General features: G+C 44.6%; 1 protein-coding gene across 1 annotated transcript; it reads left to right on the top strand.

The window, feature by feature from the left end:
* Positions 1–49,547: 49,547 nt before the first annotated feature.
* On the top strand, positions 49,548–103,634 carry LOC309553042 (uncharacterized protein; the record flags this gene model as incomplete). Its single annotated transcript, XM_082253941.1, is given in 5 exon segments — positions 49,548–50,844; positions 90,901–91,008; positions 91,011–92,478; positions 101,955–102,033; positions 102,036–103,634. Coding segments are annotated over 5 exon segments (4,551 nt in total).
* Positions 103,635–144,179: the final 40,545 nt, after the last annotated feature.

Below are 144,179 nucleotides of genomic sequence, written 5' to 3'. Positions count from 1 at the left end.
TGTGATCCAACTTGTCCCATAGACTTCAATGGGAGTCGCCTCCTTATCTTAATTGAAGCGACTTGTTATCAGACTTTCCAGGAAGAAGAAAGAGATTAGCCAGGCATTCCCCACATTGTAGCCATGCCTATATGGTATATACATATATATATATATATAATGGTATATATATTCCATTATCTCTGCTTGGTCTGTGTGAGTGGCACTGGTGGACACAGATAAGTGGCACTGGTGGACACTGATACGTGGCACTGATACGTGGCACTGATACGTGGCACTGGTGGACACTGATTCCTGGCACTGATACGTGGCACTGGTGGACACTGATTCGTGGCACTGATACATGGCACTGGTGGACACTGATTTGTGGTACTGGTACGTGGCACTGATACGTGGCACTGGTGGACACTGATTCATGGCACTGATACGTGGCACTGGTGGACACTGATACGTGGCACTGATATGTGGCACTGGTGGACACTGATTCGTGGCACTGATACGTGGCACTGATACGTGGCACTGGTGGACACTGATTCGTGGCACTGATATGTGGCACTGGTTGACACTGATTCGTGGCACTGGTGGACACTGATACGTGGCACTGATATGTGGCACTGGTGGACACTGATTCGTGGCACTGATATGTGGCACTGGTGGACACTGATACCTGGCACTGATACGTGGCACTGGTGGACACTGATACGTGGCACTGGTGGGCAGTGGCACTGGTGGACACATACATGGCACTGGTGGGCACTGATACGTGGCACTGATATGTGGCACTGGTGGACACTGATTCGTGGCACTGATATGTGGCACTGGTGGACACTGATACCTGGCACTGATACGTGGCACTGGTGGACACTGATACGTGGCACTGGTGGGCAGTGGCACTGGTGGACACATACATGGCACTGGTGGGCAGTGGCACTGGTGGACACTGATACGTGGCACTGGTGGGCAATGAGGAAATGAGTAAAAAAAAACAGAAAAGGGGAATTAGGTCACAACACATCATATTCTGATTGGCCAAACACAAAGTCGTCTGTCATATAAGTCGCGCAAAATAATTCACAAGTCGCGCTGAAGTCGCAGTAAAGTCGTGGTAAAATCGCGGTAAAATCGCGGTAAAAAGTCGCTCCGATATGGGGCGACTTTATGGTCGCGGCAGTGTGAATCGGCTCTAAATGCTGCCCTATATGAATGCTAAATTACAATACAATCAGAATCTAACAATATCAAAATAATATTAAAAAGTGCATATAGTGAAAAATTGTCCAACATATAGTGAAATATTGTCCAACGTAAACGTGCAATCACCATATAACAACAAAAGAGTCCATGCAAATGATTGCTTGCAATGAAAATATAAAGATAAAATCAAAAAATCAAGAAAAACGCACAGTGCTTGATCCGCCTAGCAATTCCTTCTCAGTGCAAAAAAACAATAGTGTGCCACCTCGATCTGCTCCCCCCCCCCCCCCACAAGGAATATTCTCACTAGCTTTGAGTTCAAGTGAAGAATACGTTTGACTGGAACATCGCTCGTTCAATCATTCGACGAACAAATGTGCTTCTTCGTGGGAAATTCGAGTTTCCCATAATGCACTGCAGGTGCGCCGCACGTGCAGCACATAATGTGATTGTCCAAAGCATGCACCCTGACCTCATGCTTTGGCCAGTCAAATGATCTCTGCCATAATAGGACTAAAGGCAGGCTGCCTTTAGCCAATCATGGCTTAGGGGCCAAGCACACACCCCACACTATATAAAGGCTGCTCGCGCAGCCGCAGCGTGTAGTGTCATTGTGCGGGCAATCAGACAGGGAGAGGAATGCAATTCAGGCAGGGCAAGAGTATTTTTTTTTGGAGTTTGTAAGACAGTGGAGAGAGACATTGCTAGCAGTGTAGGGAGGGCTAGGTTCCTGTGTGAGGTAGGGACAGATTGATTTCATTACATCAGATACCAGTCAGAGTATTGTTCATTGATCAGTTGTGGAACATTCTATAATTTTTTTTTTGTTTAATTTCTGTTTATTGAAATTTTTTTCAAGAAAACAAAGAAAAACAGAACATAGACCATACAATCCGACATTAAATGCGGCAAATAGCCATGTAACAATATCAATGAGTGCATGAATATCTCAGTGCGCTTCAAGTACGCCCAGTCATGAAAAGTCTGAGAAAACATACTGATAGCACAACATCTTGTATCATAAAACCAATGTCAGAGAGAGCCTGTAGGAAAGTGAAAGGATAGAAAAAAGCAGAAAAGAAAGAGAAAGGAGAGGAGAGAGCAGCAGGGAGAGATAAGGGGGAAAGAGGGGGGAGAGGAGGGTGGGAAAGTAGGCCACGGGTGACTTATGTATCAAATAATAAAAACTTTAATCAGATAGGATTACATTAGAAGGTAATAAACCAAGGGGGGTGTCCTTAGTGAGTAGGGCCACATATGAAGAAGTGTTTTTAAAAGAAGACCAAGGTTGCCAGGCAGAGTGAAAACGGTTTAGTTTGTCACGGGCTATGAAAGTAAGTTCCTCCAATTGGTATGTCGTATCGATTTTCCGTAGCCAGTGACGTATCGTGGGAATGGTCGGTGAGCCCCAGAGGGCGGGGATCAGGGCTTTGGCCGCATTAAGCATATGAGGGATCATTGATCTTTTGTACTTAGAGAGCGGCATGTTCGTTCCATGCAGCAGGACAACCCAAGGATCTCATGGGATCTTAACTCCCGTGATCACAAGCCGAAGGACTTCCGTCCAGAACGGTTGTATTATTGAACAGTGCCACCAGATGTGTGCGTGCGATGCAGTATCTCCGCATCCCCTCCAACATAACGGGGAGATGTCCGGAGAAATAATGTGCATTTTCCGCGGGGTATAGTACCAATGGGACAGTAACTTGTAGTTGGATTCCGCCACCTTGGTGGAGAGAGAGGAAATGTGAGCCAATGCAAGAATTTTGTCCTTCCGATTATCGGAAATTTGGGATCCAATATCCAGTTCCCATTTGTGTAAGAAATCCAGGTAGGGTTGGCCTTGCAATGAGATAAGTGCCTTGTAAAACTGCGAGGTGGAGTGAAGGGGGGGTCTCGAGGGGCCAGTATTGCCTCAATAGGATTCAAATCCTTGGAGTCACGCAGCGGACGTGGAAGAGCAGCTATGAACTTGGATAACTGTCTGTGTCTCCAATGGTCCATGACCGTCGCGGGGCTGGATCCTAAAATGTGGCTAAGTGGCTTCACAGTATTGGAGTGGGTTACGTGGGATAACAAGAGAGGAGTCTTAGGAGACCAATTTTTAAATCCAGCATCCAGTTTGCCAGGCATGAAGTGGTTGTGATTCAACAGAGGCATTAAAGGAGAGTTGTAGTTCCAGGAGAGCTTTGTGTGCATGGAGTCCCAGACAGACAAGGTTGATAGGGTCAGGGGAGAGGTGTTTGGGGAGAGGGCCCTGGCGGACCTTGGAATCCATGGAACTGCAGACAAGTCTCTGTCACATAGATCGTATTCCAGCTGTACCCATAATTTAGAACTAATAGAGTACTTCCAATCAGCCACACGGGTTAGTGAGACCGCTCGGAAATAGTCCCTGATACTAGGGAGAGCAAGCCCCCCACAATGCTTTGGATGGAAAAGCGTCGTCCTGGCAATCCTGGGGCGCCTGCCCTGCCAAATATACCTGGAAAGCAATGACTGCAAAATAGTAAAAAGCCCAATAGGAACACCCAGCGGTAACATTTAAAAAAAAAATAGGATACGAGGCAAAATGTTCATCTTAACTATGTTGGTCTTGCCCACCCAGGAATGGTGTAAAGAGGACCACTGCCGAAGATCTGATTTGATCGTATTAAGTAGGGGAATGTAGTTATGACGGAACAAATTATCCAAGCGGGGGTTAGATAAATACCTAGGTATTTCAAGTTATCCGGACACCATTGAAATGGGAAATGTGGGGACAGAGCGGAGACTTCAGTATGGGGGAGATTAATGTTTAATATTTCGGATTTAGACATGTTGATCTTGAAGTTTGAGAGGTGGCGGAAGTCTGCGAAAGCTCGTAAGAGAACAGGTAAAGAGATACGAGGTTGTTGGATAAAAAAAAGGATGTCATCCGCATAAGCTGCGTATTTATGCATCTGACGGTTCACAGTGACACCATGTATATCGTTGGAATGCCTAATAGTGGCTAAAAAGGGCTCTAGGGAAATGGCAAACAAAAGGGGCGATAAAGGGCACCCCTGTCGCGTGCCATTATGAAGGGGGAAGGGGGTACTAAGGAGGCCGTTAACCCGCACCTGCGCCGTTGGTTGGGAATATAAAGCTGCAATACGTTGTATAGCTTTGGGGCCAAGGCCAAAAAAACGGAGGGTAGTCAACAAATAGTCCCAGTCCACCCTGTCAAACGCTTTTTCAGCGTCAGTAGAAAGGAACAGGGTAGGCTGGGACCTAGTGCGGACAAAGTGGATTAGAGAGAGAGCACAAAGAGAGTTGTCCCTCGCCTCTCTACCGGGGATAAAACCAGTCTGATCAGCTGAGACCCAGGAGGGGATCAAGGGCAGTAGTCTGTTAGCTAACACCTTAGAGTACAATTTAAGGTCCACATTCAGGAGGGATATAGGGCGGTAACTGCCACATTCTGTGGGATCTTTGCCCGGCTTGGGTAGGACTGAAATGTGAGCAGCTAATGATTCTGGACGAAAACCCGAGGATTTAGAAATGGAGTTGGCATAAGAGGTCAAGTGAGGGAGTAGGACATCAGCAAACTTTTTGAAATATGTAACCGTGAAGCCATCAGGGCCAGGTGCCTTACCGACTTGGGTGGATTTTAGTGCCAATTGGAACTCTTCAACAGAAAAATCATTTTCCAATTTCCGCAGGGAGCGCTTGGAGAGGGTTGGTAGGTTAGCCTTTTTGAGGTAGGCCCAAATACGTTTGCGTTTTTCAGTTAAAGGGAGATGACAGAGATCACCTTCTACATGGTAAAGCTTGCCATAAAAATCTCTAAAGGCTTTGGCAATCTCAGGGGAGGAATGGACCATAAGGCCAGAGGGAAGCTTCACCTTCTGAATAAAGGCAGCTGACTTTTGGGCTCTAAGAGACCTGGCAAGCATTCTACCGGGTTTATCACCCCACTCGTAACGTTTATGGGCTAAAAAGTGAAATTTGCGCTTGGTAGCTTTGTCGAGTAAGGATCGTAGGGATTCCCTAGCCTCTGTTAAGGCCTGAAGTTGGGATACATGCAATGATAGTTTGTGTGACTTTTCCAGATCCGCCACCAGGGCAAGTTGCTCAGCGATCAATTGGCCCTGCTCTCGCTTCCTCCTCGCCCCCAGCTCCATCAATTTGCCCCTTATAGTAGCCTTGTGGGCTTCCCACACTAAGGAGGGAGATGCGTGCTCAGTAGTATTTTCAATAAAATATTGGTTAAGTGCAGAAGATAAGAGAGCTGCATCTGTGGGGTTTGAGAGAAGCAAGTCATTTAGCTTCCAATTAGTAGAGCGGGGTGGGAGAGAGGGAAGGAGCAGGGTGGTCATCACAGGAGCATGATCCGAAATGGAGGCACAGCCAATGGAGGCGGATCGCAAAAGGGGTAAGTGAAAGTGGCTCAGAGAAATGTTGTCAATCCTAGAGTAACAACCATGGGTTTTGGAAAAGTGGGAAAAATCAGCATCTTTAGGATGCAGGATTCGCTAGACGTCAACTAGTTGAAGAGAATTTAATAATTTTTTAAGCCGTGCGATCTGTTTAAACGGGACATTCGAACGGCCCTTCGAGGTGTCAAGAACAGGGGCCAGGTTACACAGAATATTCCCTTCTTGTTCTGATCTCTGCTGGAGATGTGGGGAGGAGGTGGGCTCTCTTCTCCACATTTTCTGGTCCTGCAACCGTTTACAGCCCTTTTGGGCGGAGGTCTTGCGCATTGCCCAAAAGTTCACAGACCGTGCTCTTACTTTAGACCCTGCTCTCATCCTCCTTCACCACAAGAGTTTCCCACGAGCGTCCTACAGGAACTCCATCTTGCCGTTCCTCTTTACGGCGGCTAAAAGTTGTATCCCTCTTCTCTGGAAGCAGTCGCAGCCTCCCACGGTGGCTATGTGGCTGCGGAAAGTGGCCAGTATCAATGAGATGGAAGATCTTGTGGCTACCGAACGGGGCACGAGGGAGAAGTTCCTCAAAAGATGGTACTACTGGCATGAATTCAGCTTTTCCGCAGAATACAAGGACTTGGTGGTCTAGCTTGATATCTGCGGACTGAGTGGTCATCTCTCTCCTTATCCTTCCCTAACCCCAGTCCCCCCCCCCCCTTCCTTTCCCCCCCTTTTTATTTCTACTACTCCCCTCTACTGTCACTGCCTTCTTCCCTCTCACCCTGTGGGTTTGTCCCACCTTCTCAGTAAAAAGAAATGGGAGAGGCGGGAGCATAGGATTTGCTACACTTTTATTTATCGGTCTCTTCTTGCGGGCACTCATACCTGGGTCCTCCCTGATAGACTGCGGGGGGTTGGGCCTGCTGGGGTGTTTCCTCCTCGCCTCCGTATCCCGGCCATATAGGGGATGCCGGTGGGGGGGGGGGCTCTCTGGGGGCCTGGCCTTCCGTGGCACCTTGATGTGATGTCTTCTTCCACTGCTCTCCTGTTCTGACGTTGTATACTATGTGTTTGCTAGCACTCATTCTGGATCTGAGTTGTGTCTAGAACTATGTATATGATCCTGTATTGTTGATCTTGACTCCAATGTATGCCTTTTCCTCTCCCAATAAACATTGAATTTAAAAAAAAAAAAAAAAAAAAAAAAGGACAGGGTCCGGGACCATGTTGATGTCACCAGCAACAACCAGGAGACCTTCAGCAAACTTCGCCAGCTCAGAAAGTGTTGTGTGTAGGAAAGTGGACTGAGCCTGATTCGGTGCATAAATGTTAGCCAGAGTACAGCGGGTGTTTCCTATTGAACCCTTTAAGAAAAGATAACGACCATTATGATCAGCAAGCATAGTATCAAGTTGGAAAGGGGTGTCCTTGCGAAACCCAATAGCGACACCTTTAGCCTTGTTAGAGGGTGAAAGTGCATAGTACCAGGTCGGGTACTGTGGGGAGAATAATTTGACGTGAGTAGAATGGGTGAGATAAGTTTCTTGAAGGAACGCAACAGAACAAGATTCACGTTGCAGCTCCCGGAACACTTGATGACGCTTATACGCCGTGTTCAAGCCTCTAACATTATAGGACAAGACTTTTATGGTCGCCATTAGGTATCCACAATCACCCCCTCCACAAACACTGAGAACCCGGGCCTAAAAAAAGGGGGATAGAAAGGGGGAGGGAGGAGGGGAGAGGAGAGGGCAGAAGAAAAGAAGAGAAGAAGAAACAGCAAGAAAAGAGGAGAAGACAAAGGATCAATACTGAGACAATGTCCAATGGGACACCATGTATCGTCACGCAGTAAACTGCAGTGGTCCCCGGGGGGATGGACGATCCCAGGGATAGGGCGCCGAGCAGGAGAACAAGTCTCGTGCAACAGAGCCCCAGATCCGGGAACCCCCACCCCCAAAAGGAGAGAGGGGAGCGTATCGACCGGACGTAACATCATCCCGTAGAGACGCTCAGAAGGGAGCCGGCGGCGGCACCCCAACAAGCCAAAATGCAAATGACAATGTGTAGAACAGAACATCAAATAAACACAAAATAAAATAACCTCCCCCTGGCAGAGGAGACAATAATAATAAACCCAACATGAGTGTATGAAACCGTTAACAGTCATAATAAGAACAGCAAACTAATGCACCTGAAAGGAGAGAACTTGAATAATCCTGAGAAAGAGTATCATATCAGCAGGCAGGGAGAAGGGGATACCTCACACAGGGGTCATCACCGGTTTACGAGTAGAAGATGGCGCAGAGGTGCGCATTTTCTTGGAAGGTGTTTTACTCCAGGAGGCACCTGGTTTGAAAGTGAAAATGGGAATGCAATCATGCCACCCTGGAAGATCCAAGGGTGGGAGGCCAACATCCTGGAGGAAGGCCGGTAGATCTTCCGGGAAGCGAAGGGTAGCAGAATGTCCATTCTTGGTAGCAATTAGACAAGCTGGGAAACCCCAGCAATAAGTGAAGCCATTGGCCCTAAGTTGTTCCAAGAGCGGTTTTAGTGCACGGCGTCGTTCCAAAGTCTCCTTGGAAAGGTCAGGAAAGATGTTAAGGGACGCCCCGTGGAAGTCAACAACTTGAGTGCCGCGTAGCTTGGTCATGATAGCATTTTTGTCTTCGAAATAGTGCAGACGACAGATAACGTCCCGAGGCAGGTCAGAGGACAGGTTACGAGGTCTAAGCGCTCTATGCGTGCGATCAAAACGTAAAGGATCAGTGGGAGCCCTCCCCAGGATGGAATTAAATATGCCCCTTACCGATGCTTCAAGGTCGTCATCCCTGGTAGCTTCGGGGAGTCCACGAATACGCACATTATTCCGCCGATTGCGGTTTTCTAGATCCTCCATTTTGTATAAAGCGGCACGGTGGGCCACCGCCAGTTGCGTGACCTTGTCCTGTATCTCTCTAATGGAGTCCTCTTGTGAGTCCTGCCTCCGCTCTGTGTCCTCCACCCTGCCCAGTATGTGGGACATATCAGCGCGGACAGTGGTAATCTCCTTCTTAAGTGACCGTTCCAAATTGCGAAACATGCCCCCAATTTCCTGTTTCAAACCATGTAAAAGGGAGGACATGTCAGAAGCTGCCGGGGAGTGCATTTCTTCAAGCGAGTCAGAGAAGTATGAGGAAGAGGGAGAGTGCTCCCGCGGGGATGCGGAGCGGATGGATGACACCGCACCCGATACCGAGGCCTCAGCCCTGCTCCCACGCGTGCGAGTGCTTGAGCCGCCTGTAGATAGAAAGCGTTTGATAGTACCGGAACTGGGCAGTTTGATGAGGATCCCTTCCCGGATTTTTTGCCTGACATTGAGCGTAAGCTGGGTGTTTTAGAAGGCATCGCCAGGGGGTTAGTTTATCAAGGTGCCGCCAAAGCTCACTTTAATTACGGTCGGTCATCACCACCGCTGCCACTCAATCTACCCCCCCATCACCACCGCTGCCACTCAATCCACCCCCCCATCACCACCGCTGCCACTCAATCCACCCCCCATCACCACAGCTGCCACTCAATCCACCCCCCATCACCACAGCTGCCACTCAATCCACCCCCCATCACCACCGCTGCCACTCAATCCACCCCCCATCACCACCGCTGCCACTCAATCCACCCCCCATCACCACCGCTGCCACTCAATCCACCCCCCATCACCACCGCTGCCACTCAATCCACCCCCCATCACCACCGCTGCCACTCAATCCACCCCCCATCACCACAGCTGTCACTCAATCCACCCCCCATCACCACCGCTGCCACTCAATCCACCCCCCATCACCACCGCTGCCACTCTCAGCGCGAGGCCTTCGGCGGCCGCCTAAACTGCCTAATTAGAGAACCGCCTCTGGCATTCACAGTATAAAGAAGTAGGTGTTGCCCTGTATAGGCTCCAAAAATTTGCTTACATGGTTTGAACTGACAGCAAAGAACTTTTTTTTGATGGCTAGAGGTACAGTGGGCGTTCACAGTATACAGAAGTAGGTGTCGGCCTGTATAGGCTCCAAAAATTAGCTCACATGGTTTGAACTGACAGCAAAGAACTTTGTTTTTGATGGCTAGAGGTACATTAGGCATTCACAGTATACAGAAGTAGGTGTCGGCCTGTATAGGCTCCAAAAATTAGCTCACATGGTTTGAACTGACAGCAAAGAACTTTTTTTTGATGGCTAGAGGTACAGTAGGCGTTCACAGTATACAGAAGTAGGTGTCGGCCTGAATAGGCTCCAAAAATTAGCTCACATGGTTTGAACTGACAGCAAAGAACTTCGTTTTTGATGTTTAGAGGTACAGTAGGCATTCACAGTATACAGAAGTAAATGTTGGCCAGTATAGGCCACAAAAATTAGCTCACATGGGTTTAACTGACAGCAAAGAACTTAGTTATTGATGGCTAGAGGTACAGTAGAAGTTCACAATATACAGAAGTAAGTGTCGGCCTGTATAGGCTCCAAAAATTAGCTTACATGGGTTGAACTGACAGCAAAGAACTTTGTTTTAGATGGCTAGAGGTACAGTAGGCATTCACAGTATACAGAAGTAAGTGTCGGCCTATATAGGCTCCAAAAATTAGCTCACATGGGTTGAACTAACAGCAAAGAACGTAGTATTTGATGGCTAGAGGTACAGTAGGCGTTCACAGTATACTGAAGTAGGTGTCGGCCTGTATAGGCCGCAAAAATTAGCTCACATGGGTTTAACTGACAGCAAAGAAAGTAGTATTTGATGGTTAGAGGTACAGTAGGTGTTCACAGTATACAGAAGTAGGTGTCGGCCTGTATAGGCTCCAAAAATTAGCTCACATGGTTTGAAAATGACAGCAAAGAACTTTGTTTTTGATGGCTAGAGGTACAGTAGGCATTCACAGTATACAGAAGTAGGTGTCGGCCTGTATAGGCTCCAAAAATTTGCTTACATGGTTTGAACTGACAGCAAATAACTTTTTTTTGATGGCTAGAGGTACAGTGGGCGTTCACAGTATACAGAAGTAGGTGTCGGCCTGTATAGGCTCCAAAAATTAGCTCACATGATTTGAACTGACAGCAAAGAACTTTGTTTTTGATGGCTAGAGGTACAGTAGGCATTCACAGTATACAGAAGTAAATGTCGGCCTGTATAGGCCACAAAAATTAGCTCACATGGGTTTAACTGACAGCAAAGAACTTAGTTATTTATGGCTAGAGGTACAGTAGGTATTCACAGTATACAGAAGTAAGTGTCAGTATGTATAGGCTCCAAAAATTAGCTCACATGGGTTTAACTGACAGCAAAGAACGTAGTATTTGATGGCTAGAGGTACAGTAGGCGTTCACAGTATACAGAAGTAGGTGTCGGCCTGTATAGGCTCCAAAAACTAGCTCACATGGTTTGAACTGACAGCAAAGAACTTCATTTTTGATTGCTAGAGGTACAGTAGGCATTCACAGTATACAGAAGTAGGTGTCGGCCTGTATAGGCTCCAAAAATTAGCTCACATGGTTTGAAATGACAGCAAAGAACTTTGTTTCTGATGGCTAGATGTGCAGTAGGCATTCACAGTATACAGAAGTAGGTGTCGGCCTGTATAGGCTCCAAAAATTAGCTCACATGGTTTGAACTGACAGCAAAGAAATTAGTTTTTGATGTTTAGAGGTACAGTAGGCATTCACAGTATACAGAAGTAAATGTTGGCCAGTATAGGCCACAAAAATTAGCTCACATGGGTTTAACTGACAGCAAAGAACTTAGTTATTGATGGCTAGAGGTACAGTAGAAGTTCACAATATACAGAAGTAAGTGTCAGTATGTATAGGCTCCAAAAATTAGCTCACATGGGTTGAACTGACAGCAAAGAACGTAGTATTTGATGGCTAGAGGTACAGTAGGCGTTCACAGTATACAGAAGTAGGTGTCGGCCTGTATAGGCTCCAAAAATTAGCTCACATGGTTTGAACTGACAGCAAAGAACTTTTTTTTGATGGCTAGAGGTACAGTAGGCGTTCACAGTATACAGAAGTAGGTGTCGGCCTGAATAGGCTCCAAAAATTAGCTCACATGGTTTGAACTGACAGCAAAGAAATTCGTTTTTGATGTTTAGAGGTACAGTAGGCATTCACAGTATACAGAAGTAAATGTTGGCCAGTATAGGCCACAAAAATTAGCTCACATGGGTTTAACTGACAGCAAAGAACTTAGTTATTGATGGCTAGAGGTACAGTAGAAGTTCACAATATACAGAAGTAAGTGTCGGCCTGTATAGGCTCCAAAAATTAGCTGACATGGGTTGAACTGACAGCAAAGAACTTCGTTTTAGATGGCTAGAGGTACAGTAGGCATTCACAGTATACAGAAGTAAGTGTCGCCCTATATAGGCTCCAAAAATTAGCTCACATGGGTTGAACTAACAGCAAAGAACGTAGTATTTGATGGCTAGAGGTACAGTAGGCGTTCACAGTATACTGAAGTAGGTGTCGGCCTGTATAGGCCGCAAAAATTAGCTCACATGGGTTTAACTGACAGCAAAGATCTTCGTTTTTGATGGCTAGAGGTACAGTAGAAGTTCACAATATACAGAAGTAAGTGTCGGCCTGTATAGGCTCCAAAAATTAGCTTACATGGGTTGAACTGACAGCAAAGAACTTCGTTTTAGATGGCTAGAGGTACAGTAGGCATTCACAGTATACAGAAGTAAGTGTCGGCCTATATAGGCTCCAAAAATTAGCTCACATGGGTTGAACTAACAGCAAAGAACGTAGTATTTGATGGCTAGAGGTACAGTAGGCGTTCACAGTATACTGAAGTAGGTATCGGCCTGTATAGGCCGCAAAAATTAGCTCACATGGGTTTAACTGATAGCAAAGATCTTCGTTTTTGATGGCTAGAGGTACAGTAGGCGTTCACAGTATACAGAAGTAAGTGTCGGCCTGTATAGGCTCCAAAAATTAGCTCACCTGGGTTGAACTGACAGCAAAGAATGTAGTATTTGATGGCTAGAGGTACATTAGGCATTCACAGGATACAGAAGTAAGTGTCGGCCTGTATAGGCCCCAAAAATTAGCTCACGTGGGTTTAACTGACAGCAAAGAACGTAGTGTATTTGATGGCTGCAGGTACAGTACATTAGGCATTCACAGGATACAGAAGTAAGTGTCGGCCTGTATAGGCCCCAAAAATTAGCCCACATGGGTTTACCTGACAGGTAAGAACATAGTATTTGGTGGCTGGAGGTACATTAGCCATTCACAGAAAAAATAATTGTTGGCCCTGAAAGGCCCCAAAAATTTGCCATTCAATGGACATGAAATGCCTTTTATGCCGCTGTATGTAGCGAAGCCAAGAACCAGGAATTGCTGTAGGTGGATGGCGGTCCGGCGGATATTTGTGTTCTGGCATGAGCAATTTCAATGAAACATGGTCTACTGGTCCCATGTGTTAAGTTCCTCAGAGATCCATGCCTCATTCATTTTTATAAATGTGAGGTAGTCTACACTGTCATGAGCTAGACGATTGCGCTTATCGGTCAGGATCCCGCCTGCTGCGCTGAACGTCCTTTCGGACAGGACACTGGACGAGGGCAAGCCAACATTTCCATTGCAAATTGTGCAAGCTCTGGCCAGAGGTCAAGCCTGCCCACCCAGTAGTCCAGGGATTTATCACTCCTCAGAGAGTCCACATCGGCCGTTAACCCGATGTAGTCGGACACCTGTCGGTCTAGGCGTTCCCTGATGCTGGATCCGAGTACAGCTGTCGATGGTTTGGCTGACAGAAGGATCTCATATCTGAAGTGACCAAGACATCTTTCAACCGCCCTCTTCTTGCAGGCGCTGTTGGATTGCTACCCGCAACTGTCTCTCTGTGACTGGAAATTCCTCTGCCAGGGCACGGAAAAGCAGAATGCAGTATTTCCAGCAACAAGGCCTGGAAGCCCTGCATTCTGACCGCCCTCTGTGATTGTGGTAACATTTCCGCTATTTTGTGTTTGTACCGGGGGTCTAAGTACGTTGCCACCCAGTACTGCTCCTTGGCCCTTATGTGTTTTATATGGGGGTCCCCCTTAAAACACTGGAGCATGAAGGCCCCCATTCACACTAAACTGGAAGCGGTGTAGTGGCCTGCTTCCAGTTCATCATCCAGGATAATGTCGTCCTCGTTCTCCTCCCCCCATCCACGGATAACACCAGGGATCCCAGAAAGGTTTAAAGCATGCTCTTCTTGCTCCTCCTCATCCCCCCCAGCACCATCCTCCTCTGACTCCTCTTCAGACTCCTGCTGTTGATTTGTCTCAGATGCAGTAGCACCCCCTGGGAATTCATCCAACATTGCGACTTCCTCATCTTCCTGCTTCCAGTATTAATTACAGTAATAGGAAGCTGAGGGGTAATATAAGGACACTGAATTTCAAAAGAGCCAATTTCGCAAAGCTGCGCTCGCTGCTAGAAAATATCAATTGGGATAGAACCCTGGAAACAAAGAACACGGAGGAAAAATGGGAGTGCTTCAAGAGCATACTAAACAGGGGGATTGGCCAATGCATTCCAAAGGGAAATAAATTTAAAAGAGCAAAAATAAACCCTGGATGGCTAAACTCCAACATAAAAATGTATATTAGTGCTAAAGAAAAGGCCTTCAAAAAATACAAGACTGAGGGGTCATTGGCAGCATTTAAGCATTACAAAGAGTGTAATAAGAAATGTAAAGACGAAATCAGGGCGGCTAAAATAGAACACGAGAGACATATAGCGGAGGAGAGTAAAAAGAACCCTAAGAAGTTCTTTAAGTATATAAACAGTAAGAAAGCGAGGCCAGAACACATTGGCCCCGTAAAAGATGATAAGGGAAATATGGCCACTGAGGACAGAGAAAAGGCGGAAGTGTTAAATAATTTCTTCTCTTCAGTCTTCACAAAAGAATCGGGGGGCTACACAAACCCAGCTTGTAAGGCCAATAATACACCTCAGGAAGTGCCGCCATGGTTAACAGAAGATAGACTTAGAGCTAAACTAGAGAAACTGAACATAAATAAATCCCCGGGACCGGATGGCTTGCACCCGAGGGTTCTTAATGAGCTCAGCCAGGTGATTGCCAGACCATTATTCTTGATCTTTAAGGATAGTTTACAGACGGGTATGGTGCCAGCTGATTGGAAAAAAGCCAACGTGGTACCAATATTTAAAAAGGGGCCGAGATATATCCCGGGTAACTATAGGCCGGTCAGCCTAACATCAGTAGTCTGCAAAATTTTGGAGGGGATGTTAAGGGACCACATACAAGACTTTAGTAATGAAACTGGTATTATAAGTAGTAATCAGCATGGATTCATGAAAAATCGTTCTTGCCAAACCAATCTATTAACCTTCTACGATGAAGTGAGCAGCCACCTAGATAAAGGTAAGCCTGTGGATGTGGTGTATCTGGACTTTGCAAAGGCCTTTGACACCGTTCCCAACAAACGATTACTGTACAAACTAAGGAAGGTAGGTATGGACCATAAGGTGAGTACCTGGATAGAGAACTGGCTCCAGGGGAGAGTACAGAGGGTGGTGATTAATGGGGAGTACTCGGATTGGGCGGGTGTGGAAAGTGGGGTCCCCCAGGGTTCTGTCCTGGGACCAATCCTGTTTCATTTATTCATAAATGATCTAGAGGAGGGGATATCTAGTACAATCTCAGTATTTGCAGATGATACTAAATTAGGCATGCCAATATCTTCTATGCAGGATGTGGAAACCTTGCAAGCAGACCTGAACAAAATAACGGGGTGGGCAACTACATGGCAGATGAGGTTTAATGTTGAAAAATGTAAAGTAATGCACCTGGGTGCCAGAAACCAGAAAGCAAGCTACTCACTAGGGGGGGAACCTCTGGGTGAGTCTAGGATGGAAAAGGACTTGGGGGTACTGGTAGACAACAAGCTTGGCAGTGGCATGCCATGCCAAGCCGCCGCAAGCAAAGCCAACAGAATACTGGGATGTATAAAAAAGGGGATTCACTCCAGAAATAAAGAGATTATTCTCCCACTCTACAAGACTCTGGTCCGGCCACATCTGGAGTATGCTGTCCAGTTCTGGGCACCGGTCCTCAGGAAGGATGTGCTGGAACTGGAGAAAGTCCAGAGAAGGGCAACAAAAATAATTAGGGGAATGGAGGACATCAGCTATGAGGAAAGACTACAAGCACTGAACCTTTTCTCTCTGGAGAAAAGACGATTGAGGGGGGATATGATATCAATGTACAAATACTGTACTGGTGACCCGAGCATAAGGAACAAACTATTCAGAGAAAGGAGGTACAATAAGACACGTGGCCACTCGCTAAAACTTGAGGAAAGGCGGTTTAACCTTAAAGTGCATAAGGGGTTCTTCACTGTAAGAGCAGTAAGGATGTGGAATTCTCTTCCACAAGCAGTCGTATCAGCAGGGAGCATCGATAGTTTCAAAAAACTAGTAGATGGACACCTTAAAGACCACAACATACAGGGGTATACAATGTACGATTAAAAGCAAACACACACACGCATTCATAGGTTGAACTGGATGCATAGGTTGAACTGGATGGACTGATGTCTTTTTTCAACCTTACTAACTATGTAACTATGTAACTATGCTCCTGCTCCTCGACGGCTTGATCAATGACACGACGCAATGCACGCTCCAGAAAGAAGGCGTAAGGTATGATGTCACTTATGGTGCCCTGGCCGTGACTGACCAGTTTGGTGATCTCATCGAATGGCCGCAGAAGTCTGCATGCGTCCCGCATGAGCAGCCACTGGCGAGGTGAAAAAAAAAACAGCTCCCCAGAACCTGTCCTGCCACCGCGTTCGAACAGGTAGTCGTTAACTTCACGTTTCTGCTGGAGCAGCCTATCAAGCATATGCAATGTTGAGTTCCATCGCGTCGGGCAGTCACAAATAAGACGCCTGATGGGCAGGTTGTGTCGCCGCTGAATGTCAGCAAGACGAGCCATGGCTGTGTAAGATCTTCGGAAATTGCCCGAGATTTTCCTGGCCTGCCGCAAGACGTCCTGAGCCCCAGGGTATTTGCCAACAAATTGCTGCACTACCAAGTTCAGGACGTGTGCCATGAATGGCACGTGTGTTATTTTGCCCTGTTTCAGCATGCTCAGCAGATTGGCACCGTTGTTGCACACCACGTTACCAACTGTCAAATTCAGCGGTGTCAGCCACTGATCTGCCTGTGAACGCAAAGCTGAAAGGAGTGCAGGACCAGTGTGGCTCTTGGCTTCCAGGCACAACAGACGCAGCACAGCATGGCAACGTCTCACCTGGCATGTGGAATAGGTTCTGGGGATCTTGGGCGGCGCAGTGGAAGAGACGGTAGCAGCGGAAGAGGAGGAGTCAGCCGAGGAGGAGAGGGAGGATGGAGGAGGAGGAGGAGAAGAAGAGGCAGGCCTGCTTGCAATCCCCGGCGGTACAACTAAAGCTACACGGGTACCATGGTTTACATGCTTGGCAGCCGTCAGAAGGTTCAGTGGGCAGTAAAAGTGATATACCTTCCCTGCCCGTGTTTGCTAGACCATGTGTCTGTGGTCAGATGTATCTTGGCACCAACACTGTGTGCCAGAGATATATTAACTTGCCGCTGAACATAGCCATACAGCTCTGGAATGCCCTTCTGTGAGAAATATTTTCTGCCTGGGACCTTCCATTGTGGTGTTCCAATGGCCACAAATTTACGAAAGGCCTCCAAGTCCACCAGTTGATATGGCAATAGTTGGCCATGCTATCAGTTCTGACAAGCCAGCAGTCAAACGTTGGGCAAGAGGGTTATCTGGCGTCATCATTATTTTTTGCTCCAACATTTGGACCACAGAAGCCTGCCTTTTTCCAGAACAACATGATGAGGGCATCATGGAAGGTGGAGTGGAGGGTAAATGTGAGGAGAGAGGAGAAGGAGAAGGAGAAAGGGCTGGATGGTGAGAGCCTGAAGTGTGGCTTTGTGGGCTCTGACGGTGTTGCTCCCACTGGGCTCGGTGATGGGAGTTCAGGTGCCTTCTTAAGGCAGTTGTCCCTAGGTGAGTGTTGGGCTTACAGCGACTTATGCGTTGACTGCAAAGGCTGCAGATGGCAACACTGTTGTCAGCAACAGACACATTAAAAAAAGCCCACACTGCTGAGCCATGTGTCGGCATCCTGGGAGCACCAGATGTGACTGTACATGGTTGATGGCTCGCTCCTGATACATTTGCAGTCTGCTTTGTACCTCTTGTGCAATGCAAGTTCTGCCTGCCTCTCCTCCTTATCTGCCGGTCCGTCTCTCCCTCTGAACTCCCTTCCTCTCTTGTGGCCACCCACGTGACGTCCATTGACTCGTCATCATCCACGTCACCTTCCCCACCACTAACATTCGAGATCTCGGAGTAGGCAGCAACAGCGGGAACCAACCTCCTTGGGCTGATCTGGGTACTGTCATCAGACTGCTGAGTGGCGGCTGTTGCTACCTCCTCTTCCTGATCCGATTCCAACAATGGCTGCACATCGCAAACATCTTGTGATGGATCGGAAAATAATTCCAGTGACTCAAGTGGAGGGTATGTGGTGGTGGTGGGGGTGTCTTTGTGGGTGCACACATCAGAGCGTGAAGAGGGTGCAGATAGAGAGGATGAGGAGGGTGCAGAAGAGGAAGGCTGAGTGAGCCACTCAACCAAGTCTGGTGCATCCTTTGACGTAATTGCACGCGGCTTTTGAAACTTCACTGTTTGGCTCCAGCCTACTGCTCCTGCCCTACCCCTACCACCCCTGTGTACGTGTCTGCCTCTTCCTCTGCCTGTCATGTTTTTTAATTATCCTGTGACAGAAGTCTCTAGAGAATCGCAGTATATCTGGAAAAAGGTAGATAACACCCCGCTTTAATCTGTGGTATTGGGGGGCCACAGGTTTATCACACCAGTTCTACAAATAATTGGCCAGTAACTGTTGTCACTGTGTGTAGAACAGTCAACACAGCAAGAGAGGCTGATTTTTTGCAGGACTAAAATACACTCTTAGAAAAGAATACTGTTAAATAACACCCCACTTCAATATGTGGTATTGGGGGGCCACTGGTCTATCACACCAGTTGTTCAAAAAATTGGCCAGCAACTGTTGTCACTGTGTGTAGCACAGTCAACACAGCAAGAGAGGCCAAATTTTTGCAGGACTAAAATGCACTCTTAGAAAAGTATACTGTTAAATAACACCCACTTCAATATGCAGTATTGGGGGGCCCCTGGTTTATCACACCAGTTGTTGAAAAAATTGGCCAGGGAGTTTGGCACTGTGTGTATCAGACTTAACTCAAAAGTTAAAGAGGCAATATTGTTGCAGGACACAAATACACTTGTAAAAGTATACTCAGATAACACCCCGCTTCAATATTGGGGGGCCACATTGGGGGGCCACAGGTTTACTACAACAGTTCTACAAATAATTGGCCAGTAACTGTTGTCACTGTGTGTAGCACAGTCATTACAGCAAGAGGGGCCAAATTTTTGCAGGACTAAAATACACTCTTAGAAAAGAATACTGTTAAATAACACCCCACTTCAATATGTGGTATTGGGGGCCACTGGTCTATCACACCAGTTGTTCAAAAAATTGGCCAGTTACTGTTGTCACTGTGTGTAAAAGTATACTCAGATAACACCTCACTTCAATATGTGGTATTGGGGGGCCAATGGTCTATCACACCAGTTGTTCAAAAAATTGGCTAGGGAGTTTGGCACTGTTTGTAGTATTGCTGCAGCAACGCTCAGTCACCACACCTGTCACAATGCTGCACAGTGCACAATAATACTATTAATCCACTATAATATGCTTTCTACAAAGTATATTATACTGTGGATTACCCCCCCCCCCTCCCCCCCCCTTTTTAGTGCACTGCACAGCAATACCAAAACATTTGCAGCCCTTTAAATGACTTTTGTGGACATTAACAGAGCAATTTGTGTGACTGCTGCCAATCTCTAACTGCCCCTAAAGCACAGACTGGATACCTGACCCTAACCTGAAAAGAGACTGGACCTATACCAAAAATTGCAGCCCTTTAAATTACTTTTGTAGACATTAACAGAGCGATTTGTGTCACTGCAGATGCCGATCTTTAACTGCCCCTAAAGCACAGACTGGATACCTGACCCTATACTGAAGAGACTGTAATAGACATATACCGACATTGCAGCCCTTTAAATTACTTTTGTGGACATTAGAGTGATTTGTGTCAATGCAGATGCCGATTTCTAACTGCCCCTAAAGCACAGACTGGATACCTGTCCCTATGCTGAAAAGAGACTAGACCTATACTAAAATACCAGCCCTGAAAAGGACTTTTGTGGACATTAACAGAGCGATTTGTGTGACTGCTGCCGATCTCTAACTGCCCCTAAAGCACCGACTGGATACCTGCCCCTAACCTGAAAAGATACTAGTAGACCTATACTGAAATACCAGCCCTGAAAAGGACTTTTGTGGATCTTCACAGAGCTATTTGTGTCTGGCAATCTCTCCCTCATGAGCACAGGCAAGTTCTCCCTACGCTGGCAAAAAGCGGAATGTGAAGTGGCCGACAGCTCAGGTCTATTTATAGGGTAGGGGGCATGTCCATGTGCTGAAATGTTTTAATTTGCTGTCCCATTCCACCTGACGGCTGTGTCATGGGTCAAAGTTCTCCCCAATGTAAACTAATATGGCCGCCGCGAATAACGCCATGTGTTCGCAAAATTGGCGGGTAGCGAACAAGCAAAATTTGCCGCGAACCGACCGCCGGGCGAACCGCAAGGCCATCTTTAGTAAACAAGGCTGCAAACCGCTGATTGAAGTGGTCTACGAGGGGCCGAATTATGTGGAGCCGATCATTTTCAGCATCTCCCCGAGGACGACAGAGTTCATTGTCTGTGAAATGCATGAACTGAAATATTTGTTTGTATCAAACCCTGGACATAGCAGCAGAGAACACGCGCATTTGATGAATTGGGTCAGTGGACCAATATAACCGCAATTCATTCTTTTTTGTAATGCCCATGTTGAAGGATAGGCCCAGAAAGATTTTTAAATCGGGAATCGTTATAGGTTTCCAGGAGAAGTCTGGCAAGGGGTGAATTTGGGTTTGCGGTGACGAATTGACGTGCGTATAAATTTGATTGATCCACAATAGATCCAAAAAGATCTTCAGTGAAAAACAGCTCAAAAAAGTTAAGGGGATTAAAACCAGCTGTTTCCACTCTAATTCTGGGTTGGGCAGTGAATGGGGGAAGTACTGTCACTGTAGAATCTGTGATTCCAATCTGTAATAGAGGGAAGAGCACGCAGACCTCGGGCAATATCGCTTTATTATAGGACAAATTGTACAGTACAGTTAAAATGCACTCACATGTAATCTTCTTAGCAAACGCATATCGGCATTTCAACAGGAGCTACTCGCTCCTCCCGTCTAGTAGAACGTCTTCTACCTAGAACTAGGTAGAAGTTCTAGGCTGGACCGAGGTATCAGTAGTCGGTGAGGTGTTAGCAGCTGAAGGTGAGGAGACCGGAGTGTCAACATCTGGAGGGACGCGAGGAGCGAGTAGCTCCTGTTGAAATGCCGATATGCGTTTGCTAAGAAGATTACATGTGAGTGCATTTTAACTGTACTGTACAATTTGTCCTATAATAAAAACGATATTGCCCGAGGTCTGCGTGCGTTTCCGTCTATTACAGATTGGAATTGCTTTATGTCCTGCAGTGACCAGGACATAACGGCTAAAAGGCATACATCCAATAGGAGGTGGACACATGGACAGCGCCATAGGCTGGTGAAGTATTCCCCCATGTATATGTTGTGTATCAGCATGTGCAGGGGTTGTTCTTATTGACTGTAGAATCTGTGGGCTGCCAATTAGGATATGCCAGCTCTTCAGGGAAGACACTATGGGCTCTACGGGCCTATCTTCGAATACGCGGTGGCTGCGGGCCACTACTCGTGCTAGCCACCGCACCAGCTTCAACTGCACTTATGGGACTCGCCACATCACCAAGTCTTACTGCAGTGCTGGTTGTACTAGGTCCAGGGTGTACTAGGCTGCTCATGCTTGCCAGATCACGAGAAGTGTGAGCGGCACTAGTACTGGCACTCTGCTGCATACGAGAAATGGTTCTTGCATCTCAGCAACTCCAGAATGGGGTCAGGTACGCCTGACCTTAGCAGGGACCCATCCGTCGTCTGAGCTATCTGTCAGGGAGCCGCTGTTCTCTAAAGGTTCGTATACTGACCCTGATTCTGCCAGTGAGGCTTCCCCATTGCTCTCATCTGACATGGTCAGTATACTGAAGGCCTCTGCACTACTGTACCGTTTGGACATTTTATCAACCAAATTTACCGGTACAGTAGTGTGACTAACAGGTAAAAAAGCACCTGGTTGTCAAGGACTATTTGGTCGCTACAAAAAAAACCTGCTAGTGCTAACAGAGATCAGGCCTGACTCTGCTAACACAGCGGTTTTGTGTGATTTGTGTTTTTCGGAAGTGACAGTAATCTATTGATTACTGCACTTGCCTGGATAGGGTGGGCTGGGCGGAACTGGGGCTAAACGCAGGTGCTGGCAGAAATCAGTGCTGATTGTGCAAACACCGCGTTTTGGGAACACTAAACTATGGGGACGCTAGTATAGTTCTGATCAGATCAGATATTGATCTGTTCAAACACTATACTAGTAATGGAGGTGTGTGTGTGTGTATGTGTGTTAGTGTACTTGACTCTAACTGACGCTAAATAACGGTGGTGTGGTGGGACCCTGACGCTAACTAGCCTAAGTAGCGTCACCAATGACACTAATACAGTGATTAGAGTTGAGCGAACACCTGGATGTCCGGGTTCGGCGGGTTCGACCCAACTTGAAAAAAAAGTCCGGGTTCGTGAACGGGACTTAACCCGAACTTTGCCCCGATCTCGAACCCCATTGAAGTCAATGGAGACCCGAACTTTTGAGCACTAAAATGCCTCTAAAACAAAAATGAAAAAGGCTAGAGGGCTGCAAATGGCAGCAAACTCATCTTAACCACTTTAAGACTGGAAGATTTTGCTGCTTAATGACCAGGGGTTTTTTTGCGATTTTTTACTGCGTGACTTTAATGGACAATTGCGCGGTCGTGCCACGCTGTACCTAAACGAATTTCACGTCCTTTTTTTCCCATAAACAGAACTTTCTTTTGGTGGTATTTGATCACCTATGCGATTTTTTGATCATGCGCTATAAACAAAAAAAGAGCGTAATTTTTGCAAAAATAGCAATATTTTTCACTTTTTTTATATGAAATTCCCCCCAAAAAAATGAAAAAATCAAAATTTTTTAAAATTTTTGGCCAAATTGTTTTACGCTACATATGTTTGGTAAAAAAAATCGCAAAAAGCGTATTTTGATTGGTTTGTGCAAATGTTATCGCGTTTACTAACAAAGGGAAAGATTTTTGTCATTTTTGGTGTTTTTTTTTTTAACGAGTAATGGCGGCGATCTGCGATTTTTTTTGCAGTACTGCGACATTGCGGCGGACAGATGGGACCCTTGACTGACATTTTTGACACTTTTGGGGGTACCAGTGACATTACTGCAGTAATCAGTGCTATATATATGCACTGTTACTGCAAAAATGACATTGGCAGGGAAGGGGTTAACTGTATTGGACAGGGAGGGGTTAAGTGTGTCCTAGGGGCGTGTTTCTAACTGTAGGGGGACAGGTCTCCCATTGTAAAAACAAAAATCAACGGTTCTACATAGTAGAACCGTCTGATCTTCATTTTTACACAGGGGAGAATGACAGGCGGCTTGTTTACATCAGCCGCTCTGTCTTTCTCCCGCTGTACCGGCGATCGTAGTGTGACCGGCGGACATCGGGTCTGCCAGTCGCACTCCCGCACTCCTCTGTGAATGAGCCTCGGCGGGCGCGCGCCCGCTATTGGCTTTAAAAGGAGTGACAGGCGAGCGACGTAGACCTACGTCACTCTGCCTGGCCGGGGCCGACTGCCGCAGTAAATATACTGTGAGCAGTCGGCAAGTGGTTAAGAGCATGGAAAGTGCTCTGCAAACAAATGTGGATAGGGAAATAACTTAAAATAACATAAAAAACATAAAAATAAAAAAATAATAATCTTGAATGATGTAGGAGGAGGACGAGGCCCATATGGAGTAGGAGGTTGAGGTGGCGGTGGATATGGCGGTGGATATGGCGGTGAAGGTGGAAGCGGCGGCGGCAGTGGAGGAGGAAGACGAGGTAGCCAACACTGGTTTTGGTTTTTAATAAAAATAAAATAAAATGTTAAATTCGGGTACACCCCAAAAGAGTTAGAAAGTTCAAATCCAGCAATGGCTAAGTAAGGCCGGTATACATGTCTGTTATGCACAAGGTACGGACTAGTCATGTGGGATCCATGCCTGGTTCATTTTAATGAACGTGAGATTGTCCACATTGGCTCTGGACAGGCGGCTGCGCTTGTCTGTGATAACGCCCCCAGCCGTGCTAAATACCCATTCAGATAATACACTGGCTGCAGGGCAGGCCAGCACCTTCAAGGCGTAAAGGGCAAGCTCAGGCCATGTGCCCAACTTGGAGACCCAAAAGTTGAAGGGGGCAGACCCGTCATTATGTCTAGGCGTGTGCACACATATTGCTCCACCATGTTAGTGAAATTCTGCCTCCTGCTGGTGCTGCTGCTTGTTGTGGCGTGCTGACAAAGCTTTTCCACATTTCGGCCATGCTAACCCTGCCTTCTGAGGTGATGGCGGTGCCCTGGCAGCGTTGACGACCTCTTCCTCCTCCTCCCCTGCCTTGGTGTTAGGAACCTGTCAGGAAGGCTCTGGCAGAGGATGAGTTAAATCTCACAGGCTATTCCGGCTCCACCCTTCTCATCAAGGAAGAGCACTATTTAAGCTGGATCAGCACACAGGTTCAGTGCTGTCTTGTCTTCAGCTCCTGCCATTGTTCCTGAATCTGTGACCTGTTTGCTGCTGATTTCCTGTTGACCTTTTGGCTTGTTCCTGACTCCGCTCGTCTGCTGCCCGTCCTGACCCCGGCTTGTTTGACCATTCTCTCGGATCTCCCTTGTCTGTTTACCCACCTTCGGACCTTGATCGGTTCTCCCTTGGTGGGGCGACCCTGAGGACCGCGACCTGGTATCCACACGCAGCGAAGTCCATCCTCACCACCAGAGGCTCTGGCGAAAACCGGTGGATACTTAGACTCCGCACCTCAGGCTAGCCTGTGTCACTTACCTTGGGGGTTCCGTCCAAGCTCCACCCTCTAGCGGAAATCGGGGCCTATCTCTGTCATCAGGTTACCACCAGCACCCTAACACTTGGCCTTGTGCTTCCACTGTGCCTCCGCTGTCAGGTGGGAATGCCACCAGCAGCGTGTCTACCAGCGTGCACTTGTACTCGCGCATCTTCCGATCACGCTCCAGTGAGGGAATTAAGGATGGTACGTTGTCCCTGTAACGGGGATCCAGCAGGGTGGCCACCCAGTAATCAGCACAAGTTACTATGTGGGAAACTCGGTGGTCGTTGCGGAGACACTGCAGCATGTAATCGCTCATGTGTACCAGGCTGCCCAGAGGCAACAAAAAGCTGTCCTCTGTGGGAGGTGTATCCTCTGTGTCCTCCGTATCCCCCCAGCCACGCACCAGTGATGGCCATGAGCTTGCTTGGATGCCACCCTGCTGTGAACATGGTTCCATATCCTCCTCCATCTCCTCCTCCTCATCCTCGTCATCCTCCAGAACTGTGCCCATGCAAGACAATTGTGTCCCTGGCATTTGTGTGTGCAGGAACCCACCCTAGGAGCCACTTGCGAATGAATGCCCTGAAAGCCTTGGAAATGTTACCTCTTCATCCTCCTTCTCCTCCTCCTCACCCTGTGCCACATCCTCTGCCATCATCGCCCGAAGTGTTTTTTCAAGAAGGCATAGAAGTGGGATAGTTAAGCTGAGAACGGCGTCATCGGCACTGGCCATGTTGGTTTAGTACTCGAAACAGCGCAACAAGGCACACAGGTCTCGCATGGTGGCCTAGTTATTGGTGGTGAAGTGGTGCTTTTCCGCAGAGCGACTCATGCGTGCGTGCTGCAGCTGAAATTCCACTATGGCCTGCTGCTGCTCGCACAGTCTGGCCAGCATGTGCAAGGTGGAGTTCCACATTGTGGGCACGTCACATATGAGGCAGTGAGCGGGAAGGCCGAAGTTACGCTGCAGCGCTGACAGGCAAGCAGCAGCAGGGTGAGAACGCCGAAAGTGCGCACAGACGGCCTGCACTTTCTGCAGCAGCTCTGACATATCGGGGTAATTTCTAAGGAACCTCTGCACCACTAAATTCAGCACATGCACCAGGCAAGGGATGTGTGTCAAACCAGCTAGGCCCAGAGCTGCTACGAGATTTCACCCGTTATCGCACACCACCAGGCCAGGCTTGAGGCTCACTGGCAGCAACCACTCATCGGTCTGCTGTTCAATGCCCCTCTACAACTCCTGCGCGGTGTGGTTTTTAACCCAAACAGGCAAGTTTTAAAACTGCCTGCTGTCGTTTATCCCTGGCTGTGCTGAAGTTGGTGGTGAAGGTGTTACGCTGACCGGAGGAGGAGGTGGTAGAGGATGAGGAAGTGGAGTAGATGAGTTAGGAACAGGAGGCAAACTGAAGCGCCCTGCAATCCACGGTGGTGGAAGTACATGCGCCAAACTGCTACCCGCCTCAGGCCCAGCCGCCACTGCATTTACCCAGTGTGCTGTTAGGGAGATATAGCGTCCATGACCGTGCTTACTGGTCCATGTATCAGTAGTTAGGTGGACCTTGCCACATTTGGCGTTGCGCAGTGCACACCTGATTTTGTCACCCACTTGGTTGTGCAGGGAATGGATGGCTTGTCTGGAAAAGTAGTGGCGGCTGGGCACAACGTACTGTGGGACAGCCACCGCCATAAGGCTTTTAAAACTCTGCGTCTCCACCAGCCGGAATGACAGCATTTCAAAGGCCAGGAATTTTGAAATGCTGGCATTCAGGGCCAGGGATCACGGGTGGGTAGGGGGGTACTTCCTCTTCTGCTCCATTGGTTGGGAGATAGAAAGCTGAAAGCTTCCATGGGACATTGTGGAGATGGTCGTTGGTGACCCAGGTGGTGGTGTTGCTGGTGGATCCTCTGTTTGCGGGGTGGCAGGTGCCACTGTCACTACAGAGGTGGATGAAGAGGCCGAGACTGCAGCAGCAGAAGAGGAAGCAGGAGGAGCCAGAGACCTTTCTTGGTTTTTGAGGTGTGCACTCCACTGCAGCTCATGCTTTGCACTTAGATGCCTGGTCATGCAGGTTGTGCTCAGGTTGAGAAGGTTTATGCCTCGCTTCAGGCTCTGAATGCACAGCATGCAAACCATCATCCTGTCATCATCACATTGCCTGAAGAACTGCCACGCTAGGGAACTCCTGTGAGCTGGCTTTGGTGTGCTCGGCCCCTTGCTGCGTTGGGCAGTAGCAGGCGTAGTGTCTAGGGCACGGCCGCTCCGCTTTTGCACCCTGCTCCCTCTTCTGCTGTGCTGGTGGCTCTGTGCGAACACCGCCTCTTCCTCCAAACCACTCAGGTCACCTGCATGACTTTCAATCCATGTGGGGTCGAGGACCTCATCGTCCTCCACATCATCTTCCACCCAGTCTTCACCCCTGCCCTTCTTGTCAGTCTCCATAATTCTGAATTCCGCAGCAGTTGGCACCTGTGTTTCATCATCATCCGAGACGTGCTGCGATGGTCCTCCCATGTACTCATCTGGAGACATAAGTGGTTGGGCATCGGTGCACACAATCTCCTCCACTTCTGAGGCAGGGCTAGGTGGATGGCTCTGGGAAACCATGCTAACAGAGTCATCAAAAAGAAGAAGAGACTGCTGCATGACTTGGGGCTCAGACAGCTTGGCTGATTTGCAAGGGGGTGAGGTGAAAGATTGATGGACATCGGCTGCAGGTGCCAACTCTGACCTTTCAGCAGAAGACTGGGTGGGAGACAATGTGAAGGAAGTGGAGGCACTGTCAGCAACTCAATCTACTATCGCCTGTACTTGTTCTGGCCTCAGCATTTGTAGAGGCACATTAGGCCCTGCCAAATACTGCTGCAGGTTCTGTCGCTGAGAAAGGTGTTTCACCTGTGCGTGTAGCTGGCACAGATCGACCACGTCCTCTCCTTGCAACAGGAGCTCCACCAGCAACACCACGAACCAGGCCACGTCCTTTATTTGACCTTCTCCTCATATTTATCGAATTTTGGATCTTCCCCGAAATGGGTTTTTATTGATAAGCGGAATGCAACAGTATGAAATTGGTGTATCTCACTGTAATATATGCAGACTAGGCCGCAATTAACTTTTTTTTCCCCTTAATGTTTTTTGTTTATTGCAATGCGCAATACAACAGTATGCAATGGGTGTATCTCACTGTAACATATGCAGACAGGGCCGCAATTTACTTTTTTTTCCCCTAAATGGGTTTTTTTTATTGCAATGCGCAATACAACAGTATGCAATGGGTGTATGTGTGCATATAAATAAATAAATAAATAAAATAAATAAATGTGCATGAAAAGTACCAAATAAATAACAATAATAAAATTAGTGACAATCAAGTGCTTCGATGAGTCCGTGAAGGTACTATTTTTAAAGAAAGTGCAAATAGTGTTGTAAAGTCCTCTGAGTGCAAATGATGCTGGTGTGGTGACAATGCGACCCTCCACTTCACCTCAAAGTGCTGGATTGCACTTACCAGATGGCGTGGATTCCTGTGGCGTATGCCAGCAAGAATCTAACTGCGCTTGTACACTGCTCCGGCTTTAGCTGGTAGATAGACAGGATCCTTGGGATGCTGGTGTAACTCAAGGTAAAAGCTCCTCATCGTGTAGAAGGTTAACAACCTTTATTAAACTCTTCACACGAACATCGATGTATAAAAACTTCAATAATAAAACTTCAGTGATAAAAAACTTGTCACTCCTCCAAAACACTGCAAATGGAAATCACAAAAGTTCAAAAATTGCAAGAGTAGCAATAGCCGAGTCTCCGCTCCAGCCCCTTCTGAGCTCCTTTCACTTTTTCACTTTTTTTTCCCCTAACTGTTTTTTTTCTTGCAATGTGCAATACAACAGTATGCAATGGGTGTATGTCACTGTAACATATGCAGACAGGGCCGCAATTAACTTTTTTCCCCTAAATGGGTTTTTATTGCAGTGCGCAATACAACAGTATGCAATGGGTGTATGTGACTTTAACATATGCAGACTAAGCCGCAATTAACTTTTTTTTCCCCTAAATGGGTTTTTATTGCAAAGCGGAATACGACAACAGTATGCAATGTATCACACTGTAATGTATGAATGAAAATCTGATAAATAATTGTCCCCTTAATTGGTGCTTGTTGAATAGCAGATTTGAAATGCAGTGTCTGTCTAAACGCTGTAAGTCACAGTAAAATATGAAGAAAAAAAGTTTTTTCTTTTTTAAATGCAGATTAAGCAGACACATATGCACTGAGCTTGCATTAAATGCACGCCCACCTAACAGACTGATAACGTTTTTTTTTCTCCTTTCTCCTCTTCACTGGGCTCAGGTCATGGCATAAAGATCGTGCATTGCACCCCCACACAATCAAATCAATGTAGATCGCTGTCTGATTAAAGAAGATTGTTCCTATGCTTTCCCTCAAAGCAATCTCCGGCCTGACCCTACAGTAATCTCCTATCTCTCCCTCAGCAGAAGCAGCAGGAACCTCTCCCTAGTATAGTTATAGCAGAGTGACGCGCGGCGCTATGTGACTCCAGCTTATATAGACTCTGGGTTACATGCTGCACTGGTCAATCACAGCCATGCCTTTAGTAGACATGGCTGTGATGGCTTCTAGGGCACACTAGTTAAACACTTGCTGATTGGCTGCCTTGCACCTGTTGAAACCGTGCCATTAAAACCGGGCCAAAACATCAAATAAATTGTTACCAAACAATGGACAGTACCCGAACATACAGTGAAATGTTCGGGTTCGGGTCCGGGTACCGAATACCCAAAAGTCCGGTACGAACTCGAACAATACAGTCCGGGTTCGCTCAACCCTAACAGTGATCGGTAATCACTGTATATAGTGAACACTGTTACAGGGCAGTGAAGGGGTTAACTGGGGGAGATCAAGGGGTTAAACCTTTATAGGGGATAGATCAGCCATCAAAATTCCCACTCGCCTGCTCGCATTTGGCGAGCAGTATTTCAGTGAAGGCGAGTGTGAAACTGCATCACAGAAGGGTCAGGGCCGTGAATAAGAAGGTATCACTTTTCCTCCTGTATGCGGTTCAGAAAGCAGGGAGATCAGTGTAGCAGGTGGGCGGTAGCAATTGCAGAGCTCTGCCCTGTGCGGCTCTCTGTAGCTAGAAGTTTGTTTCTCGCTCTCTCCCTTCCACCGGCTTACTGCTGCACAGACCAGTGGAACAGCCAATAGCGCTGCTCATCTGAAAGGGAGGGAGTGATTGCTGATGTTGCCCCACCTCCTGCCACATCCTGACCTTAACCAATCAGCATACTCCAGCGCAGGATGGGATCGGACATACCTGGCTAAGTAGGAAGAAGGTATGATCACACTCTGCTCACACAGGACTTTACACAAATAGTTCTACAGAAACAGCTGAGGATCCTCACTGCAGAAGTCTTATCAGTGTGTTCTCCCATCCTGTGTGCAGATTAGGCAGTGATCACACTGATCAGGTCCCCTTGTTCTTCTCACACTGCTTCTTATCTTTGTTTTTATGTAAACTGCACAAAGGGTAAACATGCTGATAATGATGAGAATTTGATTCCTGAGAGACTCTGCAGCCAGCATTAGATAGGAGTATGTGACATGTAATTGTCTTCAGCTGTTTCTATTGAGCTATGTGTGCCAGAGTTCTGTCATTTGTTTGACCTTTTTATGTTATCTTTGCAGGATTTAGGCTGGTCAGGCTAGGAGCTCCAGACTTGTTAACCATTTACTGTCTTGTATTCTGTCCACAGTCTCTGACCATCTCTTGTAGTATGTCTGCTATATCTGACCACCCCCTGTATTCTGTCTGCTATATCTGACCACCCCCTGTATTCTGTCTGCTATATCGGACCACCCCCTGTATTCTGTCTGCTATATCGGACCACCCCCTGTATTCTGTCTGCTATATCTGACCACTCCCTGTATTCTGTCTGCTATATCGGACCACCCCCTGTATTCTGTCTGCTATATCGGACCACCCCCTGTATTCTGTCTGCTGTATCGGACCACCCCTTGTATTCTGTCTGCTATATCGGACCACCCCCTGTATTCTGTCTGCTATATCTGACCACCCCCTGTATTCTGTCTGCTATATCTGACCACCCCCTGTATTCTGTCTGCTATATCTGACCACTACCTGTATTCTGTCTGCAGTCTCTGACCATATCCTGTATTCTGTCTGCAGTCTCTGACCATCTCCTGTATTCTGTATATTGACTTTTAAGTGTAAACTTGGTATGGGTATTGTCGTTGTTTACATATCATGTTTTTATTGTTTAAACATGTTAAAGTTGTTGTTTAATATTTATTTTTGTAACTTATTCTGAATAAAACCTTTTTAACAGTGAGATAATTTACAAGGGCATGTTTAGGGGCAGAATTTGGGGCTAGGGGTTGGGTGGGGGAAACTGGTGGCAAGTAACTCTTACAGCCTGGCTAGTAGCTAAGGACTTCAAATTTTGAGTCCTGGGATAGATAGCGGGTGGCCTAAACCTATCTGGGCCTAGCGCAATCGCAAATTAGGGTCACAAGTGACACAGTGACACTAATACAGTGATCAGTAGTTATCTTATATACTGTATATATTAGTGCACTGTGTGATAGGGAGTGAAGGGGTTAACTGGGGCTGATCAAGGGGTTAAAAATTTATTAGGGGATAGATGTCAGGTGCCCTAACCCTATTTGGGCCAAGCGCAAGCACAAATTAGGGTCACAAGTGACACTAATACAGTGATCAGTAAAAGATCTGTATACCACTGTATATAGTATTCACTGTGAGGGGTTTGGGGGTGATCAGAGGTGATCAAGGGGTTAAATGTGCCTATGTGAGTTAGTGTCAGTGTAGTGTTAGGTGGAACTCACGTTTTAGATGTCTCTCTGTCTTCTCCTGGAACCGAAAGGGCTCCAGGAGGGAAAATTACATCACTTCCCCTGCCTGTGTTTACATTACACAGGCAGGGGACATGATGCCATTGGCTTGAACCGATCACCAGATCCAGACCAAAAATCATTGGTCTGTATCTGGTGACTGATCGGTTCTCTGCCGAATCAGACCAGGATCAGACCTACAAGAGCCACTTTGCCGCAGTACTGTCCATGTAAGCAGTCGGCAAGTGGTTAAAGTTTTCCTCAATGGTCTCACTCGTTTATCAGCAGGTACTCAGATTTCCAGCATGGGTATATAAAACGTAGGGAGGCTCATAGTGTATCATTTCCAAACATCTTTATTAAATAATAACTAATGTACATTTAAAACTGTAAAAGCCGGCTGGAGTTTCTGAACGCCGTTCCACGTTCCAGCTGTGTCTCACGGACCGGAAATGAAGTAGTGGCGTATCACGGGACCCAATTTTACTAGCTTTCAACTTCATTGTTGTTTGGACGAGTGGCTCACAAAGACACCTTGGACTAATTGTTATATATTTAAATTTTTTTACACCATTATTGTCATTTATAGATTGGTTTACACACATATGACTCACACAGATATATACCCACATATATTTTCTTTTTATTTTCGCGTGGGCACCAATCATTTTATTATAGTTTCTACTCGATCAATTTTTATCCTGCTCGCATCCACTCAAGTGTACCTTACACATATTTTCCAGATTTACTGATAAGACAGTAATGGCACTTTTCCACTGCAAGTACCGGCTAGTACCGGCTCGGCTCTACTCGGCCCTGCTTGGCCCGGTTTGCTTTTCCACTGCGGTACCGCATGGTATAGTGTCGGAACGGTTCGGTACGGTACGGTATAGGTTTGCTTTTCCACTAAGGTAGTACTAAAGTTAAGTGGGTGGGATAACAACGGGGTGGGTGTGATTCTCTGACCAATCAGTGGCTAGTAGTGACTGCATGCAAAGGATTGTGGGATATGGTACCAGTTTGGTACCTGTTGGAACCACAATCGAGTAGGTACTGTTTTTTCAGAGCCGTACCGTACTGTACCGTTCGGTTCCATGCAGTGGAAAAGCAAACCTATACCGTACCGTACCGAACCGTTCCGACCCTATACCATGCGGTACCGCAGTGGAAAAGCACAAAAGCGTGCCGAACCGTTACGGTTCCATGCAGTGGAAAAGCGCCATAAGTAGTTTCAATTTTTAAGCCCCTCTCACTGTGGGCACATATTTGCTAATCTGCAGGTAGGTTCATGTGCAGCAGGTTCTCTTTACAAAGTGGCACTATTACTGCACCAAATTCAAAAAATGTAAGCGTGCTGTTACACATGTTGTGAGAATTTATTTAGTTCATTTTCATAAGCCATTGTTATTTGACTTCTAAATATTTGGTCATTCTCCTGCCATCTTGTGGTTATTTTGGTTGTTACACTTTCCTTTCCCTTCTGTGTTCCTTCCTGTTTTATGATGTATTTCCTGTTCCTGCTTCTTCATGCTTGGGAAAAGAGATGGCCACATCTGTCTAGGCCTTCATACAATCTGCTCGCATACGGGAACACATTACCATGTTTTGATTTGCAATATACAGCCTTTCAATTATCTACCGAATCTTGTTGTCTGCTGTTAGGCTACATTCACACCTGAGCGTAGCGTTTTTCACCGCGATTTTACAGCGATTTTTGCGGCGTTTTTTACCGCGATTTTACCGCGATTTTTACCGCGATTTTTGTGCAGGCGTTTTTAGATTCAATAGAGATCAATGGAAAACGCCTGTAATCTGCCCAAAAAGAAGCTCATGTACTTTTTTGAGCATTGGGCGTTTTGTATACAGCTTCAAAACGCTCAGATGTGAACAGGGGCCATTGAAATGAATAGGATTTGTCTTGTTGGGCGTTTTGAGAGCTGATCCTAGAGCAGAAAAACGCCCCAAAAACGCCCCAAAACGCCTACATATGAACGGAGCCTTACTGCTGCTTGCAATAAATAAATAATAAATAAATAATAAATATTTTTGTGAGCTATCTGATAACGATTGTCCACGGTGATTGCATCTGCTTGTACAGGCCAGGAATAGGTCTCAGCAAGGGATCAGTCACTATTACAACAATTGGTGTCAGAATAGTGAAAATGTGGTAGAATTCCTACAGCCTGCTGTGTAGATGTGTATGTTTAATCTGCAATCAAGCTCATTGCCATCTGCCGTCTTGTGAAAGCACATGGTGTTATTATCAGTGAATGTGGAATATTGTTTCTCTGCAAAGTGTAAGACCCAAACGCACAAAGTGTAAGACCCAAACGCACAATAATACCATCACAGAAACTTAAAGAAAACTATGAAACCAGTAGAGATGAGTTCTCCAACTATGTAGTTCTGTCCCACAGATCTGTCAGATCTGTGGGACAGAACTACATACTGCATGTCAGTTTTACCACGCTCTAATGATTAAGCGGTTAAATTAAGAGACTCTATAGATCACCTATCTACAGCATACCAACGCTACCAGCAGCTGTCTGCTAAATACACAGCTTTCTTAAAGGACTCCTTTATAGAGGGCTCTTTAGCAGAACTGACTAAGACAGATGAACTAAACCAACAAAGAGATCTCTTAGTGCAAGATGCAAAGGATAAGGCAGAACTCTGCATGACTCAGCTGCTAGAAACCAGATCTCATAAATCCACATCTATTAAACTTACAGCAAGTTCTTCTAGATCTTTTCACTCTAGAAGCTCAACATTTAGCGATAAACTAATAGAGGCCCATGCAAGTCTGGAAGCAAGTAAATCGTGAAACACTTTTGCAACAAAGGAAGCTGAAATTGAATCCCAAATAAAGATTCTGCAAATGGAAAATAAGGAAGCAGCCACCCTAGCAAGGCTAAAGGTCCTTGAACAAGCAATGGGAGTACTAATTTGGACTGTTCTATTCCAGCAGAAATGGAAGATCCAGTTGAACGCACCAGTGAATATGTGCTGAAGCATAGCGTTTGGAATGATACAGAATCATCTCCTGTACCGCCTACTAACATTACTGTTCGAACTCTCAACACAGAGACCTCCGACCTACAAAAACATGATCCTCTTCAAGTCCACAACGCACCTACCCAGCAAACCACATCACCTCTTGTCAACATCAAGGTGACTCCAAGCGACAAGCCACAGTTCAAGCAACAGCCAGCAGAAGCCTTAGAGACTAAGCTAAATGCTCTTGCAACCTCATTTTATCTTGGTAAACCTCACCCTTATTCACCAGAGTACTTTCACACCCGAGGGGTCCCACAAGTTACTTTGGCACCAAAGAGTGAGAGATCCGACCAATCTGACTTTGCCAGATATATGATTCGCTGTGAGCTCATTAACATTAGCACACCCTCTTAAGAAATATTGTGGACTTAGGGTAAAGACTGTCCAAGAATGAAGGGGGAGATTCTCCAGAAACTTGGAATATGCTATAGGTGCTGTGCTTCCTATGACCATTTTGCTAAAGATTGTAAAATTGTCATCAAGTGCACAGACTGCAGTAGTGACAAACACATTACAGCTATGCATCCTGCGCAACTTCCAGACAGTCCACAGCAGCCATCTACATTCAACCCTGATTCAAATCATAGCAGGGAGCAACAAAGTCATGCTCCAGCCACAACAAATGTTTCATCTTCATGGACTGAAGTCTGGGGAGAAGGATCAAGCCACAAATGATGTGCCAAGGTATGTCTAGTCAAAATATATCAAAAGGATCAACCTGAGAAAGCTACCAGGATGTATGCCATAATAGATGAGCAGAGCACCAGATCTCTGGTTAAACCTAAATTCTTTGAGATCTCTGGTATAAAGGAACATGCTACACCATATACTCTCAACACCTGTTCTGGTCATGTAGAAACCTCTGGCAGAAGGGCCGATGGGTTCATGGTTTCCCATATCAAGGTGAATAAAGGAATACCCTTGCCAACATTAGTTGAGCGTGACCATATACCAGACAACAGGGAAGAGATTCCTACTCCAGAATCTGCGTATCACCATCCCCACTTATAGCACCTGGTTACAGAGATTCCTCCAATGGACATGGATGCCAAAATCTTAGTATTGCTGGGTAGAGACATTCTCAGAGTACATAAAGTACGTCAGCAGTGAAATGGATCTGACAATGCCCCATATGCACAAAGACTTGATCTAGGCTGGGTAATAGTGGGTGATGTATGCTTGAACAGAATGCAAATGCCATCTGAGATTAACTCCTTTAAGACTCATGTGCTAAGAAATAGGCTCACTTCAGACAATGCCCTCATCATTATGAAGTAAAGGAGAAGCTGCTTGACATCATCCAGGTATCTGATGTTATTCCCATTCCTTGTGATGACAACTTAGGTAGCACAGTGTTTTGTACTACACGTGATGACATCAGAATAGCCTTGTAAATTGAAGATAGAGAGTTCATCACAATAATGGACAAGGATGAATTTAACTGCTGTGTTGAACCATTACCTCTTTGTGCTGCAAGAGTTAGTGTTAGGGATGCAAATGGTAGCCTGATGGCAGAGGAAGGCCCCACGCATGTCAGAGGCGGAGCTTAGATGGGAACCCCCAAGGTAAGTGACACAGGCTAACCTGAGGTGCGGAGTCTAAGTATCCACTGGTTTTCGCCAGAGCCTCTAGTGGTGAGGATAGACTTTGCTGCGTGTGAATACCAGGTCGCGGTCCTCAGGGTCGCCCCACCAAGGGAGAAACCGGTCAAGATCCGAAGGCAGATAAGCAGACAAGGGAGATCCGAGAGAATGGTGAAACAAGCCGGGGGTCAGGATGGGCAGCAGGTCAACGAGGTCAGGAACAAGCCAAAGGTCAAAACGGGTATTAAACAGGTAACAGGATGCAGGTTTCAGGAACACCGGAGGAGCTGCAGACAAGACAGCAAAGACACAGTGCTGCTGAGGTGTTTAAGTAAGGCAGCCTGTTTGCCAATTACTGAAATTAGTCTGCACTCGGTTAACCCTTTAGATTGCAGACTCATGACAGCACATCAGTATGCTGAACAAGCTTTATCCAGATACAACTCACTTCAGCGAACACTAAAGAACAGGCCTGAAATGAAGGACCACTTCATTGCCTTTATGAAAAAGGTCTTTGACAATGATCACGCTGAGCCAGCTCCACCTCTTCATGAACATGAGTGCTGGTATCTGCCTTTCTTTGGAGTGTATCATCCACGTAAACCAAAGCAAATCCGGGTAGTGTTTGACACCAGTGCCAAACATCAAGGTGTTTCTCTGAATGATGTTCTCCTCACTGGTCCGAACCTAACCAACAAACTTGTAGGGTACTTATGAGGTTCAGAAGAGAATCAGTTGCCATAACTGCTGACATTGAACAAATGTTCCATTGCTTCACAGTAAGAGAAGACCATAGGAACTTCCTAAGGTTTCTGTGGCACCGTGAAAACAACATAAACAATGAAGTGATTAAATATTGCATGAAAGTACATGTCTTTCGAAACAGTCCCTCACCTGTTGTTGCAACATATGGTTTACGAAGGACTGCTCTTGACTGTGAACAGAAATATGGCGCAGATGCTCAACACTTTGTTGAGAGAGACTTCTACGTGGACGATGGACTCAAATCCTTACCCACAGATGAAGAAGCTATAGACCTGCTCCAAAGGACTCAAGGTATGCTTTCTGAGGCCAGCCTCAGACTTCATAAGATTGCCTCAAACAGTGCTGCTGTGATGAAAACCTTTCAGTCTGGCGATCATGCCACAGGATTTAGGGATTTAAATCTGGGAATGGACATGCCTCCTGAAGAGACCACTGTGGTACTCAGCAGAAGTGGCCCACATCATTAAAAATAAAAAGCTAGCATTTTGTAATTATAAAAAAACCCAGAGCAATGAAGATAAGGAAATCTACAAGATTAGGCAGAAAAAGGCCAAGCAAGTTATAAGAACTTCTAAAGCGCAGGCAGAAGAAAAACTAGCTCAGTCTATGAAAAAGGGGGATAAGACATTCTTCAGATATATAAATGAAAAAAGGAAATTAAAACAAGGAATAACTAAATTAAAAACAAAGGACGGAAGGTATGTAGAAGAGAATAAAGGGCTAGCCGACTGCCTTAATGAATACTTCTGTTCAGTTTTTACAGAAGAAAAAGAAAGGATGACTAATGAATCGTTTGATGCATGTGTCTTTACAGAGGAAGACGTTCTAAGATTGTTGTCTAAAGTGAAGACAAATAAGTCACAGGGTCCTGATGATATACACCCAAAATTATTAAAAGAGCTTAGTGGTGAGCTGGCAAAACCATTAACAGATTTATTTAACCAATCATTAGTAACAGGAGTCATCCCGGAAGAATGGAAATTGGCAAATGTCGTGCCCATTCACAAAAAATGTAGTAGGGAGGAATCGAGCAACTATAGACCAGTGAATCTGACATCAATAGTAGGCAAATTAATGGAAACCCTATTAAAGGATAGAATTGTGGAACATCTTAAATTCCATGGATTGCAAGATGAAAAACAACATGGGTTTACTTCAGGGAGATCATGTCAAACAAATCTTATAGATTTTTTTGACTGGGTGACTAAAATAATAGACGGTGGAGGTGCAGTAGACATTGCGTAACTAGATTTTAGTAAGGCTTTTGACACTGTCCCACATAGAAGACTTATCAATAAACTGCAGTCATTGAGCATGGACTCCCATATTGTTGAGTGGATTAGGCAGTGGCTGAGTGACAGACAACAGAGGGTTGTAGTCAATGGAGAACATTCAGAACAAGGTCATGTTACCAGTGGGGTACCTCAGGGATCTGTACTGGGACCAATTTTGTTTAATATCTTCATAAGTGATATTGCAAAAGGCCTCGATGGTAAGGTTTGTCTTTTTGCTGATGACACAAAGATATGTAACAGGGTTGATGTTCCTGGAGGGAAATGCCAAATGGAAAAGGATTTAGGAAAACTAGAAGAATGGTCAGAACTCTGGCAACTGAAATTTAATGTGGATAAGTGCAAGATAATGCACCTGGGGCATAAAAACCCAAGGGCAGAATATAGAATATTTGACACAGTCCTGACCTCAGTATCTGAGGAAAGGGATTTAGGAGTAATTATTTCAGAAGACTTAAAGGTGGGAGGACAATGTAATAGAGCAGCACGAAATGCCAGCAGAATGCTTGGATGTATAGGGAGAGGTATAAGCAGTAGAAAGAGAGAAGTGCTTATGCCGCTGTACAGAACACTGGTGAGACCTCACTTGGAGTATTGTGCGCAGTACTGGAGGCCATATCTCCAGAAGGATATAGATACTCTAGAGAGAGTTCAGAGAAGAGCTACTAAACTAGTACATGGATTGCAGGAAAAAACTTACCAGGAAAGGTTAAAGGACCTTAACGTGTATAGCTTGGAAGAAAGAAGAGACAGAGGGGATATGATAGAAACTTTTAAATACATAAAGGGAATCAACTCGGTAAAGGAGGAGAGCATATTTAAAAGAAGAAAAACTACCACAAGAGGACACTGTTTTAAACTAGAGGGGCAAAGGTTTAAAAGTAATATGAGGAAGTATTACTTTACTGAGAGAGTAGTGGATGCATGGAATAACCTTCCTGCAGAAGTGGTAGCTGCAAATACAGTGAAGGAGTTTAAGCATGCATGGGATAGGCATAAGGCTATCCTTCATATAAGATAGGGCCAGGGACTATTCATAGGATTCAGATATATTGGGCAGACTAGATGGGCCAAATGGTTCTTATCTGCCGACACATTCTATGTTTCTATGTTTCTATGTTTCTGTTCAGAGAAGTCTGGGCTTACGGTAGAACTTCATAAAAGACACTTTCGGCTTTCAAGTCAGCGCTGCAAACAAGCCATTCACAAAACGTGGTGTTCTGTCAGTGGTGAACAGCCTATACTATCCACTGGGATTTGTGGCTCCCATCACCATACAAGGTAAATCTCTATTAAGACAGCTATAAGAGACCATTCAAGATTGGGATGCTCCACTACCAAAGGACAAATATTCAAAGTTTGAGTCCTGGAAACAATCTCTACATGCCCTAGATGGAATTGACATACCACGCTGCTACACTTCAACTTCCCTTGCTGCAAGTCAGAGAAAAGAGATTCACATCTTCTCAGATGCATCCACTGAGGCCATAGCAGCTGTAGCCTACCTCAAGGTAAGAGACTCTCACAAACAAACCCATGTAGGGCTTCTGTTTGGCAAAGCCAAGTTAGCACCTAAGCCTGAACACACAATTCCCAGGCTTGAACTTTGCGGGACTGTGCTAGTTGTAGAAGTTGCAGATTTTATACTGCGTGAGCTAGACATTCAGATAGATGACATCAAATTCTACACAGACAGGAAAGGTTGTTTTAGGCTATATATACAATCGGACAAAAAGCTTCTATGTCAGTAACTGTGTAGAAAGAATCAGAAAATCCTCAAGGCCTGAACAATGGTTTCATGTTTGTTAGCTCAATCTTGTCAGGAGGCAATTACAAGATGATATACAGCCCTTCAGTCCTCACTCCCCCTAGATAGTGAATTCTCTCTCCTCTGGCCAGGAGACCTAACGACACATAGCACTCAAGCTTAGCGTAGAAACATCTGATTTTATTGCAAGTTTCGCTCATATTTAAGGGAAGTTTTGAGCGGCAAAAACTGCTTTAAACTGGTTACAATTCATGAGTCAATTTAACAATAGAACATATCTCACAGAAACAATACATGAAAGGCTTTTGTTTTCCCTATACATCTCTGTAAGTGTGGGGTGTCGTGTGTCTGAGATTGTGTTTGTGGACAAGGGCCGTTCCGTCTCTACTCAGCTTGTCTGATGTGTTAATGTAAGCAATTGTCAATTGTTTATGGGTGGTGTCAGTAATCTCTATGTGAAGCCTCAACTTGTCAAGTGTCCAAATGGATGAATGGAAAGGTGTTTAACATGTCAACGTCTTGCCGTCTATATGCAAAATATCCAACTGTCAAGTGTCCAAATGAATGAATGGAAAGGTGTTTAACATGTCAACGTCTTGTCATCTATATGCAAAATACAGCTGTCTGATGTCCAGGGTGTATGAATGAGTGTTAGTCTGGCTCGATAATATGTAATTGCAAGGGACCACATTCCATTGGAAAGTGGGCATGAGCTGAAATATATTATGAAATATAATAAGGCACGTTAATACAATCTTTCAACCCAACCTTTGATCCCAACCTTATTCATAAGGGTGGGATCACCTAGAGTCTGTGAATAGCACTATGTGCCCTCCTGGGATATATGTCCAATTATGAATGAGCTGGACATTCTTGACATACCTGGGTTGTGTTATTGTATGAGTGCATGTCATATTATTGGTAACTGACTTGCACAAAACAGGTGACATTATATTCTAAAGTGTATGTAGGCTGGTGACTTGGTTGTGTGCACATAGGGATATAACTTCTTAGAATTCTATCAAATCAAAAACAGACATGTTCAAAGGGGAGGGTCATAGCTTGCAAGAATCTATGGCCTGAAAAATCCAAACTCCATATTATGGCAATAAAGTCACTACTAATAGACCATGGCAGCACATAACACCGGTTGACTATAGCATGTGAATTTTCAACATCTCCTAAAGCCTAATGTCCTTTGTGTCCAATAGGCTTGACTTCAACTGTAAAGTGGAGACATTAATGTCTCGTGTCTCTCTCCTTTCCTGGGGTGAGGAAGGGCAAAATGAGGAGAGGTTCTCCGGGTGGTGAGCACATGTTGCAAGTAACCAGACAGTGGCTACTAGTGCTAAGCTTGCGTCTGTCTCGATCCAACTGGAATTCATCTGGTGCTCGTCACAATCTCCGGTCCGCAGTCGTGGGGTCCAGGGGTGGGGCTTCCGTCTGTCTGGATCCAACTGGAATTCGTCTGGTGCTCGTCACAATCTCTGGTCCGCAGTCGTGGGGTCCAGGGGTGGGGCTTCCGTCTGTCTCCAGGCTTGAATGGGTGGGTTGGTGCACCTATTGGCAAACGAAACGAGAGCGAAATATCACCATAATCACTGTTTAATTTTTTCAATTAATTCTGCCACATATTCCTCTTGCAAAATCTCTAGATATGAGAATTTATGGATTCATGAGGTTGGGAAGGGTTTCCCCATCAAAATTTCAAAGGGAGATAGCTTGGTACTTGGGTCTGGAGTCATTCTGACTTCAGCAAGAATAGCAGGTAAGTACAGAGACCAGAATACAAGTTTTACAAGAATGGCCGGAGTATATTGCGGCACTGGGGTTTAGGGCCTACAGGAAGGCAGGTAATTTTTTAAGACAGGAAGGATACCTAATGGCACTATTTTGGGAGAACACAGCATGTCCACACATGCAACAATGGTGAAGGCCCTTGGAGGGGTTGAACTGCCTTGTATTCTCCAAAGGTGGAGATGGGTTAGCTTGCAGTCCTCTGACTCACCCAAGCAGGCAGCTACCTAGAACTGAGAATCCCCTGCATGGCTAAGATGCTGTGATCACTGAACAGCAGGGAGTAAAATTGAAGCTGTCTTGTGTACATGGACACATAGAGACACACAAAACAGCTAGAAGTAAGTACTCATGCAAACATAAATTTATAAGGGTTTGCACAATTGCTCAGTGACACCAAACAGGAAATTGAAACCAAATAGCCTTGGAGACACAGGATCTGACTTCAAGGACCATTTATATGCAAAGAATGGGGCAATGAGTCACCTTAGTATGAAAAGAGTTGGATTAGCTGGCCATGCAACTAATTGAATTTACCACAGGAGGTTACCTTGTAGTAACGCTGGCATAAATTCATTATAATTCTTAGCACACTATCAACAAGTTATCCAATTCCATCCTATTTTGTTTTTTTCACAATCTCATAAAAGAAAACTTTATAAGACCAGAGATGCTTAATTATCTAAGGCATAGCACCTCATTCATGCCAGAGCTCATATATGTCGAATTAGAACACATCAAATATCTGACACCCAATAAATAAGAACTTTCTAACACCCATAAAAACAGTCTAATCAATCAGGAAAAAACAATTTGTAAACAATACTCCCATAAGGTTGAGTTGTCGTTGAAGGCTGTGATCCTTCGTTCTGAAAGCCTAAAATTAAATTTATCTGAGAAATAAGCATCAAGAAGGGTTTAGTAACAAAACATTTTACTTTTCCTCCTAAAAATAAACCAACGGTTAGAGGAATTTAGCATACAGTAAGCATGTCAAACATTTTCCTTCCTAACAGTGCACTTCTCTAATACCAAAAATTGTTGACGTCAAATTAATTATTACCACGTGGATTTCTATATTTTTTTGTGATGGTATACCATAAATTTAAAGAAAAAATTATGATTGTTCACCATGGTTAAAAAATGAGCAGCTCAAAAATAAACATTAGTAATTTCCCATTTGGATACAAGAACTTATACGTCACCATTTTTCACCCATTTGGAACATTCAAAAACTGTTTTTCTCTACAAAAGCAAAACTGATAGTTAATATACATTTGCATATACGATTAACAGATTCTTTAGTACTTCCCTCTTCAAGTTCACCCAGCTCAGTCAATTTATATGACAATACAACTGTTTACACTCCCTTTTGCAATTACCTGTGTCACAGACAGGAGAAGGGGGGGGGGGGGGTTGTGTGCAAAAAAAGGCACCAACATTTTTTTTTTTTTAAGTCAGTGATAAAGAAATAAAAGTCGGTGACACAAAACCTCAATGACAAGGTTAAAAATTGCTCATGATTGTAAGGATAGAAATACACTTTTAGTCCTTAAGGTCACACTTTACACACCAAATATATTTTCTTGCTTCTAAAAGCTGCCATGACCAGCATAGCACGGATTTGTTACTTTTTTTGTTGTACTCGTGGCAAAATCACATCACTTTAAAACATAATAAACACATAACAAATCATTATGCAACCAATATTCATTCAGTGTTATGAAATGCTTTGCTGATACAGCACTTTTAGGAACAGTGTTAAAACGAACACAACATAACGATTCATGGATCTAAGGTTGCCCATACACAATACAATTTTCATACAATTTTCCTAAACGTAAATTTCATTATTTTCTCTGGATTCTCCTTACCTTGAGACAGTGGCGTAGCGTGGGGGGTGCAGGGGGGGCCACTGGCACCGGGCGCAACATTTAGGGGGGCGCATCCCACGCCCGCAATCGGCGGGATCAAAGTGTCCCTTTATTCTGAAGTTGTTTGCCCGCATTCCACCTCTTGGCTCAGTGACCGCCGCTTTGTGCAAGACGAGCGGTGATTGGCAGTACAGCGGCGGACCGCTGAAGGTGTCATGCGGCCAGGGGGCGGGGCTGGTTCGTGGATGAAGATGCCAGTCTGTGGCTCGGTGCATGTGCAGCGCCTCTTCCGGAGTCTCTCCCTGCTGTCCGGCCGGCCACCGACATGCTGTCTCTCCCCTCCTCGAGTCGCCAGTGTATTGGCAATTTGGCACAGAACAAGGTAAGTGATGTCTTGCCTGCCCCCAGGGCCCAGGGAAGTGGGGGGGTCAGTGTAGGGGGGTCAGCATAGGTGTCAGTGTAGGGGAAGTGGACATGGGAGGGAGGGAGGGGGGGGTCAGTGAAGGGGGTGTCAGTGTAGGTGTCAGTGTATGGGGGGTCAGTGTAGAGGAGGGTGTGTCAGTGTAGGGGGGTCAGCATAGGGGTCAGTGTAGGTGTCAGTGTAGGGGGGGTCAGTGTATGTGGAAATGTAGGGGGGTCAGTATAGGTGTCAGTGTATGTGGGGGTCAGTGTAGGGGGGTCAGTATAGGTGGGTCAGTATAGGTGTCAGTGTATGGGGGGGTCAGTATAGCTATTAGTGTAGGGGTCAGTGTAGTGGGGGTCAGTGTATGTGGAAATGTAGGGGGGAGTCAGTGTAGGGGTCAGTGTATGGGGGGGTCAGTGTATGTGGGAATGTAAGGGGGTCGGTATATGTGTCAGTGTAGCTGTCAGTGTACGGGGGGGTCAGTGTAGGTGTCAGTGTATGGGGGGGTCAGTGTAGGTGTCAGTGTATGGGGGGGTCAGTGTAGAGGAGGGTGTGTCAGTGTAGGGGGGTCAGCATAGGTGTCAGTGTAGGTGTCAGTATATGGGGGGGATCAGTGTAGGGGGGATCAGTGTATGTGGAAATGTAGGGGGGTCAGTGTATGTGGAAATGTAGGGGGGTCAGTATAGGTGTCAGTGTATGTGGCGGTCAGTGTAGGGGGGTCAGTATAGGTGTCAGTGTATGGGGGAGGTCAGTATAGGTGTCAGTGTATGGGGCGGGTCAGTATAGCTATTAGTGTAGGGGTCAGTGTAGTGGGGGTCAGTGTATGTGGAAATGTAGGGGGGAGTCAGTGTAGGGGTCAGTGTATGGGGGGGTCAGTGTATGTGGGAATGTAAGGGGGTCAGTATAGGTGTCAGTGTAGCTGTCAGTGTACGGGGGGGGGTCAGTGTAGGTGTCAGTGTATGGGGGGGGGTCAGTGTAGAGGAGGGTGTGTCAGTGTAGGGGGGTCAGCATAGGTGTCAGTGTAGGTGTCAGTGTATGGGGGGGATCAGTGTAGGGGGGGTCAGTGTATGTGGAAATGTAGGGGGGTCAGTATAGGTGTCAGTGTATGTGGCGGTCAGTGTAGGGGGGTCAGTATAGGTGTCAGTGTATGGGGGAGGTCAGGGTAGGGGGGTCAGTATAGTTATTAGTGTAGGGGTCAGTGTAGGGGGGTCAGTATAGCTATTAGTGTAGGGGTCAGTATAGCTATTAGTGTAGGGGGTCAGTGTATGTGGAAATGTAGGGGGAAGTCAGTGTATGGGGGGTCAGTGTATGTGGGAATGTAAGGGGGTCAGTATAGGTGTCAGTGTAGCTGTCAGTGTATGGGGGGGGGTCAGTGTAGGGGGTGTCAGTATAGGTGTTAGTGTAGGGGTCAGTGTATGGGGGGGTCAGTGTAGGGGGGTCTGTATAGGTGTCAGTGTAGGGGGTGTTAGTGTATGGGGGCGTCAGTGTGTAGAAATGTAAGGGGGAGTCAGTGTAGGGGTCAGTGTATGGGGGGTCAGTGTATGTGTCAGTGTAGTGGGGGTAAGTGAAGGGGGGTCAGTCTAGGTGTCAGTGTATGGGGGGGTAGGTCTGTGTAGTGGTCTAGTAGGTTTGTGTAGGGGGCGCAAATTACTTGCCTTGCCCCGGGTGCTGACAACCCACGCTACGCCACTGCCTTGAGAATTTCCCATTATCTTAAGCTCAGAACACAAAGTGAGATCAGCTGAGTTTGAAGGTTTATATATATATATATATATATATATATATATATATACATATGGATGGTGAGGTCAGTATTTAGACTTTATTGGAAAACCTAGTTTTCCAACTTATGTGGTTTCCTGCGTCTTTATAATCAGATTTATATACACCCAATTTATGGTTTTCTGTTAACTATCCTGGGTGGGCAAGTTTATACCTTCAAGCTCAGCTTAATATCACATACAATCTCCACATACATCAATACAATGGCATGCAATCTTATATAACGACTAAAAATACACTTAAATGTCTATACAAATATACAAAGTTTAGAGGGAGAATTCGCTATCACACACAGTACTGCTTTGTAATCGGGTTTCAGACCCTGGGGTATCAGACCCCATCTTATCTTTGGGGCTTCAGACCCTGGAGTATCAGACCCCATCTTATCTTTGGGAATATCAGATTCCTGGGAGGTGCTAAAAATAGCGGTTAACTGGGTACCGTTATTCTGCTCTGACAGTATAGGGTGGCAATAAATAAAAAATAAAATTACTCACCCAATACTGTGTTATGGCAGATCCCACTTTTCTGACACCAAACTGTTAGCTCAATCTCGTCAGGAGGCAATTACAAGATTATATACAGCCCTTCAGTCCTCACTCCCCCTAGATAGTGAATTCTCTCTCCTCTGGCCAGGAGACATAACGACACATAGCACTCAAGCTTAGCATAGAAACATCTGATTTTATTGCAAGTTTCGCTCATATTTAAGGGAAGTTTTGAGCGGCAAAAACGGCTTTAAACTGGTTACAATTCATGAGTCAATTTAACAATAGAACATATCTCACAGAAACAATACATGAAAGGCTTTTGTTTTCCCTATACATCTCTGTAAGTGTGGTGTGTCGTGTGTCTGAGATTGTGTTTGTGGACAAGGGCCGTTCCGTCTCTACTCAGCTTGCCTGATGTGTTAATGTAAGCAATTGTCAATTGTTTATGGGTGGTGTCAGTAATCTCTATGTGAAGCCTCAACTTGTCAAGTGTCCAAATGGATGAATGGAAAGGTGTTTAACATGTCAATGTCTTGCCGTCTATATGCAAAATATCCAACTGTCGAGTGTCCAAATGAATGAATGGAAAGGTGTTTAACATGTCAACGTCTTGTCATCTATATGCAAAATACAGCTGTCTGATGTCCAGGGTGTATGAATGAGTGTTAGTCTGGCTTGTTAATATGTAATTGCAAGGGACCACATTCCATTGGAAAGTGGGCATGAGCTGAAATATATTATGAAATATAATAAGGCACGTTAATACAATCTTTCAATGTTCCATCAGAGTTTAATCCTGCGGATCATGCCACCAGATCAATGTCTGCAAGTGTCTTTGCAAATTCCTCTTGGTTAACAGTTCCTGCTGGCTCATACCGAAGAAACTACAGCTGAGGTCTTCAGTCTTCTAGATCCTGACAAAGATCCAGAGTTCCCAACCATCCTTATTCCAGCTACTCTCTTAACCAGAAGCTTGGATCTGTTTCTGTTCCACCTGGAGACTTTTATGCGAGGAACTTATACCGTGAGCAATGGAAGAGAGTATAACACCTTGCAAACCGTTTATGGAATCGTTAGAAGATGGAGTATCTTTCTCTTCTTCAAGGACACAGAAAATGGCAACGTCTGAACCCTAAACTGCAAGTTGGAGATCTTGTTCTGCTTACAGACCAGCAAGCGGAAAGAATGGAATGGCCCATGGGGCTGATTGTAAAGACCATGCCTAGCAATGATGGTATGGTACGCAAGGTAGAGGTAAAGATTGCCAGACAAGGAAATGTAAAGACTTTCCTCAGACCCATTACAGTACTTGTTCTAGTCTTGCCTTTTGGAGACTGAACTTCCCTCCTGGATTTGTTGGATCCAGTTTCTGTCAGAAGAAGAATGTGCCTTGGACTTTGACACTTCTTCATGTCTTATGCAGTTATTGTTGTTGTCTGTTTTCTTTTGCCTTTCAGGTCTTCAAGACAACTGCAAATTGCACAATTGTTTATTTGCATTGCATAACTCCACACTAACTGCACTATTGATGTGACAGCCACAATGACACGGAGGGAGCTCAGCTGCAAGGAATAAGGAGTACACAAATCTGTCCCTACACCAGTATCTGTGGCATGCAGACATGTCAGAATTCTAAAGAGTATAGAAGACACTCTTTATGAATTACCCTGAATATACTGTGAATAGAAAAAGAAAAACCTTTATGTGACTTCTACAAACCTCACTTTTGGATACCAGCCCTTTAAATTGTATCTAAAAAAAATACCATCATAATTCTCTGCATGTCCAGGTTTTGGGACAATAATAATAATAATATATATTTTTTTGGGGGTACAAAGGCTGCAGCATATGTGTGCTGTGATCAGCATGATGCAACCACGTCCACCTTTCAGCGCAGCTCACTTAAAGCGGAGTTCCCCCTTGGAAAAGCTTTTTTAAATAAAAATACCCCTGGGACAGTCAGGGCTAGTGCATTCCACAATGGATAGCCTCTGATCTGTCCCGGGTTGCACTTAGCTTTTAGAAGAAATACTTACCTTGAAAAAGTATTATCCAGCGCTGCCATCTCAGGTGTGGGCAGCTTGAAGCCAGCGCGATCCTCTTATGTGTCCTCTTCCGTCTTCTTCGGTCCCACGATGCACTGCACCGGCCCCGCCGTCACTTCCGGTGCTGCAGCGTCATCCCTGCACAGCTTCTGGGCATGCCCAGAAGCTGTTTAGCAAGGTATGACGGTGCCTGCACCGGAACTGACGTCGGGGCCGGTGCAGGTGCATTTATTCCTGGGAGCGATGACGTTCAGCTCCCAGGAGTCATTGCAAGCCAGGAAGTGACGAATCGCCACGGCCGCTGAGGGGAGGAAGTAAGGTGAGTATATTTTCTTCTAAACCAGGTAAGTAAAAAAAATAAAATAATTGCAATTATCCATTTGTTTTTCAGGTGACCCCGGGCATGAAGATGGAGGTAAGTTTAATTTTAGGGTGGAACTCCGCTTTAAGGAGCCATGTTTCTCCTCCACACTTATCTTTCTCTCTTTATCTTTCTTCTAAGGCCAGGTTCACACTGCACCCTACTTCAAAAAGTCGCACGACTTTGAAGTCGGACCCCAGTGAGACGTTGGCACAACTTGCATGCGACTTCTGCAACAGAAATCAATGCAAGTTGTAACAAAGTTTGACCAAAAGTAGTGCAGGAACCTTTTTCTAAGTCAGAGCGACTCAAGTCGCACTGATTAGAATGGTTCCCTTGCACAGAATGGGGTCTGACTTCTGATGTGACATGTGCTTCAAAGTCAGAGTGATTGTTGCATCCGTGTGAACCAAGCCTAAAGCTGAGAGATGTGATTATCTCTACTACCTCCCTCTTATGAACTCTGATCTCTGTGTCTAATAATACTGAATCAGCCCAGCCTCTTCCTGTGTAGGAGGAGGTGACCTCTTCAAACTGTATTCTTTTCCGGAGTCAGGGACCTTTAGTTTCATTTCACTTTTCTACTGTCAGCGATGGCGTCTGCTGATCTGAGAGCTGAGCTGGAATGTTCCGTCTGTCTGAACATTTATACAGATCCTGTAATGCTGAGATGCGGACACAACTTCTGCCGGGTCTGTATTGATCGTGTGCTGGATACACAGGAGGGGTCTGGAGGATATTTCTGTCCTGAATGCAGAGAGAAGTTTCCGGATCGGCCTGCACTGCACAGGAACATAACACTGCGTAACATAGTGGGGAATTTCCTGTCTGCTCAGCCTGATCAGGAGTCCGGGGGCTTCTGTACTTACTGTGTGGACTATCCTGTACCTGCTGTTAGATCCTGTCTGCTCTGTGAGGTTTCTCTGTGTGATAAACACCTAAGAGTCCACAAAAAGTCCCCAGAACACATCTTAACTGACCCCACCTTGTCCATGGAGAGCAGGAAATGCTCCGTCCATAAGGAAGTTTTGAAGTATTACTGCACTGAGGATGATACCTGTATCTGTGAGTCCTGCAGTTTGGCTGGAGAACATCGAGGACACCAGGTGGAGTCACTGGATGAGGCTTCTGGGAAGAAGAAAAAACTGAGGAACGTTCTGCAGAAACTTATGACAAAGAAAGAGGAGACGGAGGAAAGAGTCCAGAGTCTGCAGGAACACAGGAGGAAAGTAGAAGAAAAAGCAGCTGGTGACATCGAGAGAGTCACTGCCCTGTTTAGAGATCTCAGGAGACGTCTGGAAGACCTGGAGAAGAGAGTCCTGAGGGAGATCTCCGGGCGGGCAGAGCGGATCTCCATCTCCATCCGGGATCTGGAAATAAAGAAGGAGGAGCTGTCCAGGAAGATGCGTCACATTGAGGAGCTGTGTAACATGACGGATCCACTGACTGTCTTACAGGAATCAGACACAGGTGACTTGTGTGATACTGAGGATGGAGATAATGAGGACAGAGAGAGACATGAGAAGCTCCTCCATGATGGAGGGGGTCTGGATGTGGCTGGGATATCACACACATTACACACAGTATCTGATATAACAGAGGTAAATGTATACTCCTATATACAGGAAGCTGCAGACATATTACTGGATGTAAACACAGCTAATAATATTCTACATATATCAGATGACAGGAAAACTGTATCCTGGTCAGATAGAAACCAGAATCGTCCAGAAACACCAGAGAGATTTAAGTATGCTCAAGTGTTGAGCAGTCGGGGTTTCTCCTCAGGGAGACATTACTGGGAAGTGGATGTCGGGGGATCAAATGGGTGGGGAGTCGGGATGTGTTACCCCAGTATAGACAGGGGAGGAGTGCAGTCATGGATTGGAAATAATAACAAGTCTTGGGGATTGTACAGGTATAGTTATCAGTATTCGGTGAGACATAACAGTAAACTGATCCTCTTAACCACCAATATCTCCAGTTACAGAGTCGGGATATATCTGGATTATGAGGCCGGGCGGATCACTTTTTATGATCTGTGTGACCCGATCCGACCCCTCCACACCTTCACCACCACCTTCACTGAGCCCCTCCATGCTGGGATATATTTAGAGAGAGGTTCTATGAAGATCTGTGGGGGGAATCGGGAGATATAAAACTGGTGACATCACAGGGAGGAGGGATAGAATTGGTGGAATATTCAGCCAATAGGATAATGCAGTGGGAGGGGCTTAAGTCAGTGTCCTGCAGGTTATTCTACTATAAATAAATGTAAGATTTCTCCCACTGATCTATCTATCTATCTATCTATCTATCTATCTATCTATCTATCTATCTATCTATCTATCTATCTATCTATCTATCTATCTATCTATCTATCTAATTAAAGTGGTTGTAAAGTCTATTTTATTATATTAATAATCATGTTACACTCACCTGCTCTGTGTAATGGTATTGCATAGAGCCCCCCGATCCTCCTCTTCTGGGGTCCCCCTCTGGTGCTCTCCTGGTCTTTGTGTGCCACCACAGCAAGCCGCTACCTAGGGGGGTCCCACCTGCAGGATTGCTGCCAAGTCAGGCTGTGTGCATCTATTGACACACACAGCAACACTGGGACATTTTCTCTTAATGCAGGGAATGTCTTTACAACCACTTTAATAAAATGTGATGTATTAGTAAAATGTTTTCTCTTAGTGATGAATGTGGTTGGGAAGGGTTAGAACCCCGGTCAGGTGTTTTCCAGTTCTCTGTGACTACATTTGATAGATTTACGCTCACTTCCTGTCCTGCTGACAACGTTTTACCAGACAGGAAGTGAGGGGAAATCTTCTACAGCAACACCGGGCTCAATTCACTAAGTGTAAAATACTGCAGGGAAAATGGCGGGAAATGAACACATTCTGTATATATAAAAAGTTACTAATTCGTAAAAAAGCTACAAAAATACTGCATGTGTTATATCTATAAATGGGGAAAGTTTCCTATTCTTTGTATCTGTCAGCCGGGGATTCCCAACTGACAGGAGAATTACTGATTTACAATCAATAATAGATGAATATTGAACTAGAACTATGTTTATTTTTTCCATTTTGGATGGAGTAAAGGAGGGATATGACCCCTGTCTGTTTTTTGTTTTTGTGGGAGATTCCCCTTCACTTCCTGTCCCATATCCAAAAAACAGGAAGTGAGAGGAAATCCCTGCAAGGTAAAGCAGCATTAAACCCCAAAGCAAACATTCATTATATTGCAGTTTACCAATCCTTAGATGTGATGGCTGCATTTGTTTTCTTTTTTTAGGCTTTCTTTCTTCTTTTTTCACCTGGTGATCCAGCCAGTAAGTCTGATGTTTTTCAAAATAACAAACTCTCCTGCAGAATGTATCAGTTACAGAAATGAGACAAACCTTTTAGCACTGACAGTGGTGCTTACAATGATCAGTTTTTATTTCTTTATGTAAAACCTTTATCCCAAAAGGAACAAAACTGCTGTAACTTATTATAAAGTGTGAGCTGGAGTTTGGCTTCAGTTGGTTAGTGTATCTAAATCTGCTAGTCCATCTAACACTCCTCTCCCCCTCCACAATGCAACTGTTTTGTGCCTCCTCGTCTCATTCCTCTGGAGATCACCAGGTGAAAACAGAGGAGAAAAAATCTAAAAAAAAAAAGAAAACGAATTCAGCCATTACATCTAATGATTGGTAAGCTGCAATATAATACATTTTTGGTTTTGGGTTTAATATGGCTTCAAGGGAATCCCTGGTTGTCACCGGAACTTGTGTCCCCATTGGAAGATTTCCCCAGCAGAGGATAAATAAGTAGTATATATAGCAGAGGATAAATAAGGAGTATATATAGCAGAGGATAAATAAGCAGTATATATAGCAGGGGATAAATAAGGAGTATATATAGCAGAGGATAAATAAGGAGTATATATAGCAGGGGATAAATAAGGAGTATATAAAGCAGGGAATAAATAAGGAGTATATATAGCAGGGGATAAATAAGGAGTATATATATCAGGGGATAAATAAGGAGTATATATAGCAGAGGATAAATAAGGAGTGTGACAGTGTTCGCCGTCACTGGGAGTGAGGGACAGATACTTAAGGGACGCTGAGAGAATGGTTTGGATGGCTTTAGATGGGACAGTAATATTTGTCAGCAAATATATAAAGATAAACAATTTGACTGTTCAGATTGCTAGAATATTGCAGGAGTGTCTCATAGACCCTTGCTAGTGGGGTGGGGCTTGTTATTGGTAAGTGCCTGTATTCCATTGTTTTATTGTTCCTGTCTGCCTTAAGATAAACTTATTATGGGATGTATATGTGTATGTGGATTGGCTGCTAAGGGGGAAGGGGATTGTCCCACAGTGTATATCCTTTTGTGCATGTGTTTGAATAAACAGTTTGAGTTCTATTTCACCCTCAAAGAGTCCTGTCTCTTATTGGGGGAATCTGCTACAAGGGATTGCTATGCTCTTCATACTCCCTTGGATAATCACTAAGCTCTTGTAAGTAGAGAGGGGGGAGGTGTGGGACTTTGAATGAGGCGCACGGCGGGATGTGAATATGTGTATCCAAACTGCGCTAACCAAAATTAAGTGCAAACAAAATGATGCTAAGCAGCTGACACTACAACCGACATAGATTGCATGGAAAAATAAAAACAAAAACAGTGCAGTGCTAAGAGCCTGTTCACACTAAGGCGACATGACTTCGGGGGGCGACCTGTGACTTTGGCGCGACTTGCAGGGACTTCACATAATGGAAGTCTATGCAAGTCGCTCCGAGGTCGCCCCAAAGTAGTTCAGGAGCCTTTTTCTAAGTCGGAGCGACTTGTGTCGCTCCTATTAGAACGGGTCCTGTACTACTCAATGGACAGCGACCGACCGCGACTTGTCAGGCTGACAAGTCGCATGACAAGTCGCGGCAGTGTAAATGGGCTCTAAACTTCACACCACAACAATGCCACACATATAAATAAATAAAGAGATATAATGTTGAACACAATTATATCAAATAAGAAAAGAAAAAAACGTGAGTCCAGTGAATAACTTTCATTAATTAATACAAAAGTCCCAGGTGTGAGTGGAAAATCCAAAAAAAAATCAGGAAGAAATTTTGAAGTGATAGTAATTCCAGAGGCTCCCCACACCAACAGAAAATGAATGCGCTCAGCAGAAGGTATGGACCCAAATTACTGTATAGTAAATGGGTCATACACGCTGAATATCATGAATATCCCCCAACGTGACTGGATCACCGGATGAGCCAAGGCTGGAATCCACAGAATTCTCCAATAGTGTTGCCAGGAAATCCCACTCAGAGATGTATATAGAGGGCTCCGTCCCGGGTCTGCTTCGTTCTCTCCGCTGGCTGGAAAGTGCTGGTAAGGCTGGTAAGTGCTCCCCAGTCCAGGTTCATAAGAGCCATCATGGCAAAATATCAAAAGTAGAAAGTAGTTGACTGTAATCATAACATCAGCAGACTCAACGCGTTTCGTGGACTAGAATTGCTACTTCATCATGAGTAGATGTATGAAATGTGTCTATAAAAAAAAATATATATGAGAATGAAAAAATAGCAACAATGATGATTAGAAGAAACTGGGAGGGGGAGGGGGACATGGCCCCCTAAATTCCCTGAGTTTACATAGCGAATCAGGCAATAACCGGCACTGAAGGTAACTGCATGACCCTGGATGTCTTCCCCGGGAGCTGAGGGCGCACAAGGCAGGCAGACGGGGCAGACCGCGCCGACACAGGGAGGAGCGTGGATTGGGATAGATAGAGTGAAGTCAGTAACAACATAGAGGGATATCTATGATAAATGAGTAAAAAATGTATAATGAGTATGTTTGTTACTTAATGGAAGTGCACAGTACTGATAGCATAGTGTGGGTGAAAAAGTGGGAGAATCAAATAAAAATGAAAGGTGTGGAAAAAATTTGTGGAGTCAAAACCACTGAAAATGTAGAAACACGCATATGAAAAGATCATGAGTCACTGAGTGAATGAAGACCCTGAAAAGGAGGAAAAGAGAAATGGTGAAACAACTGCTAGAACCTAAATAGAAGACGTCACCAAGACAATGTGTGAGCCATGATGAAAGGAGTGCTAAAGAAAGCAGAGCCAGAGTAAGAGAGTGAAAGGAAAATTACCACAATAGATGATCCCAATCTCCAAAACAAGTGTGCATAGGGATCGCCATGGGCCGCCAGAAACTGTGAACCCAGTGTCACGTCAGTGAACATGAATGGGGCTGCTGCGGGAACGGTAAACGTCATAGCAGAACCATCCCACGGGCCACCTAATATGCACTGAAGGTGGAGGAACAGTCGTTGGCGCCAAAAGTGACGTCACACACCAGCGCAGGGCGTGATGCCGATGAGCGGCGGACCGCCCACCCAATCCCCCATGCCCGGAAGGGTAGAGGGAGAAAGGGAGGGTACCCGCCGCGCATCACAGCTCCCGAAAGCGACAACAGGCAATCAGACGGACCAAACAAGCCATTGCGTGCCAGGTTAAAATGTAATATAAAATACAGAGAACGTATGAAGGAATCCAGGGTCATGCATTTACCTTCAGTGCCGGTGTCACGTACCTGGCAGGTAGAGCCTGAATGTGCGGAGGAAGGCCTCTCTTACACCTCTGACTCAGAGCCCCTGATAGAGTAAACAGGAGGCGCAGAGTGCAGAGTCGCACGAGTGCCGGTGGAAGTGCAGGCTTCAGGACTGCTGGTAGCGTAGAGTTCCAGAAGGAGGCAAGTGTCCTGGGAGTAGTTGGACCAATGCAGCAACTAGGAAGCCTCTGGGAATACTGAAAGGTAAGCGGAGAGACTGGAGAATGGTCAAAGAACAGGCTGGGGTTGGTGCAGGCAGAGAACTGGAGTAGTCAGAGGCAAGCCGGGTCAAGATTTCAGGAACAACACAGGTAACAGGAAGCAGGACTGGCACGTAACGCTGTAGACGAGACAGCACTGATCCTGGGAGCAAATCCAGCTTAAATAGCCCTTTTGATGCCTAAACTGTCATCAGGTGCGCAGCGACTTAAAATTCACATGCTGGCGCTTTGAGGGAAATTTGAGGGACAGGACCTTGCCTGTGGTTGCCAACTTGTCTTCTGGCAGGACCTTCCTGACAGCCGGTTATTGCCTGATTCGCAATGTAAGTTCAGGGAATGTGGGGGCCCTTTCCCCCTCCCCCCTCCCAGTTTCTTCTAACCCTCATTGTTGCTATTTTTTCATACTCATATATATATTTTTTTATAAACACATTTCATACATCTACTCATGATGAAGTGGCAATTCTAATCCACGAAAAGCGCTGATGTTATGATTATAGTCAACTACCTTCTACTTTTGATATTTTGCCATGATGGTTATTATGAACCTGGACTGGGGACCACTTACCAGCCTTTCTACTATCTTGGTTTTTATATATTTACTTGTCATGTTTGCATATACAGTATGTATGTACCAATAAATGTGTTATTTTCATCCTACCAGCCTTGTCGTGTCTCTCATACAAAGTCCCAACCCTCCTTTATTTCTAACGGCGACAAAGCACATGTTAGCAAAAATGGCTGCTGCCCTTACTTTGAGTCAGCCAGGCATGCCCTCACCCAAGATGGCGGCCGAAAAAACGGCGCCTACAGTCAGGAACACAGGACCCTGGCCACGCGGGAATCCACAGGGATGCCCCCCCAGGACAAGGTAATAGCCCCACAGCCCCCCCCCCCCACGCAGCTGGTGCCGCTAGAGCACCCCCAGAAGGAGCAGGGAGGCAGGGACCGTCCAGACCGGCCAGGGGGGACACCACAGAGACGCAGCTCTGACATCCCCATGGAGTGGGCCCACATCACCCCCCCAGATGACTGTCCCAGGGACCCAGGGGGTAGCATCACTCACCATACCATGGACCTTGGGCTCCGCTCCCATACGGGTCACCTCCCACCCTGAGTGGGGGTGCCGTTAGCCAAGAGGGAACGCTGCAACACAGGGCGTTCCAGAGATGATGCGTCCAGATGAAGAAAACATCTCCGCAGGCTCGTCCCCATCCATCGGGGCACCGTCGTGGCGAGGCCTGGGCGGACCACAACCTGCGCAGGCTGGGCCAGGCTGGGGTACCATAAGGATCTATTTTATCCAGTGTGAAGCCCAGCCAGGCTGTCACTTGTAGTTTTCCAGGAGGTAAATAAAATAAGCATTTTTCAAAGAAAAAATAAAAAAATAAAAACTGAGACAGGAGTCCCAGCAGGGAAACCTACTCCTAAACTAGGCAGCAAGAAACTGAATAGCAGCTCTGTGTGTCTGAGGGTAAAGTCGAGAGGGACAGCCCCTAAAGGTGTGTCTTGTTTAAGCTTTTTTCTTTATCAGTTTTCACTGCCTAGCCTACTCCTGCAGAGGGCGCCATTACCCAATAGTGAAGAACATATGGAAGGGCTGCGTCTGTCAGAGGAAAAAGTGTTTTTATCATTTTACTCCACTATGAGCTTTGTCTTCTCTATACTACGTGTTGGAGTGATTGAAGGAGGGGGGTGCCTGGAGGCCATGATAGGCTGCATTTGCCTTGTATGAACCTAATGAGAGTCAATGATTGCAGCTATTTGGGTGAGACTCCATTTTGTAGATTGATTCCTGCACGGTGGTGAATTGGAGTGACGGGGAGCCATCCACACTTATACTCTTCTCACCCGTGATTTCAGATTTTGCACTATAATATTTATGTAAGCAAAATTTGAATTAGTGGGGTGGATTTACTAAAGGCAAATAGACTGTGCACTTTGCCAGTGCAGTTGCGCCAGAGCTTAGTAAATGAGATGACGCTTCACTTTTCAAACAATACTCACATCACATGGAAGGAAAGGAAAAAAAACAGCATGTTTGCTTTGCTCATGTTTGGATGATGGAAGTCAGCAGAGTTTTCCCTCATTTACTAAGCTCTGGATCAATGCCCTTCTGAAGTGCACGGTCTATTTCCCTTTAGTAAATCCACTCCATTACCTATCTGATTACATGAAGTACATTCTACCACACTATGGGTTTAGTTTGTTAGTTTTTCCTATAATGCTCAATGGAGGTATTCATGGCACGGATGGACATCTAGCAAAGTGATTTGGAAGAAGGAGAGTGACATCTGGTGGCCATAGCTGTACTTACAGCATGCTTGTTGTGACCCATTGATTCATAGCGGCCTTATTATCTGGTGAGAGTTTAACCACTTGCCGCCCCAACACACTACATTTACTGCAGAAGAGCAGTAGCTGCAGGCTCAGCGATGTACTGGTACGCCGTCCAGCACAAACGCACTGGTGGACACAGAAGATTATGGTGATTTGGTACCCAGCTGCTGTGAGCTGTCAGGGTATCATGTGGTTGCTGTGATTGGTCATATCAATCACATGATTAGAATGTCAACAAAACAGTCAATAATGACTGTTGTGCTTACTATTCTGAGGATGTGATTGCCCACAGCTATCACAAGGTACCTGGGCCAATCACAGCCCCCTGTACCATGTGATTAGCTGTAGCCAATCACAGAACACAAGCTGTCATTAATAAAAGCCAGTGATGACAGCTAAAACAATTGCATATAACAGTGATCATTACTGTTATAAGTAATAATAGAGTAAAAAAAAATCTCTGAATGACCCCGGGAGTGGTACAGTGTCCCTATGGTGACACCAAACTACTCTGATGACAGGAGTCATACAACCTTACAACCTCAAAAGTTAAGAAAAATTAACTAAAAGAAACAAATATATATATGTATATGTGTGTGTATATATATATATATATTTTTTTTTTTTTTTTTTTTTTTTTTGTTTTTTACATACAGCACTGTCATCACCAAACCACTCATATGATGACACCGTACTGCACTGGTGACAGTATGTAAAAAAGAAAATTGTTAAAAAATGTTGACAATTTTTTTAGTTTCTAGTTTAGTAGTTAAAAACCTCGCCATGCCGCTTACTAAATACTTCAGACTGCTTACTTTCCAAAAAAGGGGTAATTTTGGGGGGTATGTGTACTGTCCTGGCATTTTAGGTCCTCAAGAAATGAGATCCGTCAGTACATCAGGATTGATCAATTTTCAAATATATATCCCATAATTTGTAGACTCCATAACTTTCACACAAACCAATTATTATACACTTATTGGGATTTTTTTTTTGCACATATGGGTAGCAGAATACACTTTGGCCTAAATGTATGATGCCATTTGATTTTATTGGATATGTTTTATAACAGAAGGTAAAAAATATTGTTTGTTTTTAAAATTTATAGTCTTTTTTTATTGATATAGCAAAAAAATTAAAAACTTAGTGGTGATCAAAAAACACTCAATGAAAGCTCTATTTGTGTGAAAACAATGATATAAACCTCATGCATGAGAAAAGTAAGCTGACATTGAAATGATTTATATATTCAGTTTCCACCAGACTAGGTGATAATCTGCAATGTACGCATATTCTGGGCTGCAATCATTACCCCTTTAGAGATATAGGATGCATTTGTAATTTCATTCATCCACCACTAGATGTCCCTGGTGTTGAGCGGTTGGAATTGTATATCGGCTCTCAGGAATGTCAGACTTGTTATTTTCTTACCGATTATTATAAGCGGGTCTATTTACGCTATATAACACTACACGTGAAAATTTCTCAACATTCATTCAACTGTAACGCATAATACCCATAATGATTGTAATATGTGTGTATTATGTGTGTGATATGTGTGTGAAATGTGTGTGAAATGTGTGTAATATACTGTAACGCAGCTGCGACCCCCCCCCCCCCCAGCGTGTTTGTGGGCTTCCTTCAGTATACGGCTTCCCACAGTCTTGAACATAGCTATCAAATATTCTAGCCGCCCTGATGTATCTGAAAACATCTAACTCCTTTAACAAGAAACAGACTTTTTATACACTTGAGAAGTATGTCAGTCACTACATGAACACTGTCCCAAATATTTACCCAAAACATCACACAATGGTTAGATAACGATTTACAGCTGACTCATGGCTAATCCCATCTAGACAAGGTTATCATTAACATGCTAATTAACTCAGTGCACCTAAACCAGCCTGGAGGACCAAACTTCCAGCACCAAGGCTAAAACAAAATACCAAATTACATATTATTATAAGGGTAAACACAGAGTAAATCAGCATAATTACGATGTGTGGAAGACAGGTGGTTGAGCTGATGATATTAGCATCTGCTATGAATATGACTGTGTGAAGCCTTATTGGCAATAGGCAGCTAGGCCTAGAGTCCCAGAGTCTTCATATATTCTTTGAGATATATTGTTGACAAATATTACTGTCCCATTTGAGTAATCCAAACCATATTCTCAGGGTCCATTAAGTCCATCATTTTCTTGGCCACCCTGTGTCACTAATAGACACAGGGTGACTTACACATAAGAGGGGCCTAGGGGGCTAAGACAGGGATTTCCCAACCTCTTAAAGGTAAGCTGGGTTCCACGGGTCCCTCCAACCAAAGTGACTCCCGTCACATCTCTCCCCTTTCCAAAGCAGACTAACGCAGGAGGAGACCCCAAACGGGTTGATTTAGATGTTAGTCCATAGTTCCTGTCCCCCAATGTCTGTACCCACACAGCACCCCAAACAAATTGTCCGGAACAACAGCATTACTCAGCCAGCCAGCCTCTCTCGTAAAACATACCAGCCGCTGGGGAGAAGTGTGGACTGGCCCTTCTCCCTGGGGTCCTTTCAGCCGCTGGAGAGAAGACAGGGTGGTGGGGCTCACTTCGTCAGGCTGTTGGGGATCTGGGCCGACTGCCCAGCATCCTTTGGGTATACAAGTGAACACTGTAGTCCCAGCCACTTTCTCAGGAAACCCATCCTTTGTTAATTGAGGGCAGAGGCCAGCAGCACTCTGCCCTGTTGCCAACTCTTCTGCTGGGTTTATGTCATCATTCTGGGGCACCGTCTGCTGCTGGGAAGGGGAATGAGCTACTCCATCTTCGTTACCCTCATCTGGCTGTTGGGACAACCTTTCTCTGGTACCGTCTCCCAGGTGTACAGATGCTGGCTGGAGAGGGAAGACAGTTTCCTCCACTCTGACTGACTTTTGGGGAGGGAGGACAACAATCTCCTCCCCCTTCTCTCCCTGTATGACTGATCTGCTGCTGGGGAGTGACTGCCACCTTCTCACCCTGGGCCTCCAGAACTACCGCAGGTGTGGGGCAGAGGTCTTGTCAGCGCTTCTGCTGTAGAATTTTCATGTAACTCCACAGATGCTGCTGGCAGGAAATCCCATGTCCCTGTCAGTGGTGTTGCAGAAAGGCCAGCTGCCTCTTCTCTCAGGGAGGCTGAAGCTGCTGTTGGTGTTGGGCAGAGTTCAGTGACCAATTGTTGCAGGCAGAGGTTAGCAGCGCTATGCCTGAATGCCCTCTCTTCTGCTGTAAGCTCACTGGGACGTTCCTCCTCAGCAGAAAAGTCTAATAAATCCCCAGTCTCTGGAATTGCTGAAAGTCCAGGGCACAGGCTGGTGGCATTTGGGCCCAGTGCCAACACTTTGGCAAGTGATTTATCATCCATATCATCCTCCGATAAAAAGTCAATTAAATCTATAATCTGTGGTTTGGACTGGGTAGTGATACAGACCATCTCCACCCCCAGTGCTGTTGGCTGCTGCTGGGATGAAGGACCTACAATCTCCTCTCCCGGTAACACTGGCTGGTGCTGAGCAGAGTCTAGCAGCCATCAGTAGGCGATCTCCAGCTCCCATTCCTGAACAGCCAGAAACTCCAAATCTTCCAGTGTCCAGAGCACTTACAGCAGAGAGCTCTGTAGCTCTCGTCCAATCGTATCTCCTCCTGGACAAGCCTGCTTAACTCAACTTGGCCACCCTGTGCCCATAATAGACACAGGGTGACTTACACATTAGAGGAGCTTAGGGGACTGAGACAGGGATTTCTCAACCTCTCTAAGGTAAGCTATGTTCCACGGGCCCCTGTAACGGATCAACTGGCACCCCGACTGGGTACCTCCGTTGACAGATGCTCCTAGTGCTTCCTGAAGGCTCCAAGCTCTCCACCAGACACCATAACCACCTCAGACCCCGCAAACCACCGCAGTTTGGTTGGGGTCTCACCGTCTCCTACCCACCCTGGACCTACGACAAGGCTCCAGGTTCCAGTGGGTGAGCCTCTCTTTCCCCAGAGAGTGCAGCAGGAACAAGCTCTTACAAGAGCTTAGTGATGATTCAAGGGAGTACGAAGAGCATAGCAATCCCTTGTAGCAGATTCCCCCAATAAGAGACAGGACCCTAGATGGATGGTGAAGTAGAAGTATTTATTGAACAGTCACACAAAATTTATATACAGCACAGGGACACCCCCCCCCCTACATTATCATATGCAGATGGAATTGTATACAGAAACAGAATTAACCTGAAGTAATTATCTAGCCCTCTGGACAGAACAATGTGAGGTCATTAAAATTTAACCTTGGGACAGGTAGACTTTAACACAATACACATCCCATCTCAAAACAGACAATAGGACAAGTCTGCAATGACAGTCTGTGTGTCTCCTTCATTGAAACACATGGAATACACATCAAGCAATGCTCTGACCATTTAGGAGTCACAGACTTCATGGCAACAGGCTATATGTCTCACAGTGTAAAGTGGGACCAAATCCCCAAACTTCAGGAGAGATATTGCTGACACATATTACTGTCCCACTTGAAGCAATCCAAACCATTAAGTATCTGTCTTTCACTCATAGTGACGGCTAGTACCCTGCTCATATCTTCCCCCCAAAGGTGATAATGAGATATGTGTGAAATGTGTGTGATGTGTGTGTAATATGTGTGTGAAATGTGTGTAATATGTGTGTGATATAAGTGTGATGTGTGTGTGTAATATGTGTGTAATAGGTGTGTATTGTGTGTGTAATGTGTGTGTGTAATATATGTGTGTTATGTGTGTAATATGTGTGTGATATGTGTGTGTGTAATATGTGTGTAATGTGTGTGTGTAATATGTGTGTGATATGTGTGTGTAATGGGTGTGATATGTGTGTGACATGTGTGTGATATGTGTGTGACATGTGTGTGACATGTGTGTGATATGTGTGTGATATGTGTGTAATATGCGTGTGATATGCGTGTAATATGTGTGTAATATGTGTGTGATATGTGTGTGTAATGGGTGTGATATGTGTGTGACATGTGTGTGATATGTGTGTGACATGTGTGTGACATGTGTGTGATATGTGTGTAATATGTGTGTAATATGCGTGTGATATGCGTGTAATATGTGTGTGATATGTGTGTGATATGTGTGTGACATGTGTGTAATATGTGTGTAATATGTGTGTAGTGTGTGTGTGATGTGTGTGTGTGTGATATCCACAAATACCACAAAATACTTCAAGCTGTCATTGATGTTAAAGGGAGCAATACATGGTATTAAGAACTGGGGTGTGTAAACTTTTGATCAGGGTCATTTGGGTAGTTTATATTGTCATTATGATTTAAAAATAGTAAACACAGTTGATTGATAATACATGGCTTCAGCCAAACACTAACCATCAGTGAAAGAAAAGTTTTTGAGTTATCATTCATATTCTCTGAAAAAAGTCCAAGAAATCATGAATTCGGCGGGGTATGTAAATTTATGAGCACAACTGTAGAAAGCCTGATGATAATATATGTGTTGGGACCGTATACTCATCCAAGCCTGTCCTGTTATAAGTAGCAGTCCATGTACTCTGTGGGTGAATGTTAGAGGAATGATTATACCGCCCTCTAGTGTCTATGCAGGGCCACCGCCATCAGGAGGGCACAGGTGATACACCTGTACAGGGCCTGAGCATCAGGAGGGGCCCGGGGCCCAGCAACCAGGAAGTGTGCACAGTGCAAGAGAGAGGAGATGGGCTGGATGAGATAGGATTGGAGGAGGAGAACATGGGATGGAGGAGATGAGACTGCAGGAGGAGGACATGGGATGGAGGAGATGAGACTGCAGGAGGAGGACATGGGATGGAGGAGATGAGACTGCAGGAGGAGGACATGGGATGGAGAAGATGAGACTGCAGGAGGAGGACATGGAATGGAGAAGATGAGACTGCAGGAGGAGAACATGGGATGGAGAAGATGAGACTGCAGGAGGAGGACATGGGATGGAGGAGATGAGACTGCAGGTGGAGGACATGGGATGGAGGAGATGAGACTGCAGGAGGAGGACATGGGATGGAGAAGATGAGACTGCAGGTGGAGGACATGGGATGGAGGAGATGAGACTGCAGGAGGAGGACATGGGATGGAGAAGATGAGACTGCAGGTGGAGGACATGGGATGGAGGAGATGAGACTGCAGGTGGAGGACATGGGATGGAGGAGATGAGACCGCAGGAGGAGGACATGGGATGGAGGAGATGAGACCGCAGGAGGAGGACATGGGATGGAGGAGATGAGACTGCAGGAGGAGGACATGGGATGGAGGAGATGAGACTGCAGGTGGAGGACATGGGATGGAGTAGATGAGACTGCAGGTGGAGGACATGGGATGGAAGAGGACTTGGGATGAAGGAGGACATGGGATTGGGGAGATGGGATGGAGGAGGACATGGGATGGAGAAGATGAGACTGCAGGAGGAGGACATGGGATGGAGGAGATGAGACTGCAGGAGGAGGACATGGGATGTAGAAGATGAGACTGCAGGAGGAGGACATGGGATGGAAGAGATGAGACTGCAGGAGGAGGACATGGGATGGAGGAGATGAGACTGCAGGTGGAGGACATGGGATGGAGGAGATGAGACTGCAGGAGGAGGACATGGGATGGAGGAGATGAGACTGCAGGAGAAGGACATGGGATGGAGGAGATGAGACCGCAGGAGGAGGACATGGGATGGAGGAGATGAGACCGCAGGAGGAGGACATGGGATGGAGGAGATGAGACTGCAGGAGAAGGACATGGGATGGAGGAGATGAGACCGCAGGAGGAGGACATGGGATGGAGGAGATGAGACCGCAGGAGGAGGACATGGGATGGAGGAGATGAGACTGCAGGAGGAGGACATGGGATGGAGGAGATGAGACTGCAGGAGGAGGACATGGGATGGAGGAGATGAGACTGCAGGAGAAGGACATGGGATGGAGGAGATGAGACTGCTGGAGGAGGACATGGGATGGAGGAGATGAGACTGCAGGAGGAGGACATGGGATGGAGGACATGGGATGGAAGAGGACATGGGATTGGGGAGGACATGGAATGGGACATCGTGGGACATCCAGTTGAGGGCCCTGGGGAATGTTGATGGTCAGGTCCAAGGGGGGCCCAGGCCTAAAGCTGTGTAATGGTTGCCCTGTATCTATGCAGGATGCAAGTAGTTTTGGAGTGAATCTGGGGTGAATCTAAGTGTCTGGAATATAGAGAGGGTCAGATGTGTAAATGATTACAGCTGCTTTGAGGAATGATTTGAGGAAAATGTCGGTGATTATAAATAAATGTTACCATTAATAGAGGGCTATGATGATTGGTTAGTAAATGTCTCTCTATGGCCGCTTTGCTGGTTCTTTCTGTTTTGTGTTTCAGGTGACAAGCTGTCTGCTGTTGCTAGGAAGATTTACCTCAGCTGCTGAGCGCTGGATTGGTGATAAATCTTTTGGCGGGAAAACATCCAGCCATGTTGTAACTTGAATGCCAATTAGTGTAACCTTTTACTTATATCCCCTCCTATCACTGGGCGGAGTCAGCATTTACCTCAGGTCTGTCAGTGGACTCACCTCTGGGTTCTCCTCAGCCTTCCTTCTGGATCTTTTGACCTTCTCTCCCACCCTCCCTCCCCCTTTGTTTTTTCCCCTTGTCACGGTCCACCTTTATGTGGGTAACGTCACCCGCTTTGTAGCTGGACAGTGGTTGGTACGCTGTCATTGCTGTTCAAGTCTTAGTGACTAAGCATGTTGGTCTATTAATGGTTGGAACAGCTGCCACCTCATTTGTGCCAGTGTCATTTTTACAGTGACAGTGCATATTTATAGCACTGATTACTGTAGTAATGTCACTGGTCCCCCCTAAAGTTTCAAAAATGTCAGTTAGGGGTCCGATCTGTCCGCCGAAATGTCGCAGTCCCGCTAAAAATCACAGATCGCCACCATTACGAGTTAAAAAAATAAATAAATAAATAAAAATGACAAATCTATCTCCTAGTTTGTAGACGGGATAACTTTTGCACAAACCAATCATATACACCTATTGGTATTTTTTTTACCAAAAATATGTAGCAGAATTCAAATTGGCCTAAAATGATGAAAAATGTTTTTTCAATGGAAATGTTATATAGCGGAAAGTAAAAAATATTGTTTTTTTTTTCAGAATTGTCGCTCTTTTTTTGTTTATAGCTCAAAAAAAAATAAATCGCACAGGTGAACAAATACCAGCAAAAGAAATCTCTATTTGTGAGAAAAAAAAGGACATACATTTTATTTGGGTACAGCGTTGCACGACTGCGCAATTGTCAGTTAAATTAAAGCAGTGCCAAATTGCAAAAAATGGCCTGGTCATTAAGGGGTAAAATATTCTGGTCCAGAATGGGTTAACAGCGGTTCTGTTTGGTATTAAAGGTTAAAGTTCATTTCATTATTAAAATTGTTTTAACCGCTTCCCGTGAATTGTTGTAGCTGTACGTCGGCTTGGAGAAGTGGTTGTACCGGGGTGGTGCCTGCAGCTAGAGGTATCATCACAGTGCCATGTTTTAGAGCTGGCGTCAGCTTTCAGGTGATAATGGCCGATGCGGCTCAGGAGCCGCTCGTCCGTTATCCCAGTGAGCGGGAGGGGACCCCCCCCCCTTCCGCCACCTTCTGTGGCTCTGCCCAGGTCTCCCGTCCCACCGGGAGGCCCGAGCAACCAGCCGGCACATCTGCCAGCTGGTTGGAGTCCCGATCAACGCCGAATTCGGCATTGATCGGGTCTCCGATGTAGTAACCCAAAAACGGCGTGATGACGTCACGTCCGGGTTACTCGGTGGCTAAAGGCGCCGAATTTAAAAAACTGTTAGTATTCAAAAATACTGATTTCAGCATATTGAAGTGCAGTGGAGGGGTTTGGGGTCTTTTAGACCTCCGATCTCTCCATAAAGAGTACCTGTCACTGCCTATTACTGTCACAAGGGATGTTTACATTGCTTGTGACAGCAATAAAAGTGATCAGATTTTTTATTTTGTTTTAAAAAATGTGCTAAAATTTTGGACCACATGCAGCAGAAATACTGCGGCAGGCTGGCCCTCCTGCGTGAACCGCTATAGGTATACGTTGGACGTGCGTCTGCAGTGGGGACTCGGATGCACGGGGCAGGCGGCTCCGATTGCCGCCTGACACCCGTGATTGCTCCCTGCTGAGAGGGAAGGATCCTTCTATATAGGATCACAGGTCTCTATGATCATTTCACAAGCCACACCCCCATACAGTTAGAATCACTCCCCTAGGTACACATTTAATCCTTTGATCACCAACAGGGTTAACCCCTTCCCTGCCAGTGCCATTATTACAGTAACAGTCCATATTTTTAGCACTGATTACTGTATTAAGGTCACTGCTCCCCCCAAAAGTGTCAAAAATGTCAGTTAGGGGTCCGATTTGTCCGGCACAATGTCCCAGTCCCGCTAAAAATAGCAGATCGCCACCATTACTAGTAAAAAAATAAATAAATACATAAATAAAAATGACATAAATCTTTCCCGTAGTTAGTAGACGCGATAAAATTTGCGCAAACCAATCGAAATACACCTATTGCGATTTTTTTTTTTACCAAAAATATGTAGCAGAAAACAAATTGGCCTAAAATATTAAAAAATTTTGATTTTTACATTTTTTTTTGAGGGGGGGAGGGGGAATGTTATATAGCAGAATGTGAAAAATATTGTTTTTTTTTTTTTTATTTAGAATTGTCGCTCTATTTTTCTTTATAGCGCAAAAAATAAAAAATTACAAAGGTGATCAAATACCACCAAAAGAAAGCTCGATTTTTGGGAAAAAAAGGACATCAATTTTATTTGGGTACAGTGTCACACGACTGCGCAATTGTCCGTTAAATTAACACAGTGCCGAATCTCAAAAACAGGCCTGGTCATTAAGGGGGCAAATCCTACCGGTCTAGAGGTGGTTAAAAAATTAAACAAAATAAGTAGGAAAATTTTTTTTTTTTTAAAGCGCCCCCGTTGCCAAAAGCTCGCGAATGAAAGAAAATGCATATGTACGTCGCGCCGGCAAATTAAAGCTCTGTTCAAACCACACATGTGAGGTATCACCGCGATCGCCAGAGCGAGAGCAATACGTCTAAAATAAAGACCTCCTCTATAACTCTAAACTGATAACCGTTAAGAAAATGTAAAGCGTCGCCTATGGAGGTTTTTATGTACCATAATTTGTCGCCATTACGCGCGTGTGCGCAATTTTAAACTGTACCATATTGGGTATCTATTTACTCAGTGTGACATCATCTTTCACAATATACAAAAAAATGGGCTAACTTTACTGTTTCGTTTTTTTTTTAAAATGCAGTGAAATTTATTTTTCCCCCAAAAAATCGCGTTTGAAATACCGCGTGACAAAAAATATTGCAACGACCGCTGAAGGAGTGAACTCCATTTTTCTTATGCAATCTTCTGTTCCCATTAGATAAGTCTGAGCCACACCTAACATTGTTTGAGGTATATGCAATATTTAGCAACTTATCTGGAGCTCAAGATCCAGCTTTGCGGAGAAATGTTTTTCTTTTCTTTAGTTATCTATATGATTTTAGCTAAATTGCACTTTTTGTATTAGCTCACAGAATGTTGCCATTTCAGCATGTTTCCTGATAAGGAGAATCACTACTCCACCCTGCTTCTATCTATATAAACTGGATACAATATTAAAACTTTGGAGAATTGATTCACCCATAAACCTGTCTGCATGTCTCATTCTGTGGTGAATTCTCTCTCCCGGGTACCTGCTTACATATAATTGACTGGTCATCTGATGGTCGGATGGCTATCCATAGAAGGGTCAAGCTGACTACCAACAGCTTTGGGGGCTCGTCCGGGATTGGAGGGTCATCTCTCGGCCCTGGTGAGTAGACACTTTTGATTTGTCTGTCTGTCCAGGGGTCCGAGACTCTGACCACGATTCCAATCTTTGAACCTAGAATACGCTCCGGGAGCGTATCAGGAAATAAGCGTCTCAGGGAGACGTTGTAACTAATAAGCGTCTCAGGGAGACGTTGTAACTGTCTAAGAAGGACAGAATTTTTTTAAAGGGTTTCAGGGAAACCTGGGGGTCTTCAGGGAAGACCCGTTCTTCAGGGAAGAACAAATAGATGTTGGGTTTCAGGGAAACCTGAGGGTCTTCAGGGAAGACCCGTTCTTCAGGGAAGAACAAATAGATGTTAGGTTCAGGGAAACCTGGGGGTCTTCAGGGAAGACCCGTTCTTCAGGGAAGAACAAATAGATGTTAGGTTCAGGGAAACCTGGGGGTCTTCAGGGAAGACCCGTTCTTCAGGGAAGAACAAATAGATGTTAGGTTCAGGGAAACCTGGGGGTCTTCAGGGAAGAACAAATAGATGCCAGTCAATTCTGTGTAAAATCTTCTTTTGCTTATATCTTCCTATCGCATAGAGTTATAAGGATTAAAGTATAAGATAATTTGTTTGTGTGATCCAGAGGTTTTAATAGGTAAGTGTGTATAAACTGGTTGGTCACTGATTACTTCACTGTATGTCAACTAACCAAACCACATTTGGTGATCAATAAGATACGGGCAAGCCCGAGTATGAACGTGGTCCAGGCCCATTTTGTCTAGAGACCAGGTTAATGCCGGTATTATATCGGACTTAAAACCAGTCAAAGGTGGCACTAGTGAAGACGGTCATACTGCATTGAAGCACCATATTACTGGTTTGACATATATTGAAGCTGTGTAATGTAATTGTATATGACTTGTATATAGTAAATTGCGCCTGCGGACTGTTAATATAAACACACTGTTCCTGATAGCGACTGTCACATTATTACTTTGACTTAATTGACTGACCGATTGTAGGTTATCAGACAAATCAAGATGAATGTTTATTATGTGTATTGTTTGTTTGTCTTTAATGGTAGGAAAGCCTTCTTGATAGCCACTATACCTGGGAGTATAAGGTGTAATATACATACACCAAATGGTTTTTCAGGAGGGTTTTTTAACCATAAAGAGGGTCTAAGGACCCAGATACATTTAAGTGATTTTGTGAATGTGTAAATCTTAGAGACATGTTTTGTTTATGGTTTTGTGAAATTATACTGAAGGTTTAGGTCTGATGCTGGCCATACATGATACAATTTTCTTACAATTTTCAGTACAGTTTTTCTTGAAATTTACCTTCAGCTATGTAGTACAAACGCCTACCTAATTGGATACAAATGAATGTGTTTAATTTTGACCTCTTATGTGGTTTGTGGTGGATCTAACAGAAAATTGTAAGATAAAGAGTTGTCCGGACATGTGTGGCCAGCCTTAGAGATATTAGGATACAAGTAAATCTTTTAGTAAATGTTTAGTTGTAATGTAAAGTACATGGAAAAAGCGGGGAGAATTGGTTTATTTATGCCCCGTATTAGTACAATAGAATAGGAAAAAAGCTACGTAGAGCTACTAGAAGTGAAAGTGAAAGTCTTTAAATACGTAGATATAGACCACAGCGATTGCCTATAGACAGAAGACGGGTGAGAATTTGGCGTTTTTGGGCAGTGAAGTGTCATTGCTGAGTAGCACAGTCTTAGAATTCAAACATTTGTCATTAATTTAAAGTCACAGTACATGTTAATTGTAAAACAGCAAGTTTCTGATTGGGCTACGAAATTTTTGTAAGGTTTTCAAAAAGCCATAACAGAGAGCGATGCAACTGGCATCTGATCTGTCTAAAAAAAAGCAGCCTGTCAGGGCGCATTTTCAAGGGCAATATCAGAAGATGTAAATAAAAGAGTAGGACATTTTCAACATAGGCCCCCCTATAATAATAATATTACCTTACAAATACCCCTGACCACACCTGCACCCCACAGTTTCATTCTCCAAGGCAGGTGTAGTTTTCTTCCTAATGTCAGACGAGCAGAAAATGTTTATGTGTCAGATACATTTAAAACTACTACATTTCCTTACACGAGGGGAAAAGAGGGGGGGTCACTGCTGCAAATGCACTTCTACATTAGTTCCCTAATTCAGAACAGTTGTAGAATCCCCATACCTATGCAATTATTTTTATAAAATTTTTTAGAAGTTTTGCCATTAATACATTTGTGCCCATCTTGTATGAGCGTAGTAATAATGAATAAAAACACTATTTTATTAGAAAAAAGAAAAAATATAAATTGCTGTTGTCGGCAGGATATTTTGAAGTTATTTTTTATAGATAATGAAAAATTATATTTGGCAAATGGTCTCCTATGTGAAGGGGAGCCTTCCTGCAAAATTTTGGAAATTGGCTACTTGCCAAGAAAGCGTTCAAACGGCATATCTTTATTCCTGTCATAGCTATGGAATTTATTTTTGGACAGAAAGAGTTACTGCAATTAGTGTGACCATTGGACCCTGTTGGCACAGAGCCAAAAGTTTCAAATCAGATTAACTTTTTATCTGATTATAGTTTTTAAATTATATTTTATGGGTATCCTCTATTGAAAGAGGGGAACCTCTGGCCAGATTTTTGTTAGAATGACACGAAAAAAAAAAAAAAGTTTTTGGAAAATTGGCACTAAGCCAAAAAGTTTTTTAGTTCTTTATCTGATCATAGCATGCAAGTGGTATCTGATGTGCCATCTCTACTGACAGCCATACCATCCGATGCTACCCACTGTACAGTGATTGGTTTAAGTAGTGTGTTTTTTTTAAAGCGTCCTATTGGATGAGGAGACACCGCCATCTTTGTTCCTTGTTTTTCAGTCCAGGTAACTGACCTGGTGTAGAAATGCCTTAGGGTCAAGTAGACAATTCAATTGTCCGCTCTATAGTTCTCCAGACCATGCAAGAGGGGATGGACACCTGTTCATGGGTCAGTCCCGCTACAATATGTATATGACATATGTAGTCACTCTGTGGAGGCCAGTCAGAGCGAGTGAGTTTATTGAAATGTACATGTATGTGGACACAAAGTGTCACAGGAATTATGACAGTGGTGTCAGGAAAGTGTTGTTTACCTTGGTTTTGTTCTCACAGAGGGTGATAGTAGAGTCAGTCACATAAGAAGTGGGTCTTGCCAGCCCACAGTGGGTCTTGCCCGCCCACAGGATCATTGATTGTTATGGATCCAGACTGCTCCTATCTATAATAACATTTTGAGACAAACCACAGGTCCAGAAATGTCACCAGAAATGTTAAATGCGTTTATATATCTGAAAAATGCTATGATTGTAGCACTTGCACTGGGCCTCCCAAATCATGGAAAAATGTTTTGTGTTTATGCAAGGGACAATTATAAGACCATGACAGGTGTACTTGCCCAGGAGTATGGTGGTGGACTTTGCCCTATAGTTTTTGTCCAAAGATGGATGCAGTCCAGGTCTAAAGGCATGCCTGAAGTGACTCTGAACATAGTACATAGCATCTTGTGAGATGGTAATAGGGATGGCCACATCATTTGCCCTAGGTAGGCCCCAGTTTTAAATGGGCTACTGGTATTAAAGGGTGTGTTACACCACCACATGATGTATAGGCAGCCATAGAGGGAGCAGAGGATGTTTTTGTAGTTCATTTCTTGCTCCAGGCCAAAAGATCACACATTATCAAAGCTACAAACGTATGCTACAGAACAGGTTTTAAGGACTAGGGTGATGTTTTAGAAAACGTTGAGAATCACCTTTTTCTACAAGAGGGGAGCTCTTGTGTGTATCCCCGCAGCTAGCGCCCCACTGTTTGTTTATTGCCTAGTATTATGGAATAGGACACAGGGGGTGGGAAAGAACATATAAAGTATTGCTGACCGTTTAGTGCAAGCATATGTTGCTAGATGCATCACCTGTATTAGGAACAAACAATCCAAACATATAAGGCCACACATGAGCATCTCCAATACCCATCAAACCCATTCACACATCTACAAATAGTGGATGGGTTCAGCAGCTGAGTGGAGACCAAAAAAAAAAAAGGGAGATGCCCACACAGTGGCACGCATTCTCAGTCAGGAGATTATTCCTGGATGGGGGTGCCTGCTTTGAATTAGTTTTAATAATGGTCCAGCTTTCATATCAAAAAGATGCCAGAAACTAGTCAAAATCCTGAAAATAGAGCTCAGGAATAGTGGAAAGGATGAAAAGGACAAGTTGAGAAAAGGGTAATTGAAATTTTGAATCAAGTAGAACGAAAAGTTGCTCGCACCTTTCTTTTCTTTTCACAGATACCAACCCATTCCTTGGAGGAGGGAGATGACGTAGTGAGCAAGCTGTCGCCACATGATAAAACCAAGGCTGGATCTCGTTTTGGACCAAAAGACAAAGGTAGTCACAGTGACCAGAATCGCTGTCCTTGTGGAAGACCAACAAGCCCGGATCCATGCCAGTCGAGTAAAAAAGGTCAAGGTGGAGTGTGTGAACAAGATAAAGACACAGATAAAGGAGGTGAAGCAGATGTGGAAAATCCTTGAAGAGCGAGTGAAGCAGGTGTTATAGTCTCTGAAAATTAGTAAAATGACTGTATTCATAGCAAAGAACTTTGACAAGCTGTGGATTTTGTTGGTGGCACTAGTATTTTTAGTGTTCATCCCAACCTGGATCATAACTAACTGTATATATCACCCAGCGGATCTGTGGCCCCTTGGAGGAATTTGTGGGACCCCGAACGCCACCAGCCCAGATATAGTATCAGAGATAACTCAGAAAAGGAATAAAAGAGCCCTGTCCCATAGTTCAACCTCCCAGATAGCCATCACACAAACAAATGGCATGACACAATTTTAGTATAATTCCTCTAACACACAGGTAGCTACTTTTATAGTGCCTTATGAAACGATACTCCCTGGTAGTGATGATACCATACGGTATAATGATAGGAGATTAGGCCCAGGAACTGTATTTATATGTGTCACGGACAAATATTGGGGAGACCATTGTGACTATTTGGGATCAGTGGGTTGGAACACGGAAGACGATTGGGAGTACAAACCTACTACTAGCAAGGATAAAAATAGAAAGATACTTATAAGCAGAATGACAATTGTTAAACATGTTCCCGAGCAATTTAGCTTATCCATAGAAAATCCTAGTCCAGAAGATAGTAGAACTTACGTTTTGGGTATCCGGTGGAGATCAGAGTTCATTAGCTTCAGAAAGCCTTTTTAGCTAAAAGACATATATGGCTCTTCTGAGTGGCCATCACGGGTACGAGAGACGAATCCTTTAAGGCCCTGTGTGCAGACTTTGGGAGAAATGGTAGCTATAGCAGATCCCATCTATGAGGATACGATGCCCACAGAGACAGGGTGCTCTGATGTAAACTTATGGTTAGAATGGATGAGGTATAGTGCTAGCTCACATAACATGTCAGATTGCTATGTCTGTGGAGGAGCTAGGCCGCACTTGGGTACGTTGCCCCTTAACATCCCTGAGAATGTAGAAACTTGTTTTCTTAGCCTCTATACCAATACCTCTAGTAACCATTCTAGCTGTGAAACATGGAAAAAGGAATATCCCATCATAGCTGGAAAATTTAGGCCCACTGGGTCTATCACCATTTACCCAAGTAATTATACATGTTACTTCAGACATAGTGGTGGGGGCAGGTATTTAGGGAACTTTACAGAGGGATATTGCTCCACCTACAGGTCCACTAAAATAGAGTATCAAACAATGTCTCTGGGAGACATTTACTGGATATGTGGAGATATGAAAATAAGGTTTAGGTTGCCTTTGAAGTAGACAGGAGAGTGTGCCCTTGCCAAAGTGATAATGCCCCTACACATATTTACTGAAAATGAAAAAAACACATACCAGCTTAAGGGGAACACTAGAACTACAGGAAAAGAAGAGAAGCTCCTATAGGAAGTTTTGATCTACATGTATATATAGATACCATCGGGGTCCCAAGAGGGGTCCCTAATGAATTTAAAGCTAGAGACCAAGTCAAAGCCGGTCTTGAGTTCTTTATCTCTCCCCTTGTCACCATAAATAAAAATGTAGATTGGATAAATTATATATATTATAATCAGCTGAGATTTGTTAACTATACAAGGGATGCCCTAAAGGGCATAGCAGAACAACTAGAAGCCACTTCCCAGATGGCATTCCAAAACAGAATGGCTCTGGATATGATCCTTGCAGAAAAAGGTGGTACCTGTATATACAGTATATTGATAAATAGATGGATGCTGTACTTACATTCCTGATAATACTGGCCCCAACAGTAAGGTCACTCTGGCCATTCTGTGTAACTGAAAAAGAATTCTGGCATTGACAACCCTTGGGATCAGTATTTTGGATGGTTTAATAGTTGGAAACAAGCCCTAGTGCAGCTAGGAATTATCATTGTTAGTATATTTGTTATAGGTGTCGTAATACTTTGTGTAGTTCCGATCATGGGAGTAATGGGTAACAATAAGGAGGAACACGTACTTGAGGCGAGCAAGGAATCCAAAAACATGTGTCGCTTCCTTTTATAATTTCTCAGCCAAGGAGACTGTATGTCCCTTGATGACACCATATGTATAAAAAAAAAAAAACATGTATAAGTTATGATTTTTTAAGAGGGGATTTGAAGGAGTGAACTCCATTTTTCTTATGCAATCTTCTGTTCCCATTAGATAAGTCTGAGCCACACCTAACATTGTTTGAGGTATATGCAATATTTAGCAACTTATCTGGAGCTCAAGATCCAGCTTTGCGGAGAAATGTTTTTCTTTTCTTTAGTTATCTATATGATTTTAGCTAAATTGCACTTTTTGTATTAGCTCACAGAATGTTGCCATTTCAGCATGTTTCCTGATAAGGAGAATCACTACTCCACCCTGCTTCTATCTATATAAACTGGATACAATATTAAAACTTTGGAGAATTGATTCACCCATAAACCTGTCTGCATGTCTCATTCTGTGGTGAATTCTCTCTCCCGGGTACCTGCTTACATATAATTGACTGGTCATCTGATGGTCGGATGGCTATCCATAGAAGGGTCAAGCTGACTACCAACAACCGCCATTTTATTTTCCAGAGTCTTTGCTAAAAATATATATATATATATATATTGTTTAGGGGTTCTAAGTAATTTTCTAGCTAAAAATACTGATCTTAACTTGTAAACAACAAATGTGGTCCAGAAGTGGTTAAACCCAATAAAGGGGCCGCGGCCTAACATTTTCCCACAATTCTTGTTGTGTGTTTATTTTATATTTTAGGTATATTATTTTGGTATGATGGGTGTTAATGGGGTGTACAATCCCATGTCAGCGCCCCCAAAAGAATAAAATAGAGAAGTGACCCCATGGGATTGTCACCCCTAACACACATTTCTTTTATAAATAAATGTTACTATTAATAGAGGGCTATGATGATTGGTTAGTAAATGTCTCTCTATGGCCGCTTTGCTGGTTCTTTCTGTTTTGTGTTTCAGGTGACAAGCTGTCTGCTGTTGCTAGGAAGATTTACCTCAGCTGCTGAGCGCTGCATTGGTGACAAATCTTTTGGCGGGAAAACATCCAGCCAATGAGTGTAACCTTTCACTTATATCTTCTCCTATCACTGGGCGGAGTCAGCATTTACCTCAGGTCTGTCAGTGGACTCACCTCTGGGTTCTCCTCAGCCTTCCTTCTGGATCTTTTGACCTTCTCTCAGCCCAGAACGGATATTCTACTTCATGAACGACTTCAGAAGACTAAATCCCTCGGAGGAAGGACTGGCTCAGCCATTTCATTATATATTTACTTTCCCCCTTCAGTTTTCACCGGTGACAGCCGTATCATCACTTCCATCTGTGGGCCCGAGGCCTGTATTGTGCCTCTCATTCCTGAAGTGCCAGGGCTGCTCTGTATACTGGTGGTAAAAGGTTACCTGAGGTCAGCCAGGGAACTTTTTATCTATCTGTAGGCAGACCAGGACCTGCAGCAAGACCATAGGAGCATCACATGACCACGGGGACCGGGTGGCCATTGGGACTTGACAGAGACAGGAAGAGGAGGACCGCTGACTGGAAGTGTCAGTGCACAGGCCGACAGGGCAGGAGCTCCCATCACAGAATACGTGGGACGAGGAGGTCCTACTCTTCTTCAGACACCCACAGAGACACTGTTCCTGCCACCGCCAGTCAGGTAGGCAGCGGGTCTGACGCTGCTACCATGACCCGACAGCGTGATTAACACTTCTCCATCATCATCATCATCATCATCATTCATCATCGTTCATCATCATCATCCATGTGAGTGAAGGCTCTGAGGGCTAGAAATGTACACCGACGTCACTCTGTTATGTCTGCTTTAGTGTGCTCTGTGTCGCTGTCTTCCCTGTCGGTGTACTCTGTGTCAGTCTCTTCTCTGTCAGTGTGCTCTGTGTCAGTGTCTTCTCTGTCAGTGTGCTCTGCGTCGGTGTCTTCCCTGTCAGTGTGCTCTGTGTCAGTGTCTTCTCTGTCAGTGTGCTCTGCGTCGGTGTCTTCCCTGTCAGTGTGCTCTGTGTCAGTGTCTTCCCTGTCGGTGTGCTCTGTGTCGGTGCCTTCCCTGTCAGTGTGCTCTGTGTCAGTGTCTTCCCTGATGGTGTGCTCTGTGTCAGTGTCTTCCCTGACGGTGTGCTCTGTGTCGGTGTCTTCCCTGTCGGTGTGCTCTGTGTCGGTGTCTTCCCTGTCAGTGTGCTCTGTGTCAGTGTCTTCCCTGTCGGTGTGCTCTGTGTCGGTGCCTTCCCTGTCGGTATGCTCTGTGTCAGTGTCTTCCCTGACGGTGTGCTCTGTGTCGGTGTCTTCCCTGTCGGTGTGCTCTGTGTCGGTGTCTTCCCTGTCAGTGTGCTCTGTGTCAGTGTCTTCCCTGTCAGTGTGCTCTGTGTCAGTGTCTTCCCTGTCAGTGTGCTCTGTGTCGGTGTCTTCCCTGTCGGTGTGCTCTGTGTCGGTGCCTTCCCTGTTGGTGTGCTCTGTGTCGGTGTCTTCCCTGTCATTGTCTTCCCTGTCGGTGTGCTCTGTGTTGGTGTCTTCCCTGTCAGTGTGCTCTGTGTCGGTGCCTTCCCTGTTGGTGTGCTCTGTGTCGGTGTCTTCCCTGTCATTGTCTTCCCTGTCAGTGTGCTCTGTGTTGGTGTCTTCCCTGTCGGTATGCTCTGTGTCAGTGTCTTCACTGACGGTGTGCTCTGTGTCAGTGTCTTCCCTGACGGTGTGCTCTGTGTCGGTGTCTTCCCTGTCGGTGTGCTCTGTGTCGGTGTCTTCCCTGTCGGTGTGCTCTGTGTCGGTGTCTTCCCTGGCAGTGTGCTCTGTGTCGGTGTCTTCCCTGTCAGTGTGCTCTTCTCATCACATGTCAGAGCTGTGAAATGTGTCGTTGTGCTTTCATTTGCTGCAGTAATTGCAGGTGGTGTGCTAGTTGGGGTACTGCTTCTGTCCAGTATACAGCATATCAGGGTTGAAGGCTGTCATTGTTATTATATCAGTGATTGTTAGGGGGGGGGGGGGATGGTGTGGTCGCACGTCTGTCCAACAGGCTGATCGGTCAGTTTATTATCTTTGGGTTTTCTGAGGGTTTTATTTACTTCTTTTACAGGAATTTGGCTGTTTAACCGCTTGCCGACCACCCGCTGCGCGATTTGCCATACTTGTACGGCGATCTGCGGGAGCACTCCTGGGGGTCAGCGCGCACCTCCGGCGGCAAGCTCCCACCCCCACTAGGCAGCGGGAATGCCAATCCATAGGACCGGTGGCACCGATTGCCGCCTGACACCCGCGATCGCTCCCCTGCTGAGAGAGAGGAACAGTCAGCTGTTGTAAACACAGCCGACCGTCCTTTTCCCTGGAATGATCACAGAGCACCTGTGATCCTTCTATATAGGATCACATGTCTCTATGGTCATTTCACAAGCCCCTCCCCCCAAAGTTAGAAAACACCCCCTAGGGGCACATTAACCCCTTGATCATTATTACAGTGACAGTGCATATTTTTAGCACTGATTACTGTAGTAATGTCACTGGTCCCCCCAAAAGTGTCAAAAATGTCAGTTAGGGGTCCGATCTGTCCGCCGCAATGTCACAGGCCCGCTAAAAATCGCTGATCGCCGCCATTACTAAAGAAAATAAACTATGGACTGGTCATTAACCACTTCTGGACTGGAAGGATTTTCCCCCTTAATGACCAGGCCATATTTTGAGATTCGGCACTGCGTTACTTTAACCACTTGCCGACTGCCTAACGCCGATCTACGTCGGCAGTCAGCCCCTCACAGGCAAAGTGACGTAGGGCTACGTCACTAGCTTGTGAGGGTCTAGGGAGCGAGCGCGCGCCCCCGGAGGCGCGCTCCCGCTCCCGCGTGGTCACGGACCCCCCCGCGCGTGTGACCGGCGGACCCGATGTCCGCCGGTCACTCGGCGATCGGCGGGGGAGAGGGAGAATGTCAGGCAGCTTGTGTAAACAAGCCACCTGTCATTCTCCTTGCTGTTAGGATACTGATCACTCGGATCTAGTATGTAGATCCGTTGATCAGTGTCCATACAGCTCAAGCCCCAGCCAATCACAGTAGAAAGCACGCCCCTAGGGATACACACAGCCCCTCCCTCCCAAATAAAGTTAACCCCTTCACTACCAGTGTATTTTTACAGTAACAGTGCATATATATAGCACTGATTACTGTAGAAATGTCACTGGTAACCCCAAAAGTGTAAAAAATGTCAGTCAAGGGTCCAATCTGTCCGCCCCAATGTCGCAGTACCGCAAAAAAATCGCAGATCGCCGCCATTACACGTTAAAAAAAAAACAACAAAAATGACAGAAATCTTTCCCTTTGTTAGTAAACGCGATAACTTTTGCGCAAACCAATCAAAATACGCTTTTTGCGATTGTTTTTACCAAACATAGGTAGCATAAAACAAATTGGCCGAAAAAGTAAAAAAATTTTGATTTTTAAATTTTTTTTTTGGGGAATTTCATATAAAAAAATGTGAAAAATATTGCTATTTTTGCAAAATTGACGCTCTTTTTTTGTTTATAGCGCGTGATCAAAAAATCGCACAGGTGATCAAATACCACCAAAAGAAAGCTCTGTTTGTGGGAAAAAAAGGACACCAAATTTGTTTAGGTACAGCGTCGCACGACAGCGCAATTGTCCGTTAAAGTCACGCAGTGCCGAATCGCAAAATACCCCCTGGTCGGAATGGGGGTAAAATCTTCTGGGGCTTAAGTGGTTAATAGACAATTGCGCAGTCGTGCTAAGCTGTACCCAAATAAAATTGATGTCCTTTTTTTCCCCACAAATAATGCTTTCTTTTGGTGGTATTTGATCACCTGTGCGATTTTTATTTTTTGCACGATAAACAAAAAAATAGCGACAATTTTGAAAAAAAAAATATTTTTCACATTCTGCTAAATAACATTCCCAAAAAAAAAAAATGAAAAAATCTAAATTTTTTAACATTTCAGGCCAATTTGTTTTCTGCTACATATTTTTTGTAAAAAAATTGCAATAAGCGTATTTTGATTGGTTTGCGCAAAAGTTATTGCGTCTACTAACTAGGGATGATCAAACTTTTCAAAAGTTCGGTTCGACCAGAACACCCGAACTTCCCAAAGGTTCGGCCCGGATTTCAGAACCCCATTGAAATCAATGGGACCCGAACTTCGGTAATAAAAAAACACAATTTTGAAGCCCTAAAACCCAATAAATGCCCCTAAAAAGTGCCTAGGATTCTGGGTCATGCCCCAGGGACTATGAATCACACAATAAAAAGTTCTTAAAAATTGTCATTTTTGATAGAGAGCCAATTATTGAAAAAAATTATTGAAAAAAAAATGAGATTTCTTTGGATTCAGTGACTGGGGGGTCTAAAAAAGTGTACCTGTGAAGTTTCAGCTCTGTAACATGTCCAGAACCAGAAAAAAAAAAGTTTGTTTGTATTAGAATTAATATAGAACAGGGATATGGCTCCGCTATTTTCACACCTTGCCGGTTTTGTAGCAAGCGTTTTTTTGGGCATTTTTTGGGGGTTATTGGAGGCAGGCATAACATCAGATCTTCTGTGTGGGGGTATATATACACACACACTTATATGTGTATATACACATACACATATATAGGTGTGAAAGTAGCAGAACTTCAGATGTTTTGGCTGCCTCCAAAGACCCACAAAAAATGCCCAAAAAAAAGCCTGCAATAACACACCTGGGTGTTTTTTTTTGGCGCAAGCATTTTTTTTGGCATTTTTGTGGGTCTTTGGAGGCAGCCAAAACATCTGAACTTCTGTATAGGAGTATATATACACACACACTTATATGTATTTATACACATACACATATATAGGTGTTATAGGAGCGGAGACATATGCCTGTTAATTATTTCATTAGCGCAAGCATAGTGTTCTGCTATTTTCACACCTATATGTGTGTATGTGTATAAATACATATAAGTGTGTGTGTATATATATATATACCCCTATACAGAAGTTCAGATGTTTTGCCTGCCTCCAAAGACATTTTTTGAGGGGACCAGTGACATTATTACAGTAATTAGTGCTAAAAATATGCACTGTCACTGTAATGATGACATTGGCAGGGAAGGGGTTAACAGTGTGGGTGATCAAGGGGTTAAATGTGAGCCTAGGGGAGTGATTCTAACTGTGGGGGGGCGTGGCTTATGAAATGACCATAGAGACCTGTGATCCTATATAGAAGGATCACACGGGCTCTATGATCATTCCAGAGAGAAGAACGGTCAGATGTGTTTACAACAATCGGAGTGGCCTGACCCGTGCATCGGCTTCCCCGCTGCCGAATGGGGGGTGGGAGCGCCCCCTAGCTCCCTGCTCGCAACCGACGTAGACCTATGTCGGTTTGTGCAGGAGAGCCACATTGCCGCAGTAAAAAGGCGGCGGGCATTTGGGAAAGGGAGCAAATCCTTCCGGTCCAGAACTGGTTAAGGTTTGTCAGTTTAAAATTTGTGAGTGAGTTGTCTGATGTTGTGATTTGTATATTTCCCACTTCGTTTTATTACAAAAAGCTAAAGAAGTTGTAAAGGCAGAAGGTGCATTCTATGCATTAGGATAAAAAGCCTTTTGGGTGTAACAGCCTCCCCAGCACCCCTAATACTTACCTGAACCCCATCTCTATCCAGCGATGTCCATGGGTCCCTCGGCCACCTGGGACTCTCCCTCTTGATTGGCTGAGACACAGCCATGGCGCCATTGGCTCCGTCGGCTGTCAATCAAAGCCAGTTAGCCAATTAGGAGAGAGAGGGGATGGGGCCTAACGGCAGCTCTGTGTCTGAATGGACACACAGAGCTGCAGCTCAGCTCGGGTGCCCCCATAGCATGCTGCTTGCTGTGGGGGCACCCAATAGGAGGGAGGGGCCAGGAGCACAGAAGAGGGACCCGAGAAGCTGTGTGCTTCCAACCGATGACATCTTACTATAAACCATCCTAATAACAACTAGTTTCCAGGGAATTCAATACTTGAATCCAACCTGAGGACATTCGTTATAGTCTTGGAGTTTCAGGGATGGAGTCTTTCAGGTTTCTGGTTTCCACACTTGTGGCTGTTTTACCACAAAAAATTCTAAAATTCCAAGAATACAACTCCTCGCTATTGTTTTCCTATGAACAAGCCTCACTGAGGGTGTCAAAAATTGGGTGGACAAGCAGAAACTTCAGATTTTATTTTTTAGAGGAAACATGTAATGTCTAGGTGCAATGCCATGTGATTGACTTTAAGTGACACCTCCCATACCCCTGATGAAGGAGAGTTTTTGGTCTTTGAAACGCATCGGGTGGAGGAAGTTACAACGCCATCATCGCATCCTTCACTGTTTGTGTATTCGCAGTCCATCGTAATATGCATACATTGTGTTGTGTGAGCATTGTCTGGTATTTTTTGTATATGTAAAAAACAATTTTTTTTTTAACATGCATTATTAAATATATAAGTTTTTAATAAACCTTTTTTCATTTGTATGATCAAACATAAAAGTGCCTAAAAAGTCCCAATATTCAGGGGAAACAATTTCGGGACCCGAGAAGAGGAGGATTGGGGCTGTCCTGTGCAAAACCAACTGCACAGAGGAGGTCAGAATAACGTATTTGTTATTTAAAAAAAAAAAATATGAGATTTTACAATCACTTTAAAGTACAGAACACATACAGTACACAATGTGTCACAGAAAAGAAAATGTAGGCAGGATAATACTTTATCATTTTCAAGAGAAATTTAGGAAGAGAGGATCCTGCCTCATATGAAGTAATTCCTCCATTTTTTTATTTTTTTATTTAGGTTATCACCTGTAGCTGTGATTCCTGAAGAGTCCAATGAGTTTATTCATTTATTGATCTAATTGCTGATAGACAATTCTCATTAACCGCTTGCCAACTGCGCACAGTATATTTACTGCGGCAGTCGGCCCCGGCCAGGCAGAGTGACGTAGGTCTACGTCGCTCGCCTGTCACTCCTTCCAGAGCCAATAGCGGGCGGGCGCGCGCCCGCTGAGGCGCGCGCCCGCTGAGGCTCGTTCACGGAGGAGTGCGGGAGTGTGACTGGCGGACCCGATGTCCGCCGGTCACACTACGATCGCCGGTACAGCGGGAGAAAGACAGAGCGGCTTATGTAAACAAGCCGCCTGTCAGTTCTCCCTGTGTAAAAGTGAAGATCAGACAGTTCTACTATGTAGAACTGTTGATCTTTGTTTTTACACTAGTAGACCTGTCCCTGCACAGTTAGAAACACGCCCCTAGGACACACTTAACCCCTCCCTGTCCAATACTGTTAACCCCTTCCCTGCCAGTGTCATTTTTGCAGTAACAGTGCATATATATAGCACTGATTACTGCAGTAATGTCACTGGTACCCCCAAAAGTGTCAAAAATGTCAGTCAAGGGTCCGATCTGTCCGCCGCAATGTCGCAGTACCGCAAAAAAAAATCGCAGATCGCCGCCATTACTTGTTAAAAAAAAAAACACCAAAAATGACAAAAATCTTTCCCTTTGTTAGTAAACGCGATAACTTTTGCGCAAACCAATCAAAATACGCTTTTTGCGATTTTTTTTACCAAACATAGGTAGCGTAAAACAAATTGGCCGAAAATTTTAAAAAATTTTGATTTTTACATTTTTTTGGGGGGGAATTTCATATAAAAAAAAGTGAAAAATATTGTTGTTTTTGCAAAAATTACGCTCTTTTTTTGTTTATAGCGCGTGATCAAAAAATCGCACAGGTGATCAAATACCACCAAAAGAAAGCTCTGTTTGTGGGAAAAAAAGGACGTGAAATTCGTTTAGGTACAGCGTCGCACGACCGCGCGATTGTCCGTTAAAGTCACGCAGTAAAAAATCGCAAAAAAACCCCTGGTCTTTTAGCAGGAAAATCCTCCGGTGGTAAAGTGGTTAATATACCTAAATCTACAGTAGAACAAGCTCTTTTTGTGATCATTTGGTCCAGATGTCTTTTTAGTTAAATCTGATATTACATATTTTTGTTTATTCTCTGCTTTTAGTCAGGAGCTTGTAACTTCCTGGTCATCCTCCTCTTGCTTCATCTCAAATGTATTTTCTTGATAAACAGGATGAAGATTCAATAGTGAAGCATTGGAAGGATTTTGGTGTAACTACATGATCCCCCCTGAGGCTCAGCCACAGAGATTTGCATTCTCCAATGCTCCTCCTCCTCTCAATTCAGTACAGGGCTCTGCTTTTCTTTTAATAAATCGCAGTGCATTTCTACTACAGTGCTGCAGAAATCTGCTTTTCAAAACACTGTTGCCTGGTAGGAAGTTTGTTCTCAAAGCCAGAGTCCACTGAGCATGGGAAAAGCGATTCCCTGGTCTTTCAGTTTGGTCAGGGGCGTAACTACAGGGGTTGCAGGGTTTGCAATTGCAAGGAGGCCTCGTACTCCAGGGGGCCTGTGTGGCTCCCCTGTACACCTGGATAGGAGGGGCGGTGGGGGAAGCATGTAGGGAAATCACTGTCCTCCTTTTTCCTCCTGTAGTTGCAGGATGAAAATGGAGGAGATTGGTTCCTCTGTATGCTGCCCCCGCCACCCCTCCTATCCAGTTCACTTGTGTTCTGCTGTCTATGGGCCCCTGTGTGCTCCCCTGCCCCCCCCCCCCCCCCCACACCCCACTGTGCTCCCTCCCCTCTCCTGCTGGTTGCTGCAGGGGATGTGTCACAATAGAGAACCAGGAAGGGGTCGGTAAATATGTAATTTACCAGCTCCTTCCTTTTCTGAATGGAGTTATAGTCAGTGATATTGTAAAAAAATAAATTAAAATGATAAAAATTAATACAATTAAAATACCAAAAAATAAAAAAAATTTACTGACACCAGTGGGTGAACTTCCAGGATCGCAAAGGTCACACTTGCAACCGGGCCCTGGCATTCCACCACCTAGGGGAGGCCACAAGATAGCAGGAAGGGGGCCCACTGCAGAACTTGTGAAAGGGTCCCGCTGCGGGACCGTAATAAAGGGCCCCACAACAATAGTCCAAGGGGGTCCTTTATGGTTTCTTGCACCGGGGTCCCAAAGGTTCTAGTTATGCCTTTTGGATACACAGTCACTAAACAAATCTTGGGACATGATCTGGGCCTTGTCCCTTGTGCGCATACCTCTGTACTCTTGGATACAATAGTGGATGAGGTAGCCTCAGCATTCTTCCGCCTTGCTCTTCTCCGGTTATAAGAGTCTCTGCTGCCCAGAGGGCTGGACCTTGATGCAATGCTGAGATATGCTGGTTGTGACGGTATTCACCATCACTGGAATTTAAAGACAGATAAATAATGGTTTGGATTGCTTCATATTTGCCAGCAATATCTCCATATAGAAATATTAATATTTATTCCCATTTGCCATGAAATCTGTAATTCCTAAATGCTGTGTATATTACATATCTTTCAATGTCAGCAAGGTTTTCCTTTTGCTTGTGTATTGGGAATGTGGATTGCCCTGTCTCATTGTAAGTGCTAATGACCTCCCATTGTTCTGTGTCTGGCTATTGTGTACATTGATTGCCCCCTGGGGGCTTCTGTCTCATTACACATAACAGTCCTTCTGGTCAAGCTATCGGACCAATCATTGCTGACTCATTTTCAAGTCCTCATTTGCATGGCTAAGGAGAACCTCAAGGGGAATGGCAGGTACTTTACAATTGACCAATAGGAAAGCGGTTGTTGGGGGCGGGATGTTCTGTATATAAGTCTTGTTCAATAAAGTTGTTGTAGAGTTCCTTCACCTCAATCTAGAGTTCTGTCTCTTATTAGGGGAATCTGCTGCAAGGGATTGCTATGTCCTCCATACTCCCTTGGATAATCACTGAGCTCTTATAAGAGCTTGTTCTGCTGCACTCTCTGGGGAAAGGAGGTTCACCCACAGGAACCTGGAGCCTTGTCATAGGTCCAGGGTGGGTAGGAGATGCCAAGACCCTAACCAAGCTGTGGCGGTTCGTGGAGTCTGAAGTGCTTACGGTGTCTGGTGGAGTGCTTGGAGCCCTCGGGAAGCACTAGGAGCATCTGTCAACGGAGGTACCCGGTCCGGGGTGCCCTGATCCATTACACTGGTCACTGTTACATCCTCTGATTCTTATGTTAGCTTTGCAGTCTTTAGCAAAATGTTTGGTGGATGCACAGCATCTGAAGCAGATACCATTTTCTTTCAGGTAAACTTTACGTTCATCAATATACTTGCTTCTGAACCCACTGCATTTTGGCAGTGGGTGTGGTTTATTATGAATTGGACACCGACTGTCTGGTTCCATAGATTTCTTTTCAGGGCTGCTTACTTTACTTGTGGAGTTGAATTAGTGGCTGACACCTCTGTCTTTCTGACTGACAATGATGGTCTGTTGCTGTACCTTGCTCCTGTCTTCTCTGTATTTGCTGTAATTTGGTTGCTGCATGTTGAGAATATGAAGCTCGGATCATTTCTAGTCTTGGCTTGGTTGACAATAAATCCAGTGAAGAAACTGAATGGTGGGAAAGAGACATGATGATCTTCTTTATACGTAGAGCCTTGAGAAATCCACTTTTCCTGCAGACTATATGGGAGCTTTTCAATTATTGTTTTAATCCCACGAGCTGTGTCCGGGTATGCCAGTCCTGGCAAGTAGCCTCCAGACTTTGCTGCATCTATTTCCAACAACATGTCACCAAGTTCTCTTTACTCTCTTTTCTCGTCACCAATCAACTTTAGATTGTCTTTGTTAGAGATTCTGGGGAAATTTTCTAGTTTCTTTAACAGAACATTTTCAATGACTTCAGGGCTGCAGTAAGAGTCTTCTAATCTCTGCCTTACCATTTTAACTCCAGCAATTGGATTTTTAACATACACTGATCTAATTATTTTGGCCTGTTGAGATGACTCTGGCCCAAGCCACTTTGTCAGCAAATCTACCTCTTCTCTGGCTGTAAGATTGAGATCTCTGGTTATGCCCTGGAATTATGTCTTCCGTGCCCAATAGTTCTCTGGGTGATCATCAAATGTTAGCAGCCCTGTACTTACTAAGGCTCCATGTACACGGGACGCTGGAAATGGCCGTTTAGGAGCAGTTGGGCGTTTTTTTCAGAAGCCCCTGAACCCATCTACATTTTATCTTATCTGTCCATGTACACCAGGTTGTTTACAGTCATTTGCAGGCAGTTGCGTTCAGTGACTGTTTTTAGAACGCAATTATTTGCGTTCGAACAAGTGTTTCCCGGCGTTTCAAACGCACAAACGCGTCCGAACGCGTCCGAACGCGTCTGAACGCGATGACCCGCGTTTAGCGTTCGCGTTTTTCCATTTTAAAGGGGAATCATTTTTTTGACCTCTTGGAACGCTTCTAAACGCAAACGCCCGCAAACGCTGCTAAACGCTGGTACAAACGCGACCGAACGGACGTTCCAAACGTCCTAAAAATTCCAGCATTCAAAGGGACTTTTAACAACGTCCCGTGTACATGGAGCCTTACTCTCAACGAATAAGGTGCTTTGCTAGATCAGTGGTCTCTGAAGTTCCTAATGTGCCATCTCTGAAAGAGGATGCATGATAATTCATGTTATGGGATGGATGTTGTATATTTCCATAATCTCTGCTTTCTTGGATGCTCACCCTTGGAGTTGGGACATTGTCAGTATAGGTGTGCAATTCAGGCACATTTGGAGTGGATTGAAGCTGTGGAGATGTGCTGGAGATAGGAACAAACTCTGTTATATTTTGTTCCAGAGCATGATTCTGAACATACTCGCAAGTCCTTTGTACTGGATCATGAGTAACTATCTCTGCAAACTCTTGAAGCAGATCCTCTTCTAAAACAGCTGCAGCTTCATGTACTGCAGCTTCTGCGGATGCTGCTACTTCTGCCCTTTCACTCTGTAGCACATGCATATTAGCTTTCTGCTTCATCAACTCTACGCTGCTACTGCGGCAAAGTGGCCTGTTAACGTCTGGCGACGTAGACCTATGTCACCAGACTCTCCACTCTCTCGGCGGCGCGCGCGCACCCCCGGAGGCTCGCTCCCGCCGTATTCATACACAGCGGAAGTCGGGCCAGGGGAAGAGAGGCGGGGATCACCGCCGCTCTTCCCCGATCGTCGGGGATCGAGTGAGGAAATCCGCCTGCTTGTGTAAACAAAGCGGGGGATCTCCTCTGTGGTAGACATTGACAGACTACAGGATTCAGCATAGCTGAACCTGCGATCTGTGTCTGTGTCACACAACCCCCTCCCCCCACACACGTCAGTAAGCATGAGGCATACATTTAACCCCTTGATCACCAGTTAACCCCTTCTCTGCCAGTGTCATTATTACAGTAACAGTGCATATTTATAGCACTGATTACTGTAGTAATGTCACTGGTACCCCCAAAAGTGTCAAACATGCCAGTTAGGGGTCAGATCTGTCCGCCGCAATGTCGCAGTCCCGCAAAAAAAACGCAAAAAAATAAACAATAAAAATGACAAATCTTTCCCGTAGTTAGTAAAAGTTAATAACTTTTGCGCAAACCAATCAAAATACGCTTATTGTGAATTTTTTTACCAAAAATATGTAGCAGAATACAAATTGGCCTAAAATGTTAAAAAATTTTGATTTTAAAATTTTTTGGGGGAAATGTTATATATCAGAATGTTAAAAATATTGGTTTCTGTTTCAAAATTGTCGCTCTTTTTTCAAAAATTAAAAAACGCACAGGTGATCAAATACCAGCAAAAGAAAGCTCTATTTGTGGGGTGAAAAAGGACATAAATTTAATTGGGGTACAGCATCGCACGACCGCGCAATTGTCAGTTAAAGTAAAGCAGTGCCGAATCGCAAAATATAGCCTGGTCAGGAATGGGGTAAAATCTTCCAGTCTTAAAAATACGCTCATTGAGAATTTTTTTGTCAAAGACATGTAGCTAAATACATTTTGGCCTAAATATATGACAAAAATTTAATATATTGGATATTTTTTAACTGTCAAAGTAGAAAATGTCAATTTTTTCGCAACATTTTCACTCTTTTTTTATTATTATCGCAAAAAATGAAAAGCACAGAGGTGATCAAATACCACCAAAAGAAAGCTCTGTTTGTGGGAAAAAAGGACGCAAATTTTGTTTGGGTACAGGGTTGCATGACCGCGCAATTGTCAGTTAAAGTCGCACAGTGCCAAGTTGCAAAAAGTGGCCTGGAGGTAAAGCAGGAAAATCCTCCGGTGGTAAAGTGGTTAAACATTAAACATTTCTATGCAGAAAGCTTGTATTTAAATCATATATCAAACACACAACAGTGCAGTCCAAGTGTAAAATGAACTTTGGTAAATAATAAATAGACTTACAGGCATTTTTTTATCTAGAGGCAAATTTGAAGATCTTCACTTGTCTGCATCATAACTAAAATGGCTATCAATGGCTATCTGAGGTAAAATCTTTATGTCATAACCAAGGTAAAACTTTATGTTGTTCAATAGGAAACTTTATTAACAAAGGCTCAAGACTTCCTGTTTCTTCATGTGAGGAACTGAACTGCAATTGCAACAGACAACCACCAGGTGTCCTCAAAATGAAAATCCTATACACAATCCTATAATAAACAGCACAAGTGTTGTCACATAAAAAGATAGAATAAAATATTTACAAAAATGTGAGGGGTGTACTCACTTTAGTGAGATACTGTATTTTGTTCATAATTTATTCACTGCATGTTTAGTTGTTTTCAAGTCACAATATTTACCATGTGATTATTCATGATTGCACTTTTAGGATTTAGAGCAGCTTCTTATTTACAGTTTATTGATTATTTACAGCTGGTATCATAGTTGGTTATGTGGCTGCTTACCTTTTCGTTCTTTTTACTTGACCTAGCACAGATTTTTTCCTGTTTTATACTCTTTATAAATTGCCCTGAATATGTATGGGGATAAATGTAAACCTTTATTTTTAGATATCGGCCATTTAAATTGTATCTAAAGCATAATTCTCTGTATGTCCAGGTGCTGGCACAATAATTAAGGTATATTTTAGGGGTACAAAGTTTGCAGCATATGTGTAGTTGTGTTTGTGTGTATAGTGAGAGCAGTTTCTCCACAACCCATTTCAGCATGATCCAACCACGTCCACCTTTCACTTAAGCACACTGAATGAGCCGTGCATCTTCTCTACACGCATCTTTCCCTCTTTATCCTTCTTCTAAAGTTGGGAGATGTGATTATCTTTACTACCTCCCTCTTCTGGAATCTGATCTCCGTCTAATATCACTGATCCAGCCCAGCCTCACCCTGTGTAGGAGGAAGTGACCCCTCCCAACTGCATTCTTCCCCGGAGTCAGATACTTTCACTTTCATTACTCTCTTCTGCCTTCAGCAATGGCGTCTGCTGATCTGAGAGCTGAACTAGAATGTTCCGTCTGTCTGAACATTTATACAGATCCTGTAATGCTGAGATGTGGACACAACTTCTGCCGGGTCTGTATTGTGTGCTGGATACACAGGAGGGGTCTGGAGGATATTCCTGTCCTGAATGCAGAGAGAAGTTTCCGGATCGGCCTGCACTGCAGAGGAATATGAAACTACGTAACATAGTGGAGAATTTCTTGCCTGCTCAGCTAGATCAGGAGGAATCAGGGGTCTTTTGTACTTATTGTGTGGATTATCCTGTACCTGCTGTTAGATCCTGTCTGCTCTGTGAGGTTTCTCTGTGTGATAAACACCTGAGAGTCCACAAAAGGTCCCCAGAACACATCTTATGTGACCCCACCTTGTCCATGGAGAGCAGGAAATGCTCCGTCCATAAGAAGATCCTGGAGTATTACTGCACTGAGGATGATACCTGTATCTGTGTGTCTTGTTTTATGATTGGAGGACATAAAGGACATGAGATGGAGTCACTGGATGGGGCTTCTGAGAAGAAAAAGAGGACACTGAGGAATGTTCTGCAGAAACTTCTGACAAAGAGAGAGGAGATGGAGGAAAGAGTCCAGAGTCTGCAGGAACACTGGAGGAAAGTAGAAGAAAAAGCAGCTGGTGACACCGAGAGATTCACTGCCCTGTTTAGAGATCTCAGGAGACGTCTGGAGGACCTGGAGAAGAGAGTCCTGAGGGAGATCTCCGGGTGCGCAGAGCGGATCTCCATCTCCATCCGGGATCTGGAAATAAAGAAGGAGGAGCTGTCCAGGAAGATGCGTCACATTGAGGAGCTGTGTAACATGACGGATCCACTGACTGTCCTACAGGAATCAGACACAGGTGACTTGTGTGATACTGAGGATGGAGATAATGAGGACAGAGAGAGACATGAGAAGCTCCTCCATGATGGAGGGGGTCTGGATGTGGCTGGGATATCACACACATTACACACAGGTTTATCTGATATAATAACAGAGGTAAATGTAAACTTCTATATACAGGATGCTGCAGACATATTACTGGATGTAAATACAGCTAATAATTATCTACATATATCAGATGACAGGAAAACTGTATCCTGGTCAGATAGAAACCAGAATCGTCCAGAAACAGCAGAGAGATTTCAGGATTGTCCTCAGGTGTTGAGCAGTCAGATTTTCTCCTCAGGGCGACATTACTGGGAAGTGGATGTTGGGGAATCGAATACATGGGTAGTCGGGATGTGTTATCCCAGTATAGATGGGAGAGGACGGCAGTCACTGATTGGAAATAATAACAAGTCCTATAGTTTGGTTAGGAGTGGTAATCTGTATGGGGTGAGACACGCCAGTAAAGAGATTGTTTTACCTGCTAATATCTCCAGTAACAGAGTCAGGATATATCTGGATTATGAGGCCGGGTGGATCTCCTTTTATGATCTGTGTGACCCGATCCGACCCCTCCACACCTTCACCACCACCTTCACTGAGCCCCTCCATGCTGGGATATGTGTACGCAGAGGATGTATAAAGATCCATGGTGGGAATCAAGAGATATAAAAGCGGTGACATCACAGGAAGGAGGGATGTCGTATAATAACAAAATAATAATATTAATAATAATAGTATTGGTGGAATATTCGGCCAATAGGGTAAGGCAGTGGGTGGGGCTTAATTTTGTGTCCTGCGGGTTTTTCTAGTATAAATAAATGTAAGTGAGATTTCTACCTCTGTCAATCACCAGTCAATGTGATTGGTTATATCATCAGTTTAATTACTAGAGTAACAGCGAATTAAGCCCCGTACACACGAGAAGAAATTCGGCCGGGAAATTTCGTCCGACGACCGATCTGACGATTTTCGGCTTGTTAGTATGGTGCTTCCGACAACCAACTCCAACTTTTCGGCCGAAAAAATCCTGGTGTGCAGGCTATATAATTTTTGTCGACCATCAAAACACGTCCGATTTTCATCTCATTAGTACAGATTTCGATGGGGAAAAATCTAGGCATGCTCAGAGATGAAAGAACACATACAAAGCAATCCAACACATGACATCACTTCTGAAGTAGAATTCTGTCATACGGCAAAATTCGTGTGCAGTCTAGAGCACATTCCAACCAACAGACACCACTCTGGACAAAAGACGGACGACCGGTCGGCGGAAATTCACTGCGTGTGTACGAGGCTTAACATGCTCCTATTAATCAATGAGAATGGGTGTGGCCTATATATGTAATCACAATATGAAACTACGTTCTCTGTAATTGCTGAACAGTATGTGTGACATCAGCAATCTCCTCCCCCTCCCCCTCCTTTCTGCCTTCACCGGCATGTGGTCACTGGAGAGCAGACACAGATGACTTCATGCACTTACGGTGATTGGATAGGATGTGGTCATCTCTCCTCTCTTTACTTTCTCCTATTCCATACAATGTATTCTAAAAAAAGATGAAAATAAATGGAAATATGTGAAGAAGTGATCTAGAGTTTTAGTGCTATAATCAATAAAATATGAAGTGTTATTAAAGTGTATGTCCAGCCAATATTTTTTCATAGGTATGAATGTAGTTGGGAAGAGTTAGAACACCGATCAAGTTTTTACAGCTTTCTAGGACTCAATTAGATAGATTTACTCTCGCTTCCTGTCTTGCTGACACCAGACAGGAAGTGAGGGGGGACTCAACTGCAGAAACACAGACAGAAAACAAAATTATTTTCTTCAGTAGAGTAGGGGAAAGCTATAACTTCTGCTAGATTTTTATTGTGGTCTGTGTCCCTGAGAGTTCCTTTAACTTTCTGTCTGGTAAAATGTTGTCAGCAGGACAGGAAGTGAGAGAAATCTCTCAAACAGAGACATGGATAGCAGAAAAAAACCCAACAGGGGTTCTAATCCTTCCTCATTTCATTGAAAACTAGCAGTTTCTGTGTCACTTTTAGCAGCACTTATATGTATGCAGCTCTGGTCTCACCCCTCTTCAGCTTCTTCACCAGAGAGTATGATATTCTACATATACATATCATACATTAGGCTGGTAATATGTGGAGCACATGGGAAGCCAAAGAGGGTGAGACCTGATTGGCAATATACATCAGAGTGCTGCCAATGGTCACATGAACTGATTGGTTGCTTGGGTTTTACACTCTGCTGAGGAAAAGGGAGAGAGGAGAACACGGGGTCATCTGTCAATTTATCATTCTGAAAGCCTTCAAAGAAAAGACAGGTGCCCATATATGCCACATTCCCTGGAAACCCAAATATGTCACATGACCAAAGGCCCTCAAATATGTGAAATTGTACATCCCAAACTGAATACGCTCATTTTCTCACCACAACCCTGTAGAACAGGGATCCTCAAACTCCGGTGTTCTATCAGATTTCCCTACCCTGTCAGATTTCCCTTCCTATGTCATTTCCGGTTGAGATCAGCTGTGGATTCGTCATGCAGCAGCTTGTAGCCACGTCACACGTCCTATTGGGCATGTGCAGAATAGGTAGGGAATTTTGATAGTATCGTAAGGGGTCAGGCAAAAGTCCTACTGCACATGCGCACCAACGGGTCAGGCAGCGGGATCTCTTATAAAAAACATTCATTCGATCTCCATGGCCCACAATGCGCTGACCCGACACTGCACCGATCCGACAATCCAATCTCCACCCTATACACTGCGCCGACCCGACAATGAGACAGTGGGTGTGCACGTGTGGGTAGGGAATAGGATTGTCCCATTGTCGCCTCGGCGCAGTGTGTGCCATGGAAATCGGATGTATGTTTGTAATAAGAGATGCCGCTGCCCGATCTGTTGGTGCGCATGCGCAGTAGAACTTTTGCCTCACCCCTTACGATGTTATAAAAATTCCCTACCTATTCTGCGCATGCACAGTAGGACGTGTGACGCGGCTACAGCTGGTGCCTGACGAACCCGCACCGGAAATTACTTAGGTAGGGAAATCTGATGGGGTAGGGTTTTCTGACAGAATACCGGCCCTCCAGCTGTTGCAGAACTACACATCCCATGAGGCATTGTTAAACTCTAACATGCACAGACATGGCTAGGCATAATGGTAAATGTAGTTCTCGATCAACTGGAGTGCCATAGTTTGAAGACCCCTGCCCTAGAGGTATACCTATTATTTTTTTTTTTTTTTGTAATTCCTTTATTTATAGAATTAAGTCACATAGCAGGAAAATGTAAGTTCCAATTACAGAAATATAAAAGTTAATATTGCATAGCAAATAATAAAAGTTCAAATAATATACATAAAAAAACATGGTAGAAAAGGCGAACAGTCAAACTCTAACACAGGTAAAGTGAAAGAATGACTAGAGGTCTTACAATAGAAAAGGGCAATTGCAGTCTAAGAGCAGGACATAATATTAGCAATAACAATAAAAAACTATAAAAACAGGGAGGGGAAAAGGGTTGGTGGGAAGAAAAGGAGGTAAGAACAAAAGAAAGAGTAGGAAAGAGAGTTCTCCCTAGGAGGGAAAGGGAAGAGCTTAGATGGTTACTTAAGCCTCGTACACACGCGTCGAAAATCGGCAGGGAATTTTCGTCCAACGACCGATCTGCCGATTTTCGGCTTGTTAGTATGATGCTTCCGACAACCGACTCCGACTTTTCGGCCGAAAAAAATCTGGTGTGCAGGCTATAAAATTTTTGTCTGCCGTGAAAACATGGCCGATTTTGTCTGAGCATGCACAGAGAAGAAAGAACACAAAGAAAGCAAACCAACACATGACATCACTTCTGAAGTAGAATTTTGTCTGGCGAGAAAATTTGTGTGCAGTCTAGGCACATTCCAACCAACAAAACACCAATCTGGACAAAAGATGGACGATCGGTCGGCCGATAATCGTTGCGTGTGTACTAGGCTTAAGATTTCATTAGCGTATTTAAATAGGCATCAGTGTAGACAAGATCTTCCATGTCCCTAATCCCATTAACCTTTGCGAACTAAAGATATTTTGTGGGTGGGCACGTTTGTTTCCACCGGGGAGGAATACAATCCTTCTTTGCATTCAAAAAATGAATAGGTAAATACGTTTTGTATTATCTAATTGGTCTTTTGAATAGATGCAATAGGCAAGCAGTTGGATTATCCCTCACATCTACTGACGTGAACTGTTTGCTAATGCTTATCACATCTTGCCATAAGGGTTGTACTTTTAGACACTGCCAAAATATGAGAAACATGATACCCAGTTCTCTTCCACATCTCTAGCAGTCACTCGAGGCTTGGCACCCTGTACCAACATGAGAATCTTGTAGCTCCTCTCCTGGAGTTTGGTAGCCATGGAGGATTTGTGGGTAAAGTGGAGAATGTTTCACCATTGTTGAGCTCTGAGATGGATTCCCAAGTCAGATTCCCACTATAACAGAAAGGAATCTATGTAATTGAAAGACCATGGTGTATAGGTTCTCTTTTGTAGCATAAACTCTCAAGCTAAGTTAAGAGGCAGTCAACATCCCTCTTCCTAGAGAGCTTATGCAGGAAATCCTGCAGCTACATCCCACAACAAAAATCCAAAGAGGAACGAACAGATGCGTGATGTCTGATGAGGGTAGATCTCCATCACGGGAAAAACTCAGATGTGAGTGGCCACTGGAAAAGAAGCACTAGAATTGTTTTGGAGTCCTGGGACAAACTTAGGATCAACGAGAACTGGGACAAAAGGTGAAGTAAGGGGCAAAACCCTAGAACAACAAAAGGTTTCTCTAGAGAATATAAGCATGCTCCCTAGCTCAGATGGTACTAATGGAAGCATCCCAAGGCCAGTTCAATGCTGTGTCTTTTGAATGCTCTACCTCTATGGTCACCCAGTGCTCAGCTGAGTAATGACAGTACCAATTGATGAGTCTAGTCTGTGCAGGTGTGTAGTGGGCCCAGATATTAAGAAGCCCTATGCATCCAGTGATAGGAGTTGCAGCTTGAGGTGGGGCTTTTTTTCTGATCAGAAAAGATTCAAGGACCATAGTACAAATTCTTCTGAAGCTAGGGCAATCTGATTGGAGGTGCTTGAATTAAAAAGAGTACCCAAGGGAGAATATCCATGTTTAGTGAGTTACAAAGGCCAAACCAGGCTAAGGTCAACAAATGCCAGAACTGTAGATCCTTCCTAATTTATGGAGAAGAGATTAAAAATTTGTAAACTGTAAGTCATTGAGGTCTGGTGTAATATTGGCTTGCAGGTAACGGATTGAGTCAGGGGCCCATCAGAAGTTGAAGTAGGGCCTGGGAATCTGAATAGTAGCCGGTCCTAAAAGGTGGCCGAGGATTTGTTAAAATATATTTTATTTTAAAGTTGGAGAGGAACCCATATTCCTGCAGCGCCTGTAACAAGTTTGGTAAAGTGGTAAAGGGCTCTGTAACAAAAAAGGTCAAATTGTCATCAAAAGCTGCAACCAGAGGGTTTTTTATAGCCTATCATGTTGGGATTAGACTGTACGTTGCAAATGAATGGCTCCAGTGTGAGAACAAAGATTATAGGGGATAAAGGGCACCCCTGTCACAGCCTGCTTGATCTCCAAAAACTTGTGGCAAAAAAATTTAATTTTCAAGAGACTCACCATGCATCTTGGAAAATGTCTCACACATGGTATCGCCATACTCGGGAGGAGGAGTAGAATGTGTTTCGGGGTGTATTTATGCTTATAATTTGTGTTAGAAATAACTTTGTGAAAAAAAAATTTATTTAAGTTCTTTATTTACCAAAAAAGTGACTAAAATTGCATGTTTACAAAAGATACAAAGCTTTCTACTAAATATCTTGGACTCTCTACTTTCCAAAAAGGGGTCATTTGGGGGGTATTTGTACTGTCCTGGCATTGTAGGGCCTCAAGAAATGGGATGTCATCAGTACATCAGGATTGATTGGTTTTCATATATACCATAGTTTGTAGACTCTATAACTCTCACACAGATGAAATAATATCTGTACCTAAGTACCCTAATGGGCTTATAGTATTTGCTTCCCTCTTGGCCTATAGTCATATGACATCATCCCGAGAATGTGCATCACGCGTTTCGAACTCACGCGTGCCTCCACCGGCCACAGAAGTTGGCAGATCAGCGTGCCTGGCCCCCTGCCAGTACCATGTGATCGCTGTGGCAAATCACAGCCGATCACATAACAATTGTACATAATGGATGGATTTCATTTATGCCTTTCATTGTGTAATATCGTGTGATCTCTGCGATTGGTTACAGTGATCATATGGTACAGACAGGGCTAGTCACAGCCCATCTTTACCATGTAATTAACTGTGGCCAATAATAGCTAATCACAATAGTAAACACTGAATGGATTGATTTCATTAGGTAAAAATGGTTGTTTATAACTGTGATATTCACAGTTATTAACAATGATAGTGTGTAAAAAAAAATCCTGATCACCTCCCTGAGAAGTACAATGTTACTGTTAGGAAGGCACTAGTACTAGTACAGCTGAAGCTTCTAGAAACCTACAGGTGTTCGTTTGCCTGTGCATAACCATGCGTGAATGCAAATGCTGCTAATGTTGGCACCAATTACACTGATTAAACTGCAGTAGTGCCGTCTGATCTGCAGCTATTCTATTTCCTGTGTTCCTATATTGATTCCTGTTATTGACCTGGCTCGCTTCGACCTTGCTTGAACGCTTTCTGCTCTGACCTTGTCCTGTCTCTGGATTTTCTCTGTCTCCTGCTCATCTGCCTGATTCATTGTTACTGACCCCTGCTTGTACCCTGACCATTCTCTGCCTTCTGTCTATGTCTGTATCTGACTGTCTGTTGCTGACCTGGCTTGTCAGACCTTGCATCCAGTTATTCTCCAGCTCTACTCTGTATTCTATTTGGTCACTGCTGGCTCTTCACCTGTTGAGTGTTACCTATCCTGCCACACCAGCCAGCTGCTAGCTGCCCTTCAAGCATCTTCTGCCTAGCCCAGGGTCTACTGCCATCCACGGTTCCAGTGATCTGACTTATCCCTGGTGATGCACCTGTTACCTGCTGTCACAGCTGACGGACCAGCTTACAGGCACTCGTACTTTGCTGCGCTCTCATGGTCACTGTCGCAACATCAACGGTCTCAGAGCTGGGTCTGTATGAGAGGCCTAACTGTACACATCAGGCTCAAGGTACGTGACAGTTACTATGGTAAGACTGTGTTGCTCTGGTCACAGTAGGAAAAAAAACACAAGAATATTATAATAGTGTAAAAAAATAATAGTGTAGAATAAGTTTGTGCAGCCTAAATAAAATGTGTGAAAATAATCAAGTCCAATATAAGTGCTAATAGTGATTTCATTGAGGTCATGAATAAGTTGAAATAAAGACCATGCTCCAGAGTTGATATATATATATAAACCACCTTCTTCTAGGTGGTTGATATAATAAATAAATAAAAAATAGTGAACTTTCACCTCTGTGCACCATCCCCGTGATCCCAGAACTCTTACCTCATATAGAATAAAGACAAGAATAATAATGGAGCTGCTCCACTGCTCTCCAGCTCCAATAGGTACAATTCCCAGGGTTACTCAGGTACTGGTCCCTTTCAGACACCTGCAGTCCCTTTAAATCTCTGTTGCATCCACTCAGCAAAATATTAGAACAAAATAAACATGCCTCCCATAGTGTAAAATTCAAACAACAACCCTTTATTGTACTAAGAAAGCCTCTTACCTAAAATGCAATAAAACAGCACATGTAATCTGGTGTATACTCAGCATTGCATGATATCTCACATCACTTCTGGTTTCGGGGCTCTGCGCATTGCGTCACACCCACGTGACTTCATCAGGGTAAACGGATTGGTTAGTTCTATCTATATTTATTTTTTTTGTTTAAAAACGTTTATTAAAGAGAATTCAAATACAAAGTTGTACAAACATAGAAAATGCGAGTATAAACCTGGAATATTCATACAAACATGTATGAATTTTAAAAAATTATAGAAAGAATAAGAAAATAAATAACATAATAACTTAATGCCATCATCTCTCGTGCCTCAAAAGAAGGCAATAGCAACCATCTTCTCCGAACTGGTAACCAAAATATATATTAACCACTAAAGCCCCGGAGGATTTTCCTGCTCAAAGACCAGGGCCTATTTTGAGATTCGGCACTGCGTGACTTTAACGGACAATTGCGCGGTCGTGCAACGCTGTACCAAAATGAAATTGACGTCCTTTTTTTCCCACAACCAGGGCTTTCTTTTGGTGGTATTTGATCACCTGTGCAATGTTTATTTTTTGCGCTATAAACAAAAAAAGAGGGTAAATTTTGAAAAACGAACAATATTTTTTACATTTTTTATTATGAAATTCCCCCCAAAAATGTAAAAATCAAAATGTTTTAACATTTTAGGCCAATTTGTTTTCTGCTACATATTTTTGGTAAAAAAAAATCGCAATAAGAGTATTTTGATTGGTTTGCGCAAAAGTTATTGCGTTTACTAAGTAAGGGAAAGATTCATGTCCTTTTTATTGTTTTTTTTTTTTTTAACGAGTAATGGCGGCGATCTACGATTTTTTTTTTTGCGGGACTGCGACATTGCGGTGGACAGATTGGACCCCTGACTGACATTTTTGACACTTTTGGGGGGGACCATTGACATTACTACAGTAATCAGTGCTAAAAATATGCACTGTTATTATAATAATGCCATTGGCAGGGAAGGGGTAACCCAGGGACGATCAAAGGGTTAAATGTGTACCTAGGGGATGTTTTCTAACTGTATGGGGGAGGGGCTTGTGAAATGATCATATAGACCTGTGTTCCTTTATAGAAGGATCACAGGGGCTCTATGATTATTGCAGGGAGAAGAACGGTCGGCTGTGTTTACAACAGCTGACCGTCCTTCTCTCTCAGCGGGGAGCGATCACGGGTGCCAGGCGGCAATCGGAGCCGCCTGCCCCGTGCATCGAAGTCCCCACTGCCAAGTGGGGGTGGAAGCACACCGCCAGCGGCGCACGCTCGCCCCCTAGCTGCAGGCGCGCGACCGACATATACCTACGGAGGTTCGCGCCGGAGGACCAGCCTGCCGCAGTATTTCTGCGGCGGGTGGTCCTTAAGCGGTTAATGATTGCAGGGGAGAATTTAAGTATTAGGCTGTACTTCCACTTTAAGGAGCCATGTTTCTCCTCCACACTTATCTTTCTCTCTTTATCTTTCTTCTAAGGCCGAGTTCACGCTGCACCCTACTTCAAAGTCACGTGACTTTGAAGTCGGACCCCAGTGAGATGTTGACACAACTTGCATGCAACTTCTGTAAGGGCTCTTTCACACGGCCGCTCCGTGTGAGAGCTCGGCTGCGGTCCTTTTTTTTTTTTTTTTTTTCACGGAGCGGATGACATTTCTGTCATCCGCTCCGTAGGCCCGCATATCATCCCATCCGTTTGCGGATGATATGCGGACCTAATGAAAGTCTATGGGGAATGCGGATGTCAGCGGGTGACACCGCTGACATCCGATTTTCCTTCCTTTCCGTTTTTTGAACAGAGGAAAAATAGGGTTCTGTTCCGTTCCAAAAAACGGAACAGAACTGAAAGGAAGGAAATAGGATGTCAGCGGATGGTATTCCGCTGACATCCGCAATGCCATAGACTTACATTATGTCCGCAAATCATCCGCAAAAAAAATAGGATGATTTGCGGACATACGGAACGCCCGTGTGAAAGGGCCCTAACAGAAGTCAATGCAAGTCGTACCAAAGTTTGACCAAAAGTAGTGCAGGAACCTTTTTCTAAGTTGGAGCGACTTAAGTCGCACGAGTAGAATGGTTCCCTTGCACAGAATGGGGTCTGACTTCTGATGTGATGTGCTTCAAAGTCAGAGCGATTGTTGTATCAGTGTGAACCAAACAACCAAACAAGCCGAGAGATGTGATTTTCTTTACTACCTCCCTCTTATGAACCCTGATCTCCGTGTCTAATATATTCCTCCTGTATTGTAACTGTATTGTCTTCCCTCATATTGTAAAGAGCTGCACAAACTGTTGGCGCTATACAATTCCTGTATAATAATATTATCACAGTCACTGATCCAGCCCAGCCTCACCCTGTGTAGGAGGAGGTCACCCCTCCCAACTACATTCTTCCCCGGAGTCAGAGAATTTTAGTTTCATTTCTCTCTTTTGCTGTCAGCGATGGCGTCTGGTGATCTGAGAGCTGAGCTGGAATGTTCCGTCTGTCTGAACATTTATACAGATCCTGTAATGCTGAGATGTGGACACAACTTCTGCCGTGTCTGTATTGATCGTGTGCTGGAGACACAGGAGAGGTCTGGAGGATATTCCTGTCCTGAATGCAGAGAGAAGTTTCCGGATCGGCCTGTACTGCACAGGAACATAACACTGCGTAACATAGTGGAGAATTTCCAGTCTGCTCAGCCTGATCAGGAGGAGTCTGGGGGCTTCTGTACTTACTGTGTGGACTATCATGTACCTGCTGTTAGATCCTGTCTGCTCTGTGAGGTTTCTCTGTGTGATAAACACCTGAGAGTCCACAAAAAGTCCCCAGAACACATCTTATGTGACCCCACCTTGTCCATGGAGAGCAGGAAATGCTCCGTCCATAAGGAAGTTTTGAAGTATTACTGCACTGAGGATGAGACCTGTATCTGTGTGTCCTGCACTTTGGCCGGAGAACATCGGAGACACCAGGTGGAGTCACTGGATGAGGCTTCTGGGAAGAAGAAGGAGACACTGAGGAATGTTCTGCAGAAACTTCTAATAAAGAGAGAGGAGACGGAGGAAAGAGTCCAGAGTCTGCAGGAACACAGGAGGAAAGTAGAAGAAGAAGCAGCTGGTGACACCGAGAGAGTCACTGCCCTGTTTAGAGATCTCAGGAGACGTCTGGAAGACCTGGAGAAGAGAATCCTGAGGGAGATCTCCGGGCGGGCAGAGCGGATCTCCATCTCCATCCGGGATCTGGAAATAAAGAAGGAGGAGCTGTCCAGGAAGATGCGTCACATTGAGGAGCTGTGTAACATGACGGATCCACTGACTGTCTTACAGGAATCAGACACAGGTGACTTGTGTGATACTGAGGATGGAGATAATGAGGACAGAGAGAGACATGAGAAGCTCCTCCATGATGGAGGGGGTCTGGATGTGGCTGGGATATCACACACATTACACACATTATCTGATATAATAACAGAGGTAAATGTAGACTTCTATATACAGGGAGCTGCAGACATATTACTGGATGTAAACACAGCCCATAATAATCTACATATATCAGATGACAGGAAAACTGTATCCAGGTCAGATAGAAACCAGAATCATCCAGAAACACCGGAGAGATTTCAGGGTTATCCTCAGGTGTTGAGCAGTCGGAGTTTCTCCTCAGGGAGACATTACTGGGAAGTGGATGTCGGGGGATCAGATGTATGGATAGTCGGGATGTGTTACCCCAGTATAGACAGGGGAGGAAGACTGCAGTCAGTGATTGGATATAATAACAAGTCCTGGGGATTGTACAGGCATAGTAATCAGTATAGCTTAATACATGACAGGAAAGAGAACCCCTTACCCACCAATATCTCCAGTAACAGAGTCAGGATATATCTGGATTATGAGGCCGGGCGGATCTCCTTTTATGATCTGTGTGACCCGATCCGACCCCTACACACCTTCACCACCACCTTCACTGAGCCCCTCCATGCTGGGGTATATGTATTGAGAGGTTGTATAAAGATCTGTGGGGGAAATCGGGAGAAATAAAACTGGTGACATTACAGGGAGGAGGGATGGGATTGGTGGAATATTTAGCCAATAGTATAATGCAGTGGGAGGGGCTTATGTCAGTGTCCCTGGGAATGGCGGGAAATTATCACATTCTGTATATATAAAAAGTTAGTAATTCAGAAAAAAACTACAAAAATACTTCATGTGTCATATCTATAAATGGGGAAATATTTTACTCTGAAAGTTTCATATTCTTTGTATCTGTCAGCCGGGGATTCCCAACTGACAGGAGAATGACTGAATAACAATCAATAATAGTTGAACATTGAAGTAGAACTAAAGGCAATTTTTTTTTTTTTTTTTTTTCATTTTGGAAGGAGTAAAGGAGGATTATGACCCCTGACAGTTTTACATTGGTGGTAGTGGTGTGGTGTGTGTGTGAGGTGTGTGTGTGTGTGTGTGGGGGGGGGGGGGGGTTAGGGATTCCCCCTCACTTCCTGTCCCATATCCAAAACCGGAAGTGAGAGGAAATCCCTGCAAGGTAAAGCAGATTTAAGCCCAAAAGCAAACATTTATTATATTCCAGTTTAGAAATCCTTAGATGTGATGGCTGCATTCATTTTCTTTTTTAGGCTTTCTTTCTTCTTTTTTCACCTGGTGATCCAGCCAGTAGGTCTGATGTTTTTCAAAAGATCAGGCTGTCCTGCAGAATGTTTCAGTTACAGACATGAGGCAAACCATTCAACACTGACAGGGTTGCTTACAATGATCAGCTTTTATTTCTTTATGTAAAACATTTATCCCAAAAAGAAGAAAACTGTTTGCTGTAACTGATTATTGTTTTAGTGATTTTCTACCACCTCACTTATTCGTTTAATGGTGAATATAATAAGTGATTACAACCTTTTGTCTATAAAAGAATCTATCCAATCCTGTTGCGGCTGTTAGGAATAAAATGAATAACAAATGATAACTGTGCCAAAAATAAAGATGTCATTTAATTACACTTACTGTTAATCAAATATAAATGCAGTGATGTTACAAATAAAATACAAAGTAAGTAATACAAAAAGACTGGTGTTGCAATTTAAAAAATAGAATGTTACTAATACATAAAGGAAAGAAAATCACAGAAAAAAAAAAATACACAGAACAATAGAGATCCATTACACAAAAAAATCTTATCACATCGTGTCCAGATATTAGGAGGAATGTGGGGGGAAAGGGAGGAGTCTTATTAGGCTATCCTTTTCCTCATGGGGCAGTGGTGTCGGCATTTTCTGAGATGATATGAATAGGGCTTATTCTCATAGGTCAATTGGGGTCACATGACCCTGAAGGTCCTGGAAAGTTAGCAGGGTCAAGTATGGATTGGTCAGTTAGGGTCACTTGACCTCAGAACCTTCTGGAATAACTTTTGGGGGCTTATTTAACCTCCCTGGCAGTCTGATTATGTCAGAATTTTTGTACTAAAAGCGGTACATTGTTTTGCATGGAAATCTGTTGTTTTATATTTTAGGTCAGTAATTCTTAGGAATAACCCACTTAAATCTGTCCAAACAAGAGTCTAATAGACATCCCGGGTATGATAAAGTTTGAAACACAAAATCATAAATTATAATAATAATAAATTTAATAATTGTTTTCAATAGAGTTGAGCGGACACCTGGATGTCCGTGTTCGGCGGGTTCGGCCGAACTTGAAAAAAAAGTCTGGGTCCGTGTCCCGGACTTTTTCCGAACTTTACCCGGACACCGAACCCCATTGAAGTCAATGGGGACCCGAACTTTCAGGCACTAAAATGGCTCTAAAACACCAATGGAAAGGACTAGAGTGCTGCAAATGGCAGAAAATGTAGTTAAGAGCATGGCAAGTGCTCTGCAAACAAATGTGGATAGGGAAATAACTTAAAACAACAAAAAAAAACAGAAAAATAAAACATTTCATCTGTGAAGGACGAGGCCCATATGGAGTAGGAGGGAGGTTGAGGTGGCGGTGGATGTGGCGGTGTAGGTGGAAGTGGCGGTGGAGGGGGACGAGGTAGCCAACACTGCTTTTTTTCAGTCATTTTAAATTAGGGTACACCCCAAAAGAGTGAGAAAGATCAAAAATATAACAATGGCTGGGTAAGGTCGGAATCCATCCCTATTCTGCACAAGGTACGGAAAAGTCCTGTGGGATCCATGCCTGGTTAATTTTAATGAACGTGAGCTTGTCCACATTGTCTCTGGACAGGCGGCTGCGCTTGTCTGTGATAACGCCCCCAGCTGCGCTAAATACACCTTCAGATAATACACTGGCTGCAGGGCACGCCAGCTTCTCCAAGGCATAAAGGGCAAGCTCAGGCCATGTGCCCAATTTGGAGACCCAGAAGTTGAAGGGGGCAGACCCGTCATTCACTACATGTAGGCGTGTGCACACATACTGCTCCACCATGTTGGTGAAATGCTGCCTCCTGCTAAGACGTTCCATATGAGCTGCTGGTGCTGCTGTTTGTTGTGGTGTGCTGACTAGGGATGATCGAACTTTTGAAAAGTTCGGTTCGGCCAGAACATCCGAACTTCCCGAAAGTTCGGCCCGGATTTCAGAACCCCATTGAAATCAATGGGACCCGAACTTCGGTAATCAAAAAACACCATTTTAAAGCCCTAAAACCCAATAAATGCCACTAAAAAGTGCCTAGTGTTCTGGGTCATGCCCCATTGACTATTAATCACACAAAAAAAAGTTCTTAAAAATTGTCATTTTTGATAAAAAAGCCAATTATTGAAAAAATTTAAAAAAAAAAAGAGATTTTTTTTTTATTTTTACTTTGGATTTCGTATCTGGGGAGTCTAAAAAGTGTACCTGTGAAGTTTCAGCTCTGTAGCATGTCCAGAACCATAAAAAAGCGATAGTTTGTATTTTGTCACTTTCAGAACACTAATATGGCTCCGCTCCCGTCAGCATTTTTTTTTTGCTGCAGGCGTTGATAGTGTTTTTTTGAGGACATGTTTGGAGTCAGGCATGACATCTGAACATGTCTATAGGGGTATATATATACATACACCTATGTCTGTATATATACACCTGCACATATATAGGTGTTAAAGGAGCAGAAAACTATACTTTTGCTAATGAAATCATTTCCATTAATATGGCTAGGCTCCTAACACACCTATATATGTGTAAATGTAATATACATATCAGTGTGTGTGTATATATATATATATATATATATACCCTTATACAGAAGTTCAGATGTTTTGCCTGCCTCCAAACAACCCAAAAAAATGCCCAAAAAAATGCCAGCGCCAAAAAAAAAAAAAAAATGCCTAGGCATTTTTTTGGGCATTTTTTTGGGGTTCTTTGGAGGCAGGCAAAACATCTGAACTTCTGTATAGGGGTATATAAAACACACACACTGATATGTATATTACACTTACACATATATAGGTGTGTTTGGAGCGGAGCCATATTTGCAAATTATTTCATTAGCAAAAGTATAGTGTTCTGCTCCTTTCACACCTATATATGTGTATGGGTATATATACATATAAGTGTGTGTGTTTTTATATACCCCTATACAGAACTTCAGATGTTTTGCCTGCCTCCAAAGAATCAAAACAAAATGCCCAAAAAATGCCAGCGCCAAAAAAGAAATGCCCAGGTTTGTTCTTGCAGGCATTTTTTGGGCATTTTTTTGGGTTCTTTGGAGGCAGGCAAAACATCTGAACTTCTGTATAGGGGTATATATATATATATATATACACACACACTGATATGTATATTACACTTACACATATATAGGTGTGTTAGGAGCCTAGCCATATTTGCAAATTATTTCATTAGCAAAAGTATAGTGTTCTGCTCCTTTAGCACCTATATATGTTCAGGTGTATATATACAGACATAGGTGTATGTATATATATACCCCTATAGACATGTTCAGATGTCATGCCTGACTCCAAACATGTCCTCAAAAAAGCACTATTAACGCCGCCTGCAGCATAAAGAATGCTGACGGGAGCGAAGCCATATTCCTGTTCCGAAGTGACACCGAGAAATGATCTTTTCTCTATAGCGGTCACCCTGCTATGGAAGAGTTTTGTCACCCTTCCATAGCAGTCACAGTAAGTTAACCCTACACTACACTACGGTCCCCTTACACTTAACACTTTCCCTACAGAAATTGAATAAATTAAAGCTAACTATAGTGAAAAAATAGCACCCTAACTACACTAGATATCCCTTTCCTCACACTAAAAATTGCTAAATGACACTTTGTAACACATTGTAACAGAACAGCATTCCACTCTCTTTCATGTCCCGTATAAGAATGCTAGGAATTTGGCGGGGGCTATCTTATATACTGGGGGGCGTATTCACTAATGATTGGACTATGGACCCCCTAGTCACTCCAATCACATTCCTAGCATTCTCCTGCCCCTCAATTGTCTTTTACTGATGGTTCTGGTCCAATCACTGGCTTTTAAAGCCCATTTCCTGAACCATTGCATTTTGGTCGGTTCTGGTTGCCGAATTCCGAACTTTTTGGGGAAAAAGTTCTAATTTCGGCCGAACCTCGAAACAGCCAATGTTCAGGTCGAACCCATGGTCGACCCGAACTGTTCGATTATCCCTAGTGCTGACAAAGCTTTTCTACATTTCGGCCATGCTAACCCTGCCTTCTGAGGTGCTGGCGGTGCCCTGGTTGCGTTGGCGACCTCTTCCTCCTCCTCCTCTGCCTTGGCCTTGTGCTTCCACTGTGGCCCCGCTGTCAGGTGGGAATGCCAGCAGCATCTCGTCTACCAGCGTGCGCTTGTACTCGCGCATCTTGTGATCACGCTCCAGTGAGTGAATTAAGGACGGCACGTTGTCCTTGTAACAGGGATCCAGCAGCATGGCCACCCAGTAATCAGCACAAGTTAGAATGTGGGCAACTCAGCGGTCGTTGTGGAGACACTGCAGCATGTAATCGCTCATGTGTGCCAGGCTGCCCAGAGGCAACAAAAGGCTGTCCTCTGTGGGAGGTGTATCGTCTGTGTCCTCTGTATCCCCCCAGCCATGCACCAGTGATGGCCATGAGCTGGCCTGGGTGCCACCCTGCTGTGAACATGGTTCCATCTCTTCCTCCATCTCCTCCTCCTCATCCTCCAGAACTGTGCCCCTGCTGGACAATTGTGTACCTGGCGTTTGTGTGTGCAGGAACCCACCCTCGGAGCCACTTACGAATGACTGCCCTGAAAGCCTTGGAAATTTTACCTCTTCATCCTCCTCCTCCTCATCCTGTGCCACATCCTCTTCCATCATCGCCCGAATCTTTTTTTGAAGGAGGCATAGAAGTGGGATAGTTAAGCTGACAACGGCGTCATCGGCACTGGCCATGTTGGTGGAGTACTCAAAACAGCGCAACAGGGCACACAGGTCTCGCATGGAGGCCCAGTTATTGGTGGGGAAGTGGTGCTGTTCCGCAGAGCGACTCACGCGTGCGTGCTGCAGCTGAAACTCCACTATGGCCTGCTGCTGCTCGCACAGTCTTTCCAGCATGTGCAAGGTGGAGTTCGACCTTGTGGGCACGTCACATATGAGGCGGTGAGCGGGAAGGCCGAAGTTACGCTGCAGCGCTGACAGGCGAGCAGCAGCAGGGTGAGAACGCCGAAAGTGCGCACAGACGGCCCGCACTTTCTGCAGCAGCTCTGACATATCGGTGTGATTTTTAAGGAACCTCTGCACCACCAAATTCAGCACATGCCCCAGGCAAGGGATGTGCATCAAACCGGCTAGGCCCAGAGCTGCTATGAGATTTCGCCCGTTATCGCACACCACCAGGTCGGGCTTGAGGCTCGCTGGCAGCAACCACTCATTTGTCTGCTGTTCCATGCTCCTCCACAACTCCTGCGCGGTGTGTGGTTTTTCCCCCCAAACAGGCAAGTTTTAAAACTGCCTGCTGTCGTTTACCCCTGGCTGTGCTGAAGTTGGTGGTGAAGGTGTTACGCTGACCGGATAAGGAGGCGGTAGAGGATGAGGAAGCGGAGTAGGAGGAGTTAGGAACAGGAGGCAAACTGAAGCGCCCTGCAATCCTCGGCGGTGGAAGGAGATGCGCCAAACTAATTTAAAAGGTGTATCTCACACGTACCGATACAGACTATGCCACAATTTAATTTTTTAAACTCCAAAAGAGTGTATATTGAATAGCGGAATAGAAAAAATTTTATAAAACGGTGTATCTCACATGTACAAACACAGACTAGGCCCCGATTACAATTTTTTGTACCCTAAAGGGAGGATGAGGATGAGGAAGTGGAGTAGGAGGAGTTCGAAACAGGAGGCAAACTAAAGCGCCCTGCAATCCTCGGCGGTGGAAGGAGATGCGCCAAACTAATTTAAAAGGTGTATCTCACACGTACCGATACAGACTATGCCGAAATTTAATTTTTTACACTCCAAAAGGGTGTATATTGAATAGCGGAATAGAAAAAATGTTATAAAATGGTGTATCTCACATGTACAAACACAGACTAGGCCCCGATTACAATTTTTTGTACCCTAAAGGCAGGATGAGGAAGAGGAGTAGGAGGAGTTCGGAACAGGAGGCAAACTGAAGCGCCCTGCAATCCTCGGTGGGGGAAGGAGATGCGCCAAACAAATTTAAAAAGGTGTATCTCACACGTACTGATACAGACTATGCCGTAATTTAATTTTTTACACTCCAAAAGGGTGTATATTGAATAGAGGAATAGAAAAAAATTTATAAAATTGTGCATCTCACACGTACAAACACAGGCTAAGCCACCGATTACAATTTTTTGCACCCTAAAGGCAGGATGAGGAGTAGGAGGAGTTCGGAACAGGAGGCAAACTAAAGCACTCTGCAATCCTCGGTGGTGGAAGATGCGCCCCAAAAATCTGGAAGGTGTATCTCACACGTACCGATACAGACTATGCCGCAATTAAATTTTTTTTACCCCAAAAGGGTGTAGATTGAATAGCGGAATAGAACATATGATATAAAAAGGTGTATCTTACACGTGCAGACCCAGACTAGGCCCCGATTACAATATTTTGTACCCTAAAGGCAGGATGAGTAGTAGGAGGAGTTCGGAACAGGAGGCAAAATGAAGCACCCTGCAATCCTCGGCGGTGGAAGATGTGCCCCAAAAATTTGGAAGGTGTATCTCACACGTACCGATACAGACTATGCCGCAATTTAATTTTTTTTACCCCAAAAGGGTGTAGATTGAAAAGCGGAATAGAAAATATTATATAAAAAGGTGTATCTCACACGTACAGACCCAGACTAGGCCCCGATTACAATATTTTGTACCCTAAAGACAGGATGAGGAGTTCGGAACAGGAGGCAAAATGAAGCACCCTGCAATCCTCGGCGGTGGAAGATGCGCCCCAAAAATTTGGAAGGTGTATCTCACACGTACCGATACAGACTATGCCGCAATTTAATTCTTTTTACCCCAAAGGGTGTATATTGAATAGCGGAATAGAAAAAATGTTATAAAATGGTGTATCTCACATGTACAAACACAGACTAGGCCCCGATTACAATTTTTTGTACCCTAAAGGCAGGATGAGGAAGAGGAGTAGGAGGAGTTCGGAACAGGAGGCAAACTGAAGCGCCCTGCAATCCTCGGTGGGGGAAGGAGATGCGCCAAACAAATTTAAAAAGGTGTATCTCACACGTACTGATACAGACTATGCCGTAATTTAATTTTTTACACTCCAAAAGGGTGTATATTGAATAGAGGAATAGAAAATTTTTTATAAAATTGTGTATCTCACACGTACAAACACAGGCTAAGCCACCGATTACAATTTTTTGTACCCTAAAGGCAGGATGAGGATGAGGAGTAGGAGGAGTTCGGAACAGGAGGCAAACTAAAGCACTCTGCAATCCTCGGTGGTGGAAGATGCGCCCCAAAAATCTGGAAGGTGTATCTCACACGTACCGATACAGACTATGCCGCAATTAAAAATTTTTTACCCCAAAAGGGTGTAGATTGAATAGCGGAATAGAACATATGATATAAAAAGGTGTATCTTACACGTGCAGACCCAGACTAGGCCCCGATTACAATATTTTGTACCCTAAACGCAGGATGAGTAGTAGGAGGAGTTCGGAACAGGAGGCAAAATGAAGCACCCTGCAATCCTCGGCGGTGGAAGATGCGCCCCAAAAATTTGGAAGGTGTATCTCACACGTACCGATACAGACTATGCCGCAATTTAATTTTTTTTACCCCAAAAGGGTGTAGATTGAAAAGCGGAATAGAAAATATGATATAAAAAGGTGTATCTCACACGTACAGACCCAGACTAGGCCCCGATTACAATATTTTGTACCCTAAAGACAGGATGAGGAGTTCGGAACAGGAGGCAAAATGAAGCACCCTGCAATCCTCGGCGGTGGAAGATGCGCCCCAAAAATTTGGAAGGTGTATCTCACACGTACCGATACAGACTATGCCGCAATTTAATTCTTTTTACCCCAAAGGGTGTATATTGAATAGCGGAATAGAAAAAATGTTATAAAATGGTGTATCTCACATGTACAAACACAGACTAGGCCCCGATTACAATTTTTTGTACCCTAAAGGCAGGATGAGGAAGAGGAGTAGGAGGAGTTCGGAACAGGAGGCAAACTGAAGCGCCCTGCAATCCTCGGTGGGGGAAGGAGATGCGCCAAACAAATTTAAAAAGGTGTATCTCACACGTACTGATACAGACTATGCCGTAATTTAATTTTTTACACTCCAAAAGGGTGTATATTGAATAGAGGAATAGAAAAATTTTTATAAAATTGTGTATCTCACACGTACAAACACAGGCTAAGCCACCGATTACAATTTTTTGTACACTAAAGGCAGGATGAGGATGAGGAGTAGGAGGAGTTCGGAACAGGAGGCAAACTAAAACACTCTGCAATCCTCGGTGGTGGAAGATGCGCCCCAAAAATCTGGAAGGTGTATCTCACACGTACCGATACAGACTATGCCGCAATTAAAATTTTTTTACCCCAAAAGGGTGTAGATTGAATAGCGGAATAGAACATATGATATAAAAAGGTGTATCTTACACGTGCAGACCCAGACTAGGCCCCGATTACAATATTTTGTACCCTAAACGCAGGATGAGTAGTAGGAGGAGTTCGGAACAGGAGGCAAAATGAAGCACCCTGCAATCCTCGGCGGTGGAAGATGCGCCCCAAAAATTTGGAAGGTGTATCTCACACGTACCGATACAGACTATGCCGCAATTTAATTTTTTTTACCCCAAAAGGGTGTAGATTGAAAAGCGGAATAGAAAATATGATATAAAAAGGTGTATCTCACACGTACAGACCCAGACTAGGCCCCGAATACAATATTTTGTACCCTAAAGGCAGGATGAGGAGTTCGGAACAGGAGGCAAAATGAAGCACCCTGCAATCCTCGGCGGTGGAAGATGCGCCCCAAAAATTTGGAAGGTGTATCTCACACGTACCGATACAGACTATGCCGCAATTTAATTCTTTTTACCCCAAAGGGTGTATATTGAATAGCGGAATAGAAAAAATGTTATAAAATGGTGTATCTCACATGTACAAACACAGACTAGGCCCCGATTACAATTTTTTGTACCCTAAAGGCAGGATGAGGAAGAGGAGTAGGAGGAGTTCGGAACAGGAGGCAAACTGAAGCGCCCTGCAATCCTCGGTGGGGGAAGGAGATGCGCCAAACAAATTTAAAAAGGTGTATCTCACACGTACTGATACAGACTATGCCGTAATTTAATTTTTTACACTCCAAAAGGGTGTATATTGAATAGAGGAATAGAAATTTTTTTATAAAATTGTGTATCTCACACGTACAAACACAGGCTAAGCCACCGATTACAATTTTTTGTACCCTAAAGGCAGGATGAGGATGAGGAGTAGGAGGAGTTCGGAACAGGAGGCAAACTAAAGCACCCTGCAATCCTCGGTGGTGGAAGATGCGCCCCAAAAATCTGGAAGGTGTATCTCACACGTACCGATACAGACTATGCCGCAATTACATTTTTTTTACCCCAAAAGGGTGTAGATTGAATAGCGGAATAGAACATATGATATAAAAAGGTGTATCTTACACGTGCAGACCCAGACTAGGCCCCGATTACAATATTTTGTACCCTAAAGGCAGGATGAGTAGTAGGAGGAGTTCGGAACAGGAGGCAAAATGAAGCACCCTGCAATCCTCGGCGGTGGAAGATGCGCCCCAAAAATTTGGAAGGTGTATCTCACACGTACCGATACAGACTATGCCGCAATTTAATTTTTTTTACCCCAAAAGGGTGTAGATTGAAAAGCAGAATAGAAAATATGATATAAAAAGGTGTATCTCACACGTACAGACCCAGACTAGGCCCCCGATTACAATATTTTGTACCCTAAAGGCAGGATGAGGAGTTTGGAACAGGAGGCAAAATGAAGCACCCTGCAATCCTAGGCGGTGGAAGATGCGCCCCAAAAATTTGGAAGGTGTATCTCACACGTACCGATACAGACTATGCCGCAATTTAATTATTTTTACTCCAAAGGGTGTAGATTGAATAGCGGAATAGAAAATATGATATAAAAAGGTGTATCTCACATGTACAGACCCAGACTAGGCCCCGATTACAATTTTTTGTACCCTAAAGGCAGGATGAGGAGTAGGAGGAGTTCGGAACAGGAGGCAAACTGAAGCACCCTGCAATCCTCGGCGGTGGAAGATGCGCCCCAAAAATTTGGAAGGTGTATCTCACACGTACCGATACAGACTATGCCGCAATTTAATTATTTTTACCCCAAAGGGTGTAGATTGAATAGCGGAATAGAAAATATGATATAAAAAGGTGTATCTCACACGTACAGACCCAGACTAGGCCCCGATTACAATATTTTGTACCCTAAAGGCAGGATGAGGAGTTCGGAACAGGAGGCAAAATTAAGCACCCTACAATCCTCGGCGGTGGAAGATGCGCCCCAAAAATTTGGAAGGTGTATCTCACACGTACCGATACAGACTATGCCGCAATTTAATTATTTTTACCCCAAAGGATGTAGATTGAATAGCGGAATAGAAAATATGATATCAAAAGGTGTATCTATCTCACACGTACAGACCCAGGCTAGGCCCCGATTACAATATTTTGTACCCTAAAGGCAGGATGAGGAGTTCGGAACAGGAGGCAAAATGAAGCACCCTGCAATCCTCGGCGGTAGAAGATGTGCCCCAAAAATTTGGAAGGTGTATCTCACACGTACCGATACAGACTATGCCGCAATTTAATTATTTTTACCCCAAAGGGTGTAGATTGAATAGCGGAATATAAAATATGATATAAAAAGGTGTATCTCACACGTACAGACCCAGACTAGGCCCCGATTACAATATTTTGTACCCTAAAGGCAGGATGAGGAGTAGGAGGAGTTCGGAACAGGAGGCAAAATGAAGCACCCTGCAATCCTCGGCGGTGGAAGATGCGCCCCAAAAATTTGGAAGGTGTATCTCACACGTACCGATACAGACTATGCCGCAATTTAATTCTTTTTACCCCAAAGGGTGTAGATTGAATAGCGGAATAGAAAATATGATATAAAAAGGTGTATCTCACACGTACAGACCCAAACTAGGCCCTGATTACAATTTTTTGTACCCTAAAGGAAGGATGAGGAGTAGGAGGAGTTCGGAACAGGAGGCAAACTGAAGCACCCTGCAATCCTCAGCGGTGGAAGATGCGCCCCAAAAATTTGGAAGGTGTATCTCACACGTACCGATACAGACTATGCCACAATTAAATTTTTTTTACCCCAAAAGGGTGTAGATTGAATAGCGGAATAGAAAATATGTTATAAAATTGGTGATTTTTCAATAGCACATGTGAACACAGCAGTGTCTTATGTTTTATGTCACGGTCAGCTCAGCAGCAGGCTATGAAGGGAAAAAAAAAAATTCCACTTTGACTTTGTAATTTTTAAATAGCAGATTAGTACAGACTATGCCACAATTTAATTTTTTTTTAACCCAAAAGGGTGTATATTGAATAGTGGAATAGAAAAAAGTATATAAAATTGAAAATCACTTAATAGCACATGTGAACACAGCAGTGTCTTATGTCGCGGTCAGCTCTGCAGCAGGCTATGAAGGGAAAAAAAAAAATTCCCCTTTAACTTTGTAATTTTTAAATAGCAGATTAGTACAGACTATGCCACAATTTAATTTTTTTTTAACCCAAAAGGGTGTATATTGAATAGTGGAATAGAAAAAAGTATATAAAATTGAAAATCACTGAATAGCACATGTGAACACAGCAGTGTCTTATGTCACGGTCAGCTCTGCAGCAGGCTATGAAGGGAAAAAAAAAATTCCCCTTTAACTTTGTAATTTTTAAATAACAGATTAGTATAGACTATGCCACAATTTAATTTTTTTTAACCCAAAATGGTGTATATTGAATAGTGGAATAGAAAAAAGTATATAAAATTGAAAATCACTCAATAGCACATGTGAACACAGCAGTGTATTATGTCACGGTCAGCTCTGCAGCAGGCTATGAAGGGAAAAAAAAAAAAAATTCCCCTTTAACTTTGTAATTTTTAAATAGCAGATTAGTATAGACTATGCCACAATTTAATTATTTTTACCCCAAAAGGGTGTATATTGAATAGTGGAATAGAAAAAAGTATATAAAATTGAAAATCACTCAATAGCACATGTGAACACAGCAGTGTCTTATGTCACGGTCAGCTCTGCAGCAGGCTATGAAGGGAAAAAAAAAAATTCCCCTTTAACTTTGTAATTTTTAAATAGCAGATTAGTATAGACTATGCCACAATTTAATTATTTTTACCCCAAAAGGGTGTATATTGAATAGTGGAATAGAAAAAAGTATATAAAATTGAAAATCACTCAATAGCACATGTGAACACAGCAGTGTCTTATGTCACAGTCAGCTCAGCAGCAGGCTATGAAGGGAAAAAAAAAAAATTCCACTTTAACTTTGTAATTTTTAAATAGCAGATTAGAACAGCAATCTGTAGTAAAATATAGCTGAACGCTGCACACAACAGACTGATAAAAATATATTTTTTCTCCCTCCTCCTCCTCCTCCTCAGTGGGCTCAAGTGAGGGCAAAAAGATCGTTCACTGCACCACCCCCTACACTGCAAAATCGATGTAGATCGCTAACGGACGATTGTTCTGTCCCTGCCTAATCTCTCCAGCCTGTCCCTAAAATGCTCAAATAACTTTCCCTGCCTACACTCCGACCTGTCCCTGCATTCTTTTCGGGCACAATTTTTCACTGTCCGTCCCTAATCAGCAGCCAGCACGTATGATGTGTGCTCTCTCCCTACACTACAGCAGAATGACGCACTGCGCTGTGTCTCTCGAACTTATAAAGACATGGGTCACATGCTTCAGATGGCCAATCACAGCTACTAATACATTAGTAGGCATGGCTGGGATGGCTTAAGGCACACCAGTTAAACGCTTGTTAATTGGCTGTTGAAAGCCCGCCATTAAAAGCGCGCCATTACATACAAAACAGGAAATAAAATTACCGAACACGGATTTTAAACCCGAACATACAGTAAAGTTTTCGGGTCTGTGTCCGGGTAGCAAAAATCCAATTATCCGGTACGAACCTGAATAATACAGTCCGTGTTCGCTCAACACTAGTTTTCAACATGGAGATATTTTATTATGAGGGAGAATCTGTACTCTGACATGACCGTGCCAAAGAATGGAGTGGCAAGTAATGTATTGGTTGTCCAATACCACTTCTGCAGGGGTTTCCCCAGCACTCCCTGAAAAATTATTAGGTCCAGAAATTTCCAAAGGTCATCTTTGGTCATTGGTTCCCACTTTCTGCACCTTGCAAACTTCAGATGCGTAGCCAATTGTTGCTCTTTTTACCTGTTTATCTCGGTAACTTTTTTTTCAATAACCTCATCGGTCAGAAATAATTGTAGGTATGCCAAGGAGTTGTCATGGTCAAGGTCAACTTTCATACCAGGTGCTCCAGTAAATGGGAATCTTGGGGGGCGCTGCCTGATCCGTACCGCAATCAATAGAACATCAAGTCTGCACATCGCTGAGCTCAGTCGCAGAATCGTCACTGTCATCACTTTCAGTACCTGATGACGAATTTTCCCACAAATCGCAATCGCTCAGTTCTTCAAATAATTCTGATTCAACGCTGCTGTTTTCCAGTTCGTCCAAAAGCTCTTTTGAACTAAAAGAACACTTTTTGAATGCCATGGACGTTCTCAAATTTCCAGGCACAAAGTACCGCAAAAAGTACAGGCAGGGCACTGGAAAAGCCACTAGGTGAAAACCTGTGGTAAAATGGCATGATACAAAGTTGTAATCCTAACAGATTACACTGTATCATTTCATTTGTTTTATTTATTTTTTTTAATCTCCTGCCGGTTCCACCCCCCTGCATCACGGCGCTTGCAGGGAAGGGAACCAGAAGGCAGGTGACGGCATCAGCCGAGCACACAGCGGGAGGACAACGGAAGAATGGCTGGAGGACGGTGGGGGAACACAATGGAAGGTAAGTTTGATTGAGGGGTAATCCCGAGTGTGGCTTGGGGTTACCGCTTTTGGCACTGTATATTAACCCCGAGCCACACTCGAAAATACCGCCAGGGAGGTTAGGCAGCCTCTCTGACAGGATTTTTGCCAGTTATTCATCGCTGGAAATTCTGTCAGTCATTTTTATTTTACCTCTGAGGTAACGGCTTAGAAATGAAGACATTAGTGAGGCAATTACTTGAAAGAGCAGAGGCAGCGGGAGGCGAGAAATGGTTGAGGCAGTTTCTCGCCTTACCTGAGGGCAAGTTATGAAGGGAGTCAGCGGGATAGCGGAGCCGGCTGAGCGGGACAGAGGAGGTGAAGCACTTCATCGTTCCTGTCGGGTGGAAGAGGAAGTAGCTCAGGAGGAAGGAGTTGCGGAGGTCATGGGATGGGAAGGAGTATTGCATCCAGAGGAGGAGGAAGGTTGTAGGGCAAGCAAGGGGAGGCGCAGCAGCGGAGGGAGCTTTAGCCCAGCCTGCGATTCCTGTCATAGGAGGGAGGCGTTGTACGAGCACGGAGGCTGTGGATGGAAGAAGAGGGGGGCTGAGCTTGCAGGTGTCATCACACGGTACTGGGCATTGCCTAGGCAATGAGGAAGGACCGGAGAGAAGATAAATGTCAGAACAGCTGAGGAGAGAGCAACCTGGGCAACACCTCAGAGAGCTTCACAGTCAGGGGCAGACTTAAATATCTTCATCATCAAACTTATCCATAAATCACCAACACTCCACCCAGCCACTAAGACTTGGGCTGATCCAGCAATTAGTTTAAACATATTCTCACATTTCCCCTTTGATTATATTTTCAAAACCAAAGGGACCCACCACATAAACCAGCCGCGACGGGGGGGGTAATTTCCAGCGATGAATCTTCTGAGGTAACTGGCTAAAATCCTGTCAGAGAGCCTGCTTAAATAACTTTATATTGTTTTAGGGTGCTCTATTAAATTCGTACAATACTCCACATCGTTCTCTTAATATTTACCCACATCAGGACATAAACAGGGTGGAGTTCACTAAAGCTGAGGCCCTAGGACTGTACCTGAATAAACCTTAGCCTGAGATATTAGGATTACAGTGGGGATCGAAAGTTTGGTCACCCCAGGTAAAAATTTGTATTAATGTGCATAAAGAAGCCAAGGAAAGATGGAAAAATCTCCAAAAGGCATCAAATTACAGATTAGACATTCTTATAATATGTCAACAAAAGTTAGATTTTGAAAACGAGGAGTGAGAAAATTAGACCAAAGGACCAAGTATCTCAATCACCCTGCGCTATAGCTTAAGAATACAATGATAAACTGCTAAAACCATATATATAGCTAAAATGGTATATTAACAGATAGCTGCTACCTTTAATGAAATAAAATTTATATAAAGATGTGAATAACCTCAAAAGTCAGTATCAACAAATAAAATAACCACATAGGCAGCGCTTAAATGAATACAAAAATGACAATATATATATAAGTGAGTGAGAATGATGTAATATTAGTCCATCAAACAGCTCCAGAGGGATGACCCATCACCACGGCGTGAAGAGAGAATGGGAAACCAACTACTTCCACCACACCACGTGAACCCCCTAGGCAGTCAACACTCACCAAAGGCTAAAGGTCAGTACGCCTTCAAACTCATGGATTCGGGATCACTCCATTGAATACTGCACACCGGCAGAAATTCAAGAATCTCAAGTCGAAAATAGCCAATAATCACTGCAGTACTCCCATCAGCATCACATGTTTGTATATTCAAAAAATCTATCTTCCTGTTCAGTGTTCTGGGGACCCCAGAACACTGAACAGGAAGATTGATTCGAAGATAGCAAAGCATTTTCAGATGTCAATATCCTCTGTTCGGAATGTAATTAAGAAATGGCAGTCATCAGGAACAGTGGAAGTTAAAGCAAGATCTGGAAGACCAAGAAAAATATTAGACAGAACAGCTCGCAGGATTGTGAGAAAAACAATTCAAAACCCACGTTTGACTGCACGATCCCTCCAGAAAGATCTGGCATACACTGGAGTTGTGGTACACTATTCCACTATAAAGAGATACTTGTACAAATATGGTCTTCATGGAAGAGTCATCAGAAGAAAACCTCTTCTACGTCCTCACCACAAAAATCAGCGTTTGAACTTTGCAAATGAACATATAGACAAGCCTGATGCATTTTGGAAACAAATTCTGTGGACCGATGAGGTTAAAATTGAACTTTTTGGCCGAAATGAGCAAAGGTACGTTTGGAGAAGAAGGGGCACAAAATTTAATGAAAAGAACCTCTGTCCAACTGTTAAGCATGGGGTTGGATCAATCATGGTTTGGGGTTGTATTGCAGCCAGTGGCACAGGGAACATCTCACAAGTAGAAGAAAAAATGGATTCAATAAAATTTCAGCAAATTTTGGATGGTAACTTGATGCCATCTGTGAAAAAGCTGAAGTTAAAGAGAGGATGACTTTTACAAATGGATAATGATCCTAAAAACACTTTGAAATCCACGGGGGATTACATCAAGAGGCGTAAACTGAAGGTTTTGCCATGGCCTTCACAATCTCCTGATCTCAACATAATTGAAAATCTATGGATAGACCTTAAAGAGGAAGTAAACCCTCCTCAGGAAGTTGTACCTATAGGTAAGCCTATATTAAGGCTTACCTATAGGTACTGTAAATATCTCCTAAACATGTACCGTTTAGGAGATATTTACCTTTAATGCAGCCATTGACGTCACTGGCGCATGCGCTCTGAAGGAACGGCTGATCGTGCCGTTCCTTCAGAGCCCCGTGCCGTGACCGTCGGCTCCCGCGCGCGTGCGCGGGAGTGACGTCACCGCGGCTCCGGCCAATCAGATGGCCGGATGCCGCGATCCCGGAAGACGGGCGACTGAACATGTCGCTCGTCATACAGGTGAGTGAGCGGCACGGCGGGGGCTCGTTCTAAGGTAAGTATTTCATAATGAGCTAATATGCGATGCATACTAGCTCATTATGTGTTTCTCTTGCAGGATGTAAAAAAAAAAAAAAAATTTTAAACGGGTTTACAACCTCTTTAAAAGAGCAGTGCGTGACAGACAGCCCAGAAATCTCAAAGAACTGGAAGACTTTTGTAAGGAAGAATGGGCAAAGACACCTCAAGCAAGAATTTAAAGACTCTTGGCTGGCTAAAAAAAGCGTTTACAAGCTGTGATACTTGCCAAAGGGGGCAGTGCAAGATATTAGCTCTGCAGGGTGCCCAAACTAGACACGATTTTTTTGTTTTCTGTTATTTTGAAAGTGTAAATGATGGAAATAAAATCTAACTTTTGTTGATATATTATAAGAATGTCTAATCTGTAATTTGATGCCTTTTGGATATTTTTCCATCTTTCCTTGGCTTCTTTATGCACATTTACCACTTTACCACCGGAGGATTTTCCTGCTAAAAGACCAGGGGTTTTTTTGCGATTTTTTACTGCGTGACTTTAACGGACAATCGCGCGGTCGTGCGACGCTGTACCTAAACGAATTTCACGTCCTTTTTTTCCCACAAACAGAGCTTTCTTTTGGTGGTATTTGATCACCTGTGCGATTTTTTGATCACGCGCTATAAACAAAAAAAGAGCGTAATTTTTGCAAAAACAACAATATTTTTCACTTTTTTTTATATGAAATTCCCCCCCAAAAAAATGTAAAAATCGAAATTTTTTAAAATTTTCGGCCAATTTGTTTTACGCTACCTATGTTTGGTAAAAAAAATCGCAAAAAGCGTATTTTGATTGGTTTGCGCAAAAGTTATCGCGTTTACTAACAAAGGGAAAGATTTTTGTCATTTTTGGTGTTTTTTTTTTTAACGAGTAATGGCGGCGATCTGCGATTTTTTTTGCGGTACTGCGACATTGCGGCGGACAGATCGGACCCTTGACTGACATTTTTGACACTTTTGGGGGTACCAGTGACATTACTGCAGTAATCAGTGCTATATATATGCACTGTTACTGCAAAAATGACACTGGCAGGGAAGGGGTTAACAGTATTGGACAGGGAGGGGTTAAGTGTGTCCTAGGGGCGTGTTTCTAACTGTGCAGGGACAGGTCTACTAGTGTAAAAACAAAGATCAACAGTTCTACATAGTAGAACTGTCTGATCTTCACTTTTACACAGGGAGAACTGACAGGCGGCTTGTTTACATAAGCCGCTCTGTCTTTCTCCCGCTGTACCGGCGATCGTAGTGTGACCGGCGGACATCGGGTCCGCCAGTCACACTCCCGCACTCCTCCGTGAACATTCCCAGCCTGTCCGTATACATCCCCAGCCTGTCCGCATACTACCCCAGCCTGTCCGCATACCACCCAAGCCTGTCCGCATACATCCCCAGCCTGTCCGTATACATCCCCAGCCTGTCCGTATACCACCCCAGCTTGTCCGTATACCACCCCAGCCTGTCCGTATACATCCCCAGCCAGTCCGTATACATCCCCAGCCAGTCCGCATACCACCCCAGCCAGTCCGCATACCACCCCAGCCTGTCCGAATATCACCCCAGCCTGTCTGTATACCACCCCAGCCTGATCGTATACCACCCCAGCCTGTCCGTATACCACCCCAGCCTGTCTGCATACCATCCCAGCCTGTCCGCATACCACCCCAGTCTGTCCACATACCACCCCAGCCTGTCCGCATACCACCCCAGCCTGTCCGGAAAGCACCCCAGCCTGTCCGTATACCTCCCTAAGTTGTCTGTATACCTGCAGACCACAGCTGGCATGAGGAAGCGAGCCGGTGTTGCAATTATTTGTCTTCAGTCTGGGCCCAGAAGAGCAGGTGCAGGCCTGGGGACCACGGCTCAAGAAATAGGTAGAGAGGTGCCACAAAATATCTTCATCCCTGCGGCCGTATACATGGGCAGGGAAAGGGGGTGGAGTCAGGGGCAGAGCCAATGGGGGGCGGCAAAATGTGGTTTTGCCTAGGGTGTCAAGAATCCTTGCACCAGCCCTGGCTGTCCTCAATCTTCTTTCTTTCTCTTTCTTTCTTTCTTTCTTTCTTTCTTTCTTTCTTTCTTTCTTTCTTTCTTTCTTTCTTTCTTTCTTTCTTATTTTCGCTCCAAGGTGAAAGATTAGAGGTCTGTTTAGAACCCTGGTATATCACCAAAGCCTCCCAACTGGGCTCCTAAAAAAAGTTGTAAAATACTTTACACTATAAAGTAATAAAAAATAAAATTGTAAAACAAAATAATAAAATAAATTGGTAAAAAAAAATAACAAAAATAAAAGACTACTGACCCCATCCACTGCCCTACTGGCACCATCCACTGCTCTACTGACACTGTCCACTTCCCTACTGACACTGTCCACTGTTCTTCTGACACCGTCCACTGCCCTACTGACACCATCCACTGCTCTACTGACACTGTCCACTGCCCTACTGACACCATCCACTGCTCTACTGACACTGTCCACTGCCCTACTGACACCATCCACTGCCCTACTGACACCTTCCACTGCCCTACTGACACCATCCACTGACCTACTGACACCATCCACTGCCCTACTGACACCGTCCACTGCCCTACTGTCACCGTCCTCTGCCCTACTGACACCATCCACTGCTCTACTGACACTGTCCCTACACTGCTCTACCGATACTAGCCACTGTTCTACTGACACCGTCCACTGTTCTACTGACACCATCCACTGCTCAACTGACACCGTCCACTGCTCAACTGACACCATCCACTGCTCTACTGACACCATCCTCTGCCCTACTGACACCGTCCGTACACTGCTCTACTGATACCATCCACTGCTCTACTGACTCTGACGTCTGCTCTACTAACACCATCCTCTGCCCTTCTGACACCATCCACTGTCCTACTGACACCATCCACTGCTCTGTTGACACCATCCCCTGCCTTACTGACACCATCCACTGCTCTGCTGGCACAGTCCACTGCTCTACTGACACCATCCACTGCTCTGCTGACACCGTCCTCTGCTCTACTGACACTGTCCGTCCACTGCTCTACTGATACCATCCACTGCTCTACTAACTCTGTCGTCTGCTCTACTGGCACTATCCACTACTCTACTGACACCTTCCACTGCCCTACTGACACCTTCCACTGCCCTACTGACACCATCCTCTGCCCTACTGACACCATCCTCTGCCCTACTGACACTGTCCACTGCCCTGCGGACACTGTCCACAGCCTTACTGACATGATCCATTGCCCTACTGACTGACGCTACCAGGGTTGCAAAGGTCGCATATGCGACCAGGCTCTGTTGCTACCGTGGGGGGGGGGGGACCAAAACAGCAAGAAGGAGATCCACTACAGAACATGTGAAAAGGTCCTGCTATTGGATTGTAATAAAGAAACCTGAAATGGGAGCAAATGGCCTCAGAGATCAGTGGGATGGGCCCAGGCTGGGGGTCAGGGGGGGCCCCATCGGTTCTTGCACTGGGGTCCTGAAAGTTCTAGTTACGCCTCTGTCAGCAAGCATATAGCAAGTCAGCTTTTTATGCTCAGTGTAAGAAAATCAGTGAGCAGAGGCAATAATTTCACTTTACATATGCTTTAATGCAAGAACAGAGGATAGCAGCAGTGTAGCATTTCCTTGCAGCAGATAAGCAATGGTTAACACTAAGGGCTCTTCCACGGATGTCAGCAAGTCAGAGCGGTCATACAGAGAGCAGAGAGCTTTACCGACTTTCAATTCTACTTCCAGCTTGCTGGTCCATCAAATCTGAAATACTGTCTCTGCACTCCCACATCAGATGTTGTTTTTACTCTCCCATAGCTCAAAGTGTAACACAACCTCGGAGCACAGAGCTGCTGTGTGTTCCTCTGCCCGTGCCTGCTCCAGCTCACACCAAATAGTCCATCCGTGTTATACTCGGCTTCACTACCATGCTGACAGCTTCCCTGAATATAGTAAGATGGCAAGCGTCATGGGGCCCCCTACTGGCCCCGGGGCCCACGGGCAGTGCCCTAAATGCCCATATGGTCAGTCCGCCCCTGCTGCCATTGTTACCGGTTACCTCTCCAGCCCATGTAGCTGCGGCCCTGGGTGTGAAGACTGAAGCATTGACCGCTTCGGCATCTTTGTTTGTGGTTTTTAGTGTATTTTAAGGGGATGGGAGAAGGGAATGAGTGGGATACTCCTTTAGGCTTCAACTAGATACACTTGGGACTTTGTTCCTGAAAAAGGCCCGTTGGCGCTTTCATGACGCCAGCCGGCGCCAGCCAACGCTCACTAACTCTGAGAACACTCTGTATCTCAATCAGTGATGGAAGTAACTGCGGTAAAGTAATTGGCGTTACTTAACGCAGTTACTTTTGAGGGTAACGAGTAATCTCTCAGATTACTCGTTTTCTCCCTATAACGCCGCTGCCGCTACTTTCGGCTGCGTTACTGCAATTACATCTACTGCCACCAGATGGCAGCAGATGTAATTGTAATTCCCCCTCTCCTCTATGACCGCTGTCTGCGGTACAGGAAGTAGAAGAGGAGGAGACTCGGCCAAAGAGTTTCAGCGTCTGTGCTTCTGCTGTCAGGCACATCATCTCAGCAGGGGGCTGCCTGTCCTGGAGACACTACCATACACAAAGATTACCGTTTTCTGCCAGCAAACCATTGCCAGCCTGTGCCTGGTCGGTTAATGAGAGGAACCCCCTGAGACCTGCATATAATCTGTCACTGCTTCTACAAACAGGTCGTATATCAGTTGCGACACCTAGTGGTCACACAGGTGGATGCAACTTTCTTCTTTTTTGTAATACACAGATTGGGAATTGTTTATCACCTTTCACCATTAGCATCACCAGAAATTCTCATATTTTTGAACACTAAACTCTTTACAGTAATCACTAATGTCTGTCAGACTCTGCACTGTTTAAAGAGGTTTTGGAATAAAATACCACTTGTTTGTAAAAAAAAAAAAAAAAAAAAATTTTGTTTATTTATTTGCACATAAGCTCTTTGCACGTGGTCACCACACACAGTCCAATCCAGTGGTTTTCAATTGGATCAAATATTGAGGTGCACTTATATTATTTGGTGATATTTCTTTCATTTGGATTTTATTATTTGAGTCACTACACCATTTATTTGACTCTTGGTTATTCACAGGTAGCGCCGTTTCAACTAGGGTGACCACTTTTCCAAACTGCCATTCAGGGACACCCCCCCCCCCCCCCCCCGACAACTCCCCCGCCCAAAAAAAAAAGATGATTTTTTATATTTTTTTTGCCAATTAGTTAAAAAACAGGTTGAGGCATATACTGCTCCACAGCTGCACAGACCAGGAAATGCCTCACTGCCGATAATAGGCAGTGTGCAGTGCTGGCTTCCTGGCAGGATTGCTCAGGTGGGTTGGGAATACGATCCTGAACACGCCCAAGCCCGTCACTAGCCACTAGAGATACAATTTTCTTATTCAATTTCCTTTAGATTTACCTTAAACTATGTAGTGCAAGGGCCTGTTTGATTACATACAAATTGAAAGTGTTTAGGTTTGACCCTATATCACATGGTTTTGGTAAATCTAAAGCAAAGTTGAACAAGAAAATTGTATAGTGTATGGCCAGCCTTAGGCGTATTTAGGATCCTAGTCCCAACCCACCAGGAAGCTGACACTGCACTCTACTTATCACAGGCAATGAAACACTCCTACTGGTCTTAGCATTACAGATATATCTAAATACACACATTTACCACTACATACCAACACAATACATGTATGTTTATAGTATCTTCCTAACACCCCACTCATCTGCCACAGGGACTAACAAGCACTCTTGTGTGCTACAAAGACCCCAGCCTCTGCACCATACCAGCACTCTCTATGATTACGTATATAAAACATAGCTCTATTCAAGGCCAAAGCATTGTTTTCATTATCGTTTCCCCCCACCTTCCCCAACGGCCAGGCCCCCTGACAGTCCAGTTACCCGTGTTTACCTCCCTGGCTGTCTCTCAGAACGGGCACTCTCTCAGTACGCAATTACCGTAAACGTATCATCTAATGGCCGCTTTACGCCACGCATAGTGCGCATCTGCACGTTGTAGAATACAGCTGGACGTACTAACTTCATACTACTGCTCCCTGGCAACGCGCGAATGGAGAGGAAAGAAGTTATGGACCAATGAGTGGTGCTGCTCCGGCAGAGCGATCGGTGCCGGAGCCAATAGGAGAGAGCGGCCGGATCAGCTGTCAAGTTAGGTTGCAGAGAAGAGCAAGCAGTGGCGCAGTTAATGATACGCCTAGTGCTAAGCATCGCGGGAATTGTAGTACGTGGGTTTACGTGATTGAAGTTTCCTCAGACTGATTGAAAGGAGAAGGCAGCTTACATTGTAAGCTGCACGTGTTCTCACGGTCGGCGGACATTCCGGGACACTGCATTGTCCCGGAATGAGGGTGACCGGGACCCGGGACAGACTCTCCAAATGCGGGACTGTCCTGGGCGATCCGGGACACGTGGTCACCCTAGTTTCAACCTCTTTTGCACTTGTACTTAAATCAGCCAAGGAGACACTAGAGACTCGGCAGATGATGATGGCTGCAGAGGGGCGGAGATGATGGCTGTGGAGGTGGAGATGACGGGGAGATGCAATGCTCTGGCAGAACCTGCCTGGCTACATATCCATGGAGGGTTTTGCAAACTATGGAGATGACTACAGCGGGCGGAGGCAGATCGTTTTTCATGGACCCGGACAGTGTGCCAGTGCCTGCCAGGCCACACCACCACCAGCAGCCAGCCCAGCACATCAGGTACCAAAAAAAAAAAACTTCACAGTCAGTCAGGACTCAGACCCACACCGCCACCACCAGTGTGCCACACCGCCACCACCAGTGTGCCACACCGCCACCACCAGTGTTTCACACCACCACCACCAGTGTGCCACACCGCCACCACCACCAGTGTGCCACACTGCCACCACCACCAGTGTGCCACACCGCCACCACCACCAGTGTGCCACACCGCCACCACCACCAGTGTGCCACACTGCCACCACCAGTGTGCCACACCACCAACAGCCAGCCACTCCAGGCAGCAGGTACCAAAAAACCAAACGAAATACAGTTACTCACAGTCAGGAGGACTCAGGACTCAGACCCCCACAGTGTGCCACACCGCCACAACTATTAAAGATCTCATAGAACGTAATTGCATTATAGAATAGTAAAAAAAGTCGCAGTTACTTTTCTGAGTAACTAATTACTTTTTCAATGTGGTAACTGAGTCAGTAACTCAATTACTTTTTGGGAGAAGTAATTTGTAACTGTAACTAATTACTTCTTTAAAGTAAGATAACCAACACTGCAGAGCCCTCAAACAAATTCAACAATCCCTTCAAGATTTACTCCTACACGACACCTGGCGGACATTAAACCCCTCGTCCAAAGATTTCACATTCTTTTCTCCACCCCATCAAAGATACTCAAGACTAGATTGCCTCTTCTTATCGCAAAAAGATCTACCTTTAATCAAGAAGGCAGCAATCGAACCGATGCTGATTTCTGACCATCATCCGGTCTCTCTGACAATTACGATTCCCAAAGATTTCTCGCTCAGCAAATTCTGGAGATTAGATTCGGCTCTCCTCACCCATGAACCTGATATTCAATACCTGCGAAACAAGATTTCAGAATACTTTTCTGAGAACAGCACCAGTAATATCTCACCCATCACAATCTGGGAAGCGCACAAATGTGCAATGAGAGGTATACTCTAGGGATGCACCGAAATGAAATTCTTGGCCGAAGCCGAAGCCGAATAATAATAAAATGTTTGGCCGAAGGCCGAAGGCCGAATACCGAACGCGGTGTTTTGCATTTTTTCCATTTATTTTGCCAATTTTTTGTCCTCTCTCTTGTCCTCTCGTGTCTCTCTCTCTCTCTCTCTTGTCCTCTCACTCTCTCTCTCTCTTGTCCTCTCATGTCTCTCTCTCTCTCTCTTGTCCTCTCATGTCTCTCTCTCTCCCTAAATGTTACTGTAGGGAATGGGATTCAATGCACACTGCAGCCTTGTACCATAGGGTTAATGTTAGTGACACTGTAGGGATTGGGAAGGATGCTGGGAATGGAAATCAGGAAGCATGCAGGCAGCCTTGTAAATTTTAATTGCAGATACAGGGCACTGGGCAGGTCAGGGTTAATGTGGTAACATCAATTACTCAGTGACAGTCAGTCAGTATCAGTGTGGACTCGATCAGATTATACAGTGACAGACAGTCTCTCATAGTGGTGGTAGTAGGAGGCTGGAGGTGGACTAGTAGTAGCCTGGAAAGGAGCACAGCCGCATACATACATTACTCACTCATGCACTGCAGCCCGCCCCACACATTCAGTGAGTCTTAGGCTGGCCATACACTATACAATTTTCTTGTTCAACTTTCCTTTAGATTTACCAAAACCATGTAATATAGAGTCAAACCTAAAAACTTTAGATTTGTATGCAATCAGGCAGTCCCTTGCACTACATAGTTTAAGGTAAATCTAAAGGAAATTGAATAAGAAAATTGTATAGTGTATGGCCAGCCTTACTCTCCTCCCTAGTTTTTTCAATGGTACATTCAGGAAGCCAATCACGCTGTGAGTAGCGGCACAGCGGAACCAATCAGGTGTGCAGGCACGCGTGATTGGTTCGCTGTGCAGCTAATCATGGCGTGATTGGCTTCCTGAATGTGCCATTGAAAAAACTAGGGAGGAGAGTAAGACTCACTGAATGTGTGGGGCGGGCTGCAGTGCACGAGTGAGTAATGTATGTATGCTCACCGCTGAAGTGTCCCGGCTTCCCCTGCCTAACACGGAAGTCTGTGAGTCCTCCTGTCCTCCTCCAAGTCCCTTCCCCCTGTAAATATCGCCTACGGCCACAGAACGATAGTCAATATCATATCGACTATCGTTCAGCCCTATTATTCGGCACAAAATTATTCGGCCTTTTGACTTATTCGGCCGAACACCGAAAGTGCTATTTTTTCTATTTTCGGCCGAATAATGTTCGGCCGCCGATTATTCGGTGCATCCCTAGTATACTCATATCTCTCAAGTCTGCCAAAAAGAAAGCCCATCAAGCACATACTCAAGCGATAGTCAGCAAAATCCAGGAACTAGAAAAAACACACAAAAGCACCAGAGCACATCACACCTATCTTGAACTCGTACATAATAGACAACTCTTACTAGATGGACTACACATCAAAGTCAAGCGCAAATTTATTCTCCAGCAGAAATTATTTTAGGAGTTTGGGAACAAGAGCAGTAGATTTCTAGCTAAAGCTCTCCAAGAAAAAAGAGCTAAGACTTCTTATACACTCAATAAAAGATGGACAGGGGAACACTTTTGTCAAAACCCCCGACATTGCATCCCATTCTTCTATAACTCACCACAAGACCAGGCCACCAAACACCCACTGTCTTTCCTCAATCCTCCTGTCACTCCTGTGTCTACCGCACCCACCGCCCTAGATGATCCAATCTGCCCTGTGTGACATGGAGTGCGCTGATGTCTGACGTCATTGCGCACACCACAAACACGCGAGTTCATACTCATCAGTTTGCACTATGGACAGCAGTATGAGATGGAGAAATGCCGCCTGTAACACGCCGCAAACTGATGACACACAAAACTGCTGTCTCCAATGGACCCAGTGGGACCCATGGTAGGGCCCGCCCTGATTGTACTGATTCATCTACAGATATTCAAGTTCCCTTTTTGAGAGCAATCCCATCTCAAAGGCTAACTGTAACTTGCTGTTCAAAGATTAAACAAGGTCAGGGAATGAGTTCACTGACTGTCTCTTATATGTAGTGTCATCACTTAGTTCTCTCTTTACCTCATTCTCATTCATTACTTCTGTCATTAGAACCCCATTACCTCCCTTGTCACTTTTCTTTATTACGAGGTTAGGGGTCTCCTTAGGTTCTCATAGGGCAACTCATTCTTCCATGGTAAGATTATTAGTACCACAGGTGGTTCAGTCCATCCACCCAAGATCCTCCCTAAAGTGATATTAAAGTCATCTTTTCAACATGTCGTACTTACCTGCTCTGTGTAGTGGTTTTGCACAGAGCAGCCCGGATCCTCTGCTTGGGTCCCACTCCTGTCCCCCCCCCGCCAGGTGCCCCCACCATAAACAGCTTGCTCTGGGGGCACCCAAGCAGGTGCACTCCCGAGCTGTGGCTCTGTGTTTCTATCCACACACGGAGCTGCGGCTTGGCCCCGCCTCGCCCCTTTGTCTCCTGATTGGCTCACTGACTTTGGTTGCCGTTGGCTTCCGCTGCTACCAAAAGCCAATCAGGAGTGCAGGTCCCCAGTGAGGCAAGGCTCTCGTGGACATTGCTTGATCAAGAGGGGGCTCAGGTAAGTATTAGGTGGGGCTGCTGTACACAGAAGGTTTTTTGCATGAAGGTAGAAAAAACTTTTTTTTTTTTTAACAGAAAAAAAAGGGCCATTAGAATATACCAAGTACATAACAATGGTACATAGCTGTCGATACAAACAATCATAGGGGGGCGTGGCTTGGCGCTGATCGTGGTTGGCCGCCTGATCTCCTAACTCCCGTCAGCTACTGAGGATACAGCCGAAAATCAGCCTAATCTTCCCCCAGAAGCGCCCTTAAAGAGGATGGGGAAGTCGAGCGCACACTCCTCTCCCTCTAGGTCCCGCTCCCCACTGGATCTGACACCCGGAAGCACCCGCAGCATACCGGACCTCTTCCGCCAGCCGCAGCAGGTACGCGAGGCCCCGGTTTCAAATAAGGCCTACGCGTATGCGGTCCGAGGGGCCTCCGCTCCACACTCTGCAAGTGTAATGTTCCGGTACCTTTGGTACCCTAAATTACACTTTCCACAAGTGTATGCGCCCTACCATTTACTTTTGGAAAGGTGCGCATACACCTTTAAGACTGGAGCTGTCATCACTCAGCGCCGGACTAGATGGCTATTTAAGGCGTCGGTTCTCACTCACATGTGTTCGTTCAAACACCCTTATCTGGATGCTAACCTTGCTTGAAGCTTCCATGCTTGCAAGCTTACTTCGCTGACGGAACCTCGCTGTGCTGATCCCTGTATCCCGCTACTGGATCATCCGCCTCTCCTGAACCACCCTTCGGCTGTATCGCTAATAGTGCTAAGTACCCCGCAGGGGAATTCTCTATAAACTTATACTAAGCTTACACTATCTAGCTCTGCATAGTAGAGACTGTTTATCACATCTGCATAAACTAGATTGCTAGCTCTTGAGACTACTGCTACTTTTCTGCACTGGGTTGATCTCTTTTGTATGTCCACCTGCTATTCTATCATCTGCTATCATACAACATTGCTAAACCTTCCTGCATCCATCTGCTACTGTCTCACCTTCAAGTGTCTATCACCTACCACCTCCACTCAAACTATCCCTCAACCTTCATCATTGTGTTACCACATGCATAAAGTCACTCTAAGAACCAGCTTGCTAATTGTGTGTATTTACTGGCTGAAATAAGACCTTCCACACATGATGAGTCATTGAGGTTGGGAATGGTATCTCAGCATATCTCTTACATGACTGCTGACGTGGAACTATTTCTGCAGCTGAAAATCCACACCATATAAAAACGCAGGAGCGTTACAGCAAGAGAACAACACTCTTCCACTATCCAAGGAGACCAGAACACAGCAATGGACACACTAGCACCTGCACAAGGAACCCCTCAGCCGATCCCCGTCACCCTCCCTGGCCTGCGCTCCATTGCAGACAAGCTGAAGGCCTCACTTGCTATGGCGGTAGCCAAACTCAAGAGGGACTTTAACTCTATTACCATGAGGGTAAGTGATGTGGAAGATAAAGTGCTCTCCCAGGATGAGTCCATCCAATCCCTGACACTCACAGTGCAGTCTCATGACACCCAATTTAGAGACATACAAAGGCACCTCGAAGACCTTGACAATAGGGGACGACGCCATAACTTGCGGGTAAGGGGTCTCCCAGAATCGGTGGACCAAGCGCAAATTATGAGGGCTACCATCTCTATTTTCAATGACGCCTTGGGAAGGCTGCCTGAGACCCCTATCGAATTTGAGCGCCTCCACAGAGCCTTACGACCCAAACCGAGAGAAACTGACCCCCCAAGGGATATTGTCTGCTGTGTAGTCAACTTTAGACTGAAGGAAGACGTCTTGAGGAGGACAAGAGACCGCCGCACACTTCTTTTCCAGGGTTCAGAAATAAAAATTTTCCAAGATCTGTCCCCGATAACTCTACAGCGAAGACGCGACTTGCGACAATTACTAGATTCCCTGAGATCCAGAAACATCCAATACCGCTGGAAGTTCCCATTTAGCCTCTCTGCTAACTTGCGGGTCCCAGAAGAGTTGTCTACTTTTTTGCAATACGCTGAATATCCCATATATAGAGCTGCCAGACTGGTACAGACCTCTCAACACCCAAAGCCTGCGAAGAGCAACGTCGATGGATGCAATTCCAGAGAGAGACGACTTCCATATCAGGCGCCCTAGATAATCATCTCCCGGAATTGAACCATCCTCCCATCAGAGGAATCAGAGCATCCCTAACCCCACGGCTTCCCCGGTCCACCGTCGTCCAAGACAAGAATGAAGCTCTCTAAGCCAAAATATCTGACTCTCCAGTCCTTACCTGTACTCCCTCCCGCCTTTTCTCTTATTTTTTTCGCTTTCTCACCCTGTCTCCCCACACCTCCATTCCCCTCCTGTCTTGTTTTATCCTACAGACTATAATCTACGCTGAAATATGGTCCCAGTTCTGCGCTTGAGGATCCTCCACACCGAATGTACTTCAACACACCTGTATCACTTCCGTCAGCCGAAGAACTTGACCAACAAATTCCACCAGAACTTTCCTGCCTCCAAACCTCCCCGCATTTCTCTCCTAATCCTCAGGTTGGGTAAAGTACCATGCATCACACAAGCTACCTTTTTGACTGGTAGTGACTTACCACTCGCACCAGGTGACACCCCTAAGAGACTGCCATGATCTCGATCAGTCTACCTTCAGATGGTCTTTCCCTCCCTCCCCCCCTTTGGGGGAATGGAGGAAAAGCATTGTAGCAAAGCTATTGTTCCATTTTTACACTTCATTATTTGTGCTAGGTTCATTTATTCTATATTTGATTCGCTATTTGTCTCTCTCCTCCTTTTACTTAAACTATATTGGCACTGGACTTCATCCTTTATTAAGTGTCCTTCCGAAGGTAGAGGAAAGATTAGAAAGAGAAAGGGGAAGGAGGGTGAAAAATGACTTAAAACCAAAAAAGGAAGAAGAGGATGAAAAGTAACCGTTCGTGTCGACTGACTACCCGAGACCCCCTCCAATATTATCAATCCCCCCTACCCCCTCATGTAACAAGAAGCTTCTCTCCCCTCGGTGGGACTAATAAAAAAAATAATAATAAAAAAAAAACACCCCCCCCACCCTTTCTTTTTTGTTTCATACCCAACTTGACCCACCAAGCGGTCCAAATACCCTGAGTAAATGACAGAGTATGTTACACAAAGGGGATCGGGTTGTCGACTGACATGATAGGTTTTATATTTGTGATTGTTGATGATACCCCATCTCCCCCCAAAAAAAAAAAAAAAGGATTTCCGCATAGATAGCTGAATTACATGCTGTAGTTATGTCACAACTCTCGGCACATCATCTCTGAACGACCGAAATGTCTCCCTCCCTTAGACTCCGCATTACCCGGAGATCCTCACTTCTGCTACCTCCTCATCTGTTAGACATATGGTATCCCTCCCCCCCCCCCCCCGCATGGTTTCATAGGAGTTCCTTTCCTCTACCCCTCATTGACATGTTTTATTGGCATTCCCCCCATCTTTCCCAACCCCATTCTCCATACCTTTACTCCAGGCAGAATGGAAGATCTTTAAATATCCCGTATCTATTGCTTACATGCTGGCCGGCATCATTCCTCTTTACTTCTTACCTCGATCTAGTACCTACCATCTACCCCACAAGACAGGTAGAGTTGGTGCATACATCTCTCCTGTCAACACTTCCGATACTTGTAAAACACTGTCAACACTTCCGATACTTGTAAATTTTGTTTCACACTCTATCCTTCAGTTTCTACCCCTCTCTTCACCTATTCCCTCTTTCCCCCTCCCCTCCCCACCTCCCTTATTCCACCCAACCCACATACACCTAGTCCCCCCTTTCCTCGCTCCTCGGTTTCTGCCTCTCAAACCCATCCAGCCCGGTTTACACAACCACTCCCTCAACACTACTCACCTCGAGATACCCTCATCACCCACACGATGACATCACCTCAAAATCCTACCGACATCTCCCAACTTAAAATTGTATCACTAAATGTTTACTGTCCTAACTCTGCACAAGTCCCGTTTTTTAGAAAGATTGCATCCTCACTTGCCGAATTCCAACAAGGAATCACAGTCCTAGGAGGTGATTTCAATGTAGCTTTATACCCAATTCTAGACTCCTCCTCGGGTACCTCGTCCCTCCCCTACAGAGCCCTCAAACAAATTCGACAATCCCTTCAAGATTTACTCCTACACGACACCTGGCGGACATTAAACCCCTCGTCCAAAGATTTCACATTCTTTTCTCCACCCCATCAAAGATACTCAAGACTAGATTGCCTCTTCTTATCGCAAAAAGATCTACCTTTAATCAAGAAGGCAGCAATCGAACCGATGCTGATTTCTGACCATCATCCGGTCTCTCTGACAATTACGATTCCCAAAGATTTCTCGCTCAGCAAATTCTGGAGATTAGATTCGGCTCTCCTCACCCATGAACCTGATATTCAATACCTGCGAAACAAGATTTCAGAATACTTTTCTGAGAACAGCACCAGTAATATCTCACCCATCACAATCTGGGAAGCGCACAAATGTGCAATGAGAGGTATACTCATATCTCACAAGTCTGCCAAAAAGAAAGCCCATCAAGCACATACTCAAGCGATAGTCAGCAAAATCCAGGAACTAGAAAAAACACACAAAAGCACCAGAGCACATCACACCTATCTTGAACTCGTGCATAATAGACAACACTTACTAGATGAACTACACATCAAAGTCAAGCGCAAATTTATTCTCCAGCAGAAATTATTTTAGGAGTTTGGGAACAAGAACAGTAGATTTCTAGCTAAAGCTCTCCAAGAAAAAAGAGCTAAGACTTCTATACACTCAATCAAAGATGGACATGGGAACACTTTTGTCAAAACCCCCGACATTGCATCCCAATTCGAGAAATATTACACCCAGCTATATAATTTAGATCGTGCAATCCCTGATCAGACCCAGAAAACTCTCATCCAGGATTTTCTCCAGAAATCTTGCCCCAAAACTCTTAACGACTCACAAATTCGGAAACCTAGACAACCCTTTGTCGGAAGAGGAACTCAAATTGGCAATTTCTCAACTCAAGGCAGGTAAGAGTCCAGGTCCAGACAGATTCACAGCCCCATACTACAAGACCTTCACAGACCTCCTCTCAGTCCCATTACTAAAAGCCTTTAACTCCTTAGCCGCCCCCTCCCATCCCTACCACAGACTGCTAGACGCCCATATATCTGTGATTCCAAAAGAAAGTAAAGACTCAACTTCCGTAACTAATTTTAGGCCTATTTCTCTACTTAATGTAGATATCAAACTTTTTGCTAAAATCATCGCAAACAGATTACTCCCCCTTATTCCACAACTGATAGATAAGGACCAGGTCGGTTTTGTCCCTGGCCGTGAAGCTCGTGACAACACGATAAAGGCCATCAACATCCATCACTGGATGATTTCAAACAAAATGAAAGGATTCATGCTCTCCCTTGATGCCGAGAAGGCGTTCGACAGGCTCGACTGGAATTATATGGAGAGTGTCCTGAGATGTATAGGCATTCCTGACCGTCTTCTCACTCTCATCCTATCCTTATATTCCACACCCTCGGCATGTGTCAGAGTAAATGGGAGCCTGTCGAGCGCCTTCTCGATTGGAAACGGGACGAGACAGGGATGCCCCCTGTCCCCAATCCTATTTGTTCTTACCCTGGAGCCCTTTCTACGCACATTAGCACTAAATCTGAACATTTCGGGGATAACCATTTCACACCATACAAATAAAATAGCGGCATTTTCCGATGACATCCTTCTATTTCTCAGTGATCCCCTCCTGTCCATCCCTTCCCTCCTACAAGAATTTAAAACCTTCCAGACAATGTCCAACTTTAAAATACATTTCTCAAAATCTAACGCCCTTAACATTTCCCTACCCAAAAAATTAGTAGATCAATGTAAGTCTAACTTTCCATTCCAATGGGCACAATCTTCCATTAAATATTTGGGCATCAATCTTACGAATAACCTGGCTGACCTATTTCCTACCAACTTTCTCCCGGTATTGCAGGCAATTAAAGATGACATTAAGAAATGGTCCAAGCCACATTTCTCATGGTTTGGGCGGGCGGCTATCATTAAAATGAACATTCTCCCACGCATACTCTTTCTCTTACAAGCTATCCCCATCAAAATTCCCAAATCCTTTTTCAACTCCTTTAAAACTCTTTGTAACAAATTTCTTTGGTTTAAAAAAAAGCCTAGGTTATCTTTCGCTCTACTGTCAAAATCTAAATTAGAAGGGGGTATAGGTCTACCAGACCTACAAAAATATTATTGGGCCTGCCACCTGACGAGAATCCTTGATTGGTTCCTTCATGTACCCAACAAAGACTGGATTCCGCTTGAAAAAGCCTTCTGCACCCTTCCTCTCAAAACATTACTTTGGTCTGCTACTGAACACACCTCCACATCTCTAAAAAAACACCCCCTCTTGAGAGCCACTCTAGATTCCTTTAGGGATACCTGCAAACAAACCTCTGTCTCCTCAACTCCGGGCCCATTGACCCCAATTAAACACAATCCAGATTTCCCCCCTTCTTTCCTGCCAGATGTCTGGAGTGATGACTCAATGGAAGCATACCGCTTTTATAACAAAGGTTACCTCTTAGACCGTCTCCAGCTTAAACCCTCTACCTCATCCACCCTTATTCCCAATTGGTCATACTTCCAAATTAGACACTTCCTTAAATCACTAAACCTTAACGGCAGCCTCTCCAGAGACCTTACCCAATTTGAGAAACTGTGTATGAACGCCTCACCCAAACGCCACCTGATCTTGATAACGTATAATCTTCTGACTATAGACTCCCAAGGAAATACCAACAAGGCTAAACCCAGATGGGAAAAAGATCTTAACCTCTCCTTTTCTGAAAAAGACTGGGAAAATATGTGTTATATTGCCCATAAAAGCTCCCTCAACGTATCCACACAAGAAAACTGCTATAAGCTGCTAACCAGATGGTACAGGACCCCTTCACTCCTACACAAATATAACCCAGACATTCCCAACACAGGAACACTCATTCACACCTATTGGGCATGTCCAAGATTGCAACCGTATTGGCAATCAATTCATGACACCATCACGAAAGACCTGAACATCGATATCAATTACTCCCCCGCCCAATATTTATTAAACTACACTAAAGCCCCCTCACATAGATATTGCGAATCACTCACCCCCCACTTACTCAATGCAGCTAAAGCATGTATCCCAATTCACTGGAAATCAGACAAAATACCCTCAAAACAGGAATAGCTTAGCAAAATGGATAAAATTACTAAACTGGAAGAGCTAGTAGCGATTGCTCGCGACAGACAAACTCCTACGCACACATTTGGGCCCCCTGGAAATCCTATTGCAAATCCCGACTTCACACCCCACCACTTAGTATACCCTCACCTGTAAATGACTCCCCAGCTAATGTTCTATGAACCGCTTATCCCCATTCGGCCCAGCTGCTCACACACCGCTTAACACATCACGGCAACCCATGAACTCACGCACATATACCCGAACTTGAAACACAACTGCAAGGGATGTGAGTGGGAGCAGACCTCAGATCATAAACCTTTAGATTTTATACGAACCCCACATAATACCGCCTCTTCTTAGAGGTTGTTATCATACCACCCACACTCCATGGTTCGAGAGGCAGAGACCGTGGACTCCCCCCCCCCCCCCCAGCCTTCTCCTTCCTTTCTCCCTCCCCTTTCCCCCTTCTCCCCCCCCCCCCTTTTATCATCCACCCAAACTAAGTAGGGGAGTGGTTTCTCCCATCTCGGAGACATCACCTCCCTCTATGAGTATGCACCCTCACATACAGTCACAGAAGTGCGATCTATCATTTCGTTGATTACTATATTAACTCCTCTATCGCTATCACATTAATGCCTGTGACACACCCTGTGTTTTATATTCAAGAACCACATACCCCGAGTCATGCCGATGGTTCTCTACTTAATCACACTATGGTTCAGAAGATCTATTCAGTTCGACACATGCACGTTCCAATGGGCTACTCCACTCATTCCAAGCCTTTCCTTAGGCTCAGTAAAGATGAACACTTCTTTCATGTTGTTTTAAAGAATTAAACTATAGTTAGACAAGAAGCAGTTTTTTCTTTCTTCTTTTTAGCTTCATACAGTTCTGTCTAGCTATGTAAGTTATGTCAGCAAAGCCCTGAGGGGAGGGGGAGGTGAGGCACAATCAACAGCCAGCAAAAGTCTGCAGCAGATAAGCCCAAAACGACTATCATACATAATAACAAGTTAAGGAAGTGAGCAACATTCACGCCCCATGAGTCTATCCAAACAGACCAGAGTTTATCAAACAGGGCTTTTACGATTCAAGTAAGTAAGCTTATACAAAAGGTAAAACTCTGTTCCAGGTATTATGCCATACATCAATCTTGGGAGTGTGAGCAGACTTCCAAGATAGGAGTATATCCCTGCGTGCATAAAAGGAGGCATACCAAAAAAAAAAAGCTTAACAAACCTACTCATATAAGGATCGTCAATGATGTTTAACAGTAAGGTTAGACAAGAGTCAGGCCACTAGCAGAGTTGATATCAGAGATGACCTGACCTGATTCCAAAACAATTGAATTTGAGTCCAGACCATATGAAAAAAAGGATGCTTAAGGGGCCTGAAAATGAGGACAAGCTGAAGTAGCAGAAGGGTGGATGGCTGCAAGGCACTAAGGGGTATAATACACCCTATGCAAGAATGTAAGTTTGATAAACCTGTCCCTGGATGAGATCATATTAGTTACATAGGAACCCATGCAATCTTCCAAATCATCCCACCTTTAAGTTAGGAATATCAACCACCCACTTCTGATAAACTCGATTCATCTTTGTCGAGTAGGCCTGCGAAAGGTAAAGGTAAGAGGCAGGTTTGTCCAGTATACTGGAGGTTAGCAGCTTTGCGATTGGGTCTGATTCTAGGATAATTCGGGATGGGAACTGTTGACTAAATGCCTGGTGGAGTTTGAGATACTGTACCTAAAGAGCTTCCAATTAGGTAATTGAAATGCAGCTTTAGGTTCAGGAAACTTACTCAGGCGACCCTCTACCACTATATGCTTCAGACCCACTACACTACTTCCTGCCCACACACTGGGATCTGGGATACTACATAAATGTGGAAGAGAAGGGTTGCTCCACAGAGGGAGATGGGAAGAAAAGGACTCTGGGGTGCGGTACTTAGACCAGGCCCTTTTCCAAATAAGCACTGTTGTTCTGTTAGGGCCCCCGAAAAATGTCTTCTCTCCCTGCTCAAAAATTTGCTGGGTTTAATGAAGAAGAGCCGTCTTCGTGGCCGCAGTGCAAAAAGAACATCACGTATGGCCACCTGCAGGGTGGACCTGTATGTCTCCAAAATCCTGTGTTTGTACATGAGGGGCAGGTAGGTCTAATCCAGTTAAATAGTGGATTGTTTGGTAAAATCTTGGATTACTACTGATGTACTGCAAGGAGGCCTTCTCGTTTTAGGCCGGTGTTCAAGTTATTAAATTCTGAAGCTTGGAATTGTTTATTTGCTTCATATCAAGTATAATGTTTGCACCCATTTTGAGATAATACATTTTATTAGCACCTGCTTTGAGATAATACATTTATTTAACTTGCTATCTGGTAGTCTGAGTACTACTCTGCACTGTTTACATTACTGTGAATCACTAATGCTTATGTTGCCCAGGTGTCTTTGGTTCTCACCTTGTAACCCAGTGTGCCAGTGGGGAGTGGCTGGTCTACGAGTCGTGGCAAAACAGAACATCCATCAACGACTCCTGAAGGGGTAAGCGCTGCATCATAACTCCCACTAATCCAAGTCAAAAAACCACCAACTACTATAAATATGTAGATGCAGTCCTCATAACTAAGGCCATGCAAAACAACTAGGGCTAAGGGAAGTCCCACGTAAAAAAGGTTACTGTAAGGGAAATCACCTTTAGACCACAAGCTGATATGAGGAAAGATGCATTTAATACTCGTATACGAGGAGACAGGTTACACCGACATAGGACTATTAGCTACAATGACCCGTCTGGTTTGCATACGTGTCTCCTACCCTTTATATACATTATGAACATTCTGTCTAAAAAAAAAAAAGAAACCCTCCCCCCTTCGGACAATGATTGATCAGGCCTACATACAAGCTTTATTATATCACTTCCTGAAGGGGTTTCACATGCTTAATGTGAACAGTAGTTTATTCATATAGCATACTGTTTAATTCTATTCATAGTTATATGAACCATTTCCTGCTTCTTACAAAACATGTGAGCAGGATATGGCTACGTCATGCAGTACAGAAAGCCATTGTTAGCGGATATATGGTGAAAATACATGTGATTGACTTGCAATTCTAAACACTACTTATGTAAGCATATGTATATACATTATAAGCATAAATATGTATAAAACATATAGCAATTATGAAACATTCATAATTTCTTTAACAGTTACCATAAGAGGACCAAGCAGTTGTTAATTATTAAGGCTATGAAGTCGACAGCCTCCTAGCAACCAATGACACTGACATTGGGCAGAGCCTGATGGCAAATCTGAAACACTAGTTCCCCGTCAGGTTTGCTTTGGATATTACAAAATATGTATTTCAACCAATTAAATTGTATCTAAATAATACCATCATAATCGTCTGCATGTCAAGGTGTTGGCACAATAAATATGGGGTACATTTTGAGGGTACAAGGGCTGTGGCACATGTGCGCAGTGTACAGTGTAAGTAGTCTCAGGCTCTAACCACACTCCTTTTTAGCATGATGCAACCACATTCACCTTCCACCTTACTGCACAGAGTTTCTTCTCTATACCCATCTTTCCCTCTTGCTTTCTCTTCTACAGCTGGAAAGTATGATAATCTTTAACTCTATGAAAAACCTCCCTCTTCTGTACACATGTTCATGTCTGATATTATCAACTCAGCCCAGCCCCACCCTGTGTTGGAGATTGTATTCAACCCAACTGTATTCATCCTTAGTGGCAGGGACTTTCATTTTTCTTCTCTTTTCTGCTGATCGCAGTAGCATCTGCTGATTTGAGAGCCGAGATGGAATGTTTCCTTTGTTTGGACATTTAAAAAGATCTTTTAATGCTGAAGTGTCAACACAACTTCTGCCAGGTCTGTATTGATCGTGTGCTGGATACACAGGGGGGGTCTGGAGGATATTCCTGTCCTGAATGCAGAGAGAAGTTTCAGGATTGCCCTTCACTGCAGAGGAACATGGAACTACGTAACATGGTGGAGAATTTCATGTCTGCTTAGCCTGATCAGGAGGAGTCCGGGGTCTTCTGTACTCACTGTGTGGACTCTCCTGTACCTGCTGTTAGATCCTGTCTGCTCTGTGAGGTTTCTCTGTGTGATAAACACCTAAAAGTCCACAAAGAACACATCTTAACTGACCCCACCTTGCCCATGGAGAGCAGAAAATGCTCCGTCCATAAGAAGATCCTGGAGTATTACTGCACTGAGGATGATACCTGTATCTGTGTGTCTTGTTGTATGATTGGAGAACATAAAGGACATGAGATGGAGTCACTGGATGAGGCTTCTGAGGAAAGGAAGAAGACACTAAGGAATGTTTTGCAGAAACTTCTGATAAAGAGAGAGAAGACGGAGGAAAGAGTCCAGAGTCTGCAGACACACAGGAGAAAAGTAGAAGAAAAAGCAGCTGGTGACACCGAGAGAGTCACTGCCATGTTTATAGATCTCAGGAGATATCTGGAGGACCTGGAGAAGAGAATCCTGACAGAGATCTCCGTTCGAGCAGAGTGGATCTCCATCTCCATCCGGGATCTGGAAAGAAAGAAGGAGGAGCTGTCCAGGAAGATGCGTCACCTTGAGGAGCTGTGTAACATGACGGATCCACTGACTGTCTTACAGGAATCAGACACAGGTGACTTGTGTGATACTGAGGATGGAGATAATGAGGACAGAGAGAGACATGAGAAGCTCCTCCATGATGGAGGGGGTCTGGATGTGGCTGGGATATCACACACATTACACACAGGTTTATCTGATCTAATAACAGAGGTAAATGTATACTTCTATATACAGGATGCAACAAATATATTACTGGATGTAAACACAGCTCATAATTCTCTATATATATCAGATGACAGGAAAACTGTATCCAGGTCACATATAGACCAGAATCGTCCAGAAACACCAGAGAGATTTCAGTATTGGTCTCAGGTGTTGAGCAGTCAGAGTTTCTCCTCAGGGAGACATTACTGGGAAGTGGATGTCGGGGGATCAGATGGATGGAGGGTCGGGATGTGTTACCCCAGTATAGACAAGAGACAAAGAGTGCAGTCATGGATTGGAAATAATAACAAGTCCTGGTGTTTGTACAGGAATGGTGATCTGTATGGGGTGATACATGACCGTAAACTGATCTCCTTACTCTCCAATATCTACAGTAACAGAGTCGGGATATATCTGGATTATGAGGCCGGGCAGATCTCCTTTTATGATCTTCGTGACCCGATCCGACACCTCCGCACTTTCACCACCACCTTCACTGAGCCCCTCCATGCTGGGTTACTGGTAGGGAGAGGATGTATAAAGATCTGTGGGGGGGAACAGAAAATATGAGTGACATCACAAGGA

The sequence above is a fragment of the Pelophylax lessonae genome (assembly GCF_965119305.1).
Source record: "Pelophylax lessonae genome assembly, chromosome: 4".
Taxonomy (NCBI): Eukaryota; Metazoa; Chordata; class Amphibia; order Anura; family Ranidae; genus Pelophylax; species Pelophylax lessonae.
This window is presented reverse-complemented; position numbering and strand designations above follow the sequence as displayed.